This window comes from Acinonyx jubatus, chromosome B2 (assembly GCF_027475565.1).
Source record: "Acinonyx jubatus isolate Ajub_Pintada_27869175 chromosome B2, VMU_Ajub_asm_v1.0, whole genome shotgun sequence".
Lineage (NCBI taxonomy): Eukaryota > Metazoa > Chordata > Mammalia > Carnivora > Felidae > Acinonyx > Acinonyx jubatus.
The window spans coordinates 105,419,341-105,550,379 of NC_069385.1; the positions used below are offsets into that span (position 1 = coordinate 105,419,341).

The 131,039-nt window shown below is 41.7% G+C and overlaps 1 protein-coding gene and 1 long non-coding RNA gene across 4 annotated transcripts; one reads left to right on the top strand and one right to left on the bottom strand.

Moving 5' to 3' along the window:
* Window positions 1–37,874: 37,874 nt before the first annotated feature.
* LOC128315622 (uncharacterized) lies at window positions 37,875–43,318 on the bottom strand. Its single transcript, XR_008298572.1, has 3 exons — window positions 43,124–43,318; window positions 42,000–42,207; window positions 37,875–38,348 (listed from the first exon to the last, which is right to left on the bottom strand). It is a non-coding gene; the product is annotated as an uncharacterized LOC128315622 (long non-coding RNA).
* A 22,706-nt stretch (window positions 43,319–66,024) lies between these two features.
* Window positions 66,025–107,242, top strand: ADGRF1 (adhesion G protein-coupled receptor F1). Of its 3 annotated transcripts, XM_053222709.1 has the most exons (16): window positions 66,025–66,811; window positions 77,758–77,833; window positions 79,561–79,716; window positions 81,034–81,091; window positions 83,049–83,198; window positions 84,448–84,621; window positions 86,293–86,393; window positions 87,253–87,311; window positions 91,319–91,479; window positions 92,195–92,358; window positions 93,764–93,952; window positions 96,688–98,061; window positions 99,915–99,956; window positions 100,972–101,031; window positions 105,588–105,654; window positions 106,881–107,241. In XM_053222709.1, the coding sequence occupies exons 3-16, from the start codon at window positions 79,648–79,650 to the stop codon at window positions 106,952–106,954; spliced, it is 2,742 nt and encodes a 913-aa protein (XP_053078684.1). In that variant the 5' UTR covers window positions 66,025–66,811; window positions 77,758–77,833; window positions 79,561–79,647; the 3' UTR covers window positions 106,955–107,241. The 3 variants fall into 3 exon arrangements, with proteins under 3 accessions (XP_053078684.1, XP_014926647.2, XP_026913408.2); XM_015071161.3 differs by lacking the exon at window positions 77,758–77,833 and having other exon boundaries at window positions 66,026–66,811; XM_027057607.2 differs by lacking the exon at window positions 66,025–66,811 and having other exon boundaries at window positions 67,908–79,716; window positions 105,591–105,654; window positions 106,881–107,242.
* The last annotated feature ends 23,797 nt before the right edge of the window (window positions 107,243–131,039 follow it).

Below are 131,039 nucleotides of genomic sequence, written 5' to 3' on the forward strand. Positions count from 1 at the left end.
AATTTCACCTCTTTTTTTTTTTTAATTTTTTTTTTTAACCTTTATTTATTTTTGAGACAGAGAGAGAGAGCACGAACAGGGGAGGGTCAGAGACAGAGGGAGACACAGAATCGGAAACAGGCTCCAGGTTCTGAGCTGTCAGCACAGAGCCCTCGCTGGGCTCAAACCCACGGATCGCGAGATCATGACCTGAGCCGAAGTCGGACGCTTAACCAACTGAGCCACCCAGGCGCCCCAAAATTTCACCTTTTAAAAGAGGAGATATGGGGGCAAATTATCCTTTTATCACCCCCAATATTAGGTAACTGTCAACTCATTATGCCTTTTTTTTTTTACAGTGTTGATAAGGACAGTTAAGTAATTGTAAATTTGTTTATAATTGTTTCTACACTTGATCCTAGCCAAAAGGCCGAGAAGCGATTGTTTATAATTATTTCTGAAAAGCCATACAAAGTAATTTAAGTGGAAGAAGATTACTTCTCTAATTTTAGAGACCGTTAGACGTCTGAAGTAAAATTTTGAAAATAGTCTTGCCTGAAGCTTTTGTAAATTTCTAGCAAATAAAAGTCATAAGTATAGTTGTTATGCTCATGGGCCCTGAAGTCTGGCTATACTGCTTGGGTGTCATTAGAGGAGTTGCTTAACGTCTGTTTTCTCATCTGTAAAGTGGGTATGATAACAATAGATAACTCACAAGGCGGTTGAGAGGCTTTAACAACAACCATGGTTTCTTGAGCTTGTCCTGCTATTGAACGCTTCCTCAGTAGTTAATTTTGCAACAACCCCAAGAGGCTTACCCATAGAAGTCAATTAAGCCATTCATGGAAAGCTCTTAAGACTCTGCCTGGCCATACTGAGACTCAGTACAGGTTACTTAGCCTTCTGTGTTCCCAAAGAGGGTGCAAAGTGAAATCAGCATAACTTTGAAGCGAAATAAATAATTTAACAGGAGGGAGGATATTTCAATATGAAGCAATCTCCATGAATCTTACTTAAGAAGTCAGTTCATTTGGATTTGTCAACAAGCTCCCACTAAATGAAAACAGCTGGAGAGCTATAACTTAAGGCTATAATTAAAGGGTGAGTTAAAACCAGTGCCTGCTGGTTAGGCGGTGCAGAGGGGGCCTCGAAGCACGCCAGGGACGCTGGGCTTTTCCTGTCCGTCTTCTTAATGTGACTTGAGAGTGCGGCGGCTTCAAAGGTGGAAAAGCAGCGTCCCAGGGGGTTATGGCCAGCATGCAAAGCAGGTTGGATGAAAAGCAAAATGATGAAGGGGGATTAAAATCACTGGAACAGTGATTTTCAAGCCCTTTTAAGAGTGTCAGGACCCCATACACTCTTAAAAAATTACTGAGGACCCCAAAGAGCTTTGGTTTAGGTAGGCCGTTGATATCATATTGACCTTATTGAATATTAGGGCTGGGAACATTTAAAAATATTTACTTATTAATTCGCTTCGAAATAACAAAAATATATTCCTTGATGGCATAATATCATTTCTAATGAAAAGCAGCTATCGTTTCCAAAACAAACAAACAAAAATAGTAAGAATGCTATTGTTTTACATTTTGGCACATATTTGTTGTTTTAGTAAATGAATTCTTTTTTTTTAATTTTTTTAATTTTTTTTTAACATTTATTTATTTTTGAGACAGAGAGAGACAGAGCATGAACGGGGGAGGGGCAGAGAGAGAGAGGGAGACACAGAATCGGAAGCAGGCTTCAGGCTCTGAGCCATCAGCCCAGAGCCCGACACGGGGCTCGAACTCACGGACCGTGAGATTGTGACCTGAGCCGAAGTCGGACGCTTAACCGACTGAGCCACCCAGGCGCCCCATAAATGGATTCTTAAATCTATTTCTTCTGTCTGTTGTGATGTATCATTTTGGTTGAAAATCTACCTTGTCACACATGTATTAGTGAGGAAAAGGAGGAGTATCTTAATAGCCTTTCAGGAAATTATGGATATCCTTCTTTAATAATATAGCAAAATTTGACAGATGTTTGATTCTCTTTAATTTAATTTAAATTTTTTTTTTTTTTTAATTTACATCCAAATTAGTTAGCATGTAGTGCAACAATGATTTCAGGAGTAGATTCCTTAGTGCCCCTGACCCATTTAGCCCATCCCCCCTCCCACACCCCCTCTAGCAACCCTCAGTTTGTTCTCCATATTTAAGAGTCTCTGATGTTTTGTCCCCCTCCCTGTTTTTATATTATTTTTGCTTCCCTTCCCTGGTGTTCAACAGACGTTTGATTCTTAAAGATGAGTTGCAATGTGAAATTTCAAACCGTATCAGTAAGCTTTTGATACTCTGTACACACGTATGAGAGTGAGTGGAAAGAGGATACCTTCTCCTTCCCTTCCTCCCCTTCTTCTTCTCCTTTTCTTTCTCTCTCCTTCTCCCTCTCTCCTCCCCTTCCTCTCCTTCCTCCTCCTCTTCTTCTTCCTCTTCTTCCTCTCCTCTCCTTAAAATCGTTTTGACCTTAAAGGGACCCTGTAAAGTTCTTAGGAGTCCCTAGGGATTCCTAGAACACACTGCAAGAACCCTTTTTCTAGGTAAATTACCTCCCCCCCCCGCCCCCCACCTCTCTTCACCTTTTGGCTGTGTGGTTGCAGAGAATAAAGACTTCCTCGGGTTATCTCGGAAGAAGTGCTTTATTTTCTAGCTACAAATGGCCTGAACTTGACCTGTGTAATTCTCCCTGGCTCACTTTCCTGGACTGCATATTCTCTTTCCCATGACACCCTCCCATCTCCATTCTTTTCTCTTCTTTCTCATCCTTTCTGATCTCTCAATTTCAAACTTGCCCGTGCCTACTCTAGCCTCCCTCTCAATATCAAGACATTTTAGCTTAAGTGCTAGCTGTAACTATACATTCTCTTGATGTTTTCAAGCTCACGTGTACAGGAGAAGAGCTATACTTGGTCATATTTTTGTGCCAGTCATGGCGTATTCACTGGAGACACTATGGATCCGCTGCTATTGGGTCAAGTGCCCCTCAGAGCCCGTCAGCTGTGGATGGTGGACAGGGTCGCCTGGTGCAGAGTGTATTTCTTCTGTGTTTTTTCTATGCTGGCTGAGAATTTACCCCATTTTGATTAAATTTGCATTGTCTTTTGAAACTTCCAGACGCTCCCCCTAAGACTCCAATCTACTCTGAGATGTGGTGTAGCAGTGAAACAAGTAGGCTGTGGAGACACCTGACTGAAGAAGATAGGATTTGAATCCTATCTTGGTCACTTGCTCTCTGTGTGCCCTTGGATAAATTATTTAACTCTTTGGTCCTAAAATGAAGAGTGAGGATCATAATGTTACCTACCCTTTGGGTCACTGTAGGATTAAGAGGGGGGGGGGAGGGGCGCCTGGGTGGTGCAGTCGGTTAAGCGTCCGACTTCAGCCAGGTCACGATCTCGCGGTCCGTGAGTTCGAGCCCCGCGTCAGGCTCTGGGCTGATGGCTCGGAGCCTGGAGCCTGTTTCCGATTCTGTGTCTCCCTCTCTCTCTGCCCCTCCGCCGTTCATGCTCTGTCTCTCTCTGTCCCAAAAATAAATAAAAAACGTTGAAAAAAAAATAAAAAAAAGAAGGGGGGGAATCCATGGAAAGAATTCAGCATATGGGAAGTACCCACAAAAGTTAGCGCTTGTCATTAAGTTTTTCTTCAGCATTGGAGAGGTGGAGACTGTTCTGCCAGACAGATTGTAGATCAGCCCTTGGGCCAGCTCCCTCATACATCTATTTCCCTCGTGCCTTGGCCTTGACTGATTCAGACCATCTTTTCTGCAATTGCCAGATCTGGTTATTTGGAAATAGTTACTGCCCTCAGTCACTTGAGCATTGGAAAATTTAAACAGCTTTTTTGTTTTCTTCTCGGTCCTATCTTTCTTCCTCAGCTTCTACCTGACTTGCTTCCTGTCTTCTATTCTCCCTCTCCCTTTTCCCCATCCAATGTTGTCCTCTCCTCCTGTTTTCTTAGGGAAAACGATAAGCTCATATCATTTTCTTAGGGAAAACGATAAGCTCTGCTCAGAAGCAGAGGTGCAGGAAGTCTGTTCCCTACAGGTCTTTCCCCACAGGTCTGGCCATTTGCAGACCCGATTCCTTCCTCCATGCTGTTGTTCTTCTGTCTCCTGGGATATTGGGTTCATCTGCCCGGTTGAAACTGGATTGCTCCACATCCATATATTCCAGCCCACAGAAAGGTGGGAGGGGAAAGAGAGGGCAAGAAAATTCCTTTTTAAAAAACGTGTTCTGAAAGTTAGCATATTGGCCACGGCGTAGTCACAAGGCCAGGCTCAGGTTCCAACCTGGGAGGCTATGGGCTCAGCTAAAACCCAGAGATCAGAGTCCTATCCCTAAAAGGAAGGAGGGGGGGAATGGGAGACAGTTCTTAGTTTCTGCCACAGTTTTTGGGTTTCTCAGTGGGACTCACAGGGCACAGGACAGCCGGTTTTGGTAGCGCGTTTCCCAAACTTTACAACAGTTGAGGTTGCTCCCTGTTCCCTCTGCCGTCAGTGCTGCCACCATTCACCTCCCCATCTTTGGCCAATTCCTTACTCTCCCTCGGATGTCAATGTAGTCGTCGCTTTCTTAACTCTGCAAACAGTTAAGCTACCCCCTAAGGCATCCCGCAGCATTTATAACTTGGTTCCTAATATCCGTCTTCCCTCACCGTTTTGTCTGTCTTGCTTACGAAGCTGTGATCTGCTCCAGAGCTGGAGCTTACTTAGTCTCCTTATCCCCCACTGTATTCCTCCCACCTAGCACAGTGCTTGGAACTGAGAAAGAGTGATCGCATAGCGAGTGTTGCAGGCAATGATCAAACAGCGATTAAGCAAAGAGCTGCTGGTTTGCCAGAGATGGAAATGATAGCAGGTGTTTCTGTACCACGTGGCCAGTCCTGTTCTCAGTACTTGCTATTATAACTCAGTTCTCCCAGCCAGCATGTGAGGTAGGCCCCACTCTCATTCCCATTTTTTAAATAAAAAGCCTGAAAACAATGGACAGCTTAAGAAAAATTCTCTATGGCATTTGGACTCACACAGCCTGGGGCAAGAGTCTATGTCCCCACCCACCGGGTTAAATGGATAACACAGTGGATAATAACCCATAATAAACCATAACCCTGCACACCCTCAGGATCCACAGGTAGGGGTCAAATTCAATATCGTGTGCTTTGACGACATTAAGGACAGGTCTGTCTTTCTTTCTTTCTTTCTTTCTTTCTTTCTTTCTTTCTTTCTTTCTTTTTATTTTCCATACCAGTTGGGATTTCAGGGGGAAATAAGAGAAGGGATTTGGTGACTTGGATGAGCTTTTATAATCCTACTGTCAGTTGTATGAGGTAGAGCCACCAACTCATCCCATTTGCCTGGGATGTCCCCAGTTTTAGTACTGAAAATCCCATGTCCCGGACAACCTCTCAGTCCTTGGCAAATTTGGGTGTTTTGTCCCCTTAGTGTGATGTTTCTGTGCATGAATCTGAAGCACTTCTGCCACATTTGGGCCAGGTTGATATAGAAGGGAAGAGAAGAGTCACTGACTCTCCATCCAACCCTGTGCCCTCTGTCTGTGCCCATTTCCAACCTTCTTGCTGACCTTCTCAGGGCAAGGAGCCTCTGATGCCCGGGCAGTGAATACACACTCTTAGCAACTCAAATCTTGTGATTGCAAACAAGTCTATTTTTTTTTTTTTTCCTAGGGAGACTACAGGAGGGAAAGGTATGGGTTTGGCTGGAGGTTGTTTCTCTGAGGAACTGTGGTTATCCTTCAGGAAACCATAGTTGGGAAGAGACTCAATCTAATTCACTCACAAAATTTATTAGGTGAATATCAGCATACCCATAAAAATTTCCCTCTGCCGCCTTTATAATCACACTAAAATATGTCCCTCAGTTACTCAAATTCCTTGACTTGAGCTCAATGGGGAAACATCATTTTAAGAGGGAAATGATATTTTAAATGGCCTCTTTTTATTACTGTATTTATGTCAAGCCCCAGGGTGATTCATGTGCCTACACAACCATAAAATGTCCCATGAATGTCATTTAGTAATTGTGATGTCACCACACTGCTGAGGTTTGAGTGGTGACCTCTTCTAGCCATTGTCAATATCCATCTTATGGGTTCTCCACTCTCTTTAGCCTTAATCTTTGATCTAGAGCTAGAAAGTCATTAAATTATGAACTCAAATGGGAGCCTCAAGTTGAATACTTTATGTTTTTGTATTCCAATTTAATAAAAGGTATTTTTTTTTTTTGTAATGAAACAGCTACTTTGAGAGAGCGAGAGAGAGAGTGGGAGGGGGTGGTCAGAGAGAGAGGGAGAGAGAATCCCAAGCAGGCTCCATCCTGTCAGCACAGGCTCGATCTCACAAAGCGTGAGATCATGACCTGAGCCAAAATTAAGAGTCAGACACTTAATTTCTTTATCCAACGAAGTTGATCAAACAGGCAGTATAAAAATAGCTTATAAAATCTTCAAATACTTATATAGTTAATGGCTTATTTTGTAAGTAAGTGAAGCAGACATCAATAATATGATCCTGGGGGCACCTGGGTGGCTCAGTCAGTTAAGCGTCTGACTCTTGATTTTGGCTCATGGTTTGTGAGATCGAGCCCCAGGTCAGGAGTTGTGCTAACCAGATAGAGCCTGTTTGGGATTCTGTCTCCTTCTCTTTCTGACCTCCCGCCCCTACTCTCTCTCTCAAAATAAATAAATAAACATTAAAAAAATAATATGATCCTGAAGAAACCAGTCGAGAAGGAGGAAAATGATATCATATGCCACAGTGATCTTGGTTCCCCTCTCGCTCAATTCAATATTTTTATCAAACATTTGAGAGACATCTCAAGTGGCCTGATTATTAATCTGGGAATGACACAAAGTTGGGAAGGATAATTAATAAGAGGTCAGAATTCAGATTTAAAGTGATCTCAATAAGTTGCATTGGTAAGCATCTAAAATCTGTATAATTTAACATTGGAAAATTTGTGCCTTCAGTCACCAGTGTGACATTAGGTTACATTAAAGGGAAACTGGTGGGTGCCTGGGTGGCTCAGCCGGTTGAGTGTCTGATTTTGGCTCAGGTCATGATCTCACGGCTTGTGAGTTCGAGCCCCGCGTCGGGCTCCGTGCTGACAGCTCAGCGCCTGGAACCTGCTTCGGATTCTGGGTCTCCTTCTCTCTCTGCCCCTCCCCCACTCACGCTCTGTCTCTGTCTCAAAACTAAATAAACATTAAAAAAAATTAAAAAAAAATAAAGGGAAACTGGTGAGCACAAGATGGATAATAGGTTTCTCAACTTTTTTGTTTTGGTTTTAGATCATATTGCATTTAGAGACTTGTCTAAAATTCTAGATGCTACATTTTCAGAGGCACATTGACAAACTAAAATGTATTCAGAGGACTTGTCCTAATGAGCACTGCATATTGTAGGGAAGTGTTGAATCTCCGTATTGTACACCTGAAACTAACATTACACTGTAAAAAAAAAAAAAAAAGTATTCAGAGGAGAGTGAGTGTTGAGGGTTTTGGAAACAATCATGTTTCCATAAAAATAAATAAATAAATAAATAAATAAATAAATAAATAAAAGGCTTTTTGGGAAATGAGCATTACTCTTGAATACTAAGATTAGTTCAGAGTCTAGGTTGACTTTGGGATGGGGTAGTTCCCCCATAATCTTCCTCACAATTTCTCTTTTCCTTGGATATTACACTGAAAATGGAAGATTGCTATTTTATTATATGTATATGTGTCAAGTAAGTTTTATCTCATAATATCTCCTTTGTTTTTTAAATGTTTGTTTATTTTTGAGAGAGAAAGAGAGAAAGCATGAGCAGCGGAGGGGCAGAGAGGGGGACAGAGGACCCTACAGAGGTAGGGCTGGAACTCATAAACCGTGAGATCATGACCTGAGCCGGAAGTTGAATGCTTAACGGACTTAGCCACCCAGGCTCCCCTCTCCTTCTTATTCTAGCTACTTCCTGTGACAAACAATCGCTTTCATAGCAGAGCAATCCCTCCCACCTCAAGTCTTCCAAAATAGTTTTATTTGTCTAGTGAGATTCATCCTTTCTGGACTCAGAACAAAGGTCGGAATGCCCTCTGAAATGACTCCATGCCAAAGGAACCCACAGGTCTGCTCTCGTCATCCCCACACCCTCAGCGTTCCTGGACTTCTTGACTTGCTTATTCTATCAGCGACCATGACTCAGTCATCCAGGCTCCAAACTACAGAGTCACCATTAACTCATCTTCTCCTTCATTCCTTAGATCTCATAAAGCTCCAAATCTTGAGACGCAACTAGATTTAGTCCATCATACTGTGGCCTGGCCCAACCCAGGGGCATTGACCAGTAGCCTGTGGCTTCTGTAATATATGGCAATGGTATATGTGTTATCAAAGGCTCCTGCTAGGTGCAAATCAGAGCTTCTGCACATGGGAGGGAGGCTGGGGAGAATTGGGGAAGCAGCTCTTCCCTTCTGACTCTGCATCGGCATCAGAATGTCCAAGCCTGTTACGTATGGAAGCTTCATTCTGCAAAGGGTCTGGAAGATGTTTAAGGGAAGTCAAAATCATAAAGCTGTGAGTGTATCTCATGATGTGAGTGTAGTTCCTAAGAGGCAGTGGAATGACCTGGATCATCCTCAGAGTCCTTCCTGACCTAAGAGATGTGACTGTGTGCCTTGTGAGGCCGTGACATAGAGAACAACTGCAGAGTTGACAGGAAATTGTGGGAGATGATAATTCAGCATGAGGCAAGTGTCTAATTTTGCTGTTCTCAGCTTCCTGGGTCTCCGGGGCTCAGGGCTAAACTGTTGGAAACTAAGAAATGCAGGGGAATGTTATGACATGACTCTGCAGGTTCATTTCTTCGAATCAAGGCTTAGACAATCGGTTTCTAACATCTATATCATGAATAATTTTCCTAGACTCATCCTTTGGGTTAAGCGAATAGCCAGAGGTCACCATTTACTCAATAACTCCCTTTAAAGGCTGAGCTACAGTGCACAGCATTTAAAAGAGTAGAGAGCTGGCCTCAGGAACATCCAAAGCTCTCTTCCCATTACAGGTGGTCTATCTTGGGCATCCCAGCCAGGAAGTTATCTTTTCAGTAGGCCTGGTGAACTCAGGGCCAGCCTTCACACCCACTTAAAGGCCTGCACAGTGTTCCCCGCCACTAGGAAGCCTGGCAGGAAACTCTGGGAACTGGGGACACACGTGACCCTTGTTCCCAGTTCATGTGCTTTCAGCTTGTGGTTCTAGGACCTGGGGTCAAAGTTGTGGAGTCTGGGGAAATCTGGGTAATGTTATGAAACACAAGCTGCAGCCTGTCCTCCTCATCCTGCCTCAGATTATCTGCTTCTGATAACCATTCTGTGGGAATCTCTCTCAAACTGATGTGTGGACCTTCACTCAGCCTCACTCCACCACTGGCAGTGTGCTTTTCAGGGACTGTCAGGAAGAGCCCGTGAACTCCTAGGACCCCTGGCCTTGGGGAGGCTGTTTGGAGCAGAAGGTTAGTAACATCTGAAAGTTTGGAAGCTCCGTTATGGAACATTCGCTTGGTCACATCGACCTTGTAGGTCCTTCCCATAGCCTCCAGCCACAAAACTAGTTACTCATTGGTGGGAAATTCTTGGTGGGACTAGAAATGAAGTTTTGCCTCTCTTGTGCTGCTGGAGTCCTCTTTCTATCCAAGAGTATGGGCTCTGGCTTCTGTGGGTTTTTTATTTGCTTGTTTGGTTTTTTTCTTTGTTTGTTTTCTGCCATTTCTACTATTTAATCAGAAATTCTTTTTAAACATTTATTAATAGCATCATTTAGTTTCTAATGGAGTCTCTTATACTATTGCTGCCTCCTCCATATTTTCGTGCATGCCAGTCCGACTTTTTTTTAGCAGCTTTATTGAGATATAATTGATATTTTTAAAACTGCACATATTCAATGTATACAGTTTTGTGGGTTTCAACGTACATGCACACTTGTGAAACCATGACCACAGTCAAGATAATAAGCATTTCTATCACCACCAAAAGTTTTTTTCCGGTAAGGGCTCTGGTGGAGGAAAGCTTTTATGGCAACAACAACAACAGCAGCAGCAGCAATAATAATAATAATAATAATATTTATTGTGTACTTGCTTGGGACCTGTGAGTGTTATATACTATTATTAGCCTCATTTTCCTGATAAAAAAAAATCTGAAGCTTAGGCAGGGCAAGGCGTCTTTCTAGAGCCACTAGCTACAAAATAACAAAGGAAAGAAGATCTGAACCCAGGTCATCTTCCCTTTAATAATTATTCTACATAAAATTGTCCTGTTCTTCTGACCTTGCCTTTGATACTGAGCTATGAACACACCAACTAGGAAGAATTCTCCTACACAAGCTCCTGGACATTTTAAGAGGGAGAGAGAGTATAATTTTTTCCTAAGTAATCATTTTTATACCCCTCACCTCATGATTCATTGAAGAAAGGGTAAAAAATTCAGCAAGTTACCAGAAAGAACCAATGAAAGAAAGAAAGAAAGAAAGAAAGAAAGAAAGAAAGATGTCACCACTAGACTACTACTAATATTTTGAGATTTTTTTCCTGTGGTATTTCTCTAAGGCATAATGTTGAAGCACAAAGACCCAAGGAAAAATGTAAGAACTTGAAACTTTACTTGAAACTCAAGTAGCTTCTCTACCCTGGCCAAGCGTGTATAGCTTGTTTAGGAATTCCAATGGGGGCAAAGGTCCGTAGGTTATAGGACTAAGATTAGAAGACGTGTGTGAAATAGAAAAACAATGAGGTCTCTGGATTTAGGAGTTCTGCAAGCTGGTTTCATCTGGCTCAGGACCGTGGGCGGTTGCAGGTGCTGAAAGACACGTGTGACTCTGGAATGCAGGTGCTGGACCTAGAGTGTGCTTCAGTCTCAGAGTCTCTTCCTAGGATCTTCACTGTCTGACAGTTCTGATTAAGTCACTTAGGGAAAGCCAGTGGATACAGTTGCGTTTCTGTCAGTGACAGAGGGAATCATAATTCAGAGAAAGTTTGAAAGAGTACAGTTAGAAAGACAAGAGTCAAGATAGGATAGAACGTCATGACCTACTTGATGATATGTCATTGGCATCCAGCCCTTTAACAATTGTCATTAACAACATGGTGTGGCGGTAGATGGAGATAAGGACTAGTAGGATTGGCTGGTTTTTTTGTTATGTATTTTGCTCAATATCTCTTCTTTTACACTCCGGTGTAGACCTTTTTATTTTTATTTTACTTTAATTTTTTTAACATTTATTCATTAAAAAAAATTTTTTTTTCAACGTTTATTTATTTTTGGGACAGAGAGAGACAGAGCATGAACGGGGGAGGGGCAGAGAGAGAGGGAGACACAGAATCGGAAACAGGCTCCAGGCTCTGAGCCATCAGCCCAGAGCCTGACGCGGGGCTCGAACTCACGGACTGCGAGATCGTGACCTGGCTGAAGTCGGACGCTTAACCGACTGCGCCACCCAGGCGCCCCAAACATTTATTCATTTTTAAGAGACAGAGCACAAGCAGGAGTGGGGCAGGAGAGAGGGAGACACAGAATCCGAAGCAGGCTCCAGCCTCCAAGCTGTTGGCACAGAGCCCGACGCGGGGCTCGAACTCATGAACCTCGAGATCATGACCTGAGCCGAAGTTGGACGCTTAACCGACCAAGCCACCCAGGTGCCCCTGGTGTAGACTTATTAGACAGGTAATTTTGACATCTGATTATCTTCTACAATTTGTGTTAAGACTTTCTTGTGAAAGAACAATCTGTTTCTTAATTTTGCTGCAAATAGAAATTTAATTTCACCTAAAAACAATTCTTCTGAGGTCTTTTGTTTCTACCACTATCATAGAAATTTGTGCAAGATTCCAAGGAAGCATGCAGCTTTATTCTAACCTCAGAAGATGTATCAAGGATGCAAGACAAAGAAACATAGAACAAATAATAATAGAAGGTGTTACAGGTCTCAAAATTATAAGGGATGGTTGTGTTGGAGATAAGAGACACCCATCCATTCCTTAGGACATTCCATTTGATGGCCCATGGTATATGGATTTCAAACTGTAGGTCTCAACTTTTTAGTGGGTTGCAAAAATTAATTAAGTTGATTATGTCCACCATTTACAAACTACAGTAGAAAATATCAAAGTGCACTACGTGTCAGAAGGTTGTGCATTTCATGGACTTATTTTTCATTTATAAACAAACACACACACGCACAAGTGTATGTGATGGGTTTCTTTATAATATGTATTCCTTCTCATGGATTCAATCAAGCAAGTTTCAAAGATGCTCCATTAGCCAAAGTAATCCACAAACTAGATCTTTGTAGCTACCATGTATCAAAAGCCTAAAAATTTCCAGGGCCATTAGTAATAATGCTTAAAAAAACTTCTCAGGAAATCACAATAACAACACTCCTAGGGCATGAGTCAGCCAGAGGACCGTCTTCATAACAGCTAGCATTTCTTGAGCACTGCTCATGTGTTGGGCATTGTGCTAAATATTTTTCATACGTTATCTAATTTACTTCTCATAGCAATGCTATGAGGAAGCTATTGTTCTTATTTTTCAGACGATAAGCTGAGGTTTCAAGATGTAGAGTAACTTGGTCCTCGTCACTCAGCTGGTAGAACTCAATCCCATGCCTGTCTGCCTCCTCCAGAGACAAGGCATTTCACTACCATACTACATTATTTTTCAAGAACGAATCCCTCGTGGAAAGCTTTATGATTTGCAAAACTTCTTTTTGCTGTCTGACGCTTTTGCAATGTTTTTCAGTTAGCGCTAGGATAACTCAACCCCTTTTGATCCTTACAGAAGGCTCCTAAGGGGCGTTTCTATGGTTATGGGTGTGTAGGGTGGGGTGCTGTTGGGGGACGTTGATCCCCACTCTGATTCTACACAACCTGTTCCGTCCTTGTACAGACTCTGTCCTAACAGGCCCAAAGTCTCAGATTCTAAGGTAAGCCCTAGAAGGGATGGGAAGGGATGTGAAGTTGGGCAGCATGTCGAGTGGGAGGCTGAAAAGAGGAGACACACTGGCGATAAAGATGGTGAGAGCTGGGGTGCCTGGGTGGCTCAGTCAGTTAAACATCCCACTCTTGGTTTTGGCTCAGGTCGTGATCTCACAGTTCATGAGTTCAGGCCCTGAGTCGGGCTCTGCGCTGACATCACGGATCCTGCCTGGGATTCTCTCTCTCCCTCTCTCTCTCTCTGTCCCTCCCATGAGCACTTTCTCTCTCAAAATAAATAAACTTAAAATAAAAAAAAAAGATGGTGACAGCTGTGGGCCAGCAAGATGAGAACCCTCTTCCATCTCCTCTTTGGAATCTTCAGGAACATCGTCAACCTAATGCATTGTAAGGTTGAGTCTTTATTTGAGTATATAAAGAAGCAAATTAGTGCAATGTGAACACAGGTCTCCTCACCATGAGACAGTCAGTATGTATTCTCTTCCTTTTCTCCCTTTCCCTTTTTTCCTTCCTCCTTCCCCTGCCCTCCTTCTGTCCCCTCCCTCCTTTCTCTCTCTCCCTCTCTCACTCATTTACTCACATGCATTGTATATATTTATGGACAAATTTTCCTTGTATAGATATGTAATATATGACAAAACATACCAAAATCTTAACAGTTTTTACTTCTTCATGGTAGGATTACCAATCCTTTTTATTTTTAATTTTTAATATTTTTTGTATTTTTCTAAACTTGTGTGAGGAACATTAATTTTATCTCCAGAAAAAAATGAAAGTAAATAGCTCTTTATCAGTCATTTCATCTTAGACTGGTTTTTTTTAACTTTATTTATTTATTTTGAGAGAGAGTGAGCAAGTGAGCACGTGAGCTGGGGAGAGGCAGAGAGAGAGGTAGAGAGAGAGTCCCAAGCAGGATCCAAGCTTTCAGCACAGAGCCCGACGCAGGGCTTAATCTCAGGAACCCCGAGATCACGACCTGATCTCACAAACCGTGAGGTCATGACATGAGCCGAGATCAAGAGTCAGGTGCTGACTCTTAACTGACTTAACTCTCTTAACTGACTGAGCCATCCAGACACCCCATCGTTTTAGAGTTTTAGAGGGAGAAGAAAGGGAGAAAGACTTGTGAGGGCACCCGGTATTTGAAAGGAGCTAAATGGGGGTGCTAGAAGGAAAACCAGAGGTCCCAAATCTTCCCATATTTCACTGTCACTGAGGGAAGATTGGTTAAGGGCATTAGAAAAGCATAAATATAGCATCTATTTCCTCTCTGAAATCCCTGGAGGGAAAGGCGTGGGTGTAGGAGTGCGGGGTTGATGAGGCAGTTTGGTTTCCCACGTTCTGTGCTCCCACAGAGCAAAGAGATTACTTTAAACATGAGAAGGTGGGGAAACGGATATTGAACACGGGCTTCTGCATTTTTGCTTTACCTTCCTTTAAAATAGTATTATCATATTTCAATGTCCCCCTGCCTGTGCTGGTTTCAGACAGTCTGATTTCTCTAAATCTCAAATTGCCATTTTATAGAGGGTTTGTTTCATGTATTTTTTTTTTTTTTTATTTTTTAGCAGTGGTGAAAATATTAAATGAAGAGAAATGAGGAGAGAAACAGAGAATAGACAAAAGGTCTGGGGTCCTTCATCCAGGGCAAGGAATATTTAGGAAGTGCTGACTTGACACTATTCAGGGTAGCAGCAGATCAAAGAATAAGGTGGAAACCCTATCCCTCAGGGGCACTGTCTAATACAGCGTGTATTGGGGCGCCTGGGTGGCTCCTTCGGTCAAGCGTCTGACTTCGGCTCGGGTCATGATCTCATGGTTCGTGGGTTCGGGCCCCACATCGGGCTCTATGCTGACAGCTCAGAGCCTGGAGCCTGTTTCGGATTCTGTGTCTCCCTCTCTCTCTGCCCCTCCCCCACTTGCTCTCTGTCTCTCTCAGTCTCTCAAAAATAAATAAATGTTAATACAGTGTGTATTGTCCCAGCAGCACTTACAATCACCTGGGGGGCTTTCGATAAACACTGATGCCAGAACCCCACCCAGACCATTTGACCGGAATCTTCGGGAGTAGGGTCAGAGCAACAGTATTTTTTTATTATGCTTTTTATTTCAATTCCAGTATAGTTAACATACAGTGTTAGAGTAGTTCCAGGTATATAATACAGCGATCAACAATTCTATACATTACTTAGTGCTCATCATGATAAGTGTGCTCTTAACCCCCACCACCTATTTCACTCATCGCCTCCCCGCCCCTCCACCTCCCCTCTGGCAATCACTAGTTTGTTCTCTATAGCCAAGAGTCCCTGGTGAGTCATGACCGAGGAGGAAGAGATCAATTTTGGCTTGGGAGGGGATGGATGTCTCCTAAACGGATCACAGAAGAAGGAACACTTAAGCTGAATCTGGAAGGATTAGCAGTTCACCAGATCAGACAAAGGGAGTGGGGTGCCAAACAATCAGCCTGGGGATGGGGTGCAAAAAAAATCAGCCCGGAGGACTGAAATGCCAGAGTAAACCCTGGAACTGCGAAGGGAAAGGCAGGCAGTGTCCTAGTTCGCTAAGGCTGCCCTAACAAAATACTGCACATTGAGTGACCTAAACAAACAGAAATGTATTGTTTCCTATGCATTGAGCACGCAGCGTGGAGCTTGCAGCATAGTGATTTGTTCTGGTGCTACAGGCCGAAGATAACACTTTACACGTAGACAAGGAGCCTGGAAGAGACACGGAGACCGGAGGATACGCCAGGCGGGAACGGGAAAGGGGGAGTGGCTTAGAAAGTAACACAGAGGTGGAACTGGGAGGATGCTGGGTGTTTTTCAAACAGAAATGGAGATGTCCATCTGTCAGGGGGGGAAGAGTGAGTTCAGTTTCAGGTTTGCTGAGAATGAGGTGATAGAGGACGTCCCGTGGAGACCCCTGGAGACCCCGAGAGACACAAGCCTACAGCTTGAGGTGAGTTGGGGCTGGAGACCTGGAGAAAACGCCCACCACGGGGGAGCAGAGAATCGAGACTCCGAGCCGTTCCTGGTCCAGAGGCAGCAGCAACGATCACAAAAAGGACAACAGGGAGCTCCTCCATTTCACTCTCCTGGTACATTAATCCTCTCCTGTCCCGCCAGTGCCCAGCCTCTGGTTCTGGAGGCCAAAGAGAAATGGTGTCTTGGCTGCTTCTGGGCCAGCTAGGAAGGCTGTGACCACTAAGGCGCTGAGTCTCTCAAAGGCCACCACGGGCTGTGTGAAAGTGTTGGAAACCAGTATCCCTGGGCCGGCGGGTATGTTGTCCTTGAAAGACTGGAAATTTGAGCCGCCATCAAAAGCATGGCCATTTAGTTTACCTTAACATGCATTTCAATATTCTGCTGGGCCTCTAAGAAGAGAAAAATAAGGCCTCTGGGGGTATTGGGGACCCGCCTGAGCACAGAATGACTTCCTTGTAAAAGTTGGCCTACCACCGTTCCCTTCCTTTCCACAGGCAGATCTAGCCTAAAGCCTGTGTCCCGCAATTTGGGCCATTAGGCCGGGAAAGCTCCTCGAATGGCACATGGAAAGAGTACTGGATGAGCAGTTAGAAGACCCCAGTTCTAATCCCGGTCAGCTTCCGGGACACTCAGCAAATCACTTTGCAGACGCCGAGAAGAAACAGACCCTGTGTCTATTTCTTCACCTCTGAAATGAGAGAGGCAGATTATATTCTCTCTGAGGTTCTTTAAAGCTCCAAAATCCCGTGATGTGTGTGTCGTAACTGGAGCGCGGACTGAGGTTATACCTGAAGCGGGCAGGTCAGTCTGAAACCGGTGGTTTTGTGAGGACGGACAGGTGACTTGATTCTCTTTTGCTGTTTTGCCTTCTTTGGCCCCAACACCGGTTTCCTTTCCTGCTGTCCTCTGTCACCTGATGTTTCCTCAGAGAACTAGAATTCTCTGAGAATCCTCAGAGAGCTATAATTTAACAAAAATTGCTAAATGCGAGCAGTTGGGACTCGATTGACTTCTTGGCGATTCAACCACACAGTTGCTCTAAGAATATATTTGCCCTTTCTCAGCCACTGTGGTACCACAGACAAACTTCTCCCGTGGCAGCGGGCCCCAGTTGCCAAGTCATGCAGGTAACAGGCAGGCTGTTTCCCTGGTCATGGGGGTTTTTCTGCTGTGCTATGAAAGGAAGGCATTGTCAGCTTTATTATTATTTTCGAATGAAAATGTTTTGAATCATTTGTTTGATGACTTCCTCCCTAGAATGGGGTGGAGTTGTGACTAAGTTCAGGGAGGGCCTTCCAGGGCAGATGAAGCCTGCTGGTACTTATGGGAGGACACTTTTTCTTGAACAGTAAATACCTCGCCTGACTAATTCCAGGCAACCACGGGACAGTCATTCCATGTTCCACTGCTTGAATTTTGGTTCTTGAGATGCAAACACGAGACCAGAGAATACTAGACCCATGTTTCATAGAGGGTAAATACATGCCTCTGGTATCTGAAGGAAGATACTGGGTATCTGCTAACCTCTGTTTTTCCACATGGTTTCCTTCCTAATACTTCTGATTTCCCCAGTGTATAATGCAGAGTAGTATCTAATGCTAGAGACTGGTGTTGGGCTGAGTTAGGATGCTTTGGGGCATAGATACTTCCAAAGAGCAGAAACAATACTATATTTTAAAAATCCTGAATTCCATTTCTCCTATTTTTAAAAAATTTTTAAGGTTCATTTTTGAGAGAGAGAGAGAGAGAGAGACAGAGGGAGAGCAGGGGAGGAACAGAGAGGGAGACACAGAATCCGAAGCAGGCTCCAGGTTCTGAGCTGTCAGCACAGTGCCTGACTCAGGGCTTGAACCCACTAATTGCAAGATCATGACCTGAACTGAAGTTGGACACTCAACCGACTGAGCCACCCAGGCACTCCTCTCTATTTGTTTTTATTTTTATTTTTTACGTGAAGTAAGAAATCTTTTATCTTATCTTATCTTATCTTATCTTATCTTATCTTATCTTATCTGCTGTAACACTCCAACAAAAACCAAGCTATTGAAGAGATTAGGCATAGTTTTGAATCCATGGACAAGATACCTTAAACAGGTATAAAATTGCAGGAGGACCATAGGGAAACGAACTTTCCGAATTCTGAAGTTATAGAAGGAAATTGGAGAACCCATAGCATCCACCACCACCACCCACCCCGCCCCCCGTCCACCCCCCACCTTGTTCCTCAGTCCAGGGTTCCAGGTAAATTTAGGAAGCCATGTTAGGTGTAGGGATTACAAGGCCAGCTGATTCTGTAACTCCCTTTGGAAGGACGTTTCAAGTAACCTTCATAGTCATTTTCTTTCTTTCTCCATTCTGTCTCCTTTTCTCTAATTAGAGTTGCATACGCTCCGAAATGTAACAAATGTTTGAGAAGCAAGATCTAATCATTCATCAGACTTATTTTCTAAGTTAAATGGCACAAATTTCTTAATCTTTGCTTCGAATCTTTAAAAAATATTTTTAGACATCTGATGAATTGTCGGTTTATTGCTAATTCCTAGAACTTTCTCATTTCATAACAACTCTCAAATTGTGAAGATTCCTCTCAGATCAGCTCCTGCATAATTCAGAGCAGAAATACACACGTGCATAAAAGCCCCAAGTGACCCCTCACCTGCCCAGAGAGCTCTTTATGGGGACAATTTCACAGGAACAAGCATCCTGACAAGAGCCAGCCAGAATCAGCAAAGAAGGGGACAGAAAAGCTGTAAAGAGCAAACAATAGACTGACCAAATGCATTGGGCTGGGGCCAGTTATAAAAAGACCAAGTAGTGCTATACATTTCTTGGCTGCTAGGCAGTCAGTGGGTTTTAAACACCTTAAAATCAATAATTGATTTTCACCATAATGACCATGGTCATTTAGAAAAGATGCTGTTCACAAAGGGTATGAGCCATATCATCCATTTAAAGGGTTGGAGAAGTGTGTTTCTTACTCTAGAATGCTCTCCAACTGGGATGCCTGGGGGGCTCAGTCAGTTGAGCCTCTGACTTCAGCTCAGTTGATGATCTTGTGGTCCATGAGTTCGAGCCCCGCATCAGGCTCTCTGCTGATAGCTCAGAGCCTGGAGCCTGCTTCGGATTCTGTGTCTCCCTCTCTCTCTGCCCCTCCCCCACTCATACTCTGTGTCTCTCAAAAATAAATACATGTTAAAATTTTTTTTAAAAAAGGAAAGGTTTAGAACGCTCTCTAACCAAGTTTATTCAAGCCAATTTAGTCTTGGCATGAAAAGTGGTCAATTAGTTAGCAGTTTTGCTGATGTGTATTGTTAGAAAAATATAAGCCAAGAGATTTGTTGTTGTTGTTGTTGTTAGCAATGCAAAAAGAAAGGGACAGTGGTGGGGAAAAAAAAGGAGGGACAAGTCCCCCTGGGCAATTGGGAATAGGTAGAGGACTGGGTAGAACTAGGTAGGGTGTAGGAAGGACGTGCCTGACTCTGGGCTTTTATTCTGCTCAGAAATTTATTTTGAACACTCGAATTGAAAATGTACAGCAACCTCTGGGTTAAAAATGTTACCACGAGTCCTCTGGAGGTTGTAATAGTGTAGAGCAGGGGGAAGTAAAAAAAAGTTTCACCTCAAAAGTACCTCCCCATATGGCCAGTAACTTCCTGGCTTTTAGCATAAGCCACCCCGTCTAGCGGACTGCACATCAAGCTTCCAAGGACAGACGGGGAAAAATTCCAGGAAAGCCACTAGTTTGAAATTATACCTATATGCAGCAAGTGACTTAACTCCCATGATGAATTCACCTTTCTCTATCAAGATCACTTGTTTATTTGGATCTTTATCAAATGTGGAGCTTAGGTCACATCCTCCTTGAGGTCACCAACTTGAACTCATCTCAGCCCTGCAAAGCTCTGCAAACGTTCTCAGTAAATGATTCATCTAACATTCACGTAACACATCCTCACCGAGGGCCAACGACGTGCCAGGCAGTGTTCTAGGCCTGAAAGAAATAGACCAAAATTTCCACCCTAATGGACATCACCTTTCTAGAGGCTATATATAGTTTCTGTATGTGCTGTATTTTCTGGTTTCTAACCAAAATGAAATCAAAGAGAGTGAAATGTGAAACAAGAACAAAAAACATTGATGAAAAAAGAGTCCAGCTGCACTGGAGGCCTTGGCGGTGAACTCTCCCCCGATCTGGCTCTGTAGCAGGAGTACAGTGGGAGGCCTCACCCAAGTCTCCTCTGAATTAGTGTTCCAGGTACGAGGTCCAGGAATCTGTTTTCTCAAAAGCTCCATACGTGATTCTGATGTGGCCAGTCCAGAACTCTGCCCAAACTTGTGTTTGGAAATCACTGAGCTAGATGTTCTCCTGATATTTGTGTCTGTCAGCCTTCTAGCAGGAAACAAAAAACACATTCAGTTGGATAAATCGAGAGTTTACAATGGGATGATTTACGAACGTGTGGTCAGGCTATTGGGAAACCCCAGAGGACGGTGCAGAGCTCCGAGGCTGGTCAAGGAAGGAACCATCAACATCTCCAAGCCCGAAGGAGTGACAGGAGCAGGGAGGCAGGGACGTGGAGGCAGAGAGGGCTGGGTGGAGAGGGCTCTGGACAGGAGCTGTGACCTTCAGTTCTGGGAAGCAGTCAGCTGGCTTGAGCCCAGTCCAAGGGCCAGAAGTCCACTGACGTCAACCACAGAGGCCAGCCTCCAGGGCACAAAGACGGATGGAGAAAAAGATGGACGGTGAAACTGGACAGGCAAATAAAGATGTTCAGCTCAAGGCTGAATCTATGAAAATAGGAATATATGCAAATATAGTACCCAAATTAATCTAAAGCCATAGTCCTAATACTTCATGGCAAAACTGTTTTCATGAGCCATCTAACTCTTAGCCTCTTGCTAACTTTTCTTGGTACCCCAGAGATAACAAAACGGTAGGTATTTGTTCTTCTTCTTGTTTTTCTTTTGATAGCAGGTAATATTTATTGAGTAATCATTATGTTTCCTATATTGTGATCATATTTTAATTTATAAAATAAGACTTTGAGTAGAAATTGTCATTTTCCTGAAAAGGAAATTAATGCACAGAGAGGTTAAAAACTTTACCTTGGGTCACACAGTCTATAAGCCTAAAGCCAAGCTTCAGGGTCAGATTTGTCTTATATCAAAGCCCATGCTGTTAACCTCCATGTGATTTTGTGAAGCCTCTCCAAGAAAACGCAAGGCACAGTCTCTCTCAGTGACTTGGAAGGTTATTCTCTAGACCTTTTGTCAAGAACAAGAAACCACAATTTCTTGTATTTTTTAAATACAGTCTCATATTCATTCAGTACTTAACCAATTTTTGTGTTTGATAAATATGATATATCTCCACATTCATGCTCAGGAAGCAACGTGGGCCTTGTGGATTGGCCATTTACTAGCTTATGCATTCATGGTTCCAGGCTGAAGCACTGGGTTGGTACCTTATCTCTGTGCTCTGCTGGTACTTCTGTGTTCAGAACACAACTAGCTTGACCAACCATCCCAGTGTGTCCCAACTGAGGGGTTTCCTAGGCCATGGGACTTTCAGTTTAAAAACTGGAACAGCCCCAGAAAAAAAAAACAGGATGGTTGGTAAATTCCGGTTTGTTTGCTTGCTTGCTTGTTTGTTTTCAAGATAGTTTCAGCTTTGTAATCGAGAGCCTCACAACAAATTCTAAAAACACGTTTAAAAACATTTTAAAAGTCCGATTTTCTTCACATTTTCCCCCCGTTTAGGCCTTGGTTAGATCTGTTCCTGCAGTACTCAAGGTCTAGTCTCTGGTCCTTATTTAAGACAAATAGGCTGAGGCACAGAAGTCACAGGATAGCACAGTGGACAGAGAACTCAAAGAAGGTTCAGCCCAGGCAAGTTATCTGGGCAGCCAAAGACGGGATGGCAAGTGATGAAGGATGTGGCTCGTCCTCAGTACAGCCCAGATCTTCATCCGCAAGGTCAGTCCTAGGCATGTGGTACTTGCCTCCAAACACAGAGCTTATTACATGATGTTGTCATTGCTTGTTTATTACTTGTCTCCCTTGGTAGACAAAGATCATTGAGGACAAGGATTTCAGCCATCTCGGGATTTAAACTGGGCCTGTTCCATGGCAGCAGCCCAATGAGTTGTTGGGTAATATCCGGGACACAAGGGAGGTGCATTTACCCAAGATTTGTTTCTGCATTTTCTCTACTCATCGTAGAACTTGGCTCAGGTATCACCTTTGAAACATGTAAGACACTGGAGGAAGGGATGGGGAAGCATGGTGCCTCACGTTGTAGGAGAATTTTCTGCTAAGGAAGTTTCCAGTCTCATTCCCCAAAGATTTCTGTGTTGTGGGAGACTCTGCCCACTCCCTTCCAGCTCCACAAGAGTCAGGGTACAAAGATGAAGACAGCCCAGGGTCCCTAGATTAGCTGGCTTTCTGACTCTCACATTGGTCTTCACCCTTCCTTATTTTCTGGGGGGTGCCAGACCAATGAAAAAAATGTTTCTTTTTAAGGAGGCAAAGATTTGGTTCAAGTAAGTGACTGAGGCTTCTGTAGAAAACCTTGCAGGAATCCATCCGTCCTGTGTGATATTATTAAAGGTAGCGAGAGAGATGTTGAGGAAGGAACTACTTGTTACAAAGCAATTATTTTGTGCCAGGAACAGCGCTAGTGTTTTATATGTCCAAACGAGTTTATTCTATGCCAAGCTATTATGCGATTCATTATCATTTCTATTTACAAGTACGGCTTATCCAAAGTCGTGTAACTAGCGAGAGGCAGAGGTAAGATCTGAAACCACGTCTATTAACCTCAAAAAACTCCATCCTTGTTTGCTAACACACCGTTGTGAAGCATCACTGCTGCCTCCTGGTGGCCCTGAAAGTCTCTGGACTGGCTCCTTGGGCAACCAGGTTTCTTCCAGTGTCCGATGTTACCCAGGTAGTCAGCATGACCAAGAAATGTTGAGTATTTCCAGAGGAAGCCTACAAGATGCATGGAGCTAATAGGAGGTGAGGGAACCTCTATAAGAGGAGGACCTGAAGAGTAGCCAAACCCCTGGCTTTGGGACTTCCTTATATTAGCAGGGGGAAGAAATCCCATTTATAAGTGCTAATGAAGTATCTGGTTCAATTTCACAAGTATCAATTATTCACAGAGAATTAGCAACTGCTGAGGATCTCCCCACCCTGTTCAGCCAACAGCTGGCATTCAACCGTGCCCAGCCTTGGTGTTTGGGTTTAGTCTTTTGAAGATCAGTGCCCTCTGGAGGTTGAAGTTAGAGAAGCAAATGCAAGAGAGAAAAAGGACCCTCAAAACCTTTTCTGCTTCTGCTCCCTAAGCCCCTTCCTTGAGGTACATTAAAACATAGGCTGGGGAGTTTGGAGGAAAAAATTTTTTTCTAGTGTGACCCGAGTGTGAAATACCATGGCACCACTCTACTGGGTTAGTCATGAGGAAATCAAGAGGTTCCTCAAGTCCAAGCCCCAGGTGCTGGTTTGTTCCCTGTGCTGGCTCTTCCCACATGCTCTATCCTATTGGACTGGCTAATGAGGCCTGGGAAGTAAGCCACCAGCAAAGCAGATTCCCAGTGAAAAAAGCAGTACCACTACGCATTGAAGGACTCAGTGCCAATGTCGTGTTTTCTTTGTTGAGAAACAAGAAAGTTCGGCGTGCAGATTTGGATTAACATCATGACTCCGTTCCTGCTTGGCCGTCCCAAGGCAGTGTTGATAGGGGCTGGGGAGAAACCAGCTTAACATTTGTGAGCACCAACTGTGTGCCAAGCCCTACTTTAACTCACTGATTTCCTTAAGAGGAGGAGTGCTGTCCTTTGGTTCTTTAAAGTCCTTGGTGAATTTATTTCTGAAGGACTAACTTGTCCCTTCAATAGGATGGCCCACAGCAGACGAGCTGCTTCAGGTGAGAGCGTGCAGCAAGGAAAGGATGTGGTAGCACAGTCCCAACAGGGCAAGCCTAGCAGATCTTGTGCCTGCGGTTAGGGTGGAGGGGCATGGGAGGGACTCCCAGTCTCTAACCCTCCTCCTTTTTGCTCCCGGCAAGAGCGATTTAGGAAGGTCAGACTTACCAATCAGGTCTAGGATGCCTCTGCGACTAGTCCGGCCCTGACTTGAACACCCATGTGGATAGCTGGGCTTTGATTGTGCTCCTTGGTCTCAGATCTGTGCCTTCTTCTGTGGCTGAGGCCTTGACTTGGTAACGGAGGCGGATGGTTGGTGTCCCCACCCATGTTCTCCCACCTTATACCATTTCTGAGTTCACTGGTTCAATTTGTAACCACCAGCACCTGCATCCACTGGCCTGCTGGCCTTCTTTAGAGGGAGGGATCTGCTCTGGCTACATGCATACCAAGCCAGAAGTGCCAGAAGTGAGATGATGTCCACCTCTCTGGTAGTCTTTGGCCAATAACTATAGGAAATCCAATGTATCATCTACAGAATGTAAAGACAATGTGAAACCCAGCACATCTGGGAGATCATATTCAGAGGCAATGCTTAAAAAGTTTATTCCTTGAGGGCGCCTGGGTGGCTCAGCTGGTTAAGTGTCTGACTCTTGACTTCAGCTCAGGTCATGATCTCACAGTTCATGGGTCCAAGCCCCACATCAGGCTCTGTGCTGACAGCAGGGAGCCTGCTTCTCTGCCCCTTCCCCGCTTGCTCTCTCTCTCTCTCTCTCAAAATAAATAAAAATAAACTAAAAAAAAATGGTTTATTCCTTTAGAATGTCCATGAGTGTCTTAAAGGCAAAGATTGGCCCTTAACTAGTACTGAAAATCCAATGCCAATTTCAGGTAATAGTTCTCTAAAAATCGCTGCTGTGGTGTTGGGCAAAATAGTATAGCATTGATTGGAATCTAGTATTGAGTGTGTGTAACAGACTGTGGTTTCTTCCTTTCAATCCTAGTAATTCAGAATTGGTTTTGTATTAGTTATCACCCTCTGCGTAACAAATTACCCCAAGCCTGGTGGCTTCAAACCATAATAATTTATTACCTCTCACAGTGTGGGTCAGGAACATGGGAGTGACTTCTCTGGGTGGTGGCTCAGGGTCTCTCGTTAGGTTGTAGTTAGACATTGCTGAGGGTGCAGTCATTGGAGGGCTTGACTGGGGCCACGGATCCACTTCCTAGGCTGCTCATTGACATGCCTGCCCATAGGTGAGATGGTGTAGGTGTTCTTCGTGTGAGCCTCTCTGGAGAGCTGCTTGAGAATTCTCATGGCATCGTGGCTTACTTACCCCAGAGGGAGTAATCTAAGAAGCCAAGGTAGGAGCTGCCGTGTCTTTTCTGACCTAGCCTCTGAAATGACATATTGTCATTTCTGCTCTACTCCATTGACCACACAAACCACTACTGATTCAGCGAGGAGGAGGGCTACATAAGGGCATGGATAGCAGGATGCGAGGATCGCTAGGGATCTGGAAGCTGGTCAGCGTGGGTTTCTAGGGTAAAGTTCATTCTACACGGTGTTTGAGGTGAGGACCATGTGGAACAACAACAGATTCATGTTCCACTGGAAAGTGCCTGTTGACTGGACAGCCAGAAATATTTAAAATGTTTTTCTTACTTTATAATCTCCTGTAATACTACCTATGACAACAGATCATGATCTGTAAGCTGTTTTGTTAAATATCCTACAGCCTCCAGTAAAGCTTTGCCCTAACATGGAGGCAGAAACTCCTCAGAAATGTATATACTGAGTCACACTTGAGCAAAACAGAGAGTTTGGCTTTTGACGGGGAAGTGTCACCTCTCAGATGCCTTCCCTTTTAAAACCGCCTTAAAGCCCTAACCTCCATGAATTCGCAGAGATGTAAGTCAGAACCTTGAGCCCAAGAGTCAGGCTAGGGCATGGTCTGGGTATTGCTACCTGTAGACATTTTCTGGGCCAGGATATGGCTGCACAGTGGAGCCCTTTGTTATGCTCTGGGCAGATGGAGTCCACTGGCCTGATTGCTTCAGGGCTTATTTCCTGAATGGGAAGGTTCTACCACCTGGTGGATGGATCGCTCCAAAACAAACAGGCGTCACGCTCCAAACCTTGAGCCCTGTGCTGAGCCCTGAAAGCTGGGGAACAGAGACGAACCAGGGATACATCATCAGTGGTATCAAATACCACTGCTCCGAGAAGTTTTTACATTCGTTCACTTCCTGCTACCAGAGGTCAAGTTCCCTCCGCAGGAATGGGGAAAAACAAAGCAAAGCAAAGCAAAACAAAACACCCCCAAACCTAAGGAGGCCTTGTGGAAAGGAGCCAGGGAAAGTGACATGGCAGCAATAGTCAGGCTTAGCTTGTTTCTCAGTCGTGGATGTAGCCTGAAAACCCTACTCTTATCTTATGAGAAGTAGTCCAGTTAGCCACTTAAACATTCAGTGCTATGGTACGTCTGCTTCGTGTTTTGACGGTGAAATATATTCCCTTTTAGCTTTTCCACAATAACTTTCTGAGGTTGGTGTTATTTGCCTCTGGCTCCTCTAACTAAAATGGCCAACCCTCCCTCTTTCCTTCTCCTGCTTTATTCATTTTTTCATAGAGCTTATTACTATCTGGCATTATATCCCGTGTCCATGTGTTTGTTTATTTCTGATTATCGATTTGCCTATCTAAAGGTAAAAGGTCCACAAGAACAAGGATTTGGTCTGTTTTGCTCTTTGCCACATTCCCAGAGCCTCGTCAATGCTTTATGAATACTTGCTGAAAAATAACTTTTGCATTGAGTCAGCTATGCGAGGTTAAGTGACATTCTGCAGGCCCTTTGTGTACAAAGTTGATGCACTTTTTCCCTCCCGTGTTGTGCTGCCTCTCTCTTTTCTGTATCCGGAGCCCAGATTTTAGGAAACTGGGGCCACAAAGTTGCAAAGCTGAATAATGGAAGAGCTCACACTAGAACCCACATCTTCTGGGGATTTCATTGCTCAGCCTTGATGTTTGCTGCCATGGACAAGCTAAGGATTTTGCTTCAGTTTATGAAGTGCATATACTGAGGTTAGAAACGGTCCCTTTGCTTTTCCTACTGTGGCCGATTTGCTTCTTAGTTGGTTCGTGGGTGTCTACATGCCCTTAGGGTATAACTCAGCGTTGTCACAATCCACCCCTGTGCCACCTCTGTGGTAAACATGGCACATAAGGAAAGAGCTTGAAAGCAGTTACACACGGCTACTCAAACATCTCCATCTAGAAACCATCTAGGTTTCTACATGGGAAGAGCTTACGTCTACAGCTCTAGGCAAAACATCTGAACCAGTACTGGGATGAAGTCCTGTGGACGTTCAGAATACATCTCACTTGTCTTATTTGTGTGTTTTCAGGGTCATTTGACAATTCTTTATCCATCTTTGGCTTGCCCCAGGTCTTCTTCTTTGCCCACCACTTGGATTTCTTCTTTGCCTGTCTGCCTTGGTCTCTCCGGAGAGCCCAAAGTAGCTGTCAGGATTGAAAACACCCAGTGAACACCCAAGAGCTTTGGTTGCCAAGTTGCGGAAGCCGCAGCAATCACTCCCTTATGGCCATTTGCTCATGGAGCCAAGAACAACCAAAAACATCAGCTGGGAGTCGACCCTCACAAGCAAACAGATTGGTCCAGCTTATAGCTCAGAAAAGGCTTGCTGGGGGAGTCTGTTTCTTTTGAGAAGAAACACATGTTTATACCCAAACGATGAAGTTCAGTGTGTTCCTCTTGGAAGGATGCTGGAACCCATGGGCCTTTAGCACTCCTTTGGTGGATTTGTTACACTGGGCTCACCTTGCCCAACACTGCTGGGGTGAACTGCCTTTCTAAGTTCTCCCTCTGCTCTGTGCCTTAGGGGTCCACGAAAACAGCACCGCCTGGTCAACTACTAGAGAAAGAACTGCACCAATTAGGCAGAAAATAAATGAGGGAGTTTTTTGTCCCCAGATTAGATAGCATCAATTGTAAATTTTCCCAATAACTTGTCATATTTCCATATTATTTTTTTCCCGTGGGAAAGAGAGCATAAAGGGAGAAGAATCAATGGAAAGAACTCATGGGTCTTGGAATGTGGGTTCAAAGCCCAGATCTGCCATTTACTGACTTTGTGCCCTTGAGTGAGGTAGACTGTTGCAGAATCCCAGAGAGGTTAAGTAATTGGGCCCAAACCATGACACTATTGAATGGCAGGGTTGGAACTGGAGCCTGGATTTTTTGAGATTTGTTTATACACCATTAATAAAATGAGATATTACATTAAAACTTAATAAGTGCTAGGTTTATCAAACTAGCGTTTTGTCAAACGCTCACTGATTATGTTATAAATACAGAGTTAGGTGATTGGGATACGAAGAAAATGGGAAATAAACCCTGACATTGAGGGACTGTCAGAGACTGAGAATCTCTTAGGGATCTTGTGTTCTTTGGCACATAAAACTTGCCTTCCTAAAATAGAAATAATGTTCTCATTAAAAAAAAAAAAAAGACATTAAAATAATGTAATTAGTATTTCACTTGGTGAAGGAGAAAGTATAATGGAGGCTACCCCCAAAGCATTGTGCAGATCAAATGAAATAATATCTGAAAGAGGAGGTTGGAAAATAAAAAGCATGCTTTAGCTATAAAGCATTGTTGTTCTTGTCTATTATTGTTAAATACCACTGCTGCATCTAAGGTGCTGCAATCCTTACAGAAAGGAGACTGATAGATGGTGCCCTCTAGAAGACAGGGTGTAAGAGGTGTTGAATAAGGGATAGAACAAGAAGAACCATAAGGAGTTCAGAGAAAGACCCAGCATATTAATGTTTACAGATTGTCTGAAACTCAGAGGTTCCTAGACTAAAACAAAGCACCTTGGAGACAATTCATCCTCGTGGTATTTGAAGTGTAGACCTAAAGTATTTGAAAGGTTCTTAAGTCATCCAGTTTATCTTGGAAGGGTGAGGTTGGGTACCAAGGGTACATGTAAGTTTTATCTTTACAGAGAGGAAATAAAAGTCTCCTGTTTTGCCCAGAGTCAGACAGTAAGTTTGAGGTAGAGACCAAACATCTCCAAGTTTGGTTAATGGGAGTGGAAAGAAACAAGGGTTTAGAACCAATCCCTCCCTTTACTAGTGATGAGACTACAGACAAGTTACACTGAACCTTTTAGAGCATCACTTTTTTTCCCCCATCTGTAAAAGAAGGGAAAAGAACAAAGCATCAATTGCATCGCTTGAGTTGGTTTGGGGGAAAGTGAAATAGGACAGGCAGGGATACATCTGGTACAGAACTGTGTGTCTTTCTATCATCTCCGTCAGTTGTGGTCATGAATTTAACCCCTTCTTTTCCCAGCTAAGGTAATAAATAGCTCATGTGTTACAGGCCAGAAGGAAAGGAGGTTGTATTTCCCTCTTAACCGGAATAAAAGTCTAACAGAGCTTGTGGGCTTTATGTATTCTCAGTAACTGTCACAGTGCCTAGAACTTAGAAGGTGTCCAAAAATATTTATGAGCTGGAACTGTCACCAGGTTGTTAATAAAACTGCAAATTGTCTTTCCACCTGCCCTATGCCATTTTTACATAAGGAGAATTATCCAACCAATATTACTTGAGAGAGTTCTGGTTTTGGTTTGGTTAAGTGGTCTCTATTGAGCCAACCTACATAAAGATAAAAACTGAGAACTCTGGACAAGAGATACTGAAAAAATTCAATTACTTGAAGATACCAAAAAGTGAACAAAAGCACACAGATAGTGGAAGAGTATGACAACAGACAAAGTAGAGGGTACTGGGTATGTTCTCCTTCTGCCCCTTTTTCTAATAGCTGTTAGCCTGAGGGAAGATCCCCGTCTGTGGCTTGTGGGGGTGAGTAAAGCAAGTGGAAAATCATATCTTACTGGCTGGAAGAAGAGAAAACCCTGAAAAAGGAAAGGAACAGAGAAGGAAAGCCCCAAACTCTAGTTTCTAAACTGCCTAAATCTCTGACTAATCTCTGAATCATGCATGCACAAGGAATTGACTTTAAAAAAAAAAACATCAATACTCTTCAGAGGAACATAACAGAATCCAGATTCTCTATAACATGTTTTTCATAATGTCTGCCATATAATCCAAAATTAGTTGATATATGAAGAAACAGAACAACATCGTCTACGTATAAGCAAAACCCCAAATTATAACATTGTCATGTGGAATTTATAATGTATGTAGATGTAACACATATTAGAACGATAGTATAAATGATGTGGATTTCTGTATTTTACATGAAGTAGTACAATATTAACTTGAAGCTGAGTTTAACACATTAAGAATTCAAATATGTTGTAATCTCTACAGCAAACACCAAAACCATAATGCAGTAGGTACGACTAGAAAGTCAATAAATTACAATGGAATTCCAAATTATCTTCGTTTGATTCAGATATGAATCTCACTGCAGATGTTCAAACCCATCCCACAGCAGGCTCAGATTATAACCATGGAACCAAAGGGTAGCAAACTCCAGATGTGAGCCTCCAAAACAGCTCCTCAGTGACCTGACTCCTTCCGGCCTTAATGAGAACAAGAAGGAAAGAAATGGAATTCAGAAGGGACGTCCCAGATTTAAGGATGTGAGCAAAACTGAGGACACATAAACAAAAATGGGCGGAGTCACTGGAGTGGAAGGTGGGGAACGTGTAAGAAGCTCAGGGTGCTGGTGCTATAAGCCTGATCTCCGCAGCTGGTTGCCTTACCACTGAGAGAAGTCTGGTGAGGCTTTGGGAAGTGAGTGCCAGTCACAGCCAACCACAGCCAGCCACTCTGGACTAATTTGGGCAAGCAAATGGCCAAGCATGTTGCTAACTACATTTCTAAGATACTGCTAGAAGAAGGAAACGAGCAAAACCACCTTCCTGACCCTCTTCAACCTCGTGTTTTTGCACCTGTGTTGGTGTGTTGCAAAGCAGGGAGCATTGCACAACTTATTTGCCACCAATCCCTCAGTTTGTTCACGGACCACACACTTCATTAGCATACGATTTCCAAGTCAGTGGTGGTGGTTTCACAATCAACAGCTGTGAGGGAAGGAAGGTGCCTGAGAAGCTCACACTAAGACATTCCCAAATTCCACATTACTTTTGTCGAAACAAGGAATTGCAATGACTGAAGCAATGTGGGGGAAGCAAATGACTGAAGCAATGTGAGGGAGACAAATGACACTGGGAACTTCAAACCATGTGTGAACATATTGGAAACTCCTTTGTGTAGTTTTCTAGAATGTACGTGTCTGATTCTGTCCTGACGGTAACCAAGTCTTGCCCTGGGGCCAATTCAGCATCCGTTAAGAGGAGGAATTGCTAAGTGGAGGGAGAACATAGCCCTTTCCAAAAAAGAATTATGACTTGAGAGAGAATTCCTTATTGGAGCCGGTGGGAGAGGGCTAAGATACATAGTAAAATAAGAATGTGGATAGAGAACAAACTGGTGGTTGTCAGAGAGGAGGGGTGATGGAGAGATGGGTGAAATAGGTGAAGGAAATGAAGGGATACAAACTTCCCGTTGTAAAATAAATGTCATGGGGATTAAAAGCAGAGTGTAAGGGAATATAGTCAATAATACTGTTTATATGGTGACTACATTTATCATAGTGGGCATTTTGTAATGTATATAATTGTCAGATCACTACATTGGACACCTGAAACTAATATAATATTATGTCAACTATACTTCAATGTAAAAAAAAAAAATAAACACACTATGCTGGAAGTTTCTACTAAAAAAGTGACAGTGTGGGCCTTCAGATTTTCAAGGAGGATACAAGAGGTAAAATACTGGCTGGTTACATGGGCTATTGTGTTTTTGGGTTCTATAAAGAACTAGCCTGGGTCTGGAAGCCCCAGGTGGGAGATGCTGTTGAGACCGTGCAAGGGAGCAGGAGCACTAGCCCAAGGTCAGGTGAGGGAGGCACAAAATTTGAAGGAGTGCCAAAAAAACCTCAAGAATCAAGCAATCAATAATTATTTTTTTAACCAAAGATAGAAATTTTAACACAATACTTAATCAAGTTTCATGAAAAACAATCCACGAGGAACAAAATATCAAAAATGTTACATAAAAGCAAGCTGTTGCTGTTTGTCTGTAGCATGACCCTGAGTTCCTCGGCTGCAGCGACGGTTGTTTCCAATCAGCCCTTGGTTCCTGGGTCTGCGCTGCTGATGCACCACCCCCCCCCCCCCCCCCCCGCCCAAGTGGGTATATGATGGTTGATAATAGGGCATCACACGACTTTATGTATAGATAGTTTTTTTAGTTGTAGAACTTTCACCAATGTTTCCACTTGGTTCAAAGTCTGGGAGGATATCTTGTTTGGTGTCCGTAGGTGGGCACATCATTCCTTTGTCACTGGTTCCAACAGGGCTCAGCCTGTCATGCCACAGAGAAGGATGTGCTGTGAATGCCACAGAGGAGGGAATAGCCAAGAACACTGTTACTGAAAGCTTGCTACACAGAGGGGCTTTTGAGAATTCAGGATGAGTTGATTTACAACTGACGGTCTGGGGAATAGTTGGCTGCAAATCCATAGAATGAGGACCCAGCACAAAGGAAACAGGGGACTCTGTGTGATCATGGAGCCCAGACGGTAGAAAGAGAGGCTTGGCTGCTGTGTCAGCCACTAAGCCTAGTCCTGCCACTGACTTCCCATGTGATTGCCTGCATCAAACCCTTCCTGAGCCTCAGTTTGTACACCAGCAAGATGAAGTGGTTCTCATACTTGTTTTTGCTGGGAGCCCTTTCTCCAAATAAACCTTATGTGGCAGCTACAGGCACAAGTAGAACTGATCTGGTTGAACTTGGGGTGCGAACACCCTCACCTGTTCAACGTTTCCTGGTCCCCCACAGGGGCCTTTATGGAAACCTCCTCCATCATCTCAGGGCTCTCCAAGCTGTGTTAGGGAAACACTGATGCCAACTCTAGTTCTAACATTCGACTCTAGCCCAGAAGAAAGCTCTGCCTGTTATTTGCATGTTGACAATCTGACAGTGAAATGTTTACCCATTTTAAGAAACCGGAGGAGTCTCCAGCCTTTGGATTGCACTTATGGGTGTGTCCTGTTCTGTTTCTGGGTTCTTCTGGCCTACAGGGCCCACGGAAGTAGCAGAAGCATCAAGAGGAGTTAGTCAGCCTTGCTATGGCCAGCACAATTATACAGTGGAGTGGGGCACTCTGCCAGGATTTTAACATGAAGCAGGCACCCCTGGGAACACTGACAAATGACCAAGGGTTGTCTACACGTGGCCAGGAGCCAGCAGCAGCCAGCTGGGCCTTACTTCCTGCTGACTGTCATAGTTCCAGACCTCTGAATGTTCCAGAACTGAGAGTGAATGAATTCCAGTGGTATTCAAAACAACAACAAGGTCTTTGTTGTCTTTCTTGAGATTGCTATCCTCTTGATGATGTTGGCTGTTATTGATCTTTCAAGGATGTAACAGCCTACTCTTAAAACACAGGTGGCAAGGAAGCCACGGGAGCTATAGAAAGGGAAGGAACTCCAAGCTCCGACCGATCCAAGTTGGAACCCCACTGCTACCTCTTTACTAGTTGTATGATCTTGGTCTGGTTGTTGTTGTTGTTGTTGTTTTAACTTGTCTGAGCTTCAAATTTCTTAGCTGTACAACGGAAATGAAGCATCAGATAAAGCTGTATTGAGCTCTATACATGGAATTACAGGAATAAAATGTTGTTAGCAGGCATTAGCCAGTGCTCAGTAAATGTTCCCTTCCTTCCCCCGCCCCCCACTCTTTTCTGCAACTCTCATCTCCTTAAAGAAATAGGTCAAGAAAAGTTTTATGTTTGTCAGCTCTGAGAGCTCTTGTGTGAGATTATGCTGATTATTTTTTTTCTTTTCCTATTTTCCATGTTTTCTATAGTAAATGTGTGTCAGGAGGCTTGAAGTAGCCCAGGATCTAAACAAATGCGAGGGTTGAGAGCAGAATGGGATTTGCATCCTTGACAAAGTGCTAATTTCTTTAACATATAAAGGGCTCCTAGGAATTAATAAAAGGAAGACCAACAACCAAATAGAATTCTGAGTAAAGGAGATGAATTGGCAGTTCAGAGAATAGGAAATGGAAAGGACTCTTAAACATGTAAAATAATGCTTATCATCATTCTGAGTAAGACCAATATAAATTCAAACTACACAAAGATACCATTTTTCACCAATCGGACTTGTAAAAATACAAGTTTGAAAATATGTTCTGTTGGCAGGATTCTACAAAGGGCAATCTAATACGTTTATGTGTATCACAGATATGTCCATGCCTGTGAGTTCATTTGGAAAGATCTCCAAGATATACACAACAAAGGTAAGCTGTGTATAGTAGACTATGAAAAATAACCTACCTTTTATGTAAAAGGGAGACAAAAAGGAAAACCTATATTTGTATTATTTGCCTGATATGCAACAAAATCTGGAAAGATATGCTAAGAAAAGTGGTGGGAACTGGGCAGATGACAGGGGTGGAAAGAAGACTTCACTACATATCTTTCATTTATTATTATTACTTTTTAGAGAGAGAGAGAACGAGCAGGAGAGAGGGAGAGAGAGAGAGAGAGAAAGGGAATCTTAAGCAGGCTCCAAGCTGAGTGGGACTTGGTGTCCTTACCCTGAGATCATGGCCTGAGTGGAAATCAAGACACTCAACTGACAGAGCCACCCAGGTGCCGTTTCACTGCATTTATTTTTATATTCTGTGAATTTTTAATTTTTGAATGTAGCCCCAACTTTAAAAAAATCTTTTCAATAAACAAGTATGCTAAAAAAAAAGAAGATGGATGGGGCGCCTGGGTGGTTCAGTCAGTTAAGTGTCTGACTCTTGATTTTGGCTCAGGTCACGATCTCATAGTAGTGAGATCGAGCCCCATGTCTGGTTTTGAGCTGAGTGTGGAGCCTGCTTAAGATTCTTTCTCTCTCTCTCTTTCTCTCTCTCTCTCTGTCTCTGCCTCTCTCTCCCTCTCCCCTTTCTCCCCCATCTCTTTCAAAATAAAAAGAGAAGGTGGCTATTTTGTATAGGCAATCAATATTGACTGACATAGCATGTATTAATTTCTAATCAGATAAAAAACAATTAAAAAAAATAAAGACAACCATCTCCCAACATAGAGACCTTTATTCCTGACACACAGTAGGTAGAACAGTCTTCTACTTTGCTACAGTTTTGACTCTGCTGGAGAGTTTACCAATACTTTACCAAAGCCACATTCCATCAGTGCATTACTTTTGTAACGTTTTCTTAATCTATGCCCTTTATATAACATAGCATCTACCTGTGAAGGCCTGTTTATTATTATTAAAAATAATAGTGCATCGTAATTTCATCACTCAGAATAGTGGTGGCTTCAGAATTTTTGTGTAGGAAGAGCTTAAAGGCAATGAACTGGTTGGAGGTTGACAATTAGGGAGGTGTGTTAAAGTCTCATGTACAAAACACATTTTCTTTAAATTGAGCCATGGTGAGACTTTGGATGGTTCCATCCCTGGGCAAGTACCTCCCCCACCCCACCCCAGTTTTCAAGCTGCCCCAGTTGATAGCATGGAGCACAGAGACAAATTGTCCCAGACAAACCTTGCTCAAATTACAGATTTGTAAAGAAAATAAATGATTGCTGTTGTTTTCTGTTACTAAGTTTGCGGTGGTTTGCTACACAGAGCCCAGATCCCTTTTATCCAGCCAATGCATGCATCCTCCAGCTGCTGTGAATGTGGGCTGCTAACTGTTTACAGCTGCTCCCTTCTCCAGAGAACTGCCCTGTTCTGGCTGGAGTCACAAGGGAGGTCATGTCCAGCACCCCCACCCCAGGGGCAGCCTGCAGCCAATGACTGATTGGTAAAAAAAAAAAAAAAAAAAAAAAAAAAAAAGGTGGTCCCCTTCCCTCAAGGCAGAATTGATGCTATGGTACAATTCACACTCCAGTGCTTCCTATTGGGTTAGGCTACAGCAAGATCCCCAGTGAGGCTGCCTCCTTATCTAGCTACTTTCCCTACCCCATCCTCTTCTCTCTTTCCCTTTCTCCTGAAAGCTTCATCAATGCATCACATGGGCTGTAATCCTTGTCTCAAGCTCTGCATCTAGGTGTTACCTTAAACAGGCATTAAGGGAAGTTTTAAGAAGTGTAGGGGAGAAATCTTTCCAAGCCATCTCTTGATGCCTCGCCTGCCCAGAGATACTAACCCAGATTGGTTAATATTTTGGTGTGTGTGAAATTATCTAATACTTGTAGAGCATGTAGAACGTTCCGTGGCAAATAGTAAGCACTCAATAAACGCTAGCCCTTATTATCATATTCCCCCAGTGCTTTTTCTGTATTTAATAATCATATCTATTTATTAAGCACACACCATGGGTCAGGCACCGTTCTGACGTATTTCGTGTACAATTCAATTAGCCCTCACTGTAGTCCCATCTAGTGGGTACTATCATCTCAAACGAGGCAACTGAGGCTCCGACAGGGTAAGTAACTGATCCGAGGATGTACAGCAAAAAACTGGCAGAACTGGATGAGTTATATAAATGTCTGCATTATGTCTTAATCATCATTTCAGTGATAACCTCTCTGTGGCCAACTGCTTCAGTGTGGGGCTGGAGGCTTTGCTGCTTTAAAGAACTGTAAGCTTTCATAGTAATGCACTCCAGCTGTGGCTATTTCCACCCTGTCCTGGGAACTTCCCTCCTTATAATCTCAGATGGTCTTTCTTCCTGGAATGGCCTCACCTCTTCTCTCTACTTGTCCCAGTCCTAACCGTCCTTTAAGAGTTACATCAAATCTTATCTTTCCATGCAGTTTGCCCTGATTTCTGTTGTACTTGCTCATCTCTTCTGTAAAGACCTCTTACAACATTTGCCGGATGTCCAAGTCATTTTGGTCCCTGACAGTGGCCTGACACATTCCCTTTCAATAGAGGTTATGTTTACGGACGGGCCTGTTTCCAGGAGGTGGACTGCAAGCTTTTTAAGGACAGGATCAAGACTTAGTTGTTTGTTATTTCTCTAGTATCTAACGCAATGCTTGCCACAAAGTAGAATTCTTAACAAAAATGTGTTCGTTGGATAAATGAATCCATAAACTATGTTATGGGTGTGTGTGTGTTTCCTGTGTTTTTGTCTGGATTGTAAGATCCCTCAGGCCCAGACCCGCTTTTCAATGTCTTTTGTGACCTTCGTGTTCAGCAAATGGTTGGTCCAGGGCAGAAATTTCATGAAACTGAACAGGAACTGTCTGGCCCAAAGAATTGGCCACACTTCGGTCTTGCTCTGGGAAAAGGACGGCTCTCTTTCAAAGGGAATCAGTCCCATGTGACATCCTACGTGGAATTAGAGGAATTTTGAATCTCTGAGTTTGTTACATGGCCTGCCCTATGTGTGCTATTTCCATAACTCTGCATGTGACCAAATGTCCTTGACTTGACCTTGTGGGAATGTGTAAACCATGAGCTTCAAAGAGGGATGTTTGCAGGAGGAGGGGATCATGTGACGTGGAACAATCTTTGTTCACAATTCCCTGACTCAGGAGTGATTTCTGAGAAGTGGCAAGAGGTGACTCTACAGAGAGCCTTGCCGGCCCCTACAAAGACAAGACTTTTTATGAGGATGGCACTCTGCCAGCCTGACAGGAAGTAGAAAACAAAGGGGCAGCTGACTCCAGGTCCCATCCTGACCAGCAACAGCTTTTTATCGGCTAATTTTTTAGCATAAAGCTTCTCCTTCAGGAGTTGAAAGCTGAGCTAAAGGAACGCTGGAATGTTCCTTTGTACTGGAAGGCCAAATTCAATTATTTCTATAAATAAAAACTAATTGTTAAAATGCATCAAAGAGCTTACAATTCAAAGTCTCAGTGCACACTTTTCGTCGTAAACTATCTGACTTTCCTCAAGTTTATCCATTTTGTAAACACACATGATCAATATTAGGGTTTGTTCAAAGACACATGTATTTATTTTCAAAGAATAGGAAAAAAAGCAGTGAGGTACAAGGGGGGTTAGGAAAGTTCATTTTGCCCTGGAGAATATTTCAACCTTGCTTTTCACATGGGGCGCCCAGATAGCTTCATGTTCAACCTCAAGGTCACTGTGTGCACACTGCTTTAAGCCAGAAAAGATGATGGCGGCTCCTTGTTTGGGGTCAGGGTTGGGATAGGGTAGGGAGAAATTCTGGCATCCACAGCTGTAGGAAGTGCTTATTCGCTCTTAATTTTGTTTACTTAAGAAGAGAAAAAGAAGTCCACGTATCTCTTTGAAGCCCTGTGGGACTGTTTTCACTGTGAGCACACAGAGAAAGCCCATGATTGTTCCTGGAATGCTGGTCTCACCATTTATTGTCCTTGGATTAAAGCCTGCTTTGCATTTGGGATAAAGATTCATTCATTCCTGTGCCAAGAAATAAAGAATTCTATTGTCTTCCTGCCCAAATTGTTTCAAGACAATCTTTCTCTCTGAGACCGACAAGCCCAGATAGCATCTTGCTTGGCTCTACGATCTGGTCTCCAAAGGAGATGTTGTGCCCTTTTTTTTTGTCAGAGCTTTCTCACCACAATACCGTTACACAGAGCAGACCTGTTTCCCTCAGTACCAGGAGGCTCGCTCCGTTCACAAGGATCCTTGACAACCTCTGCAGATTGCCAACCCAGACTTACTGTAATTCTGCACCACAAGAATGGTTGTGTCACTTCAGTAGACAGAGTGATGATGAGCTCTCAGGGGCTGCTAACTCGATCCACAGGGAGAAATGAGAGTAGCTTTTTTGCATGCTGCGGCATGCTTCATCCCAGAATATTCCTTGATTATTCACAAGAATAAAGGCCAATTTAATTAAAATGAACACAGAAGTGTGAAAAATAAAGGGCAAAGAAATTCTAAGTAAGCTGGGTATCTCTTCAGAGGAAAACCACCCCCGGGATTGCAGCCTAAACCAATTCCTTTTTCATTTCTAACAGAATGTTCTTATTCATTTAGAGGGTTTAATTCCGATCGTCGTGACAGTGGGCACGTCGTCACTTCCACATCTGCCCTCCTAAACCTTCCTCACTCCCCTCAAGCCTTTGCCTGCCGGCAGACCTACTGGCCTCCAACCTGTGAGGGAAAGTTGAGGCTGTCCCCCACCATGTGCCTCTCTCTTTTCCTCCAGTTTCAGGCAAAGGCAGCCTTTTTCCAGGCTACTGCTGGTCCCTACTCTTGTGCTCTTCATCCAAAGGTCTCCTCCAGGAGCTTGTCCCAAGTTATCCCTGCTCTGTATTGTCATATCCTTTTCTCCATGAACCGGTCCATTCTCATATCCTATGAAAATGCTCAAGCCTCTCTTATTTTTTAAAAAAATTCTCTTGGGGGCACCTGGGTGGCTCAGTCAGATAAGTGTCTGACTCTTGGTTTTAGCTCAAGTCCTGGGATTGACCCCCACATTGGGGTCTGCACTAGGCATGGAGACTGCTTGGGATTCTCTCTCTGTCTCTTTCTCTCTCTCTCTCTATGCTCCTTCCCCACCTGCACTGTCTTGCTCTCAAAGTAAATAAATAAGCCTTAAAAAAATTCTCTTAGAGCACCTGGGTGGCTCAGTTGGTTAGGCATCCGACTCTTGACCTCGGCTCAGGTTATTACTGCATGAAGCCTGCTTGGGATTCTCTCTCCCCCTTTCTCTCTGCCTCTCTCTCTCTCTCTCTCTTTCTCTCTTTCAAAATAAATAAACTTAAAAAAAATAAAAACATTCTCTCTTACTTAACCTGTGTCTTTTCCCCCTTCGTCCCAGCTACTTCCCTTTCTCTTCCCTTCCCTTTCCAGATCACATCCTACAAAGGATACTTTATATTTGACATTTTACTTCTAACTACACTTAGCCACTATACTTCCCATGACCGTGGTTTCCTCTTTAAACCTTGAACCTCCCCTACAACAACTTCCCCGTGCCCAGCCCCCAATTCCATGCCGGCCCCTTATTACCATGCCAGGATGGAATAAATGTTCCTCTGAATGAATGAATGAACTCTTACCATTTCTAGTTGGACAAGGGTAACTTACAAATCTCAAGTATTGACAACTGAAGAGTTTTTTCCTAGAAGATAAATCTGCTATGAGAAAGGAACTAAAAGTCATTGGGTTTACCCAATATTTTTAATAATCAAGAATTTGAATTTTCTCTTATTTAGGGTTTGTGGAGTGTTTACTGAATATGAGATAGCACAGAAACATACCCTGCTGTGAGTCAAAATTACAATAGCTCTGTCAGGGTAAGTGCTTTTAATGTTCTTTAGTATTTTGCTTAGAGAACACTTAAGCAATTTGAATTTACAAGTTTTGCAAATGGATTTGTATTTGACTTTTAGGTACTGGCAACACAACTAACTTGAATGTGGGGTGTGCTGTTTTACTTTTCGCGAGCACAAGTTCACTCGCTGGTGGCTGTGAGGAACACATCCTCAGGTCTACCTCCGTAGAATATTTTTGCCTAAAGGTGACAGAGGAAAGACGCATCATACCTACCACCATTTACTGAGCACTTACTCTGGCACATTCTACGTACAACATTTACATATTTACAACATTCACTTAATATTTACAACAATCTCTGGAGGCAAGGGTTCATGTACAAAAGGGGAAACTGAGGCCCTACACATGCCATTCAGTAGAAAGATTCCTGCCCAACTGTGGATTTTTATCAATGTGTTTTGGTGATGTCTTTGTACAGAGTAGGGTGAGGAGGCATAGGTGCTTGCTTGCGGATCCTTGCCAATCCCTGGCCTCTAAGTACCTGGCAATCATCCTGGGTCTTGCTGTACCCAGAAACCTTCATACTTTATAACTACCTGGGATAAAGACTTGGTTGCATCATTCTACTGTGATTCTTTTTTTCCCCCTTTTATTTTATTTTATTTTATTTTATTTTATTTATTTATTTTTGAGAAAGAGAAAGAGAGGGTATAAGTGAGCAAGGGGTAAAGAGAGAGAGAGAGAGAGAAAGAAGGGGGGCTCATCCAAAACGGGGCTCATGCTCACCCAGTGAGGGACTTGAACTCATGAACCGTGAGATAAGACCTGAGCCGAAGTTAGATGCTTAACTGACTGAGCCACCCAGGTGTTCCCATTCTACTGTGATTCTTACATCCCTAGTTTTCATGCTCCCTGACTACCTACGTGTCAGTGTATTTCTTGCGCTCAAATTTAACTCCTCTGAAATTCAACTTGAACCAGATGTTCTTTTCAAGGTCAAATACCAATCTTCCAATCTTATAATCTATGTTAGTAAGTAATTGGAGGAGGGTTAGGGAATCTTTATCTTTCCCATTCATATTGAAAATTATAATGAGTGTGTTCTCGAAACTATGCCATACTGTGCCAGTATTGTTTATCCAAAGGATGGGTCTTAGAATAAATTTCAAAGCATGAAGTGGGAAAGGGTCATGCCACAGTTGGCTGCAAGATATGCAATTTTAGGAAAGTATGAGGCCTTGAGTTGGGAAAAAGCCTCAGATTAGCTAGAATAGTGCTCTCCAATAGAAATATAATATTAGCCCCATAGTTAGATGTTTAATTTAAACCTTTCTAGGGGACACATTGCAAAAAAATAAAAAGAAACTTAATTTTAAAATATACTTAATTTTAAAAATATACTTTAGGCTAATTGATTTAAGATATTATTTAACATATAATCAATATAATAAGTATGAGGTATTTTGTAATTATTTAGTACCAAGTCTTTGAAATCTTGTGTGTATTTTACATACTCCACTAGCCACATTTCAAGAGCTCTATAACTAGACACTACCCTATTGTATAGCACAGCTCTAGAATCCCAGGGTAGAAAGAAAACCCAAAGTTATCAAATCCTACCATTCTTTGAGGGCTGAAACCCATAGAGAGCATCCAGGCTAAGTAGCTGCTTGGCCCCTGAGTGAGCCTATCTAGCCACAGAACTGCTTCCCAACATTGGGATTCTCTGGCCTCTAGCCCGTTTTTGGACTCTGAACCCCCACGTTGAGAGAGAACAAACCTAATACCCCTTTCATAGGAGAACGTTTCAACTACAACTACCTTAAGACGATCAATGTAGTCCCTGGGTTTGTTCTTTCGGTTAAGCTTTCCTAATGTTTTCAACTGCTCTCTGTGTGAAGCAGAGGATTTCCAGAGTCAGAAGGCATGGATGTGATTGTCTCTTAAGTGTTTTCCACCTCGAATCTTCTATGACCCCAAATATTTAGCTGCCAACTTCAAGACTCTGCGTATAGTAGAAGTGAAAACGCTGCAAAGGAAGAAAGAGGCCAAGTAAATTGATGAGTCATGTGTTCCTGTGCACATATTATGGGACCTGGAACCAATTAAAAGGGAAAATTGTGGTGTTTTGGGGTAAGTCCACGCTTCCCCTTGTTATGGTTCTTAACTGCCCGTGTAATGTACTTTTCTCTTTCAGGCTACTATATCTCTTCACCTGGTCCACATATACAAAGCCCACTGCCCCAAATGTCTCAGAAAACAATGAATAAGTAGGCATTTATTAGTGTGAATTCAAGCTAGTGAGTTTCTCTCCCAAGGATACTTGCAATTAAAACCTTATCTCTATAGGTATTAGAGAGGCAAGACACCTTTCTTATCCATTAAATCATTGTTTTAAGCAAAAAATCGTATTTAGGCCTTTGGTTTCTCTTACAGATTTTGAACAAATAACATTACTTAAGCAGAACTTACCTCCTTCCTTCACTTTATCTAGGCCTTTTATCTGTTTATTTAACAGCTGTTAGATTATAAAAGGTCACTATCTCTAGTTTATGGTAGCAGGTTCAGCAGTAAGAACTCAACCAAGAACTTCCAATGGATTTGCCCAAATTCTTCATTGCTACTAGAAAAACAATTCACATTATTACATATACACAAAGATGGAGGGACCCTTAGAGGTGGAAACAGCAATCATATCCTAAAGGAAATAGTTGGCAAATTTTGGCCAAATACATAAAGGATATCCTTTGTTTTTTGCAGAATGGACGAATTCAGGACAATTTAACATATCAATTCAGGGAAGATGTATGAAAGCATTTACTAATGTTGATTATAAATTTTTTTTTCAATAATACAGTCTCCTAAAGAACTTTAAGGGATAACTTGATTTACAAAATACAATTTACCTTTTCAGAAACACATTTTTTCAGTAGACTTAGACCCACCATTAGTACCTATTTGTAAATGTTCTAACATCCCAGAATTAACATTCAGAAGACTCCAGCCAACAAGCTCAACATCAAGAAGTCTGTGAAAAACAGTCCAAGATAGCAGAAACCTAAATAAAGGGAGCTGGAGAATAGTAATGAAAGAGAAGAGATATGATAAAAATAGGATAAAAGGATTCACTCATTTATTCTCCAGCCCTTTTCCAGAAAGAAAAATTAAAAAAAGATGGTGGTAAATAACACTCAGAGATTGTGTTTTCACAAGATGGCCACATCTCCCATTCCACATGCTTTTCTATAATGGGACCTTGTTATGCCCTCATCAATAGGTGGGGTCTAATTCCCCTTCTGCTTGAATGTAGAATGGTATTATGACTCATTTGGAACCCACAGAACTGGGTGGAATACTGTTTACATGACTTTTATTTGTTTGCTTTCTTGAAAACTTAGTGGATACTATATTTACCTTGCATTGCTGCATGATGCGTCCTTTTAATTTTTTTTAAATTAAGCTTTTTAATTTTGATATAACTGTAGAATCACTTATGGTTGTAGGAAACAGTAGGGGGTTCCGGTATACTTTTACCCCTAATGGTAACTGTAAACATCTTGCAAAACTACAGTTCAACATCACAGTGCAATATAGATATTGGCATTGATACGGTCAAGATACAGAACACTCCTCTCACCACAAGGATCATTAATGTTGCCCTTTTACTGTCACATCTATCTCCTTCCCATCCACACCCCCTTCTTGGCCCTTGAAACCACTCATCTGTTCTCCATTTCTATAACTGTGACATTTTGAGGATAGTATATAAATATAATTAAATGGTATATAATCTTTCAGAACTGGCTTTTTTTCACTCAGCATAATTCTCTGGAAATTCTCTCAGAGGACGTTGCAGGTATCAGTAGTTTGTTTCTCTTCATTGCTGTGATGTATTTCATGGTAGGATGCAACACAATTTGTTAACCACTCTGCTGCTGAGGGATATCTGAGTTGTTTGCAGTTTTTGGCCATTATTTTTTTAAGCTTATTTATTTAGCTTGAGAGGGAGAGAGAGGGAGAGAGAGCTCAAGTAGGGGAGGGACAGAGAGAGAGAGAATCCTAAGTAAGCTCCCTGCTATCAGCATGGAGCCCAATGTGGGGTCGATCCCATGAACTGTGAGATCATGACCTGAGCCAAAATTAAGAGCCGGATGCTTAACCAACTGAGCCACCTAGGTACCCCCCAGTTTTTGGCTATTATGAATAAAGCTGCTATGAACATTCATGTACCGCTTTTTGTGTGAACATAGGTTTACACAAATGCCTAGGAATGCAATTGCTAGTATACAGAAATATAATTGCCTTTACATGGGAATTCTGCAGATTTGTTAAATGTACATAGTAGTTCAAACAGTTGGTGTGTGTGTGTGTGTGTGTGCACAAACACGCGTGTGCATGCGTGTATGTGTGTGTGTGCATTTTAGTTTCCCTGGGATTTTCTATGCAGGCAATCATGTTATCTGCAAATAGGGACAATTTTATTTCTTAATTTCTGGTCTGTATACATTTTATTTCCTTGATTGCCCTTTTGCATTGGCTAGAATTTCCAGCATCACGCTGAGCAAGAGTGATGAGAGTGGATATACTTGCCCTGTTTCCAATCTTAGGAGGAAAGTACTCTGTTTTTCCCTATTAAGCCTAATGCTAGCTGTAGGCATTTTGTAGATGTTCTTTATTAATTGAGGAAATTCCTCTTTATTTCTAGTTTTCTGAGAGGTTTTTAAAAACTCTTTTTAATGTTTATTTATTTTTGAGAGACAGAGACAGAGCGTGAGCAGGCAAGGGGCAGAGAGAGAGGGAGACACAGAATCTGAAGCAGGCTCCAGGCTCTGAGCTGTCAGCACAGAGCCAGATGTGGGGCTCGAACTCACAAACCACAGGATCATGACCTGAGCTGAAGTCCGCAGCTTAACCGACTGAGCCACCCAGGTGCCCCATAGTTTTCTAAGAGGTTTTTTTTATATCACAAATAGATGTTGAAGTTTAATATGGTTTTTGCATCAGTTGATATGATCATTTGATATTTCCTCTTCACTTGTTAATATGGTAGGTTACACTGATTGATTTTCCAATATCAAACTAGTCTTGCATTCCCAGAATAAGCTTCACTTGATCATGGTATATAATTACTTTTATATTTTGCTGAATTCTACTTGTTAATATTTTGTTAAGGATTTTTGTCTATTATTCATGAGGCATACTGGTCTATAGTTTGTTTTTTTTTTTTTTAATTCTGTGTTTGTCTATCTGTGTATTTGTCTGTGTTTAATCTGTGCAATACTGTCTCTATTAAACAAATTAGAAGTGTTCATCTCCCTTCTATTTCCTGGAAAAAAGTGTGTAGAATTATGTTAATTCTTCTTTAAACATTTTGTAGAATTCTCCAGTGAAATCATCTAGATCTGGAGATTTTTTTTTTTTATGGGGGAGGGCAGTTTCTAAATTACAACTTTAATTTCCTTACTTATAGGGCTTCAAATTGTCTATTTCATTCTGGGTGAGTTGTGGTGGTTTTTAAGAAATAGTCCATTTCACCTAAGTTGTCAGCTTTACGTGTATAATGTTTGTAGTGTTACATTATTATTCATTACTTTATTATTCTTTTAATATCGCCAATGATATCCCGTTTCATTCCTAGTATTGGTAATTTGTGTGTTCTCTTATTTTTTAAACCAGTCTTGCTACAGGTTTGTTAGTTTTATTGATGTTATCAAAGAACCAGGTCTTTGTTTCATTGACGTTACTATTTTTCTGTTTTTAGTTCCATTGACTTATGCTCTTATCTTTATTATTTCCCTTACAATTGCTTTGGCTTATTTTGCCCTTCTTTTCCTAGATTTTTGAGGTGGGAGCTTAGAATATTGATTTGTGATTTTTCCACTTTTCTATTTTTTTTAATGTTTGTTTATTTTTGAGAAAGAGATAGAGACAATGTGAGCAGAGAAAAGGCAGAGAGAGAGGGACACACACAATCTGAAGCAGGCCTCAGGCTCTGAGCTGTCAGCACAGAGCCAGACGTGGGGCTGCAACTCACAAACTACAAGATCGTGACCTGAGCTGAAGTCAGACGCTTAACCAACTGAATCACCCAGGTACCCCGCGCCACTTTTCTGAAGTATTCATGTAGTGTTATAAAATTCCCTCTCTGCACTGCTTTCACTTTGTCCCATAAGTTTCAATATGTTATTTTTTCAAATTTTCATTCAGTTTAATGTATTCTTTTATTCCCTTGAAAACTCCCTCTTTGATCCAGGGATTATTTCAAGATGTATCGTTAGGTTGCTAGAAGTTTGGAGATTTTCTTGTAATTTTTCTTGTTATTGGTTTCTAGTTTGATGACATTGTAGTTGGAGATCATTTTCTGTATGATTTCAATTATCTGAATTTTTTGAGATTTTCCCTATTGTTCAGGATATGGGTTATCTTTGTGTATGTTCTATGGGCACCTGAAAAATGTATATTCTACTGTTTTGGAGTGGAGTGCTCTATAGCTTTTGATTAGATTCTATTGGTTGATAGTGTTGAGTTCTTCTATATTCTTGCTTTTCTGTCTAGTTGTTCTATTAGTTGCTAAGCAAAGCATGTTGAAATCTCCTACTATAATCGTGGATTTGTCCATTTCTCCTTTCAGTTCTTGCTTCACATAGTTTGCAGCTCTATTCTTTGGTCCATATATATGTACGGTTGCTATGTCTTCTGGGTAGATTAACCTTTTATCATCTTATAGTGCCTTTCTCTGTCTCTGATAATTTCTCCTCTCTGAATTTTACTTGATTTTATACTAATATAGACACTCCTGCTTCTTAATCTTTTTTTTTTTTTTTTTTTTGCTTAATAATTCTATAACATACATTCTTTTACTTTTAACCTGCCCATATGATTATATTTTGAAGTGACTTTCTTGTGATAGCATATGATTGGGTCATGATTCTTGGTACATTCTGTCAATTTCTGTCCTTTATTTGCTGTTTTCATACCATTTGTTTCAGACCATTTAAGGTAATACATTGATATGTTAGGGTACAAGCCTGCCATTTTATTTTTGGTTTTCTGTTTATTCTCTCTGCCCAATCTTTTCTGTTTTCTTTTTCCTGCCTTCCTGTGGGTTACTTGAATATTTTTATAATTCTTTTTTTAGTTACTTATGGTGTTTTTGAGTGTGTCTTTTTGCAGAGCTTTTTTTAGTGATTGTGTTAAGTGTATATATACATAATACACTCTACTGGTGTTAATCAGTTGGAGTTAAGTGTGGAAACTCTACCTCCTTGTAAATCTCTTTACCTTCTGTCATTTATAATTGTCTTAAATATTTCCTCTTTATACATTTAGAACCACACCAAATAGCAGTATAATTTTTGTTTCAACCTTAAAACATAATTTAGAAAACTCAAAAGAAGAAAAGCCTATTGTATTTATGCATATTTTTGCTTACCAGGTTCCTTCTTCCTTTTTGATTCTCCAAAGTTCCCTCTTTTTTTTTTTTTTAAGTTTATTTATTTATTTTGAGAGAGAAAGAAAGCATGAGTGGGGGAAGGGGAGAGAGAGAGGAGAGAGAGAATCCCAAGCAGGCTTCACATTGTCAGAGTGGAATTTGATGCAGGGCTTAAACTCAAAGACAACAAGATCATGACCTGAGCTGAAGTCGGATGTTCAACTGACTGAGCCACCCAGGCACCCCCGAAAGTTCCTTCTTTCATTGTTTCTTATTTAGAGAATTTCTTTTTTTTTTTTTTTTAACATTATGCTCCATTATTATTTTTTAAAAGAATTTCTTTTAGCCATTTTTGTTAGGGTGGGATTGCTATTGATAAATTTTCTTAGTTTTCTTTCATCTGAGAATGTCTTGGTTTGCTCTTCATTCTTGAAGGATATTTTTTTGGATGAAGAATTCTTTTCTTTCAATTTAATTGTTTCTCACTATAGGTAAAATATCATTTTCTCTAACTGCTTTTAAGATTTTTTTCTATGTCTTTAGTTTTCAGATATTTGAATTTGTTGTGTCTTGGTGTGGATTTCTCTGGATTTATCTTATTTAAGATTTGTTTAACTTCTTTAGCTTGTAAATTTAAGTCATTTGTCAAATTTGGAAAATTTTCTGACATTATAAGTACTTTTTTCAGCCCTGTCTGCTTTCTTCTCTATTTCTAGGACTCCAATGACTTCAATGAATATTAAATTTTTTGTTATAGTGCCACAGGTCACTAAGGCTTTGTTCATTTATTTCCAGTCTATTTTCTTTCTGTTATTCAAATTGGGTGATTGCTAATGTTACATTTTCAAATTAATTGATTCTTTTCCTGGTGCCTTCTATTTTATTGCTAAACTTATACACTGAGTTTTGTGCCCAAGTCTTATTGAGAAATAATGGATATACATCATTGTATAAGTTTAAGGCACATAACACGATTGTTTTATTTACATGTATTGTGAAATAATTACCTCAAAAATTCGGCTAACATCCATTTTCTCATATAGCTACAATAAAAAGAAAAAAGAGAAAAAGGAAAAAAATTTTCCTTGTGATGAGAACTCTTAGGATTTATTCTCTTAACAACTTTCCTGTATATCATACAGCAGTGTTAACTCTAGCTCGCATTTAGAACATTACATTCACAGTACTTACTTATCTCATACATTGGATTTTATTTTGATTATTTTACTTCTCCATTCTAAGATGTCCATTTGCTTCTTCTTTATATCTTCTGTTTCTTTGATGAAACTTTTTATTTTTGCATTTGTTTCAAGCATGTTTATAATTGCTCATTGAAACGTTATTATAGCTGCTTTAAAATATTTGTCGGATAATTCTAATACCTCTGTCATCTCCATGTTGGGATCTATTGCTTCTTTTTATTCGCTTCGGGATCTTTCCAGTTCTTGATATGACAAATGATTTGCCACGGAAATCTGGACATTTTGAGCATTATATTATGAGACAATACAATGGTTTGGCAAGTGTAGACCAAGCTGAGTTTCAGCCTTTGCTGTCCCAGGTGCTCTTGGGAAGATACAACCTACATAGTTGTATGCAGTTCCTTGATAATGGCCTCCAAAGACTGCTGCCTTCCCACTGTGTGTGAGGTACAGCGTTGGCCTTGGGCTCATGGCCACTCTCACCAAGGACCTACTCCTGTAATGCCTAGGGCAGACCTGGGGGGAGACAGGATTTGGCTGGTTACAGATTAAATCAGGACTCTTGGCTCACAAATTCCTCTCTTCTCCCGCCAGAAGAAGTCCCCAGTCCCCTCTTCTATCTCTTTGTCATTTCTCCTTGAGATTAGTCACCAGGCCAGTATTAAAGAAAGTAGACAAGCTGGCTGTCTTTCCCAGAATCCTCCCCATTTATAAGAGGTCTAAATGGCGGGGGCTCTTCCGTCCTTGCTGCGTATTTCCTTTGAGACAGCAGCCAGAAGGAGGGGTGGCCGTTGAGGCAGGCAGGGAGAATAATGTTGTTGTTTAACACTGTTCAGCTCAGCAGATGAAAGCCTGCAGGCCCTTGGCTGAAGATAGCACAGAAAGGGACGGACAGAGCCAAACTTCCATCATTCCTCATCAGTGTTTACATCAGCAAGCCCTGGGCACTGCCCTGCTGGCAGCCTGGGTTCAAGTAGCTGTTGGCTCATGAGCCTGACTGGAAAGAGATTCCAGATTTTGGAGGGAGTGGAGGGAAGTAAGAACAACATGTCTTGTTCACTTGGAAGGTATGGAGGCCTCTAGAGAGGCCAGATGGACAGGTCACCTGGCTTCAGGGTGTTGCAGCCTCCCACACCCAGGGGCACACGTGCCAGAACTTCAGATCCGGCGGCGAAAGAGGTTTGACAATTAGGGTATGGTTCAGCTTTCCTACCGCAGCTAGGGAAAACGGGATCCTTCCCATTTATAGGTAAACCAACCAAACCTGGCCTTATCTTGGGTTGTACAGCTAAAAAATAGATTGCGGGGGTAGGAACGTAAGGTAGAAAAGCACTCTTTGGTCCCCTCTTGTGCCCTCCTGGGAACATCCTGACATCCTGGCCAGCCCGGACCAGCATGAGCAGCACTGTGCTTGCCCGTTTGTCCCTTACCCACCAACCAAGCTCCTCTTCAAGAGTCACCAGAATCTAGTAAACCTATTATCCAGGGCTTACATGTGTGGTAGTGGTTATTTAAAGGAAATCATTCCCGTTAAGAGCCAGAATCGTCAGGGAGAAAGTAGCCATGGAGAAGAGCACTTGATTCAGCCTTTCTTTTTTTTTTTTTTTTTAAACATTTATTTATTTTTGAGACAGAGAGAGACAGAGCATGAACAGGGGAGGGTCAGAGAGAGAGGGAGACACAGAATCCGAAACAGGCTCCAGGCTCTGAGCCGTCAGCACAAAGCCCGATGCGGGGCTTGAACTCACAGACCGCGAGATGATGACCTGAGCTGAAGTCGGACGCTTAACCGACTGAACCACCCAGGCGCCCCTGATTCAGCCTTTCAATTCACTACAGAACCTGATGAGATGGAGAAGAAGGAAATGGACATTCATTGGAGGAGACCACTTTAGAAATTTATTTTATTTCATGTTTCTGAAGCCACTTTTTGTAAAAGCATTTATTACACACTACTTGTTAGCAAAGTGTTCTACATACGTTGTCCTATTTAATCTGCACAGCAACCCTCCGAGGTAGGCGCGAGGTGCTGTGGGTTTATGGATGAGTTTAGGGGGGGATGCTTATTTAGCGTCACCAACCCATGACGTGGCATTGGATTTAAACCCGGCGGTTGTCCCCCTGAGCTCTGTTCTCAATCCCTGCACTATCTGCTTCTCATGGTGGAACAGGAGAGACACGAGGGAGTTCTGGGAAGAAGCAGGGAGTGGATTTGATTGGCAAAACGGGTGCGATTTACGTACATTTTCTGCGGTCAGACATGGCTAGGTGCTCAGTACCTCTTTGGGCACCTGTTGATCTAACACTTAGCTATTCTATTAATGTTACAGAAAGCTCGGCTGTAACCACGTCAACGAGATCCCCCAAATTCAGTTTCATGGGGTGTAGGGTCAGCTCATTGCGAGGCTAATGAAATGACCCGGATGAGTCTGCTCATCACCAGCCCTGTTACTCCCCAATTCCCAAATTTATAGGTGAGGTGGTTACACTATTATTATTTGTCCATGTCCTTTATTAATTTGTATGTCCCCTGAGGGTGGGGTTGCTAGTGTTTAGCTCAGTTAAGTCCCTCAGTAATTAAAGAAACTCCGGTTACCTCAATCCCTTCAAGAGGTCCTCAAGTTGAGTTGGTGAAATCAAATTATTTTGTGGTACTCCTTTCACAATAGACACACGTGTCGAGTTATTCACATTGTACACTTTAAACGTCCACAATGGTATATGTCAATTATATCTCAATAAAGCTGGGGAAAAGAAAAAAGGAGAAAAAAAATGTTAGCCATATGATTTTGAGTAAAATTACAAAACAGGTAGGCTCAAGGCTCCCATCGCCTCCTCAAACAGTCAAACTTGTTTTAAGAATCTAAAGCAGTAATTTAGATTTATGTTCTGGGACCCAAATAAAATCTCTGAAGTAGCATTTTTTTTAACCTGTAGGTTCAGAAAATTTTATGCATTGCACATATGGGGGAATTTCATCCTTTGAAATATCCCAAGACTGATAAAGTTTGCTTTAAACCATATACTTAAAGTCTCATGATTTCTAAATTTGGACTGACAGGCATTAAGGCATGATTTAAAGACAAATAAGGAAAAGTTCAGAAGCCCAAGGTAGGCAGACTTGATTTCCACAGTCAGCTTTTCTACTGATTCTGTGACCTTGAATGAACTGGCTTTCAAAGCCTTGGTTTTGTCATAATAAAATGGAAGAAAAAAATAGAACCCATCGTAGGTGGTGGTTGTGAAATTTAATGGAGAAAGTCCGTGCAAAGTATTTCCCGGCATTAGTGTGTTCCATAACTGTAAAATTAGTAGGTGAAATAAATTAGGAGAATTGCCTTGGTTATTTCCATTCAAAGCCTATTTGTGTCCCCTAGGAAGGAGTAGGTGGCACAGGAGGATGGGTGGTTGAAGGAAGCGTTGTGGTCTGTTTGTTGTGGGACAACCACATGGAAAAGCTGCTTCAACAGGTTCCATGAGTCAGTGGTGGAATTGCATAGGTATTGTTATGCCTGAATGAAACTCATTGCTCCCCCTGTCCACATCATAGAGAAAGGTCGATCCTCACATTTTCTCTGAATGACAGTTCTCCCTGTTTCTTAGTTTAGAAACCTGTTCTGTATCATATACTGCTTTTCCAAAGACCACCTGAAATAGTGTACGCTCAGAAAAATCTTTTCTGTCTCTCGGATTTTGTTTCTTGTATCTGGTAGGCAAGCCAATGCTTTAAAATGCTTTAATGCAGGGAAGAACTGATATTTGTAATTCTCAGTGTATTCCCCATTCCCAAGTATTCGCTCTGAAAAGGTGTCCCCCTTGGAGACCTCTTGAAATGTTGGGTCATGTGAAACACAGCATTGATGCTTGTTGAGTGAGTCTGAAGGGTCTAGATATTGTTTTAGCTAGTCAGAGTTGTTGGGGACAGTTGGATTTAATATTGGGTTCTTCAGGTATTGTGTATCCAAATACCTGATATCTACCAGGTGATAGGAGTTATTTGTGGGATCAGGGTGGCTAAGGTGATCTAGATGAAGTGTCAGAAATTTTCCACGCCATTGACAAAGATGGCAGGTCTTGATCTACTGATGGCTTCTGTGTAATGCCCAATATTTCATTGATTTTTATCTATTTCTGGCTGGTTAAATAGATGAGTCTCAACAAAATAGTACAGTATTATAATTTTCGAAGAACGTGGTAGAAATCATGGGGGGTGGGAGGGTGGGTGGGTGATGGGTATTGAGGAGGGCACCTTTTGGGATGAGCACTGGGTGTTGTATGGAAACCAATTTGACAATAAACTTCATATGTTGAAAAAAAATAAACTAAAAAAAAAAAAAAGAAATCATGTGGAGGCTGATAAGAGTAGCATGAAAAATCCAGAACCTTGGGTTGGACAGTCTGTGGCTAGTTAGCTTGTAATGAGGGTGAAGGTGTTTTTGAATGAGATTAATCTTTGAATTTCTAGACTGAATAAAGAAAATTGCTCTCTATAATGTGAGTAGCCCTCATGTAATCAGTTAAAGACCTGAGTAGAACAAAAATACTGACTTCCCTGTGAATAGAGAGAACATTGCCACCTGATTGATAGAGCTGGAACATTGGTCTTTCCAAGCCTTCAGACTTGGATTCTTTTTGGATCTTGGATCTTGAACTTGCCAGCTTTCAAACTGGAACTCACACCATTGACTCTCCTGGTTCTTAGGGCTTTGGTTTTGGACTGGAACTATACATCACCTCTCTTGGGTCTCCAGCCTGTTGATGGCAGATCTTGAACTTCTTAGCCTCTGTAATCACCTGAGCCAATCCCTTATAATAAATCTCTTTCTAAGTAGATATATACATATACCCTATTGGTCCTATCTCTCTGGAGAACCCTAACTAATAATACACTTGGTAAACTAAACATACTTTTGTTTAGCCATGGTATTATGTTCAGGCACTTGATGAGTCATTTAAATTTGCTTTCCCACTTTAAGTAACCACACCCCTAACTCTGACCTGCTGCCTAACTGTGAACTAGGAAAGAGAATATAGATTTATGAAGATATGTTTACACGACTCCCTAATATCCTTTATGTGGATTTATGTGGATTTTTGTTTAAGTTTCTGTTAAAAGGTTTTGTATATGACAAATTATAAATTAGGTCTCCAGCTTGCAAAGTGTAAGTGTGAGAATGTGTTTGATCAAGTTTATGAATAAAGGCTTACAGAATACGTGAAAGACACATTTAATGTGAGAATACTTTACATAAAAGTCTGCTTTTGAGGTCTGAGAATTAGAGTTAAGTCAAGTTAAAAGAAGTCTTTTAAGAGAGGTTGTCAATAATCAGTGTTGATGCTTACCCGGGGACGGAACACGTATTTCAAAAGAAAGGTTTTGGATTCACTCTTCATCATTTGCAGTACCCTCCCCCACCACGCCAATGTGAGGAAAAGGTGGAAGGGAGAGAGAAAAAAGGGGGGGGTAGCAAATGTAGATGGATAATTGAGCATGCTCTGGCCCTGTTGAAATTTCATTTGTGTGCAGGAAAATAAAAGCTGTCTGAAGATACGCATCATACTCCAAGGTCATCAAAGAACAGCAACAACCAGAAATAGCCAGAGCAGCAAAAGGGAGTATATATATTTTTTGTCTCCCTGTCTTCTTTCCTTTCCCTTGCCACCCTTTCTTTATGAAGAAAATGTATCTATTTTTAAAGGTGTATCTTTTTAGAGAGCAGACTGAGGGTTGATGGAGGGAGGTGGGTGGGGGATGGGTTACATGGGTGATGGCCACTAAGGAGGGCACTTGTTGGGATGAGCCCTGGGTGTAGTATGTAAGTGTTGAATCACCGAATTCGACTCCAGAAACCAATATTGCACTGTTTTTGTTTTTGTTTTTTTTTAATATTTATATTTTAGAGAGAGAGAGGGACAGAGAGTGTGTGAGAGAGAGGGAGACACAGAATCCGAAACGGGCTCCAGGATCCGAGCTGTCATCACAGAGCCCAACGCAGGGCTCGAACCCACAAACTGTGAGATCATGACCTGAGCTGAGGTCAGCCACTTAACCGACTGAGTCACCCAGGTGCCCCACACTGTATGTTAACTAACTGGAATTTAAATAAGAATTTGAAAAGCAAAACAAACAAACAAACAAACAAACAAATAAGTAAAATAAAGGTGTATCTTTTACCCATTTATCCCAGAAGCTCCTCTTTGCAATTTCATGGTAAACTTGCAATGGAACATCATCCTGAGTGGAAATATTTCTCAACATCAGGTTAGTTTTGTTTTATATTTTAATGATACATGTGAGCATGCACACATGCTTCACAAGCTTTGGATGTAACTAAAAAATTCTTTTTTGTGTTCTTTAGTAAATTTAGAAAGATTTCTTCACATTGATCTTGTATATTTGTTAGAATCATTCCTTAATGTTTTATTTTATTTGAACTAGAAAATCAAATCATATTCTTAATTATGGGAACTCAACATTCAAAAGACATTAATGGTTCCCAAGTTTATTTATACATTTAACAAAATCTCAATAAATATGTTAATAGATTTGGGAGGGTGGTGTTTGCTGGAAGGAGGGACCCACAAACTGATTTTAAAGTCTATGTGGATGATATGTGGCTATTCTCTGATGATGTTTTTTCCCCAGTGACACACATAAGCAAGAAGCATTTACTTCTCTGACACCATATACTTTGGGAAAAGAGGCCTCCTTCTTAGGAATATTTATGGTTCATAATTTTCCTATATACTTCTATCATCATCCTTGGTGAATTCAACATCTAGGTTAATGATCTCCTCAAAACATATTTGCATCCATCTTCCTCTTCAACCTTAGTAATGTCTAAATGACTATTATTATTAGCCATTAAAGTGGTTTCTCTACTGCCTTATTTTCTCTTCTTTAGTCCTTCATTCTTCACACATCATCTTGAGTATTCCTTTTATATCCCAAACAGATCATATGAATGCGCCTCTTGAAATTTTTACAGGATTATGCTTAATATTACTTACAATAATATTTAATTTTGTGCCTTATTTTAAACAAGCCTTGCAAGGCCTTGAAATTCCAAACGCTCAAATTCACCTGCTGACTCTTAGTGGCTCTCCATTCTCTTGACTTTTTTCTCGTCTTAAATCCCTCTGACATTCTCTGGATTGTGTCATGTTTTCTTCCTGTTTAAAGATCTTTACAATATTTTTTCTCTCTTTCTCACTCTCTCTCTCTGAAATACAGAATATAGTTCCCCAATTTTCCCAATATATTGATAGTAATATAGTTATCGTTCTCATCCTTCAACTTAAATATGAACACTTAGGAAAGAACTTCACTCATCACCCTAATAATACCTTGTTCATTTATTGTTTTATTCTGTTGTAAACTGCTATAAGACAGAGGCACTATATTACTATTTTTCATAAATAACTATATCCTTTAATACTAAGAGGGAATGAAAGATATATATATATACATAGGATATCTGTATCTCCTAAGTTCATATGCTACAATGAAAATAAGCCCCTAATCAAATTCTGTCATATACCTATTATCAATTAGCAAAACCCAAACAAATAAAATCCAAAACAATTTAACATTCAAAAAATAAATAAAAAATAAAGTCTATGTGGAAAAATTATTCTAAAGTTTATGTATAACATTAATATTATTTCTTAATGGGGCACCTGGGTGCCTCAGTCGGTTAAGTGTGTTGGACTGGCTCAGGTCATGATCTTGCAGTGTGTGGGTTCGAGCCCCGTGTGGCGCTCAGTGCTGACAGATCAGAGCTTGGAGCCTACTTCGAATTCTGTGTCTCCCTCTCTGCCCCTCTCCTGCTCATGCTGTATTTCTGTCTCTCTCTCTAAAATAATAAATAAATAAATAAATAAATAAATAAATAATATTTCTTTATTTTATTTTTATTAAAAAATTTTTTTTAATGTTTTATTTTATTTTTTGAGACAGAGAGAGACAGCACGAGTGGGGGAGGAACAAAGAGAGAGGGAGACACAGAATCCGAAGCAAGCTCCAGGCTCCGAGCCATCAGCACAGAGCCCGAGGTGGGGCTCGAACCGACAAACTGTGAGACCACGACCCGAGCCAAAGTCGGATGCCCAACCGACTGAGCCACCCAGGTGCCCCAGAAATAAGTATTTCTTAAGTGTTTATTAATTTTGAGAGAGACAGAGAGCATGCACAAGCATGTGAGTGGGGGAGGGGCAGAGAGACAGGGAGACAGAGAATCCCAAGCAGGCTCCATGCTGTCAATGCAGCGCCCCACGAAGCGCTGGAACTCACAAACTGTGAGATCATGACCTGAGCTGAAATCAGGAGTCCGACACTTAACTGACTGAGCCACCCAGGCGCCCCTCTATAAAAAATTATTAAACATTGGAAAGAAAAACATTTGAAAAGGAAGAATGCTAAGGGAGACTTATTGTATCGGATACGAAAATATATCATGAAGCTACAGCAAATAGTGTTGAGTTTAGTCTCGAGTAAACAGATGAATGAAAAGAACAACAAAGTCCATAAGTAGACCCAAAGATGCCCGGGAATTTAATATTTAACGCAGGTGGCATCTCAAAACAGTGAGGAAAAGATGGATTGTTCAGTCATTGGTGTGGGAAAAATGGCTAGATAGCTGAAACACCAATTATTAGCACGCCTTAGCTGCTATTGGCCCGCTTAGACTACATGTTGCAAGAAAGCAATGACGAGTTCTCACACAGGTGCAAAAAGGAAAAACAATAGGCACAAAAATTCCAACTAGAAGATGCAACATACTTCCACCTCTAACTAGTAACTGATTCCTACCTCTAACTGGTAAAATATAAAAGTGAGATGGACCTTCAGTGATGAGGACCAATTATAGCTAAGACTCATGACTAGAAACAAGTCAAGGTAGGGCCATCAAACCTGTTGCTTAAAGAGCTGGAATGATTAAGGTGCTTCTAAGTCAATACTCTCCTTTGAAAAAGTGCTCAGGGAAAAGAGGCCAAAGGTGTGCCTCTCCCTCTGAAGCCCGATTCCCTCAAGGTTATCTGTCTGGAAAAGAACTGGGCGCATAACTACTGGCACTAAAAGTTCTGTATCCAGTTCCATTGTGTGTGGGGGAGGGGCAGGGGGCGGGTTTTCCACAGAAATCCAAGCAATTCTTGGACACCAGCTGGGTGTCCCAGAATTTAACTCAATTCTGACGCGGTCCATCTGGAGATAGGGTCGGGTTCCATAGGTTAAGGGCTAGTCTCACAAGACTGTCCCCCACACCCCCCACTTCAGTTGCAACTCCATGTTGTTACCTATACTGCTGACCGACTGGCTATAAGTCAGAGGTTCCCATGACTTCCTCCTTGGGTTTGCTCAATGTGCTGGAGTGGCTCGTAAAACTCAGAGAAACATTTTACTTACGAGATTACCAATTTATTATAAAAGGATATTACTCAGGAACTGCCAGATGAATCAGATGCATGGAGCAAGGCTGGGGAGAGGGCTGGAGCTTCTGTTCCCTCTCCAAGTGTGCCACTTTCCCCAAATCGCCACATGGGTACCAACCTGGAAGCCCTCTGAAACCCGTCCTTTTGGATTTTTATGTCGGTTTCATTACACAGACATGGTTGATGAAATCACTGGCCATTGGCGATGGATTCAAGCACCTCCAGCACCAATCTCTTCCCCCGGGAGGGAGGTCAGGGCGGTGGGGTTAAAAGTTCTAATCCTTTAACCACTCAGCTGGTTCTCCTGGCAGCCAGCCTCCCCCACCCTGCATCCTAGTGCTAAACAAAAATCATCTCGTTAACATGAGACAATTTTACTGCATTCATTACTTAGGAAATTCCAAGGGTTTTAGGAGCTCTTTGCCAGCACAGGGAAAAGGCCAAATACATGTTTCTTCTTATTGATCATATCACAGGCACCTAGAGCTAACTGGAATGAGATAGGTAAAAAGCCAAGTATATTTTAAAGAGGCTTGCCCTGTCAGGGGAGCCACTGTTGCACTAAAAGGGATTCTAACTTCTTTGCCGAAAGCCACAAGCTTGGTTAGCACGTTATCTGCCATCCAAGTTCATAAAATGTTTCACTGCATTACATACACAGCCTCCATTCTTTTCCAATAAATTTCCTTGCTTCCCATCGGCAGACCAGAGGCTAATGCCATATATTTTCAGATCTCTCTTATGAGAGCTTTTGCCCCACTCTTAGGACCAATTTCCGTTGTAACTTTAGCTAATTGACATTGTAGTAACAATTTCAGAATTTCAATTGCTTGACACAGACAGGGAAAAGGTTTATGGTTTGAGCATATAACACATTTTATTTTATTTATTTATTTAATTTTTTTTTTTCAACGTTTATTTATTTTTGGGACAGAGAGAGACAGAGCATGAACGGGGGAGGGGCAGAGAGAGAGGGAGACACAGAATCGGAAACGGGCTCCAGGCTCTAAGCCATCAGCCCAGAGCCCGACGCGGGGCTCAAACTCACGGACCGCGAGATCATGACCTGGCTGAAGTCGGATGCTTAACCGACTGCGCCACCCAGGCTCCCCGAGCATATAACACATTTTAAACAACTACAATCCACCGCATCTATTAATGGAACTTTATACCGCTTCTAGTTTCCACATATCAGAAATAATTCTGCACTGGGCATCTTTGTGTGGATATCATTTTGCACATGGGCAAGCATATCTGTAGCTTACATTTCCGGAGATACAGGCATGCTTTAGAGATACTGCCAGTCTGGTTCCTTACCAACGCAATAAAATGAATAGAGCAATAAAGCAAATCAAACAAAAATTTTGGTTTCCCAGTGCATATAAAAGTTATGTTTACACTGTATGGTGGTCTAGTAAGTGTGCAGTAACATTACGTATACAAAGACAATGCACATACCTTAGTTAACAAGCAGTTTATTGCTAAAGATTGCCAACCATCATCTGAACTTTCAGCGAGCTGTAATCACAGATCGCGAATCACCGTAACAAATGCAGTAACAATGAAAAAGTTTGACCTATTGTGAGAATTGCCAAAATGTGACAGAGAGACATGAAATGGACAAATGCTGTTGGAAGAATGGCACTGATAGATTTGCTTGACTCAGGGTTGCCACAAGTCTTCAGTTTATAAAAAAAAAAAAACAAAAAAAACACATTATCTGTGGAGCACAACCAAGTGAGATGCATTAAAGGAAGTCTGCCTGTAGACCTGCTAAGCCAAGGGACAAGCACGTTTTAAAATTTGATACTGACTTGCTAGTTTACCCACCCACCAGCTGCATATGAGACTACCTGTTTCTTCCCACCTGCACAAATGTTATCATTTCTGCTGAATTTTTTCTCACCTGAGAAGTGAAACGTCACTTTTCATCCTTTTAATATATTTTAGAACTATTTGTATTCTTTTTTTTGGCTTATTCCTGTTGGCCCATTTGTGTCCTTGGGCATGTTTTTCTCTTTTAGTGTTTATTTATTTATTTTGAGAGAGAGAGAGAGAGAGAGAGAAAGCAAGAGGGGAGGAGGGACAGAGAGAGACTCCCAAGCAGGCTCCATGCCACGAGCACAGAGCCTGACATGGGACTTGAACTCATGAACCATGCGATCATGACTTGAGCCAAAATCAAGTCAGTTGCCTAACCTACTGAGCCACCCACATGCCCCTGGTGTGTCTTTTTCTTATTGATTTATAAGGACTACTTACATATTCAAGAAAAAGTCATTTCTGATATAAATCAAAAATATTTTTCTAGGTACTTATTTATGTTTGGATGCTGTTCATTGTATTTTTTGCCAAGAAGAATTTCCCCCTTTTTATGTAGTCAAATATCAATTTTGTGTGTGTGTGTGTGTGTGTGTGTGTGTGTGTGTGTGTGTTTGTGATGCCTGAATTATGGTCTCTCTTTACAAAATGCCTTAATCATAAATGAACATATTATTTAAAGAATACAAACAAAATAACCTTTTTTGTTTTCTTCTAGTATTTGTAGTTTTATATTTTGTTTTAAAATTTGTAAAACAGATGAAATTAATTTTGATGTGAGGGGTTAGGGAGGGATACGTTCAATCTCTACTTGGTAACAATAGTGAGTGCCTTTGTAGGTGACGATTTGTTGGCTGTAGAACAAGGCATTGCAGGAGACTAATTTTTCAATGAATAGAGTTTTGTAATTTTGACTTTTGTACCCCATTCGTGTGAAATCTACCAAAACTTCACTGAAATAAGTAAATTATTTATTGTTATGAAACAGGAACAGGAAGGTGAGCAGCCCCTACCCAACTCCACTTTAATATCTCCCTACAGCCATATGGAAACCATGCTGTCAGATCTTGTCATTTTTCAAAAGAAGCTGTAATCTGGATTTTCATGTGAAATCCCCTGTTGTTTGAAATGTTAGCAACTAATTCAGAGTTTTAAGAACATTGCATGGGCCAAGCAAAACACATCTGGAGGCCAGATGGGGCCCACAGGGTGCCAGTTTGGGAATTGCGGTCTAGACATTTATTCCTCTCACCCTTGGAGATTCATTTAAGTGACTTTTCTATGGGCTACTATAACGTAGTGTGCTCAGCCCCTATCATGATGTATTTTAACTGATTGTTGCTGGTCTAGTCTTTCTACTAAGCTACAAGATCCTTGAAGGCAGTGTATATAGATTTTGAGGTCCCCATGGCCTAGCAGTCTTGTACCTAGTCAATATTTAATAAGATAGCTGAATGAATGAATGAATGAATGAATGAATTCCACCACAAGCAGGATCCCTGCCAAGCATCTGAACAAAGTAACTCAGGGTCTCAGGGGTTACCTGATTCAGATCACTCCTTCTTTCTACTCCCTTCTGGCCAAGTGCCCCAGTCCATCCTCAAGGCAACTGAACCTCTGTACCCTACAGTGATTTTATGAACAGGTGGCCTCTTCTAACATGCAAATCTTGGCCACTAGATGTCTCCCTTTGCTTAAAGGACATTCCGAAACCCTGGGGTCAACTGGCGGTTTGCTAAACAGAAACCATACTTCCGCAAAAAATAGAATGTCTTCATCTCAGGCCGCCTCTTCAGATGTTTGTCCTCATGAGGAAGTTGCTTACAGCCACAATGACAAAGAAAAAATGCCCAGGGACAGAATCAGATTTATTTTGTTCTGGGAGAGCTTCTCACCCACAGGATCTCTCTCTTGGGAGACAGAGTGACAGTCTGTTGGGTTTTAGCCTCTAATCCAGCCGACTCCTGACTGTTGTTTGGGAGCCTTGTTTGTGTTACATTTGTCTGGCGCTATAGGCCAGTGGAGAAATGCACATTCCTGTTAAAGGTCTCGTTTTCTAGAACCTGCATGGTCAAAGCAGGATTCTTGTAAACTGCATCAGATTGAGCATTTCCACTGAGGCTGCCCCGACCCGCGGATGGATTTTTCCACATCATGTTGAGTGTAAGTGGATGGGCTCTGTTGCCTGTGGCTGCACTGTCCCCGCCACACCGGTTGGGTCCCTTGAGTCTAGAGAGAAGGCTGCTTGATGTTGTGTAATTCTCATTTTAAAGACAGGCAGAGGGAAAAAAAAAAAGCAAAGTTCATGATTTTCGTAGTCAGTGTTACCTCTGGCATTCAAACCCTGTAAGCTCTGACCTGATGACAGGCAGTGGGGGAATTCTGCTTGGCCTTGCTAAGTTTGTCCAGGGCTTTGAATTTAGGGACACGTGAAGCTTACTCGCTGAATGAAATGGAAACGTGGATTTTCTCCGGGGGCTTTGGTGGCCCTTCATTTTACTATGAAAGGTTCAGCTGATAAGAATGCTGTGCCTCATTAGTGCCTAAGACCATAATGTTGCCTTGGTCTTTTCTTTGGTTATTTTGGAAAGGTCGGACACTTCTGTTTGTATTTCTCACCTGCCTTTTCTCACAGGGTGCCTTGGTGGCTCAGTTGGTTAAGCGCTCAACTCTTGATCTCTGCTGAGGTCATGATCTCATGTTGCGTGAGTTCCAGCCCCGTATCAGGCTCCACACTGACAGTGCATTGCCTGCTTGGGGTTTTCTCTCCCATTCTTTCTCTGCCCCTCCCCCATGCACTCTGTGTCTCTCAAAATGAATAAATAAGCTTAAAAAATTCACAACAACAAAAAAGAGGAACACAGACTTTGAAGGCAGGCCCATCATTTACTTACCTGCTCTGTCCCTCCATTTCCTCACCTATAAAAGGGGAATGATGGTGGGAACTGCCTCGCGGGTTGCTTGGAGTATAAAAGCACTTGGAAACTGCTCAGAACACTACTTGGAACATAGTAAGTGCTTAGTAAATGGGGGCTGTTACTACGTGCTTGACTGTTGATCTCTTCTCTGATTTTCTGCCCAGGCCAGTGTTCATGTGTATAGATTGCTACACTTGTCTGTGATATGGATGGGAAAAGATTTCCTACAGTTTTGTGAGCTCTCCGTTTGTGTATTTGAGTATACCTTATATTCAGGCTAAGTAGCATTACAATGATTAAATACCACCCCCAAACAGTTTCTCATAAGCCCCTTTGACTAAGCTTTATCCTCAAATAACTTAATAATTCCCATCTCTCTTTATTTTTTAAGACCTGGTGTTGAGTGTTAAAAGACTATATCAGTTTTGATAAAATCTTTATTCGTTAGGAAAACCTTCTCACTATAATGTACATTTTACACTCAACTCTTCTCTTTACTGTTCCTTTCAGGTTTGTGTTTTTTTTTTTTAAATTGTACTTGAAATATTTCTTATTGCATTTAATCATTTCACAGTGTGGAATAAAGCCACCTGAAACAGCTCAGGGCCTATCACACCCTCGAGTCACCATATCATTCAAGGCGACCAACTGTGTTTACAGCCCCTGGATTAGAGCTTCTCTAAGACCAAGGGCAGAGACCTCCTAGCACCTCTGAAGGATAAACACTGCCCTCCAGGATCCTCTCCAGCAGCTCACCTGCTGACCACATTCAGATAGTGCCTCACACCTGGTGATAAGGCGTGATAAGATTTAGAAAACTAGTTCCAATAACGAGATTCTGTTCGCTTCGTCCTTTCTCCGGGGCCTCAGGGTTGTTGATATTTATTGCTGTGACTCTACACTTTTACCAGGAAAGCAAGCCATCAGACTGCCCAGGAAACCAACGCAAACAGAGAGATGATTTGATAGGGTTCAAAGTGCTTCCTCGGCCCCCTGGTCTTCCTCCTTGTTCTCTTGGGCATCTATCTATAGGATGCCGGGGCTGGGGGCTGGTTTAGTCAAGGAAGTTCTGTGGTCCGGATGAGCAGACGATATAAAATATACCAGAGGGACCAAAACACATTCGTTTAGCTGCCTTTGTATGCTCAGGTGGACACCTTGTACCTGCTTCACAGGGGAGTGTGTGCGATTTTGCAGCCAAAGGAGAGTTGCCGTTGTACCAGAGGGGCAAGCCTTCCTCAACTCTGCCTTCCCAGAAGACCAGCTCTCCTTGGGCTCAGAAGAATGATATGTCACCATGCTGCCACAGTGAGCAAAAACCCGTGTTACTCTCTTTTGCTTTCTGTCCTCCGCAGGGACTCCGGAGCCCTATAACCTAACCAGGAAGTATCGAATTCAGCCTCGCATGTGTTAGTAGATGGTTAGGAGGAAACTAGAAGGGGTGAGTAAGTGGCTTACTGGTGAGTCACCCATCAGTAATTCAAAAGCACACCCTACTTGTGAAACAACCTAAACATTGGGCATACTATGACCTCCTTCCATTAAATGCGGAATTAACAATTAAATATATTCATTTGTTTGGATTCAGATTTTCTCCAAAACCAATCTACTCAAGGAATTATTGACGTCTATTGGGTGCCTAATTTTCTACTATCTGCTAAAGTGTTTTCGGTCTAAGAAGAAACTATAGGGATCCCTTTGGTTCCAAGGGCCACATGCCAGCCCCTAGGAAGTTGCTGGGCTTTGCAACACGATGAGCTGGAGGTCACTAACAGACCTTCTATCTGAGCTGCAAGCCCTCCCCCATTAAGCTCCAGAGTGATTGGCCATTTTGTCTGTCTTACTCCTTCGCCTGACCCCCTTCCAATTCCACGGCCACTTCCCTCCCTAAGTAATTAATAGACTATTAGTACCATTTTATAAACACATTCCCACTGCGGTGTCAGTGACTTCTGTGCTCCTACATGCACTTGCATTTTAACACAGACAATAGGAAACAAATAGCACTGAACTGAAAAGATGGCATTTAATCCTAGAACTTCAGACATCAGATCAACTGGGTGAGGACCTTCTGGAAGCCCTTGACCTTCTGTACTGAAAGGAAATTTGGTCTCCATTTGCAATTGGTGGATCTGGAAAATGCGCAAAACCCTGCAGAAAGGGCACAGCAGAGAGTGACATTGACTTGATTAGACTATGAGATCAGCTCTATTTTGCCCAGGCTGGTGGCCGACAAAGGAGGGATGGCTGATGCCTTTGAACAGTTAGGGGTTGTCAAGTCGTCTTTGTTCTCTTGATAACTTCTCCACTGGACCAGACTTAGTCCTGATCATGAAAAATTAGGCTATAGACCAAGTGGCTCAATTGGTATTGGAAACAAGAAGGGCACATTGTGTTTAGGCCTTCTTGACACCAAAGGTCTTCAGCATGAAATTATGAGCTCCAATTTTATTCGGAGAATTGTTCACTCTAAAAGAGATATTTCTATTAGAATCCAGTGCTCTGAAGATCATTTTCTCCTTCTGAAGAAGATGAATGTTTTCTCTTCTGTGATGAGAACAATGTACCTGATTGACTTCCCCTTTTCTTGAATGCTAGGAAGCTCTTCTCCTAAAGTTAAGCTTCAAATTTATAAAATAGTGTAGATGCCTCATAGGTTTCTATTTGCATTCTTTTTCTTCATTGACACTCTATAGCTTCCCTTTCTATCATTTGTGTAGTGTACATAGAACTTTCATAGTTCACGTTTCCTTATTTCTAGTCCAATATAATGTTTTTAAATGCATTGACATGGTGAGCCACCTCAAGTCACTTGCAGAATATAAGGGTGTTAGGGGCACCTGGGTGGCTCAGTCAGTTAAACGTCTGACATGCGATTTCAGCTCAGGTTATGATCTCGCAGTTTGTGAGTTTAAGCCCCACATCAGACTCTGCTGAGAGTGCTGAACCTGCTTGGGATTTTCTCTCTCTCCCTCTCTCTCTGCCACTCCCCTGCTTGTGCTTTCTCTCAAAAATTAATAAATAAACACTTAAAAAACATATATGTGTGTGTGTGTGTACGTGTGTATGGTAATTTTCAAATCAGATGGGTCCTTAGAAAGCAAAGAAGCATTTATTAAAAAGTTAACATGATTCCATTCTAGGTTTTCTAAGGCCAAAGAGCATTCCACCCTCAGCATGTATGCTCTTGTTCTCTTTTGCCCATTCCATATTATCCCACGGGTAAGCCTGAGGTTCCTTTGTCTGGGAAAGAAGTCAGAAAAGGAAAAATAATATTGACCCCTATCTTCACTCCACTGGAATTGCCCACCTCCCCCGCCATTGGAATTATACACGAAGGACCGCATTCCTTCCGCTTTATGGGGTATGACCCGCGGGTGTCCTGAGGCTGGACATGAAACTCGACAGAGTGGCATTTGATAGCAAACTGATCTAGGACAGAAGTGTTCCGCGTTCCCCTAGAGCATTTTTCCCCCCACTTTCCTTTTGTGGTTTCAGAAATCCGTCTGCTGCAAGAATCGTTAGGTCTTGGGCTCAGATCTCCTTCCTCTTACCAGGCCTGGTATTGACTCCAAGTGGGAGGGAGAGTCAGCATAAAAGTATTTCTCTTTTCCTTCTTGAAGGGGGTGTGTCCCGGGCTTGTCTGCCTACAAGGGCAGCAACATGCACCAGGAGTTGCTTATGAACCAGTGGACCTGCATGAATGCCAGTGAGCTGCTGGTCAGATATTAGCGATGTCTTTCCAAACAGCATTAAGAAGTGATTGAACCACAGGTACACTGGAGGAGGGGCTCCCTAAGGCTGTGATGTGAAGAGAGGAATCACCAGGTAAGCCCAATAGCTGAGATTTGATTCCTTAGACTGTGTGTTGCTATCACCCAGTACTACCTGTTGAGTTGAGATCTCTTTCCCCCGGGGAAAACTCTGATTTCAACATCCCATTTCCCAAAGAAGGCTAAATAAAGGAACAGAGGATGGAAAAAGCAACAAGCAGAGATGAGCAGAGAGTTCATCCTCTTGGTGACTATATAAATTGAGGGAATTTGCTGATTCGCAGACTCCAGGTTTGCTGACTCAAAGCACCCACGTCTCCCTATCGATTATAACACAGAATAGGGGGTACCCTCTTCTTCAGGTGTGCCTGGGAGGTAGATTGGCTGGATAAAGAAGGTGCCACCAAGGAAACTTACAAATATTAGTCTCACGACTGCCACTGGTTAGTAATGTATTAGCTTTAGCAATCTCTTAAAATACAAATATGCTCGAGAAGAGTAAATTTATTTTCACTTTAGAATGAATTCATATAAGCTTTGCATGAACCAGTATAAATCTAGGAAGTACTTTGCAATTTAGCTCCTTCCCTGAACTGAGAAAAAATCCAAACGTTGACCCTTACAATCATTTCCCTGCTCCTTCCCACTAATATATATAAAGCGATAACTCTATTTTCTGACTGACGGGCCTTGAAAATTGGTAATTTTTCTTTTCCTTTTCCTTTTTTTGAAATGAGAAATTCATTTATGTGAGCCTGATATCCTAGATATGGGAAGTTACTGGAGAAAGTACAGAAAGAAGATCAAGGTGGAAGAGATATAGATAAATGATACCTGTGGCTTTTCCGTGACGACACCTGTTAAACTAATCTTGATAATAACACACATTGGTGCGAAATTACAGATAAGAAAGAAATAATAAAAACAGATAAGCATAGGGGCGCCTGGGTGGCTCAGTCGGTTAAGTGGCCGACTTCGGCTCAGGTCATGATCTCGCGGTCCGTGAGTTCGAGCCCCGCGTTGGGCTCTGTGCTGACCGCTCAGAGCCTGGAGCCTGTTTCCGATTCTGTGTCTCCCTCTCTCTGACCCTCCCCCGTTCATGCTCTGTCTCTCCCTGTCTCAAAAATAAAAATAAAAAAATGTTAAAAAAATTAAAAAAAATAGATAAGCATATATTCTATAATCTATTAGAATATTTGCACAGCCTTTTATTTATTTTCTTTTACTGTAACAGACCACTGCTACTTATACAACCATCATCGAAATTAAGAGCAATCTTACAAAATGGCCACACTTAGTAATACTAGCAAGGGTTATAACCTTGCACACATTATTTAAGCTTTTCGTGCTCTGATTACTAAATTTGCTGAATGGGGGCAATAAGCATTAGGACTTAAAATCAGAGCACGTGCATGTTGAGATTTACCAGGTTGACTTGCAAACACTTCTGTTTTGTACACAGCCACAAACTGATGGGAACTGTTGTTGACATGCCTCACGGGTGTACACGCCCTGCCCCTCTAAAATGGCAGTCAATGTCTATAATTTTTTCAAAGTTTATTTTTATTTATATTTCAGAGAGAGAGCATGAGCAGGGGAAGGGCAGAGAGAAAAAGAGAGAGGGACAGAGAGAATCTCAAGCAGGCTCCATGCTGTCAGCCCAGAGCCCAATGCGGAATTGGACCTCATGTACCCCGTGGGGCTCAATCTCACAAACTGAACCTCACTTGACGTGAAGTGAGCCAGAGTCTGCACTTAACGGGTTGAGCCACCCAGGAACCCCTATTTATTTTTTTCAAGTAGGGGTAGAGTTCCCATTACCCAGTTTGTCTCTTGCTGTGCTGAGGGTAAGGGGAACACCAGATTTTTGCATCCACATGCCCTCTGATGTCACTCATTCATTCCACAATGAAAGGAATGTAAATATTCTCCTAAAAAAAATAAATGAACACATTCATTTAAACTAGGGTCTGTAAGTGACCGATTTAGCACTTTGGTTGGGAGCAACAGTAAACCGGAAGCAGCCAGAGGGTACTGAGTATCGAAGGGCATTACCAGCGGGAGGGGTGTGCCATAAAGGGTGAAGAACTCAGACAGTGGAGAAGTGGTATCCTGGGTACAATGTCACTGAATTCTCTGTTTTGCTTAACGCCGCTTAGGAAACCGTAGTCCAGCCAATCTAAACATGTATTTACCACTTCAACAATATTCTGCTTTGTTTTCTTCCTCAAGCTCTTTGGCCGGAAAAACCCATAGCTACAGAAAAGGGGAAACTGTTCCCAGACACATCGGGGAGTTCTAGTTGTGTTTGAGCAGGGAAGTGCTCACAGGATGTCAGGGTCTCTACAGTTCAAGGATAGATAGACACCTGTTCTTAATAGTTGTGAAAATAACCTAGAAACTTGGAGGGATAGTGGAAAAGGTCTATAGTATCATGGCCTGAAACATAGTCTTGTCACATGCACAGCTGATTCTAGCTTTGCTGAATGGTACACAAAACCCGTGGGGAAAGGAGGCCCTCTTACCACCCCTCTCCCCTCAAAGCGAAAGATAATCTCAGGGGGTCCTGTTCAATGGCAGGTGGAAACCTGGGCTCTGAGATGTTGAGAATGAAATTCCGTAAGAATCAGTGTGACAGTGCCTGGAACTTCATAAGGTTGGAGTAAATTCCCCGCGAGTAGGCAGTTGAATAAATAGCAAGTAAAGAGGAGAATAGCAGTGGGGTATGTAGCCCTCAAACTGTGAACCTGTAGTGAAATCTCGTTGATGAGGGTTCTCAGTCCCCCATGGTGTCTCTGGGTCCTCATTGTAAATGTCAGTTTTTAATCTCTGAGGCCCACACACCTTGGAAACTCTAGTTTTTTGTTTTGTTTTGTTTTAAATAAAGTCTTTTGAAATTAAGATGTTAAATAAAGTCTAAGATAATTTCCTTATTTGCTTTTTTATACTAAGATTAAATAAAAAAAGACCCTGATCGTATAAGTTCCTTTATTGTTTAGGGATAAGCACCCATTTACTGTAAATTTGTGGTATTAGGATAGCTGGTCACAATGGAACAGGTTCACACCTGCGAAGTTTTGGGCAAAGAGACCTTGTCTTAAGGAGATTATATTTTCTATGAAAACCTTGCACACTTGTGTTTGTAGTTTAGCCTAATTTTGTTTGAAGACTTTTGTATACTTAATCTCTTAGCGAATCTGGCTAATTGTTTCCCATAAGAAACTTAACGATATAATTCCTAGGTATGTTACACTCTACTGTATTGTTGATCAAGATACCAATTAAACAAGTAAATGGTAAAAAAAAAAAAAAAAAAAGACACAGTGGTGATACATAAGTCAGAATTTCACTATGTGACAAGGTGGCCTTTAAAACTGATAAAGGATTATCAAGATGTCTTGATAAAGAATGGTTCAGTCAAGAAACATAGTTGGGATAACTGGTTGTTCATTTGGGGGAAAATGAAAGTAAACGCCTATTTCATACCAAAACCTAAAGTAAGTCCAGAAGGATTAAAAGTTTAAATGTACTTTAAAATGAAAGTTTAGAAGGAAACATAGAATATTTTTATAATCGTTTTATAAAACATTTTTTTGAGGTTGACTCCTAGTTTAAAATACAAAATGGGAAAGATCGACAGATGTGATTTCACAAACATTTTGAGCTCTTGTGCAGAACATAAAAAGTTAAAAGACCAAAGACAAATGGGCACAGATTTGTAACAGAAGTGAAAAAAAGCCAATATCCATGTTACATAAAAGCTCCAAAGAAGCAGTTCTTAAGAAAAAGTAAACATTTCAATAGAAAAACTTAGAACAATGACTTAAAAAGTCAAGCGAGGAAAACAAAAATACAAATGGCTAATAAACATCTGAAAAACAATGCTTATTCTTAGTGATAATCAAAGACATGGAAATTAAAGCAATTAGAAAAAAATTTTGCTTATCGATTTGGCAAACACTAAAAAAGATGCTGGGGACAGGGTGATGAAACTGGCATTTCTACACCTCACTGGGGTGTGGACAGGGGTACAAACGAGGAGGGCACGTTGGCCATGCGGATCAGAAGTCAAAGTGCACAGAGGCAGGACTTCACTCTAACCTGGAAAAATCCCGATTTGCCTGGAATTAAGGATATGCAAGAAGTTTCACAGAAGGAACATTTGAGGGCAGATGGTAAGAGTCCAAATAATGAATTTGCCACCATAATGCGTCTTTATCTGAACATAGAGCGGAGCCTGGAAGGTTTTGGAATATCAACTGCCATAATATTTGCAAGGTAGGGGGAATGCCAGGAAACTGGTTCTATTTCTAGAAGAATCGCTTGGGGAATATGATTGAAAAACTTGCTTTTACTCATCGGGAAATTATGATGAAAGTACTGTTACTAGGCATAGGGAAACAGAGAATGATTGTTTTTTGGTGTATTTGAAATAATTAAGATTTATCACTCTATGGCTCTAAGCATTGAATGGAAGTTGGATATTTGTGTTATTTAAAAAGATACACAGGAAGAGCTTGTTACGTCTTTAATCTGAACTTTCACATAAGAAGTTGCCACAAAGCCTGTTCTCTGGTTCTTTCCAGTAGGCCTGATAAAGTGTGTTTTCATCCGTTGACACTGAAGACACTCATATTTGTTAGAAGGATTGCTTTGAAATGTATTCTCTTCTTTTTCTTGAACAAAGAAACCTTATTCGTAAGGAAGTCAGATGGAGATCAAATTAACAATCAGGATTTTCTTAAAATCATCTCCCAAGCAACAAAATGCATTGGCTCAAAGTCCAAGAGGAAGGTTAGATTGTTTTGGGGAGAGAAATTTAGAGAAATAGTTGATAAATTCTTTTTAAAGAATAAAAATCTCTTTAAAGGATAAACATTTAAAGATAAGTCTTTATGTAGGATTCAGGCCTGCCCTTTTCATTTTCTGCAAGTGTGAAATGGAAATAATTCCCACTTTATTTACAAGATTGCCAAAATAACCAAATCAATCCATATGAAAGTATTTTGTAAACTAGAAAGAATTATTCTTATTTCTTCTTCTTGTGTAACCATCACCTCCCTCAAGTGCCATGCAAATACTTTTTCAAAGGAACAATATGAGAGGAAGTTCAAATTCCATGGGTTTTACCCATGGAGTCATGTGAGGAAGAAGTCATCTGGGGATTCCAGGAAGGCTGGGTCCCCATTGCTGAGCTGAAGGCTTGGCTGGAAGAAACAGCTTGGCACCTTCTCTGGAATGCCATTGATCATCCTTGAAGGGCTTGGTGGTAATGTTGACTCTACCGAACCAAGAGTGACAGGAAAAAAGCTTCAGTTACAAGGCGTTGGAATAGAGCCAACCCCTGAGGCTGGCAGTCAGGCTCTTACAACGGGATTGAGTTGGACTTGTCTGTAGGAAATGAACTGTATTAGAACATCCATATTGGGTGATGAGCTCAGAACAACAGTTCATCCTGTAACTAAGACACAAAGCACAGATGGAATGACTTAAAAAAGCCCAGAATCTTTGTTCGTGGGGAACACACAGCTGTGCTAGGCTGACAGCACCAGCATTAGGAGTAATCCCCTGCAACTGAAGTTCCCATGAGTGGCAAAGGACACACAGACTTGTAAAACGTATGTTAATTTTTGGAACAAAAAGGATCAGAGGAGGAGGTAGGGTCACAAGCTGGACTCTGAAGGGAGATCCCTTCGATGCAATGTTGGAGAGTTTAAATAGGAAACAGAGACCCCAGCAACCGAGAAGTTCTTCTCAAAAGTGGGTCTGGATTGCTGCTTTTGGAGTTTCTCTTAATGGGTAGAGTTAGGGTGTATGAACAGCCCGCCTGACTGTGCTGTGAACCGCCAGTGCTTGGCATGGTGCCTGGGAAATTGGAAGCTCTCAAATTAGAGTTTAGCAGATTGGTAAAGTGTCCTGGGGAAGGAATGACTGAGCTAAGTCATTCATCCCTTTGGTCTCTTCCAGGCTTAAAGTTTTAGGATTCTTAAAAATCACACCTCTATTCTCAACCCAAGGGCATCATTCTTAGTAGGTTTTCAGCCCATTTCAAAAGATGTTCCAGAATTAGAATAACCAGTTTGAGGAGAAAACAGGTATAAAGCCCAGTAAGTTTTTTTTTTTTTTTTATCTTTCCCAGGTTCTATTTGATGACTGACACACACTAAGGAAAAGAACAATAAATAAATAATATGCAAATAGAACTTGGGAAATGGGCATATAACAATAGAATCTGAATGTGAATGGATTTGAACTCACCTTATTCTATTGGTTATTTTATAGAGGAGGAAACTGAGTCCAGCAAGGTTCTGTTTTGTTTTGTTTTTTAAATTTCACAAGTTCTGACAGATAAGAGACAAACCTGGGGTTGGATTCTAATTAATCTAGGTCTTTTCCACTATGTTTATACAACAGAAGCATGCTAAAAAACCTGCTAAAATGTGAAATACGGGCTTAAAATTTACTGTGCACACATATTTATGCAGATACTCACTGAGATTCTAAATAACTGTAAATTAGAAAAAAATTTTATTAATGTTTACTTATTTTTGAGAGAGAGAGATAGACAGAGTGCAAGCAGGGGAGGGGTAGAGAGAGGGGGAGACACAGAATCTGAAATACGCTCCAGGCTCCAAGCTGTCATCAGCACAGAGCCTGCCACAGGGCTCGAACTCATAAGCTGTGAGATCATGACCTGAGTCGAAGTCAAATGACTAAGCCACCCAAGGCCCCCAAGATTTTAAATAACTTTAAATTGTAGCTCTTCCAGAAGGAGTTTGTCTAGCTCATAAGGTTCACCAGACCTCCCAGCATTTTTCCAGATGTGAATGGGTTGCCTTCCCTGTCCCCACCTATCTTTTCACCTTTTCTACTATATCTGCCTACTTAAAGGAGCACAAAGAAACTTTTCTCAAAGGCAAAAGGCCCAAGGATTCCTACACAAAGACAGATCCAATGAAAATGTTACCAAAGAGTTATAAAATAAGACATGAAATAAAACCAAGTTTGTATAGGTCCTCTGCCTGTAAAGCAAGCACTTCTATTTGAGTCATGATTTCTTTCAGATCCTAGCTGGAGATCTGCTCTTTGCATTAGCATGTGTGTGTGTGTGTGTGTGTGTGTGTGTGCATGTGTTGTATACACGTGCCCATGTGAGTCCAAGACAGAGAGGAGGGAGACAACTCTACTAGGATTTCTTCTATTTATGGAGGAAGAAACAATCCCATAAATATTGGTGCCAACAAAGCAGCCCAACGGGTCAACCGTGCCTAAGATTAGAATGTTGCTAAAAATTCTGGGAAGTGTAGGTGTGAGCAGTTCCAACTAAGCACCACTGTTGATAAGGTGACAGCTGTTGACATAAATAAATAATACTTGGAGCCCATAAATACATAACTGGAAGAATGGAGAGACAATGGACAGCCTTCTCCACAGGCGTAACAGCAAGTCTTAATGATTGTTCTCTGCAAACTGAAGGACAGGGATTATCAGGAATGAATTCACTTAAATGAATTCAAGGAAGTGACGAGAGTCTTGCCATGGCCAAGCCTTCCCTCTGCAGCCAGTGCCAACACAGCTGTGGCTCAGGCATCATTGGCCCCCAGCTGCCAAAAGCAAGTGATGTAAACACATATACTCTGATGACAACAACAGCTCCTTGTTTGTGGCTAAGGCACACGGATTCAGAGAATTTTTAATAATCAGGACCCTTTCAGTTTGGAAAGGAAGTCCTGAGAATACCACGAAGGTTGCCTCGAGTAAAGGCAATGTTAAGTGGGATTTAAGATTACCGTACCCTACACACACACACACACACACACACACACACACACACACACACAGTATTTCTTGACATCTACACTGTTGATGACTCTCCTTTGAGTCAGATAATTCAGTTACTATGAAACTGTATTACCTTGAGGCTGAAATCCATCCTTCTATTTACATAGCGGTGGCCATCGACCTGGGAGCGTCTTTATTTGGTTAAGTTAATTTGGTTCACAATCGAAGTCAAATTCTGACACAATTCAACAAGTAACTGTAAAAACTGGTGCTGAAATTGAAATATTAGTAATGTTCATTTTAACCACTAACATAATTGAGGCTTATCACCCGCCAGGTATTGTTTTGGTTACTTTGTATGCAATAATGCATTCAACTCTCGTAAGAACTTCTGAATTATATACTATTTCCTCCATGTTATAGGTTAGTAAACTGAGGTACGGGAAGCCTGAGAAAATGTCAGAGGGCATCTACTTGATAATATCAAAGCTGGTAACTGAACCCTGGACAATTCAACTACAGTGCTTGTTTTGATCCATGTGCCTTGAGATACCATTTTCCCACCTTTGACTAGTTGGCAAATAGAGGATGCCCAGTTAAATTTGAATTTCAGAAAAACAACGAATAATTCTGGACAATGAATCGTGTCCCAAATGTTGTATGGCACATACTTAACACTGAAACATTAGCCATTATTTACCTGAAATCCAGTCTTCCAACTCTATCTAAGGAGGAGGTGTTTACACCAAGGGAGCAAAGAAAAAATTTTGATTAGTTTGAGCTTTGGTCCCAAGCCCCAAATTAGAATTCAAATCACAGGGTTGGCCTTAGGGCAGAACTCCTTTTTCCTATCCCAGAACCAGTCTAGAATAATAACTCTCAAACCTGCCTGGAGGCCAGCATCTCTTGGTAACTTTAATAATGCACATGGCTGGGCCTAGCCTGTTTGAGATTTAGCAGGCTTAGGGTGGGATGCAGACACTTGTATTTTCTAATGAGCTTCCCAGTGTTTTCTTTTCTCATCCTCTTCTTCTTTCCCCATCTTGTTTTATAGTCTAGCTATTCATGATTGGCCTACAGAGAGGTGACTGAGAATCACTGTTCTGAAGTCCTGACTGTAAGTGACAGTTTACCATTTCTAGCAAGTCCGAGGAGACAGCCTGGAATACACCCTCCACATGGGAGGAAGAGTGGATAAAGGGGCCAAAAGTATGAGAAAGAGTTTCCTTACGATGCCCAGGCTGTCATCTAGGCCTTATTGGGTTGGGTTTGCAGCCTCCAGTCTGGACAACATAGGTGAGAAAGAAGATTTTTCAGAGAGAGATTGAGAGGGAGAATTGAGAGAAAGACCCATATGAGGGCGAGCCTCCCACTGGGACACAGACCCTGGCACAAGGACAGGATAGATCACACCTTACAGGCACAGAGACTGTTTCCCTCTTTGAAATCTTCACCACTACAGACCGTGGTCCAAACAGTGCTCAGGAACTGACATTAAAATGTTTTCCCTGGAGGTGGAGAAAAAGTGAAAATGGGGTTGGAAAGAGCACAGGCTTCCTCTGCAATGTGGCTGCACTCCAAGAAGGTATTGGAACTATTGGGACTTTATCAAGATGAGAAGTTTCTGCATAGTGAAGGAAATAATCAACAAAACTAAAAGGTAACCTATGGTATTAGAGAAGATATTTGCAAGTGACATATCTAATACAGGGTTAGTATCCAAAATCTGTAAAACAACTTAACAAACTCAACACTCAGGAAATGAATAATCCAATTAAAAAATGGACGGAAGACATGAATAGACATTTTTCCAAAGAAGACATTCAGGTGGCCAACAATATACATGAAAAGATGCTCAACATCACTCATCATTAGGGAAACACAAATAAAAATCACAATGAGATATCACCTCACATCTGTCAAAATGGCTAAAATCAACAACACAAGAAACAACAGGTGTTGACGAGGATGTGGAGAAAGGGGAACCCTCTTGAACTGTTGGTAAGAATGCAAACTGGTGCAGCCACTCTGGACAACAGTATGGAGATTCCTCAAAAAGTTCAAACTAGAACTACTTTACTATCCAAAAATTTTACTGCTAGGTATTTCCCTGAAGAATACAAAGGGATACATGCACCCTGATGTTTATAGCAGCATTATCTATAATAGCAAAGATATGGAAATAACCAACTGATGAATGGATAAAGATGTGGTATGTGTGTGTGCGTGTGCGTGTGTGTGTGTGTGTGTGTGTGTGTGTGTGTAATATTACTCAGCCATAAAAAAGAATGAAATCTTGCCATTTGTAATGACATGGGTAGAGTTGGACAGTATTACACTAAATTGAAATATGTCAGTCAGAGAAAGACAAATAGCTTTCCACAAATGTGGAATTTAAGAAACAAAACAAATGAGAAAAGGAAAAAGAGAGAGAGAGAGAGATAAACCAAGAGACTTTTAACTAAAGAGAACAAACTGATGGTTAACCAGAGAGGAGGTAGGTGGGAGGAGGGTTAAATGGACAATGGGGACTAAGGAGGGCACTTGCTGTGATGAGCGCCAGGTGATGTATGAAGTGTGAAATCACTATTTTGTACACCTGAAACTAATATTACACTGTATGTTAACTAACTGGAATTTGAATAAGAACAACAGCAACCACACATACAAAAAAACAAATAGAAATGTCCATGGGCACGTCTCAGAAATTATTAAGTTCCGTTTCACAGAATTGTTCTGTTATTTAACTATTCCGTTATTTATACATACATACTCCTACATTTTATTATATGTGTGTCTATACATGCACATGTTATAAAATATATTTCTTTTTATCGAGCCTGGTCAAAAAGTTTGAAAAACACTGCCCTAAGCATAAATAGCCATCACTTTGAGAACGCACAGAGCAGGCCATTGGGAATAGGACCCGAAGAAGATAAATTTTGAGAAGCAAGAATCTATAAGAACAATCTGGAGCATAGGCTGCTGCTCAAAGAAAGTTAAAATCAGTAGATTTTGAAGGAGTTTTGGCAAGTGGGGAGGTAGCGACGGGAGAGGACCGAAATTCACCTAAGGGGAGAAGGTAAACACAAAAGTTGTATATGGTTCATTGCTTATTTTTCTTCCCTAGAAAGCCCTGGAAAGGATTGCTGCTGACACGTAGGCCACGCCTGTGGTAGTCTTTATCCTGTCCCTAATGCCTTTTTTCTCTTCTTGTAGACCAGAGGGCAAAGTGTGGGGGCCTGTCAGGGATGTCAGGACTTGTGTGAGGGTTAAGGTACACCCAGGAAACAAGGTAAGAGCTGGAAGGCAGGGTCCAACTCTGCGTTTTCTGTGCTCCTGGTCAAGCACACTTATTCTAATGGTGGGTTATCGAGGCTAGGAATCCTATTTTTTCGTCGTTTCCTATGGCGATGTGAAAGAATGTTGCGAGCCCATTGCACTCCTTCATTTCTGTCGAGGCTGTCCAATACCACTTTTCAAACATTGTGAGAAAAACCCCACGTAAAATGTGCCACCTTAACCATTTTTAAGTGTGTGGTTTCAGTAGTGTTAATTAAGTGTATTCACATTGTTATACATCAGATCTCTGGAACTTTCTCATCTGGCAAAACTGAAACTTAGACCCATGAAATAGCAAGTCCCCATTTCCCCCTCCCCCAAGCCCTTGGCAACTGCCATTCTACTTTCCATTTCTATGAGCTTGACTACTTTAGATACTTTATACAAGTGGAATCATACAGGATTTGCCTTTTTGCAGTTGGCTTCTTTTTCTTAATATAATGCTCTTGAGGTTTACCCATATTGTATCATGGGACAGGATTTCCTTTTATTTTAAGGCTGAATACTATTCTGTGCCTAATAAAACTTTTGGCAATAACAGAAATGTCCTGTGTCTACACTGCCTAATATTGGTAGCCGCCAGCTACATGTGGTTATCGAATACCTGAAAAATGGCTGGTGTGACTGAGGTGTTGCATTGTTCATTTCATTTTATTGTAATTAAAATTAAAATTCAGACTGCCACATGTATCCAGTGGCTACTATATTGGACAGAACAATTCTAACTTACGGTGATTTTTTGTTGTTGACACCAAATAACCCAGGTATAAATGATGAATTTTGTGACCCTGACCATGTGCTGAATTTTGTCTCAATTCTTCTCACATAACCATAAGCTTGAGGATAATTCGTTGATAATTACGTCAACTATAAAGAAGGAAATTTGCTGCATTGCTTCATTATTTTATGCTTAAACACTGATTCCATATTATTCCATATATATTCCAATATATATTCCATATATATTAATGCTTCTAAGGATCATTGGTTATTTTAATGCTTGCTTTTACTGATAAAAGGGAAACCGTGAAATATAAAAAGGCTGGATGTTGAATGCATTTAGTCACAAAGTTAAGCAAGTCATAATTTTAAAATAGCCTGTGTTGGGGCGCCTGGGTGGCTCAGTCGGTTGAGCGTCCGACTTCGGCTCAGGTCATGATCTCACAGTTCGTGGGTTCGAGCCCCACATCAGGCTCTGTGCTGACCACTTGCTCAGAGCCTGAAGCCTGCTTCAGATTCTGTGTCTCCTACTCTCTCTGCCCCTCCCCTGTTCACTCTTTGTCTCTGTTTCTCAAAAATAAATGTAAAAAAAAATTTTTTTAAATAAATAAATAAAATAAAATAGCCTGTGTTTAGGCAAATTTGAGTGCTCTTGAGCAATTTTCTGGGAAGTTTGGAAAGACAGAGACTTAATACCTTCTGCTACTGGAGCGAAAGTAATGGTATCTCAGGCTACACATGTGAAATGGAAAAATCATCAAACACTCAGGGCTTCTGATCTGCTCATTTAGGCCCAACCACTGTGTGCATTTTTAAATTTTGGCTTGAACAACTTGTTTTTTTGTTTTTGTTTTTGTTGTTGGTGGTGTTTTTTTGTTGTTTGGTTTTTTGGTTTTTTTTGGTTTTGGTTTTGGTTTTTTTTTTGTTTTGTTTTTTTTTTTTTTGTTTTTTTTGCATCAGCTTTGCAGCCTTGCATGGTACATCAATCGTCTGGCCACAGACCGTGAGCCCGGTTGAGTCCACGGTAAGGAGGGAGACCAGCTGAAGATGAAATTCCGCATGCTCTGGCTCATCTCTTTCTTCACACTCACCGACGGCGGGGAAGGCTTCCTGGGGGTGAGTTGGCACATGCCCCATTTTTCCTCCTTACCGCCACTCTTCTCTCCCTCTGCACTTTGAGAACCTATCACTCCCTCAGCAACTGGAGCTATATAAGTTAGTAGACTTGGAATCAGAAGTCCTGGGTTCTTGTCTCAACATTACCAACATGAGCTGTGTAGCCTTGGACAAACAGTTTCATCTCCTGGAGCTTAGATGATCGAACTGCAAAATAAGGAACTCAGACTGAACCATCTTGGAGATCTCTGCTAGCTCAGCACATTCCTTCCTATGGTTTCTTTGACCAAGAAGAGGCATACAGATTGGCATGGGCAATCCTTGGACTCTCTTCCCTCTCTATGCTCACTTTCTTGATGCTTTCATCTAGGATCATGGTTTTAATGTTCTCTGATGGCTCCCCAATTTACATCTACCTCTCAGCCTTTTCCCCTGAACTCTAACCCCGTGTATCTACTACCTACTTGCTATTTCCAGTTGGGTGTCCAATAGGCCCCTTAAGTTAATGAGTCCAAAATTAAATTCTTGAGTTTTTCCTTGCCAAGCTTGCTTCTCCTTTCTCATTTCAGCAAGTGGTGCCATTGTCCCTCTAGATGCCTGGGAAGAAAATTTATTTTCGTGCTTGACTCTCCTCATAATCCATATCTAAACCATTGGCTCTTGTTTTGTTTTGCTTTATCTTTATAAAACACCCAGAATTCAAACATTTCTCATTACCTCTATGGCTACCACCTCAATCCACACCTTCAATATCTCTCACCTGTGTTATTGCACTAACTCTTGAGATGCTCTCATTGCTTTTGTGCTTGTCTGTTCCTAACATGGCTGCGGGATTGAACCTTCTAAAAAGTAAAGTGGAGCATTCTCACCTCTGTTCAGAACTCTCCGGTGGGTTCCTATCTCACTGAAGTAAAAGCTAAACCATTGCTATAGCCTATAAAGATCTACACAGCCTGTCTCCTTGGAGATACTCTCTGATCTCACTTCCTGCCCCTCTCCCCTTACCCATTCCGCTGAGCTACTCTGGCCTCCTCATTCTGTCCTCCCATGCCAGGCATGTTCTCATCCCAAGGATATTGCATGTGCTGTTCCCTCTGCCTGGAAAGTTCTTTTCCAGGGATTCTCAGTTCCTCACCTCCTTCAGGGTTGTGCTCAAAAGTTGCCTCAGTGAGGTCTTCTCTGGCCACCTCTCCACCATCCCTGGCTTGGATTTTTAGATCCATAATTTCAATTGTTCTGGGAGTTCCAACAGCGCCTTATGAAGTACATCATTACAAGGCCATGTTGTAATTATTCTTTTGTTCCCCTCTTAAATAGAGAAATGAAGGCATGAAAACAAAAAGAGGACTCACTGTGAATAAGAAAAATCATCCAGGTGAGACTCCTGTAGAGTGTGGTGTGATAGACACTGGTGCCAAGGGACCAGGGTTCAAACCTCAGTAGTGCTTGTGACTGGTGGTATGACCCTAAATCTGTGAAATGAGAATAAGAGCAATCCCTACTAGCAAAACATTTGTGAAGGTTAAATAACATACGAAGGCATAGCATCCTGCACCATACCTGACAAATAGCTCCCCCTTTCCTTCCTTATCTCAATCCTAACAAAGTCATTAGTGGGTACAACTCTCAGTCGAGAAATGGGTTGTGTTCTGAAATTCAATTTGTCGTTCTGACGTTTCAAGCACCGAATATATTTCTTGGAAATAATGATGTCCACAGATGGTTGTTCGGTTCCTGGGTCAGTCCACAAAAGCCTTTCACCAGTGCAGTGGTCTGTCATAAAACAGCATTCTAATGGTGTCATTGAACTTACCACCATGCAAGGCTGGCTATGATTCTTCAGAAAGTGAAATAAAAATTCAATTTGGAATGCCATGAATACATTTTCCCTCGGAGTAAAAATACAGCTAGTATTTATTGAGCTGTTACTAGATGCCAGGCACTATTTTAAGTGCATTAGATGAATTAAATCCTCACATTGACCCTCTCATTTAGGAACAGTGGTCATCTTTATTTTATAGATAGTGAAATTAAAAACAGAGCTCGGGGCAAATGGAATGATTAAAACCCAGTCAACTTGGCTCCAGAACCAGTGCCATTAACCTCTGACACTGACCATTCCCCCACCTCTTACCTGCTTGGGCAGTGGGAACAGGAGTCCCCTTAGCTCTCTCTACTTGGTGTGGCTCCCAAACCTGGGGCAGAGGCTCCAGCCTACAAAGGGAGGGGAGAGAAAGAGGCAGGGCTGAGGCTTTATGGAGTGAGATGGTGGAAGTTATGGCAGATAGGAAGCTCTTATAAATGTTCTGGAACATGTTAGCCTCAGCCAGCTTCCTGCCTTCTGAAAAGTCTAGGGGTTGATCTGCTGATTTTTTCTCTACAAATTTCCTTTTTGCTTGGACATCCCCACCAGGTCCCTAAGAAATGGGACAGTCTCATAGAAGCTCCCAGCTCATCTGTCCCTGCAAAAAGCATGGATGTCCCGAGAAATCTAAGACTTCTAAGAGATTTCACTGCCAGTGGAAAGGAGACCCAGGATAAAAGGATGTTCACCTTTTCCCCCTTTTTCTCTAAGGTCCTTCACTTTCTCAATCTGGGATCCATAGATGAGCTTTGGAGGATCTTGAAACCCCATGAAATCGTGCACTAACTTTCACGTGAACGTGCCTAAATGAGTTCTGGGTGAGAGAATACTCACAGGACTCATATTCTCTCTGAGCCCAGAACGCTTAACGGCCTCTCCTTAGGGAAACAAAAGGTGCTGCTCCTCAGTGATAAGGCATTGATGAGACTTGAGTAGGGTCTGGTTTCGTTTGGCTTTTGCACATCACATAAGGTACTCAAACTTGGCTAATTGCTGGAACCTCTTCCCAGGAGAAAAAAGGGCTCTTTGCTAAGTGTGAGACTGGGGGTTTTATGCCAGAGATACTTCAAGGAGCCCAGAGCTGAGAGAGTAAGAAGGAAGAGTGACTCGGATTTTCTCCCATCTTCTCCCTTGGGTCTTGATCCCTGAAACGTGACCTTGGACGTCCTGAGGAACTGTGTAAAGTCAGCAGGGGGAGGCCAGGGTGGGTCAGGGAGAGTGGGAGCAGCTGCCTGAGCACAAGTGGGGGGATAGACATATATCACTCACATGTGGGACTGCCTGCAAGTGTTTGCTCTGGACGCTCATTTGTACTTAATGTCTGGACGAGCAGATGTCAGTAACAAGCTTTGTGGCCCAGCCTGTGACCCCCCAGACTACATGTGATGGTTGCTTCATGGTGGCTTCCTTGACAATATTTGTCTCTCAGGCTGAAAGAGGAGACTCCTGACTCTCTTCCTGTCTTTAGGCTCAGTCCAGGAATATGAGCTGCTGCTTCAGGTGGCCTACAGAGATTCCAAGGAGAAGAGACACTTGAAGAATTTTCTGAAGCTTTTGAAGCCTCCATTGTTATGGTTACATGAACCAATGAAGATTATCAGCGCAAAGGCCACCACATGTAAATCTGCCCTCTGGGAACTGGGAGTAGAAATGGGGAAGGTGGGTGTATCAGTCAGGATAGGTTAGGTTATGCTATGGAGACAACCATCCCCACCATATCTGTGGCCGGAAAGGATACATGCGTTCTTCCTTCTTCACGCTATATCTCTACTGCAGTTTGGCAGCATGGTTGTGTTTGTGTCACTTGGGAATCCAGGCTAATCAATCAGAAACTACCTCAAATGTACCCAGTTTGAGCCAAAAAGAAATGGAAAAATAGAGGGTTTCACATTCGCAGTTGAATTCTCCACCTCAGAAGTGACACACATTAGTTCTGCTCACAATTTATTGGCCAAAACACATTGGCCATGGTTCCATTCAACCTCGGGGAAGGGGAGGGGGTGGGGGCAAGATATGTAATCTTACTATGTGCCTGGAAAAGAGCAAGAACTAATTGACAAACAGCACCAATGACCACAATGCTGGGGTTCAGAGATGTTAAACGATTTGTCTAAAGCAGTAGTTGTCAAAGTATGGTGCCCAGATTAGCAGCAGCAGCATTACCAGGGAACTTAATAGAAATCCAAATCCTTGGCCCCATCCCAGACTTACTGAATCAGAAACTTTGGGATGAGACCCTCCAGGTGGTTCTGACACATGGCAAAATTAAAGAATCATTCACTGCATATCATGATGCATGTTTTCACAAAGATGTCTGGTGACTTTGTTCCAGTTTTTTGTCTATTATAAAGGAATGCCTTTTGACGGGGCATTTTTGGTCAGTTAGTTAGGAACTGAGACTACAGAATTGGCTGATGGAATTTTTCCTCATGACTCTCAAAAATGTCTCTCGGTGTTTGCCATCTTGCTTAAGGGGCCTACCTAAAAACGGTGTTAGGTAGATAAGAGGAGCCTGCAATGAAGTAGTGGAGAAATACCTTCTAGAACTCTTAAATAGCTATCAGGTTTGTATACCCTCTTTTGCTTCTCTTTGCCATTCCAAGGGCTATCTACTGGGCATTCATCCTTCCTTTGGATGCTTGACCCAACCACTTGATTTTATGTTTGCCAAGCGTTTGATATCAGCCTCAGAATCTATTGAGTTGGACGTTTCCTTACCTTAAACACATCGCCATCCTAGTTTTATCCTTCTGGCTTTTGGTGGGAAACACTGGGTTCAGACTCTAAGTCAGAAACAAGGATGAGAACTCAGCGCTAGTCAATTGATAAATCAGACCCCGCGAGACCAAGCTCTGTTTTCTGTGCAGACTGTGGGCACCAGAATGGGGTCCTGCAGTGTTCCTGTGAGGACGGCTATTCCTGGTTCCCTCCCTCATGCCTTGATCCCCAGAAATGCTACCTTCACACGGCTGGAGCCCTCCAGAGCTGTGACTGTTATCTCAACAACCTCACCCAGAGCCTCAGTTTCTGCGAGAGAGCAAGTAAGCACATCAGGGTGCTGGGAGGAGAGCTCCAGGCCTGCACCCCGGCACCCAACAAGCCATGGAGAGGGAACCCCAGCTCTTCACCCACGTATTCCACTAGCAGAGCTAGTGTTTGCAGGGTCATCAAAAGGTGGTAACAGTATACCCCACTAGGCTTAACTGCACACAGTGAGAACATCCTAATTGCAGAAAATTCAGACGTGCAAGTTGATATTTGAGCATCAATTCAACCCTGAGGTTCATCGAGCTGAGCTCTGCAATTCTCTGATTTTATTGAGATTTAGGGAGATGCACCGAAATCCCAAGTAGGGGAGCTGCTTGAGTACTTGATTTTCTTTCCTGCCTTCTTTCATTTCATTTGCCAACATCAGCTTTCAGAAAAGGGAAGTCTAGAGGTGTGAGAGCAGGGAGGAGCACATAGTGATTATATTGAAATACATGTTCAAAATTGCCAACAGGTAGGTGTACTGAATGCATTACCAAACAAAACAAGAAATTAAAAGTCTATTTTAGGAAACCAGTGGAAGCTGAGTGAGCTGTCGCCTTAGGTTTATGTTCAGTGGGTGATGAGGCGAGCCAAATGACATGGGCTTCAGGGCTTGAAGGTCTTTAAAAAGTTTCCTCAGAGATTACTCCAGTTATCTTGAAGCTTTGGATTTGGGCAGAGCTGAGCAAAGAGTGAAGGAGAAACTGAAATAGCCCAGATCTTCTGGACATTTCTCGCTCCCCTTCCCAGGACGATGCCAATTCACAAAGGCAATGCATATTTATGAAACACCATCTTTATACCCGGATCAGAGGCAAATTCTGGGAGGACCCAATGAAGCACTTCTCTCTATGTATGAATTAGAAGGCTAGTTGGGGAGGTTAGGCTACAATACAAGAAAGAAGATAATATATTTTCCTCAACGAATTTGAATGAAAGTCTACCTTTTGAAGGGTGGTCTGTGTCTATTCCATCTTGAAGAGAGACAACCATGGATGAGACAGGGATTACACTCACAAAGGTCTTCCCAAAGTGGAGCAGGGACATATAAACGTGAGAAATGCTTACAAATAGATATGTCTGTACAAGAGGTTGTAAAGGGGGTATGAACAAAGGACTGTAGGAATTTAGAGGAAGGAAAGAATCTTTGCAACTGGGGATCAGGGGATGGCTTGCACAGGAAGTACATTTCACTAGGTCCTTAATGAAGGATAAATGGTATTTATCCATATAAAAATGGGCGACAACTTGTCCCTGAACAGAAAAGTACCAGCAATGGGTAAACAAGCATATGCTAGAGATAGCAAGTAGTGTTTTATTGTTTTGTTTTGTTTCTTAATTTTTAATGGGGACAGTATTTAAGTTCAATGTCTAGATGGGCATGTATTTCAGGGTTAAGTGACTGATTTTTTTTTTTTTTAACCACACATGGTGGCCACACGTTTACCTACTTATAAAGTTGTCTTGATCACCAGCACTTTCCTGTTACATTACAAATTCACGGTTGAAAATCTAGTTTTATGTACACTTCCTATATTATTTTAGGTGAACATTCATTACAAAAAGAAATTGAAATACTGCTGTTAAATAGATGGGCTCCAAATGTACTTCTGTAATTTTATGCTGTCATAAATTCAAGCGAATAATTTTTATATCTATCAACCTCTTTTTATTTCCCGTAGAGGTTTGGGGCACTTTCAAAATCAATGAACGATTTACCAAAGACCTTTTGAATTCATCTTCTCCTTCATATTCCAAGTATACAACTGGAATTGAAATTCAAGTAAGCACTTTCTGCTTATTACATAAGAAATTGTTGGCTAAACATAAGTTCAAGTGTTTTCAATTCCGCGTGTTTATTTAATGCATATTCTTAATCATTCACATTCAATGAGTTATTACAGAACAGTTAATCACATAGCTCACAACTGACGTACATTGAACATTCTCTTTCTGGGAGAGTTTTAGTAATTGACTTCGTTCCATTTCTGTTGTGTTCACTTTTGCTCATTTATGTGAGTCATATCCTACCGAGTCTTCTTGATTGTTTTCTGTTTTTTTATTTGTCAAAAGAAAATTTTCATGATCTAGGCTCAATTGTCAGCATCTGGGATTTGTTCCGGAAAGAAGCTTCTCTTGTTACAGGCTAAATAGAATCATTGAGAAAAATTCTGGACTATATAATGAAGTCATCCAAAAATTCGGTTAGTGCCCGTCTGCCTCGGATGATGGTTCAGATGTGATTTTCACTGAAGACATACACAGATACTTTCCAATAGATTCAGTTTCAATGCATATGGAAATTTATGTCGTATTTTTATGAGGGAGAAAACATACCTTTCGGGGGTAAATTTGTGTTATCTGGCACCCAATCCCCCCTTATAACAAATTGGTTCTTCCGTCTTTATTAGCAAACTAAAAAATAAATGGTGTGACTCGTGTGTGTGTGTGTGTGTGTGTGTGTGTGTGTAAATTCTCAAGTGCCATTTGAACTATATTTGTATAATAGCAACTACCTCTTGTGGTATCTCTTTGCTCAGTGGTTCTGTTGGTAAATTTATTATCTCCATCAGTTTTTTGCTTAAATATCTTCCTCGAATGGGGGCAAAGATCAACATGTCGCCCTTTTTTCTGTTTGTAAGCTTAAAGAAGCATTCAAAAGAATTCAAGATTTTGAGTCGGTTCATGTCACCCAATTTCGGTAAGTAACACAATGGCCTTAGAAGGGCATCCTCAGAATTGTGCACCCATCCTGCAGAATTCCTAGTGCTAGGTTCCCAAATGACCTTGACAGAAAATAGGGCAGAACTGGTCTTTCTAGTATTCTTACTAAAATTAGACAAGAGTCTGTAATGCTTTTAAATGTCAGAAGAGGAAACTGAAATATTGAATGGCGTTCTCCAAGCTATAGATTAGAGACTAGAGCTGCAAACCCACAGTGGGAGAACTTGGGATGAAGCAGGAGATCGTGGTGTGCACGTATGGAACAGGATGAGGGGTGGAGATGAGGGTTATGGGTTGCAGAGGGATGGTTTTTCTCTGTCCTAAGCACAGGGAGATATGGTACAAAGCTGTATAACTGGGAGCCGTGGGGGCAGCCTACGGCGAACCATTATATTTTTCTGCAGGTATCATGTATGCACCATAACTCATAACCCAGTAGGCATTGTCTACAGCAAATAAAGAGATATTTAGTAAATTATCTTTTTGTTTATGCTTTCATTCCAAAAGTGATATGGTTAGTTAGCCATGTGTACATTGATTACTAACTATTTATAATCTGCTGGATAGAGGAAGTGGCTTAGAGGTCAGAGAACTTGACTTCATATATATATATATATATATATATTTTTTTTTTTCACAGTTAACTTAAAGAATAGCTATAGGAAATTTTCAACAGCATTTGTCACCAATATACTGTCCTGGATCTTATCCTTCCAGATATCCCATGTTCTTATATACAGGCCCACGTGGATAATTTTCTTTAAAATTCAACACTAGGAAGGACACTGCTTCTTTTTTCTTTCTTTCTTTTTTTAATGTTTATTTATTTCTGAAGGAGAGAGAGACAGAGTGGGAGTGGGAGAGGGGCAGAGAAAGAGGGAGACACAGAATCTGAAGCAGGCTCCAGGCTCTGAGCTGTCAGCACAGAGCCTGATGTGGGGCTTGAACTCACAAACCGCGAGATCACAACCTGAGCTGAAGTTGGACGCTTAACTAAATGAGCCACCCAGGTGCCCCACCTCTTTTTTCTTATACTAAAGTCTATACAATGAATCATATTTTCCTTCTGACTTTGCAGTCACTGAATGCATAGACAAACTTGAAACTTAATCAGTAATTTTTGTCTTCAATATTCATATTTTTCTTTACCTTGGTCCTGGCTTTCCATTTATATTTCTTAAAAAAATTTTTTTTTCAATGTTTATTTTTGAGAGACAGAGAGAGTGTGAGTCAGGGAGGGGTAGAGAGAGAGAGGGAGACACAGAATATGTAGGCAGGCTCCAACCTCTGAGCTGTCACCACAGAGCCCGATGTGAGGCTTGAACTCATGAACTGTGAGATCATGACCTGAGCTGAAATTGGACGCTTAACTGACTGAACCACCCAGGTGCCCCTCCATTTATATTTCCCATGTATATTCCATTCCGAGTGTCTTATAAGCTGTCTCCAATAATTTGTAGAAAAAAATCAAAGCTAAAGTAGGCATAAGTCTATAAAATACTATTATTTAGGTTTCACTCTTTGTGTATATGATTTAAAGTAAGTCTTAATTTCTTAGTGTCTCAATTTACTTCTCTGTTAAACAGGACTGTTAATACATGCGGAATGTGATTTAGCTTCATTAAATCAAATGAAATAATAGGCAGGAAAATATTTTGTAAACAATGTTTTCTTGATAGAAGAACCATATTGATGCAAAGACATTGTGATTCCCACTACCTAAAAGAATATTTGGATTTACTCATACATTGTGAGTGGTAGTTCGGTGTAGTGATTAAGAATTTGATATTGGGAGTATCAGTTAATAACTAATAATTGCTTGACCCAAGTTCTCTTTAGGATTCCAGCTCCCTCATCTACATAATGGGGCTAATACAATGTGTACCTCATGGAATTATTGCAGGATTAACTTAATATATGTGATCTCACTTGTTTTCATGACTTCGAACACCATGTGTAAGCTGATGGCTTCTAAATTTATTACTTGAGCTTGGCTCCTCTCATAAAGTCCAAACCCAAATATCCAACAACCTGTGAGCATCTCCACTTGATGTTCTAGCAGGCACGTCACATATAATGTGTCCAAAACAGGGGTCCTCCAACTTTTCTTCTCAGAACCTTTAACCTACTTCTCCTGCTATCATGCCCATCTCAGTTACAGCGGTGCTAGTCTTCTAGTTGCAGAGACCCAAACTTGGAGTCATCCTTTGTGATCATTTTTTACTGAGATATAATTATGTACAGTGATATGCTCAAACCTCATGTGTGCGGTTTAATAAGCTTTGACAAATGCTTGCATCAGCCACCTTTTAATAAGACAGAACATTTTCATCACCCCGAAAGTTCCCTTGTGCCTCTTTCTAGCCAATTCGATGCCTTACCTGCCACTAGAAATAACCACTGCTCATTTTTCTATCATCATAGGCTAGTTTTGTCTATTCTAGAACTTCATACAAATGGAATCACCCAATGTGTAATTGTTTTGTGTGTCTGACTTCTTTCCCTCAGCATAATGTCTTTGAGGGTCATTCTTGTTTTTCTCAGTGTCAGGGGCTGCCTCCTTTTTATTGCCAAGTGCTATTCCATTGTACGAATGCACCGCAATTTGTTTTTTCTATCCCTTGGAGTCATTCTTGACCGGTTCTTTTCTCCATTCCCAGCATCCTTAGCAGTTCCAGTGGCTCAGTCTTCAAGTACAACCTGGCCATTTCTCTCCACATACACTGCACCCAAGTTCAAGCCACCATCACCTCTTTCCTAATGAGTCCTCCTGTTTCCCCGCTTCCCTCTCTTCAGTCCATTCTATGCAGCAGCCAGAGTGATGCTCTTCAGCAATAAACCTGAGCATACCACTGACTTTTACTAAAGAATAAAACCTTTTAATAAAAAATAAAATTCAAACTCTAAGGCCCTATTCGATCTGGCTCTTGGCTGCTTATCTAATATCATCTTCTACCATTTCTCTCCTGCTCATTGAAAACTTAGTTATGCTAGAATTCTTCAACGTAGTTGAAGAATTTGCACATTGAGAAGCAACTTCGGTTCTTGACCTGGCAGCTAGACTTTATTTTTTTTTATTGTTTTTAATGTTTATTTATTTTTGAGAGAGAGAGCAAGCGGGGGAAGAGCAGAGAGAGAGGTAGACACAGAATCTGAAACAGGCTCCAGGCTCTGAGCTGTCAACACAAAGTCTGACGCAGGGCTCGACCCAGCGAGATCATGACCTGAGCCGAAGTCAGATGCTTAACTGACTGAGCCACCCAGCCACCCCTGGAAGCTAGTCTTTCAACTTGTCCCACTCATAGACATTTTCCTGCATGCGGGCCTTCACACGTGCTGACACGCTACATCGATGTTCTTTGCAATACTAGCTTTTCTTCTCATCATTTGGGCCTCAGCTTCAGAGACTCTCTGCACAGAAAAGCCTTTTCTATCCAGCCTTATTTAAAGTGAGCCTCATCTCTACCTGCTATTCTTATTTTTTAAAGCTATTTTATTTTATTTTATTTTATTTTATTTTATTTTATTCTGGAAAGAGAGAGAACACATGAGCAGGGGAGAGGGGCAGAGGGAGAGAGAGCATCTCAAGCAAGCTCCATACTCAGCATGAAGCCAGCTTCAGGGCTTGATCCCACGACCCGGGGATCATGACCTGAGCTGAAATCAAGAGTCAGACCCTCAATCAGCTGAGCACCCAGGTGCCCCTCCACCTGCTATTCTCATCATTGCACCTGTCTCTTATAACACTTAACTAAATGTATATATTATATATATATATGTATATTTTTATGTTATATAAATTATATATAATTGTTTATGTATGCTGGTCACTTGTTCCCTATTTGCCTTGTCTTCTCCACTAGAATGTAAGCTTCATGAAGGCAGGGACCAAATCTGTTTGATGTGTTCCTGTGGACCCAATGCCGTGCATACACACAGCAGGCCCCGCGTGACTGAATGAATCTCATTTTTCTTTCCACATAGTCATTATAGGGATGGAAGCATCATTGCTGGGTTTGAAGTTGTGGGTTCCAGCAGCACATCTGAGCTGCTGTCAGCCATCGAACAGGTGGCTGAGAAGGTGAAGGCAGGCCTTCGCAAGCTGTTCCCACTAGAAGACGGCTCTTTCAGAGTATTTGGAAAAGGTACTACCCAATTCCCTTCCCTGGCTCAGGTTACGGGAGTCCTTTAATTAGTCGCTTACTTGTGTCTTCGGGGAGTAGACTGGAAATGTTTCTGATACAGGATTGTTCTAAGACTGACTTTCCATAGACACAGTCAGCCTTTCCCCCCTCACCATGATGAAACTCAGCTTCAGTGGACTATTTCGGTGCGATCTGGTCTCCAGTTCCCAGGGCAGACACTGTGGAAGATGGGCTTTTCAGCAGGCTGTGGTGGAAACGACTCAAACTCGTGACTGGTCACAACGTGAGAAGCTTTCAAAGGAACACACGTGCCACCCTGCCACGGCAACTGCTCCTCTTTTAACCGTATCATTACTACTTTGTTCCCTCGCTCCTGGAAGAGTTTCTGATTTTCTGACACTTCCTTGCAGAGTGAAACTCTTTCCTGAGAGTGATTGCACCCTGTCTTATTTCCACCTGCGGCTTACTAGCTGATAGCCCATCAAAAGCAAGAGTGCTGGCACAGATCAGACACCAGCCAGCCTTGGGGAAGGCGCCAGAAAGGACAAAAGGGTACTGACAAGGCTGAAGCTGGGCATCAAGGACAGATTTCTACTCCTGAATTTTGCCTGCGTTTTGTCTCTGAAAATATGACTTCTAAAGCACTGCCGTATGGTTTATACGGCATGCCGGGATATTTAGACACTTTTCCTCTTTGTTTCCATTTTTTTCCCAGCCCAGTGTAACAGCATTGTCTTTGGATTTGGGTCCGGGAATGACGAGTACACTCTTCCCTGTAGCAGCGGCTACACTGGAAACATTACAGCCAGGTGCCAGCCCTCTGGGTGGCAGGTCCTCAGGGAGACATGTGTACACTCTCAGCTGGACGAACTGAAGAAGGTGAAGCGTGTCTGTCTCGTGTTTTGAATTTCACGGTGGGCATCCCCCAGTGAGCGTGGGCTAGGCGGTAGATAATATATCAATTTGTCTCAGTGGTTAGTGCACAGAGGTCGAGGGTGTTATCAGAGCCTGGCAACCCCAGGGAGTATGGGCATGGGTAGCAGAGTCCAGGTGGAAGCCGAGAGAGTCAGAACAAGTCAGAGTTGATGTTTCTAGTTGGGAGGGTGCTACAGAGGAATGAGTCAATGCTGAAGAGTTCTAAGATAGTAAAACAGCAACTAAGCTGCCCTTAGAAGTCCAGAAAGCCGGGGAATCAAAGATCTAAGTGAAGGTGTGAGTCAGAAGCTGTAAACTCAGTACAAGTGAGAGGATCACACATCAGAAACCTGGGCAGGGACTGGGTCAGCCAGGGGTGAACCATATACAATGACAGAGCTGCAATGGATCTCAAGGGCCATCTGGCTTATCAACCCGTTTTTGTTGATCAGGAATTGAAAGACTAAGAGGCTAATGGTCCCTCTGGTAGCAATAGCACTGAACTAAAAACGTGATCACTTGATATCCAGTCCTGGACTATGACTTCCACATGATGTTTCCTTAGAAAGCTTCAGGTCCTTAAGGCAAGGTGGATAGAAAGATGGAAGCAAATGGTGAGGGATTAGAACTCAAGGAAAAGAAAGAAGGGACTCTGAGATCAGTTCACAGACACTATTTTGCAAATAGATGTCCATATTGAGCAGAACTTATCTCCCAGCCAGAGACCCTGCTATTGTAGATGAAACTCAGAATGATCTTTCTCAGAAGACTATAGAAAGTTTACTGCTTCCTTTCTGAGTTTTCTCATCTGCAAACTGGGGAGGGAGATTGGACCACATGGCTTCTGGAGTCTATCCTTGTTCTTGCCTTCTCTACATCGGTTCCAGACAGGGACCATAGCTGGGACTAGTCCCCTCCAAGTGTGAGGGCAGGCAGATCCCAGGTGCTTTGAGTAGAGAACAGCACTGTCAGTTGAGGAGAGCAAAAAAGAAAACAGATGGGATCTGATTCCTGGGTTGACTTTGAACGGAAAGGAATATCCCTTCTTGGCTGCCTTTCGAGCTAGCTCAGTGTAGCGAAGGCAGAGGGGAGCCTGAAGGAAGAAGCAAAACTCCTGATCCAATGAAAAGTGTAGTCCTATCTCCACATATGTCCTTTTGCCTTCTCATCCCACAAGGATTTCTTGGCATTGTATGGTGGATATAACATAGGACTTAGTGCCAGTAGAGCCTACCTTTCCACTTCCCGCTGTGTAGTTTGGAAAGTCACCAAATCTCACTGAATATCAGTTTCTGTATAATCAGGGTAAAAATGTATATGAAACACAAGCATTTGTTGTTCTCTAGAACCTAACCATTTTTATTCCTAGAATTTCAGTGTGATCGCAGGCAATGCCACTGAGGCAGCTGTGTCATCCTTGGTGCGAAATCTTTCAGTCGTCATTCGGCAAAACCCATCAACTACAGCTGGCAATCTGGCTTCAGTGGTGTCCATTCTGGACAACATCTTGTCTCTGTCACTGTCAAGTCATTTCAAGGTGTCCAATTCAACCATGGAGGTATGGTCTGCCTGTGCTAGAAGAACTCCCTGTATTTTTTTTTTTTTAAGTTTATTTATTTAACCCGAGAGGTTGGGGAGGGGGAGAGAGAGAGAGAGAGAGGGAAAGAAAGAATCCCTGATGTGGGGCATGGTCTCCTTAACTGTGAGATCATGACCTGAGCCTAAACCAAGAATGGGACACTTAACTGACGGAGTCACCTAGGCATCCTAAGAATTCACCTTAGGTGTGCTCCGTCTCTTAGGAAGAATGATAAAAGCCTGAGTTGAAGACCCACCATTGAAAAAGACCAAAGAGGGGCGTCTGGGTAACTCAGTCAGTTAAGCGTGGATTCTTGATTCTGGCTCAGGTCACAGTCTCTCAGGCCCCACATCAGGCTCTGTGCTGACGGTGTGGAGCCTGCTTGAAATTTCCTCTCTCCTCTCTCTCTGCCCTTTCCCCACTCGTGTTCTCTCTCTCTCTCCCTCTCTCTCTCTCTCAAAATAACCTTTGGGAAAAAAAGACTGAAGAGTCATGTAACAGTCTTTGTATGAGCTTTACTGCTTCCTCCACAGTGTACAATGAAGTCACGGGATTGATTATGTGAGTTCAAAGAGGGGCTGCCTCTAGGCAGGCTTAGAGGAAGGAATGAGCCTCTCCACTGTGTGGCACAGGTGCCAACTTTCTCCTGTCTTTGCAGTTATCTTTCCTGTGGCTAAAAGCTCTAATTTTAGTAGTATATATTTTAAGAACTCCCTCATTTTGACCGGGGAATTCAAGGTTTAGTTTGGATATTTAATTTTTTTTTAACATTTGTTTATTTATTTATTTTTTAAAAATTTTTTAACATTTATTTATTTTTGAGGCAGAGAGAGACAGAGCATGAACGGGGGAGGGGCAGAGAGAGAGGGAGACACAGAATCGGAAGCAGGCTCCAGGCTCTGAGACATCAGCCCAGAGCCCGATGCGGGCTCGAACTCACGGACCGCGAGATCCTGACCTGAGCTGAAGTCGGACGCTTAACCGACTGAGCCACCCAGGCGCCCCTGGTTTGGATATTTAAAAATTAGTTTAAGGGCACCTGGGAGGCTCAGTCGGTTAAGTGTCTGACCCTTGATTTGGCTCAGGTCATGATCTCATGGTTGTGAGATCAAGCCCCATATCAAGCACTAGGCTGGGCATGGAACCTGCCTAGGTTCTTTCTCTCTTCCTCTCCTTCTGTGCCTCCCCTTCGAGCGTGCACATGCTCTCTCTCTCTCAAAAACAAACAAACAAACAAATAAAAATTAGCTTAAAATTTATGCAAGTAAAACTTGCTTACTAAGAAATGCAAATGGACAAAAAATAATAATAAAGATATGTAATCTGGTCACCCTAGAATAGCCATTGCTTACATTTTAGGTATCACCTCAGTGCCTAGAAAATGACAAAATGACAAGTAGCACATAGAAGGTACTCAATAAATATCTCTTAACTAAATGTCCTTCCAACCATTTTGGATACATGCATTGTGTATGTTAAAGTACATAATATTTTACACAACTGGATTATAGAATGGATATGTCAGAGATGACATTAAATATAAATAGGTTAAACTCCCTGAATCAAAGGAAAGATGCTCAAAAAAATTTTTTTTTAAAGCCTGGCTTTGTGCTGTTTACTAGAAGCCAGCTAAAACAAAATGACATAAAAATTTTAAAAATAAACTGAAGAGCACAGAACAGGCAAACAGAAACCAAAAGAAGGCAGAGGTTCCAAGGGGCAGTACAAGAAGCATGCTATGGGACTCAGGGCCAGAAGCCACAGAGGGCCCATTTAGGGTGAGACTCAGAGTGACAATGCCTGGGGCATTGACAATGCCTGGGAACCTGAGCCATAAGCCAGAGACACGGTCCACCTTTCAAGGGCTTGTTAGGAAAAGGAATCTCTTAAACTAAGACTGACACTTAAAACCCACAATAATTCCATGCTTCCTGGTTGCTTGTCCAGTTTTTAAGGATTTTTACTTTATATTCTCTTCTATTAAATGGTCATAAACACACATGGATTAAAACTTGAACGTCCATGACATGAATTTAGAACTTCTGATGTTAGCAAAAGAAACATAATGTTGGAGAGCAGTTCAAAATAACATCTTACTCCTTGAGCCTCAGCTGAACTATTAATAAGGCAGCCATGTTGGTCATCTCTGAGGACAGAAATGGGCCCTGCTGCAACCCACATCACAGGATTCTTTGTCAGCCATGCTGGATCCCCAGTGTGCATATGAATGCCCTGGGGAGATCACTCTGAGACTTATATGATTCTGCTGACCCAAGTTTCTTAACCCAAAGCTTCCACCGTGCAGAGCAACTAAGCTGATTATTGCTGATGAATTTGAATGTGGTCCTCAACCAAGTCAACTCTCTGGGCATTTGTACTATACTTTTTGAAAAAAAAAAATTTTTTTTTTTTTGCATTATTTATTTTTGAGAGACAGAAAGAGGCAGAGCACGAGTGGGGGAGGGGCAGAGAGAGAAGGTGACACAGAATCCGAAGCAGGCTCCGGGCTCTGAGCTGACAGCACAGAGCCCGAGGCAGGGCTCGAACTCACAAACCATGAGATCATGACCTGAGCCGAAGTTGGATGCTCAACCGACTGAGCCACCCAGGCGCCCCCGCAATTGTAGTATACCTAATATTCTAATGACTCTCTGCTCTTAGTCCTCTGAACTGCTTATTCAAAATGCAAACCGACTTTCATCCTTGTATTTCAGGATGTCATCAGTATTGCTGACCACATCCTTAATTCAGCATCAGTAACCAACTGGACGGTGTTACTGCAGGAAGAACAGCATGCCAGCTCACGATTACTGGAGACACTGGAAAACATCAGCAGCCTCGTACCTTCGACAGCTCTGCCCCTGAGTTTCTCTCGGGAATTCATTCACTGGAGAGGGATTCCAGGGTTCCAAAGCCAACTTGAGATGGGTTACAGCTATGAGGCTAAAATATCGCCCCCAAATACTTCCATTCCCATCAGAGGCCATGTGTTAATTGGGTCAGACCAATTCCAGGGGTCCTTTCCAGAAACTATTATCAGCATGGCCTCGTTGACCCTGGGGAATATTCTATCCATTGCCAAAAATGGAAATGCTCAGGTCAATGGGCCAGTGATATCCACGGTTATCCAAAACTATTCCATAAATGAAATTTTCCTGGTTTTTCCCAAGACAGAGTCAAATCTGAGCCAGCCTCACTGTGTGTTTTGGGATTTCAGGCATTTGCAATGGAACAATGCGGGCTGCCACCTAGTGAATGAAACTCCAGACACGGTGACGTGCCAATGTACTCACCTGACCTCCTTCTCCATACTGATGTCACCCTTTGTCCCCCCTGCCATCATCCCCTTTGTGAAATGGATCACTTTTGTGGGACTGGGCATCTCCATCGGAAGTCTCACCTTATGCCTAATCATTGAAGCTCTATTTTGGAAGCAGGTCAAGAAAAACCAAACTTCCTACACGCGCCATATTTGCATGGTGAACATAGCCTTGTGCCTCCTGATTGCTGATGTTTGGTTTATCGTTGCTGCCACTGCAGACTCCACAGTAAGCTTTTCTGGAGTCTGCATAGCTGCAGTGTTTTTTATGCACTTTTTCTACCTCTCCTTGTTCTTTTGGATGCTCATGCTTGGCATCCTGCTAGCTTATCGGATCCTCTTTGTGTTCCATCACATGGGCCTGCATTTGATGATGGTTTTCGGGTTCTGCCTGGGCTATGGGTGCCCTCTCATCATATCTGTCATCACCATTGCCGTCACGCAACCTGGCAATGGCTACGAAAGGAAAGACGTGTGTTGGCTTAATTGGTCTGATAAGAGCAAACCCCTCTTGGCCTTTGCTGTTCCTGCACTGACTATTGTGGTTGTGAATTTGGTTGTGGTGCTATTAGTTCTCACAAAGCTCTGGAGGCCCACTGTTGGAGAAAGGCCGAGTCAGGACAACAAGGCCACTATTGTCCGCATGGGGAAGAGCCTCCTCATCCTGACCCCTCTGCTGGGGCTCACCTGGGGCTTTGGCATAGGAACAATAGTGGACAACCGGAATCTGGCTTGGCATGTTATTTTTGCATTACTCAATGCATTCCAGGTAAGAACAATAAGAATAACTTCTTATATCATCAGGTGATGGGAATAATTATAGAGAACTGAGGTTGGTGATACCACTCTGGAGGCTATGTCCTCTCCTGGCCCCACCAGGTCTGTAAACCAACAATGCCTGGCAACAGTGAATAGAAAACAAACAAACAAAAGGATCCATATTTTCCAAGAGTTATTCTTATACTGAAGCAGACTATTAGACTTCTTCAGTAATCCATCCCAGGATTTTAATTTTTGAGAGAGAGACAGAGCGTGAGTGGCAGAGGAGCAGAGAGAGAGGGAGACACAGAATCTGAAGCAGCTTCCAGGCTCTGAGCTGTCAGCACAGAGCCCGATGCGGGGCTTGAACTCATGAACCATGAGATCACGCCCCGAGCCAAAGTCGGACGCAACCGACTGAAGTCACCCAGGCACCCCTCCATCCCAGGATTTTAAATCTGTTTGAGTTCATATAACTAACGTTAATCCCTCTTGCTGCTGAGTCAGTCCCCTTTCTCTTGGGCAGACCTCTCTGCAAAAGCACACAGGGAAAGGGAAAGAAATCAAGAGTGTTTGTTGACTCTGCATGGTGCAAAGGAAGTCTCTAGAGCATGACAGAGCAGGACCTGGCAAACTGTAGCCAGCTCTGTTTTTGTAAATAAAGTTTTATTGGAAGACAGCCACACCAGTTTGTTTAGATACGGTCTGCGGCTGCTTTCTTTACACTGGCAAAGCTGAGCAGTTGCGATAGTATGACCTGCAAAGCCTAAAACATGTCCTCTCTGGCTTTTTCCAGAAAAAGTTGGCCTACCCCTGCTGCAAAGCATGGGTTTTACATTCCACAACCAGAGAGTGGTCAGAGAGTAGGTAGACAAAGTAATCTTTAGGATTTGATGAGTCTGGAAGAGAGCCTTTAATCCTGGTTTGACGAAAATTTGCTGGTCCCCTCTGGACAATGATTTGGGAAGGTGGTGGTTAAACATTTGAGCTCTGTACTTAAAGAGGTCTCAGCTCAAATATGTCACGTTATCAACTGTGACCCATAAAAAAATTATTTAATCTCTCTTTCAATTCTTTCATCTGTTAAACGGATAATATCATTACCTGTATCATAAAGTAGATGTGAAGATTAAATAGCATAAGTTAGCTCTTAGCACAGTGCCTGGCACATAGCAGATGCTAATACGTCTTCTAAAAGCAAGTGGTTTTCCACCTATGTTAGCATACTGGTGAATGTTTTCAGTGGTGGGACAGATGGCAAACCTCGAAAGCACGGACCTAATGGTGACGGGCTTAGGGAGCTCCTGTTGAGGGCAGACCCATGGTGATATGCTGTGTGAACAGGCACCAGTTGAGGGTGCTCTGACAGGGAAGAGGATTCCAAGGTACAAGAAAGCCTCTTCCAGGGGTTCCCCAAGGGTGGACTTGATGGAAAGGGTGCAGATAAAGGTCCTCCGTTTGATCATAGGGTTGGACCTCAATGCCCACTGCCATCATAAATGTTTAGTCAATGTTTATTTAATGCCTATTCTAAAGAAAGACTAAGATATAGAGGCAAATGGAAGTGATTTGTATTGGGTTTAGGATGACACAAGGGGGAAAAGACATCTCGGCACGCATTTAAAACTTTATTCACTCACTTCTTTATACATTCGACACAAATATTTTTGAGGGCTTGTGTTATGCCAGGCATTGGGGAGTGACCCAGGGTCCTTGCCTTCAAGGAGCCCACTGTCTAGTAGGAAGACAGACAAGAAAACAACTTCCATGTTGGGTGATAGAATAGTATTACATATCAGTGCTTCATTTTTCTGGAAAAGATAAGACCATGCACGTGATCTATTCTTTTTTTTTTTTTTTTAGGGTTTTTTCATCTTATGTTTTGGAATGCTCTGGGATAGTAAGGTATGTGTGTTCATTTCTCTCTTTATCTCTTTCTTCTTCTAATCCAGGCATCCAACCCAATAAGATTTCTGGGCTCTTATTCACAATAGAGGTGAGACCCTGGGTAATTTTGTAATCAAATTCTATAATTTTATAAAAGGTAGACTCAGGAAGACTCAGTGGAAATACTCACCTCTGATAATAAAACTATATAGAACTAATCACAACATACAATGTGAACATTGTAGACAAAAAAGGGAAATTGTTTTTACTTTTCATTTTGCTGCATTTATCCACCTTTTGGCAGTCATTGAAGAGCGAAAGTACTTTCAGGAAGGTTGAATTTTCTGTTTCTCCTCGATTAAATGTATGCATTTACTTAGAACATGCTGAAAGAAGTATCTCCTCCCATATTTCTAGAGTTTTATATGGTAAATATTAAATAGCCTTTAACATTAAATAAAATCTCTAATGAAAGACAACCAATGTGAGCAAAAGATTATGGAAAAAATTTTATATCAACTTGTTTCATTATTTTGCCCAAGCTTTGAGCAAGTCTGTTGAGAGACGTAAAGACAGTAAGCTAAGCGATATGGACTTTGTTTTAATAAGAAGATAAGAATATTTTATAATTAGCACAATTTTAGCACATACACAAAATCCCTGTTTACAGAGAAGCAATTTGCTGTTCTTGAGGAGACTAAATAATTCTCTTAATGGCATCATTCACATGGTCAGGAAAGTCTTTACTTCAAAGATAAATTTCAACTTAGCAATTATTATAAATTACTATTGCCTAGGATCTGAATTATGACGGCTTTTGGTACTGTTGTTCTTTGTTGAATCTTAGATTTGTTTATAGGTAAAGCAAACAAATATAACAAATCCTTTCATCAGATAGCCATGGTTAAGGTCTATTAAGCACTTCCGGGAAATACCTCTAGTAAACAACAATTCCAATCTGTAGTTTTGTTCTGGATTTGTCTTTTATGATTGAATATGTGCCTGTCTTCAATATTTCTTTGTTGCCTTATAGCTGCGACAATTGCTGTTCAACAAATTGTCTCCTTTAAGCTCTCAGAAGCAAGCATCAAAGGTAATCATCTGCTGCCATGAGTCCAATGCCTGAAGTTCCGGTTTCATACTTTTCTCTGTGTGCCATTTTACAGCAAGCCCTTTTGCTTAACCCCTTGAGTTTGTGGCACCATTATATTTCTGTTATCTGGCATGGTTCCTAGCACAGCGTCAATACTCATAAAGTTGAGTGAGTGAGACAATGAATGAGTGAATGAATGAATGAGTGTATAGATGAGTGAATGAGAAGGCAGGGAAAGTTACAAAGATGTTCAAGCACTGAGGTCTGTGGGTGTTCTTGTGGGCAACTACCTTTGAGCAACCATTTGCTTTAGTCTGACTTGTCTGCCAATATCTTGAGTCAGTGAGACCCTTTTCTCTGAATGACTTTCTGGACCTCCTGCAGACCATTTTGCTTTCATAAAGGTAAATGGTGAAGTCCTTGATTAACTTTTAATATGTGAAATGTCCTCTCTGAGTTTTCCCTCTTAAGTGGGTATAACTGTCCCTTGCAACTGTAGCTCTTAAATCTACAAACGGAGACATTTGTATGGCAACAGAGGATTCCTGTTTCATTCTTTGCCATGATAGTGCAATCCATTTAAGGAGAATATAGTAGGAACAAACGCCTTTGTGTTCATGTTTTGTATTTTTGAAGTCAATTTAGTCTTTTGCTTTTCAGCAAAACACTGAAGGCCTTTCAGAACGAGCTCTAAAGCAGAGATTTTTGTGTTTGATAAAAGTCAACTGACTTAAGTCGATGTAAACCTACATGGTGTTTAGAGATTTTTATAAGGGACAAGATAATCTTTTGAAATAATAATAGTAAAAAAAAAAAAAAAAAAGCCCAACTGTGAAGAAATTAACCTTTGACCTTAAAATTTTTCCCTGGCTCTGCATTTCCTAGTATCGGAAATTGTTGTGAGTTAGGGATCGGTGGCCCGTGAGAGCATACCTGCCCTGTATTTCTGACTCAGTAACCAATTGGCTGAATGATTTTAGGAAAGTCACATGGTACCTTTTGGTTTTAATTTTTGTTTCAACTGTTAATATTAACTGTTGGGCTGGTCACTAAAGCAGAAGTTCTGACTTTCTGTGATTTTGAGTCTATGTCTTGAAGAACCAAACTCTTCAACCAGAAAATGTGAAACTAATAAATCACTCACTATTCTTCAGAAAAGGAGGGAGCTACAGCATATGTGACTGCATTATAGAAAGACCTGAAGTTAACAAGGTAATACAGGACACCCCCCACCCCACCAAGCAGGAAGTCAGAATTTTTCTCATTTGAAAACCAAAGAGAGAAAAACACCCCAACATAAATTAAAACAAAAACAAAAGTAAGGATGCCTGACAGTGTTTTTTCTCCCTGTTTCTAATGTAAAGTGTTGACACTGGTCAGCAGGCAGCTGTGGTCACTGAGGCATCTTGTGGATTTGTACTCCTTTTCCAATGTCATTTTAAAAAAAATTTTTTTTTTACGTTTTATTTATTTTTGAGAGAGGGAGAGACAGAGCATGAACAGGGGAGGGTCGGAGAGAGGGAGACACAGAATCTGAAACAGGCTCCAGGCTCTGAGCTGTCAGCCCAGAGCCTGACGCGGGGCTCGAACTCACGGACCGCGAGATCACGACCTGAGCCGAAGTCGGCCGCTTAACCGACTGAGCCACCCAGGTGCCCCTCCAATGTCATTTTTAAATCAGATGACAAAAGTGGGACTTTGTTTTCGGGTTAGGTGGCTCACTTGCTTTAAAATAAATGTATATTTGACAGAATAGAAGATGGGTGTTCGTAATTTCCCAAGGCTCATGGAGACCCATGGTGTCCCTTTTAATTTCATCACAAATTACCACCATTTCCTCACTTAGACATTATGTAAATTGATGACATTGATCATTGGGATCATGGGGTGCAGGAGTGTGGCTAGATGAATATCAATTTTGTCCTTACCGGAGAGTCACTCCCCTTGTGTCAGCAACTGAGCAGTGGGCATGGGCCAGGTATTAGGTATCCCCTCCCTCGAAAATGTTCTTGCAAAGGGAGAAGCCACCACTTGCTGTGGGTGAGAAAGCACTGCCCCCTCCACCTGTGACATGCATTGTCTTTACCCTCATCTATTGGCTGTTGCTAAAGTCAATGATATTCAGCTACAGGAAGACTGATATGTATGCCTTGCAAAGAGTTGCAATATGCCTGGAGAAGAGTGGATCAAGAGGGATGAGGAAGAGGTATTGTGTTACAAGTTAAGCTGAAGTCACATTTAAATGCTGAGGAAGTTTGAACGTAAAACAGGAACCCAGATTACCCCGGTTGAGGAATGAGAAGGGGAGGAAAAGATACCTCTGTGGGAATGTTCCTGCAAGAAACTCGTTGTGAGAGAAAAGAGAGTGAGGGTGGAAAGCAGACGCAGACTCAGGACAGCAGTGATGGTAGAGCTGAGTCACGAGGATGTGAGCAAGTCCATATGCTGGGAGGGATGATCCAGCAAAGATAGTCTGAAGACAAATGGGGGTTGGGAAGGATGACCGAAGGAAGAAGATTCTTGGGAAGGCACATGGAATAGCTCGACTTAAGACAGAGGGGTCAGACTCTTCCCTGGACACAGGAAGCATCAGTTTGATGCAGATAGAGCAACGTGTGTAGATTGGGTCAGGGGGTGAGAGAATTCAGACCTGGATACTTTTTTGTTTTGTTTTGTTTTTACAGTAGGAGAAAAGGCTATCCAATAAGAGATGGGAAAATGGATGGCAAAATAGGAGTCTTAAAAGGGCAGTGAAATTTGGGTTGTTGGCTGAAAGGAATGAAAGTAGCCCACAGTGTTCTCCACAAGGACCATCCCTCAAGCTGCCATGACACCGTGTGGACCCGTGGTGCAGTTTCTCTCAAATCCTTGCTGAGGGCTCAGGGACCCTTCTTGGCCCTTCCATCGTCTCTAGCCATGTTCTCTGCAGCTCTTCACCAAGAGGCAGACACTGGTGGCCTCTACAGAATTTCCCTCCAGAAAGAAGATATTTAATTATTTATGGTTCCAATGATTCAGGTCCTTTTATTTGACCAAGAGCTTAGCCCCATATATTCACATGTCTGAAGAGGCTGCTTTACCTCAGACCGTGTAAAATCCCTGAGTGTGTTGAAATCTAAGCAATCTAAGATTCTTCTCTCTCTATGGGGCAGGATGCAGTTTTAAAAGCAATGATAATGACCGTAGAATTTTTCTTTAGTATATGTTTACTAAGTCCTGAATCTAGAAAATCAATTATTTTGCTTTGGAACTTTCAGACATTTCTCATTCCTCTCTCTATGATAATTTTTTTTTCCAGAGCTCAATGTGGGGTAGCAGCTTCTATATTTCCATGAAAATCAGGAGCTATCACTGGGCTGCCCACTGTAACAAGAACCTTTTTTCTTCCACTTTGATTTAGCTTCCTCATGATATGGACAGTGATAGAAAATGGATCTTATTCTTTCTAATATTCCTGGTGCCTAACATAGTGTCTAGCATACAGTGGTACTCAATAGGAGATGTTAAATTGATGAATAAATCAACTGGTGAGTGGAAAAGGATACAGTGTATCTTAACACATTTACCTTGCCCCATAAGAACATATTCTTCATTTTAAAAATTTGATTTCAGTGAGATAATTCAGTTTTCAAACTTTTGAACTCTATTTAGCCTCTGCAGCAGTTGCTAAAGGATTATTCACAAAGGGATTTGAATGCTAAGATGAGTGAGAATAAGGCAAAGTTTTATTTGAGACCATTTTTATAGAACTATTGCTTTTCCCCCCTGGGGTTTCTTTCCTAGTGATACATGTGTGAACCAAAGAAACGTAAACATAGACATGAAAAAAGATAATGCCTTCTTTATTTTATTTATTTATTTTAATGTTTATTTTTGAGAGAGAGAGATAGAGTATGAGCAGGAGAGGTGCCGAGAGAGAGGGAGACACAGAATCTGAAGCAGGTTCCAGGCCCTGAGCTGTCAGCACAGAGCCCAACATGGGGACCCACGAGCTGTGAGATCATGACCCGAGCTGAAGTTGGACACTTAACCGACTGAGCCACCCAGGCACCCCAATAATGCCCTCTTTAAAACTTCTTTCTGGTTTGGGGCGCCTGGGTGGCTCAGTCAGTTGAGCGACCAGCTTCGGCTCAGGTCATGATCTCACAGCTCGTGAGTTCGAGCCCCGCGTCGGGCTCTGTGCTGACAGCTCGGAGCCTGGAGCCTGCTTCGGATTCTGTGTCTCCCTCTCTCTCTGCCCCAACCCACTCGCATTCTGTCTCTTTCAAAAACAAACATTAAAAAAAATTAAACAAAAAAAAACACCTTCTTTCTGGTTTGTTGTCAGAAGTTGTGAGAATATACAGGAACACAAGATTCACTTAGAAATAAGTCCTTAGGCATTTTAAAAAGATTAAAGCAGGAGAAAGCGTAAGAAAGGAGTACTCTAATAAAACAGAATAGTGCACCATGTAAACGGAGTAAAGGTTCACTAATGACATTAAGATGTCGGAAATGCAGAGCATCACTAAACGAATAGAACTAATTTCCGAATGACTTGTTTTTCTTTTATGCAGCAGAACTCAACAGATGTATCTGCCAAACCCAAATTCCCAAAGCCTTTCAACCCACTGCAACACAAAGGTGAGTTAACAATAAGCCAAAGGTTAATAAAAAATAGAAGAAAGAATATGAATATATCACATGAGGAAAATTGAAGGGGTACTTTTAAAAACCTTAGGTGAGATGTATAGGAATATGAGCTGGTCATATGTCTGAAGTTCATCTGGATGGTGCTCAGGGCTGACCGAACATTGTTAAGGATTTGAGGGTCATGGAGACCCATGGTGTCCCTTTTAATTTCATCACAAATTACCACCATTTCCTCACTTAGACATTATGTAAATTGATGACATTGATCACTGGGGTCATGGGGTGCAGGAGTGTGGTTAGATGAACACCAATTTTGTCCTTACCGGAGAGTCACTCCCCTTGTGTCAGCAACTGAGCAGTGGGCATGGGCCAGGTATTAGGCATCCCCTCCCCTCTAAAATGTTCCTGCAAAGGGAGAAGCCACCACTTGCTATGGGTGAGAAAGCACTGTCCCCTCCAGCTGTGACATGCATTGTTTTTACCCTCATCTATTGGCTGTTGCTAAAGTCAATGATATTCAGCTACAGGAAGACTGATATGTATGCCTTGCAAAGGGTTGCAATATGCCTAGAGAAGAGTGGATCAAGAGGGGTGAGGAAGAGGTATTGTGTTACAAGTTAAGCTGAAGTCACATTTAAATGCCCAAGTCTCACTACATGTTAAATTAGGTTAATACCTTTATGAGGGCAGAGAAATGGGCCACTCACGTTAGCTTCTAAGAAAAATTATTTGAATTCCAAATAAAGTTCAGGTGTTTGAACTTGAAAAGGCTTCCCTCCCCAAATGTCCAGTGTGCCCACCCAGAAACCTTGGGTCCTGTTATCACTGTCACCAACCAGCCTGCGTGTTGTTTGCAAATCTCTTAACCTTTTTGGATGTTTGTCCCTCGTCAGTAATATGAAAAACCTAAGAGACCACAAAGTTTCCTTCTAGCAATTATATTTGATGATCTCACACCTACTTTATCTCACCTCTCAGCCGTATCTGAAAGCTGTGGTGCTTCTCTTCTCCTATGAGAGACGTCTGATAAACGCAAGTCTCTTGGGCATTAATGAAAATGTGGCTGCCTATCAGCCAACTACATTCTGTAGCTTTCCCTATCATCTTTCCGGAGCTGTCCAGAGTTGTAAGGACCTGGCTAGGCATATTTTCATTTTGGTCTCATGCTTGATTCCGACATAGAAGCAGTAACTCTTATTGTCTCTTTCCTCTCCTAGGCATTTATGCTCTTTCCCATATGGGAGAATCGTCAAATGACATCATGCTAACCCAGTTTTTATCAACTGAGTAAGGCTGCGAACCATAAAATCAAGGGAAATTTTTGGTGCAACTTGACATTTAGAACTAAATGTCAGTGAAAAAATTAGCACAATATTAGATGGAATTTTCTGATGTGGGCATCTGGAATAAAATGAGAAGGTTTCAGCAGCTCTATCCCTGCTCTTTTTATCTTCATTTAAATGGAACCGTTTATTTCCATGTGGTTTGACTCAAAGGAATTGCTTCATAAACGTAGGAAAGTAGGTTTTATTAGAAGCTGCGTCCGTTGTACCAGCTGTTCACTGCCACAGACCGCAGTTTCGTTTTTCATGAAATAGCATTATTCTTGTCGCATTCCTAGGCATCTGAACTGCAGTCAGAAACCATCACGAAATCACCTGAGATAAATGGATGGCCCACGTGCGCTTCCTATCAAAAAGTCATTGGCGCAAATTTCCTAGAGAAGAGGCATTTCCCTCCCAAATTTTCCAGTTGGATTTTATCCTTTTTTTTTCTTTTTTAGGTTCAGTCACTTACCTTTGAAACTCATTCAGAAATAAAATGAAAAAATTCTATTTCACACAGCTTTGTAGCCATTAGTTGGGAAGTATAATGATATGATTTTATACGTAAGGCAGTGTTTTTCAGTCTACACCTTGTAATTTCATCTGGCCCCCAGTCCAGTGAAGTGAGATGTCCAGGAAGATCTAAAGCAGAAATGAGGAAACAGATGTTCAACGAGGTGGAGATTGTGTAGCCAGTAAAGGGGTACTGAGGGCTTTTAGGACTTTGGGTTCCTAGTCCAGTTCTATGGCCCATAACAGCCTTAGAAATGACCTTCAACCTTAACAATACTTATAAGGTCAGATATGAGTTTCATTACTCCCAGAATTCTTTCGATGTAAGAGGCAAATTGAGGGAGAGTTTGGTTGTCACCTTCCGGGGAGATACCCTAACACATCCTGGTTTTCTTTTTTTTTTTTTTTTTCCTGGTTTTCTTTCATAACCACTGTGAGTACTTTTGGGGTTGTTTACATGTACAGCCAATGCCACTTTCAGATGAGACAGAGAGCAGCAGGTGGACAGGCACCACACGAAGTGACATTTCCTTTCCATACTTTCACCCCCTGGGCTCGCCAGTGTTTCAACCCTGGCCACTGGGCCCAGAAAGACTGAGCCTTATCTGACTCGTCCCTGCTTCTAGAAATCTTAGACATCCTAAAAATCTGCAAGGGCAGATTTCTTTCAACAATAATTGTGATGACGATGGTGATGGTGACGATAATGGTAAGAGGTCAAAGAAGAAGAAGCAACATTCATAGACTGCTCACTCCCTGCCAGGCACTAAGTGCCTTGCATATGTTAACTCTTAATCTTCACAAGAAGCTTGGGAGTGGGGAACCTTACTGTCCCTGGTTTACAGCAGCAGAAACGAAGGCACAAAGGGGAAATAATGTGAGCAGGGCAACACGGATGATGAATAGCTGTTATACATATAATAGTCGTGGATGTTAATTTTAACAGGAAGTGGGTTTTATAAGTCAGACTAGAAGGCAAGGGCACTGCTTATTTAATTGTAATTAGAATCTTACACTCTCTGGTCTGTGAGGGATCTCAAGCATCATCTAGTCCCTATTTTACATGTAGTCCTCATGTCCCGAATCTCAGCAGACCATGATTACAAGATGAAGTCATGTCCACTTTTAATGGCTATCTATAGTAGTATATTAACTCAGACTGCTATAACAACATATCACAAACTGGGTAGTTTAAACAACAGAAATTCATGTTTTTCACAGTTCCAGAAGCTAGGACTTCCAAGATCAAGCTGTCTTTAGGGTTATTTTCTGATGAGACCACTCTTCCCATCTCATAGACAGCCACCTTCTTGCTATGTCCCCACATGGTCTCTTCTCATTGCATGCTAATAGAGGTCTCTGGTGTCTCTTCTTCTTTAAGAGCGCCCATCCTACCAGATGGGGATCCCACTCTGATCACCTCACTGAACCTTAATCACCTCCTAAATGGCCTTGTCTCCACAGTCAGTCATATTGGAGGTTAGAGCTTCAAAATATGAATTTTGCAGACACGCAGTTCAATTCCTAACAAGCAGCTAGGGTTCTTATCTGTCTGTTTAATTGAACATAGGGTCTTTCAACATATCCTCTCAGTTATTTCTTGAAGTCCCCAAGGGAATGATGAAGGACAATCTCAGGTGCAATGACCATAATTTTCCAGGGTCACCACATATGGCTTTACAGGCTGTGTACTCAAGAGGGTGCCATTCTCACACCTGTGATATTAATTGTGCCAACTAAAGTGGTTTAGGCCATAATCTGCATAGTCACTTGTGGTAACCCTAATTAGGTCCACCCACCTTGGCCTCCCTTTCTTGTTCTGCCTCTCACTCATCCATAGTTGCTGCTTACAGAATCTCTTTGGTGAAGCCTCGCCGCCACGCCCTACCTCTCATGGACGTGTCAGTGCTCATGCCAAGAGTTTGATCTTAGAGGTCTCTAAGGCTCCCGTTGCTCATGGCATCAGAGTGGGTTGGGGTAGCTTCCTCCCAGTCTCCACCTCATATTGCCTGGATATACCCACTGTCAACAGTTCTGTCTGGCAAGCTAGAGAGGTCAGATGTGAGTGCCAGCACTTAGTAAAGAGTGAGCCTGTAAAGATCAAACTCCAGGTTGGACAGTCGCTGCCCCACATTCTTCCACCTTTCTACTGACAAGGGAGGAGATGTGGATGCATTTTTATTATGCCCATTGGAGTCACTGATGGAAGAAGGCAATAGAGCATGTGAATTTGTGCCAACCATTTGGTTCTTAGACCAGGCTCTCTACTGCAATAGGTCCCACTTAGGACAGTGCATCTGAATTCAGCCCCATGGACACAATGAACATTCGTTAGGCATGTTCAAGTAGGACACAGAACAGATTTCTGAATGGGCTATTTTGAGATTTACAGAGTCTTTTTAAAATTATTTTTGTATTTAATTTTTTAAATGTCTATTTATTTTTGAGAGAGAGAGACAGAGTGTGAGTGGGGAAGGGCAGAGAGAGAGGGAGACACAGAATCTAAAGCAGGCTCCAAACTCCGAGCTGCCAGCACAGAGCCCGATGCAGGGCATGAACTCACAAACCACAAGATCATGACCTGAGCTGAACTCAGATGCTTAACCAACTGAGGCCCCCAGGCGCCCCGAGAGTTACAAAGTCTTAAGAGTATCTGTTAGCCTTCTGACATGAATAGCCTTCATAATATACAAATAAAGAGAGCAAGGGGACCTTCCAGTTAATGGTGGTGGATTGAATAGGCATGCATACAGCAAATGAAGATGTAAGGCTCCATGTGGCACCAAGATGGAGTACACATGAGATACCAAAGTGAGATGTTCAAAAGAAATGATCAGAGACCAGTAGATGTTCCATACTCCCCAGAGATATACAGATGAGAATTTTATGAGAATTTCCTTGGAGAAAGCTGCTTTGTGAGCCTCCTCATCTACCCCAAGAGGTGAGAGAAGAAGAGATACTTGTCCCCTGACCTCAAACTTAATGAAGGATTTCTTAGCCTTCTATGGCTGACCAGTTGGGTGGGGGAAGATGAGGTTCTTATTCTTGCCTGGAACTGTGGCCACAGCCCTGGTCTGGGGCCCTGAATGGACTCTGTGTTGAGACCAGCCTACATGCCTACAGTTTGTCAGAGTGAAGCATGTGTGTGTGTTTCTTACGGAGAATGGTGAGACAAGCAAGCAAGAGAGAGACAATACGGGGTTGTCTTGGGTGCTGTGTGAGGAGGCCACCCAAAGTGGTAGAGATCGAGCAGAAAGAAGTTGGAGGTGAAGCCAGATTAGGGGATGAGCACCTGGAATATAGATGAATTTGTATGAGCTAAAGGAATTGCACGTGAGAGAGGTCAGGGATACGAAATTTCAGAAGAGTTCCCGAACACTCCCTCCCTTACATCCAGAGACCTGGCACCATATGAAGGCAACCCCATCTTGTAATACAAATCTTTCTTCCTGGACTTGAGGGAAAGGAGGTCAGAAACCTCATTGCCCAAGGTGGGGCGGGTAGAAGGAGAGGAAGAAAAGTTAAGCAAAACTGTCCATCAGCAAAGATGTGCCAGTGCAAAGAGCCAACCCAGAGTAGGACTCAGTTGGAGAGGGAGTTGGGGGAGAATAGAAATTTAAGCCAAATTATTTGTAATTATTATTATTACATGAGACTGAGCATCTTAATAACCAAACTGAGAGTGTGTGAACTATCCAAAGTGACCACAAAGCTGCTATTATTGGAGCATGTTGGAGTAATTTCTGGAACATATCTGGTGGGAAAGAAAAGCTTTTACTCTTGAATAAATTTTATAAGGATAATGAGAGACAAAAAAAAAAAAAGGGTGTTTGATCACATGTCATAAGCCACGTTTGTCTAATCCACTGATTACACACACGTTCACCTCAGATACTTCCCAAAATGCTACTAAAAACAATAAAAGAGTCAGAAAAAGAGTAAAACATTGCAAAAGTTCCTATTGCTGAATTTAAAAATTGCCACAAACAGGGGCTTAAAGCAACACACGTTTATTATCTCATAGGTTCTGAGTCAGGAGTCCAGACACAGTTAACTGTGTCCTCTGCTCAGTTTCACAAGACTGTAATCAAGGGCTGCATTTTCAGCTGGAGGCTTGACTGGGGAACTCCACCTCCTTCAAGTTATTGGCAGAATTCATTTCTCTGCAGTTGTGGGAATGAGAACCTTGACTTTTTGCTGACTTATTGGTTAGAGGTTACCCTGACACCCCAGAGGCCGCCTATACTTCCCTGACACAAGAGATTCTCTAACATGGCCACTTATGCCTGTAAGTCTGCCAGAACAGTCTGTTACTCCAGTGGGCTTTTATGACAAAGTATAACATAATCAGGTGAGTGACATCTCACAACTTTTACCATATTCAATTACTGGAAGTAGGTCACAGGTCCTGGCCACACTCAAGGAGATGATAGGTGAAAATAGACCCACAGTTAGGTTTGTGCCCCTCCAAATGCATATGTTAATACCTAACCCCCAAGTGATAGTAGTAGGAAGTGGGGCCTTTGGGAAGTAGTTAGATCGTGAAGGTGGAATCTTTGTAAATGGCATTGGTGCTCTTACAAAAGACTCCATAGGGCTCTCTTGCCCTTTCTACCAAGTTGGAAGTTGGCAGTCTGTATCTCAGAAGAGGGTCTTGCCAGAAACCGACAGTATTGGCATTCTGATCTTGAACTTTCAGCCTCCAGAACTATGGGAAATAAATGTTTATAAGGAAGCCAGTCTATGGTATTTGGTTATAGCAGCTTGAACCAACTGAGATGACAGCATTGTGAAATTTCTTCTATGATATTCTGTGACAGAAGAAAAAAAAGAAGAACAAAACGTTTTCAGAGGGGAAAAAAAAGGTTTTACGTAAAAGGTCAAAATCAGAATATTATCAGACTCCTCGCAGTAACGTTGTAAGCTAGATAACGATGGAGAATGGTTTCAAAACGTTGAGAAGAAATTATTGCAACCCAGAAGCAGTTAAGTGTGAGGAAGAATAAAGATAACTTCAGCCACCAAAATTCTCCATAAATTTTCCTGCAAAGCTTCCCTTCCCAAAAGCTGTTGGGAAATAGTATCAAACGTGGCAATAGAGCTAGAAAGGAAAAGGCTTGGGACCCCCAAAACAAAAGATGCTATGAAAGAGAGAGCAGAGGGGCTATCTAGGGTGGGCTTAAAAGGAGTTTGTACCCAGACAACAACCTGGGGCAGATCCAGGCTAGATCTACAAGAAAGATTGCTCAAGAAGATGAAAGCGAGAGTAGGATACCTAATAGATCTGAGTGTTGTTACTTTTTTAAGTTATCTATTTTATTTTATTAATTATTTTTTTTAGAGAGACACAGAGCACGTGAGCAGGGGAGGGGCAGAGAAGGAGAGAGAGAATCTCAAGCACACTCCATGCTCAGCGTGGAGCCCAGTGCAGGGCTCGATCCCACAAACCTGGGATCATGACCTGAGCCGAAATCAAGAGTTGGACGCTCAACCGACTGAACCGGCCAAGCACCCCTGAGTGTTATCTAGAAGAGATTTACATACCCTGGGGTGGGTTGGGATAAATTTTTGATATGAACACAGAAATCCAAACAAGTAAAAAAAAAAAAAAAAAAAAGCGTTACCTCTAACAGAAACAAAATGCTGTGCTGAAAAGAAAAAGTACTTACACATACTACCTAACACAGCTATGAATAGAGTATACAGAGTACCAATAATGAAAAGTGATTTTGATATAAGCAAGACAATAACACCATAAGTGTTTGGGAAAGTGGAGAATAGGAAGTCTATTTTGAGGGATGGCAGAAGAGCTCTAAATCTTTCTTTGTGTTTGGAAATCGATAAAACTGAGAAACCAAGAAGCAACATTATAATCAAGATATTTGGAAATATGGAAATAACTATCAAAGGAATAAAACAGTTAACAGAGATTTTCTCTGGGAAGCAGGAAATTAAAGGTTTTTTTTTTTTTTTTTGTCTTGAAACCATATCCCTGTAACTGTGGTTAAACATAAATAAATGTGGAATGTGTGTGTATGAATTGAAGAAGGCATGGGCTATCTTAAAGTTGTAAGTCCCCTTGATTCATTTCCTTGAACTCAGAAGTCACAGGGCTCTCCAAGCTTATGTGGCTTTGGCCAGCTGCTTCAGGTTTTTGAGATGCCTATGAGAGCGCCAATTTGAGATGTCAAGTAGGCCACTGGGTATAATAGTCTATTGTCAAAGGAAGAGCGGGGCTAGAGATGTTGCTTAAAGCCATGGGGCCAGACGAGATCACCTAGTGAGTACAGGGCAAAAGTGAAGAGGTCCAAGCACTGAGCCAGGGCACCCCAGCATCTAGAAATAGGGAGAGGAAAAAGATCCTGGAAAGGGGAATGAGCAAGAGCAGCCTGTGAAGCAGGAGGGAAACCAAGAGAATGTGGCATCCCAGAAAGTAAGAAAAGCTTTCAAGAAAGATTTCAAGGATAGCAACCGGGTTAAATACTGCTGAGAGTCAAGACCCTGACTTGCTTATTCCCATCTTGTATCAAGATATAAGAATATAATAGGCACTCAGAATAAGAAATCCCACTGTTGGGAAGTTTCATACTGAATATATAGCATGGAATTATGTTTAATAATAATAATAATAATAATAATTAATAATAATTATGTTTGCTTGGCCTTGTATTGGATAACCTCTTCCAGATCCGGAACTAGCTATTTTAGAAAGATTAATTTTCTCCAGGGTTTTCTGACGCTTTCAGAATAAATAAAGGGGCTGAGGAATAGTCATTCTGTAGCACCTACAATGTTTCTCAGACTGATAAAAATTTTGGTAAGAGCCCCAAAGCTATGTCCTTTCAGAGGACTCTTAAATGGAAAGACGATTTACCTTTTGTTAAGAAGGCAGCAGGGCTGTGCTGCACTTACCTTTATCAAACTTCAGGGGGCGGACTCTGACCAAGAAATAAATCTGAACAAATTGCTCAAAGCTTAAACACACCTGAAATACACTTTGGAATTTGGGGGAATAAAAGGCGTTTTAATCCAGCTACTCTAATTAGGAACAATTTACAGTGTTTCTGTGGTGTTTTGTACAGTAAAAGAGATTAGGAAGCTAAGAACATAATTGCTGTTCTGGGACAGCAAACAATACCTCTGTTTCCTGGGTTTGTGCCCAAGGGTGCTGGTGAATAGCGAAGGCTGCCTGCTTCTAAGCCAAGCAGGAATTAGGCACGGTCGACTCGAGATTTCCACCTGCTAGAAAGGCAGTGTTTTATTTAAATTTGGGCTGCATCAACAGGATGTCCTTGGGTACTTTGGACTAATACAGAGTTAATTCAAGCACGTGGTACAAATTAGATTGGGGATATCCTGAGGTTTTTGGATTCATCTCTTCCTTTGGGAGGAAGGAGTTTAGCAAATTTTAGAGTTTTGTCGGCCAGGAGCCACATACTCCATGACCGTGCTATCCAAACTCTTTATAGATTCCATTTTGTACCCAAGGTCTTAGGGGTGGACAAAGTAATACAAGTGAACATAAAACTGTATTTAGGCCCTCACAGCTTCCTCCGGAAGGATCAAGGTGTTTGAAGCATACTCCTCAGCCCTCCCCTTACTGCCAGAGCTTGCCTTAGCACACAGTGTGGTATGAAGAAAGGGTGGGAGAGGGAACAGAGACCATGGAGCCTTCAATATCCCAGTTTCTGTGCTAGACTCAGCATAGATTACATCTTTTGGTCCTCAAAACAGCACAGTATGCTGTATATCATTTTCCCCTCTGTAGAAGGATGTGGGGACTCAGGGATCAGATGAGAACAAACACGGAAGCAAAGAGATCCGGCACCAAGGTGCCCCACTCTGCCTCAACTTCTCGTGTTCAGAAAGCCTCTGGCCTCAGTTCACACGAGCAGCCGCAGTGCTTGGCATGTTCTGAACAGAGATTGGCCCTTGGGGGATAAATAGGGGATCCCCGAGGCTGTCTTTTTAAAGTGATATCACGGTCCTAAGATACCATGATGTAATTTTTCCAGATACTTTACTCCGGATTCTCCTGAGAACTTGAGGGAGGCTAGGGGGGAGGGCTGGGACTTGAGAAACAACTGAAGCCAGAAGCGATGGGGGAAGAGTCCCCTGTGTGCAACAGATGACAACAGATCTTCCCAGAATGGGTGTACATTTCACCTGGCTTAATCCCAGCCAGATATGCCTAGTTACATTTCCCTGATGGCCTCCTGGGGTGGACGTGGAAGGTTCTTTCTGGGAAGGAGTCCCGGTGAAGCCTGGCTTTCAGGAGTGCCAGGCATTTCTCTGCTTGCGGTTTCCCATCAGTGAGATGCGCAGATCTGCCCTCATTAGATAAGCCTAGAGAACCCTGCCAGTCCCGACTTTCTCTGATCCCGTGTCCCCTCATAGGTAACATGCTGAGAGAAGAGAAATTTATCACCAACGAGAACCAGCCCAAGTGGGTTTGGCGGGACCTTATCGTGCTGGGTAGGAATCCTAGATAAAGCACCGCCAACAGCTACATTTGTGCCAACCAGATGGGAGGCAACGCCCCTTTGGAATTCTGACCCGATGCTTGAAGCCGGAGTGCCCCAGGGTGGCGTGGCACCAAGAGACACAGTGCTTTTGTGGATAAGGTTTCCTGGTTCTTAGATGTCAGCCATGTCCCCCAACAGGGAATGGGCAAGGCAGCTGTGAATTCCATGACAATGTGCTGCTGGACATTGCCAAGGACAACTCTCCGAGGCACGAACGGCCCGCCTGGCGCTGGTGATGATGTGAGTTTGTTTTCCCGACGTTGGCTGGCTGGGCGAGCCGGTCCCACCTGTCGGCTGTTTCACCCGCTCGTGGGGAATGTCATACGGCCTGCACCCTCACCAATTTTAAAAAGGAATAGAAGGAAGTCACACTCACGGAATCATTTCCAGAATTTATATCGACAATTATTTACACATTCAAGTCTGCCACAACGTGAAGTGCCCACGCCCTGCTTTCTCTCAGGCCAGAGCAACGATACTCCAAGTGTATCTCCAACCAGCAGCATCGGACCTGGAACTTGTTAGACATGCCAATTCTTGGATGTACCCCAGACCTCCTAAAGCAGAAACTCTGGAGTGGAGCCCAGGGACTTATGTTCTAACAAGCCCCCCCCCCCTCCCCCACCGGTGACGCTGATGCGTGCTCCGATTTGGAAAGCATTGACTTAGCAAACTCCGAGAGGGCATGTTCCCTACTGAGCAGGGTTTGAGGCCGGGTTCCAAAGCTTGCTAGAGGTATTAACTTGTTATATTCCCAAACCTTAGTTATTTCGTCTGTAAGCAAAGGTCAGAACTCCGTGTAAAGTTAATGCTGGGAGCACATGAGACAGGCTGAAAGTTTTTAGCATCCTGCCTGGTATTTGGTAAGCATCCAACAAATGGTGACTATTAATGATATTAATGATGCTAATGTTAATAATGGAGCATGGATTCCATAGGACATTGTTACCACATCAAAGCAGTGTTTTCGGAGGAGAGATACACTCTTCAGAAACCAAATACAAAGCTTCAAACTCAGTTCTGCTACTGGCCACCTTGGACAGGCTATCTTATCTCCATTTGTAAAATGGGAAAGATCACAATTACTTTGCAGAGTCATTGGAAGGCTTAAATGAAGTCGGTAGAGTAGCTTGTTTAGTGTCTAGATACTATAGGTGTTAATTTTTCTTCCTCTTTCTCAGTGGGAAAACAAACACAAGTTTTTAAGTAGTCAGTGGGCCAGAGATTTAACCAAGGAAAATATCCATAATGGGACATTCTATCCGGATGGCTTAGGAAATACTTGTTTAAAAGGGAGGGAAGGGGCGCCTGGACGGCTCAGTCGGTTGAGCATCCAACTTCGGCTCATGTCATGACCTCACGGATCATGGGTTTGAGCCCCGTGTTGGGCTCTGTACTGACAGCTCAGAGCCTGGAGCCTGCTTCCGATTGTGTGTCTCCTTCTCTCTCTGCTCCTCTCCCACTCACACTCTGTCTATCTCTCTCTCAAAAATAAATAAACATTAAAAAAAATTAAAAGGGAAGGGAAAGACATAGGGAGCTGTGAAGGAGAGAAGGACCCCTTATGCATATTTTTTTTCTTGTTCATTATTTAATGACCCATGATAAGTCATAAGAAAAAATGCCCAGGCAAAAGAAGGCTTTTAAAAACAAGAATACTGAAGAGTTACAAACCAAAAGAAATTTCTAATTATTTTTATCTGGTGAATACAAAGTGGACTTGAAAAGTATATCAAAAGAAGGGGTGCCTGGGTGGCTCAGTCAGCTAAGCATCCGACTTTGGCTCAGGTCAAGATCTCACAGTTTGTGAGTTCGAGCCCCGCCTCGGGCTCTGTGCTGACAGCTCGGAGCTTGGAGCCTGGTTCGGATTCTGTGTCTCCTTCTCTCTCTGCCCCTCCCCAGCTTGTGCTCTGTCTCTCTGTGTCTCTCAAAACATAAATAAATGTAAAAAAAAAACCTTTAAAGTATATCAAAAAACATTACTGTAACTTCTGGTCAGGACATCTCCCAATATGCAATGCTCTCAGTTTCCCCAATTACAAGGCCTTTCTAGCTCGTCTCTCTCTCTCTGCCTTTTGTTTCTTACTTTAAGGAAGACAAACCAGCAGCCTCCGGTATCTTTTTCTGGGCTCTCTTGCGTTCTCCCTCTCTGACCGCCAACATGTGTCCATTTCCCCGACCCAGGCGTGGCAGGTGCTGGGAGGGGTGATGGCGCCCAGTTATGCACATTTGATTGAATGTTTAAGTGAACCAAAGTTTACATTCCAAGTATAAACTTAAGATGTATGGAAGGTGTGACGACGAGGTAATGAGACTGACTCTTTGTTCCCCCAAGAGGAATTTGAACTTTTATTTGTTTATTCAGCTGAGGAAGTTTTAGCATGGTGACCAGAAGTATAGAATCTGGGCTCCTCATTTACATTATAGCTCTTATACTCAGCCATGTATCTCTGGCAAGTGATTTATCTCCTCCAAGACCTCAATTTCCTCAACGGTAAAATTGAGGCCGTGATAATACCTTGCCCACAGCATTGTTAAGGTAATTGGATCAAATTGTACGTGTGGCAAAATTCCTGGAACATCGTAGATGTTCAGTATATGTTTAGTGAACATCTAAAAGCTCACTTTTAGCTTTTATTTTATTATAAATATAAAAATTATATAAGATACAAGGTAAAAAACTCTTTCCTTATTATACTTTTGCCTCCCCCAGCGCCCCCCATCCCCCAAGAAATTATCATTATTAAACATTTGGAATATATCTTTTAAGACTATCCTGCCCCGCAAAGGGGACCCGCTGTATGCATTCTCCCTTGTAAGTTTATATTTGATGTTTATTTCAAACATTCACATCAAGGACATTTGGAAAATTTCCATGAGATTGAACTAGTATGAAATACAGAGGGAATAGATCTTATAACTCTATAGAGCTCTAGAGTCATACCTAACTTTCAAAACAAAAAACTGCTCTGTTCTGTACGGCTCTACTTATATCCACAAATATGGATCTGGAGAAATTTGATTTCCTCAAAAACTTCACACTCGTCTCAAAGCTGCTGGTACTGTCATCATATTTAGGAGATTATGACGCTGACCCTGAAGGTAACTCCAAGAGAAGAGTTAACTCTGCACACACGGCCTTCCTTCTCCCGTCTCCACGCCAGCCTGGTAGTGCTATAAAGTCCCAATTAAACGTGTTAACTCTGGGATTCCCCCTCCCGTGCAGCTGGTAAACCAGTTTCATGTGTAAAAATACACAATGGACGTAGATATAGGCACTGAGCAACTTTGTTCAAGACCTGATGTCATCTGCACCTTGGCAGGGACCAGCAACTTCTACTGCCAAGAAGTGAGACTTCATTACTGATTTCTAGCTTTCCCTTTGCAAACGCTTCTTCTGGATAAACTAAAGTACATTGTGTGTGTGCTCAGTTATCTTGCAACATTCCCAGGAGGAGGATTGGGAGTAGGGAGTCCAGGATAAGGCACACATATGTGTATACACACACACACACACACACACACACACACAGACACCACTTTAAGACATAGCTCTGCCTCCTGGTTGGACATCTGCCTAGGTACAGGTGCATTTTTCTTGTGCCACCACTGACTTAATGCTCATGGTTATCATCTCCACCTTGTCCAGAAAGAGTTCACTCAAGTCCACTTATTAAAGACTTTTAGACTCGACAAGCCTTCTATTACAAATCTTCTCTGTCCCAGTTACATGTCTCAACATCAGATTCTTTATGTACAGAATGGCACTTTATCCCCCCTATGATTATCCTCTAGGTTCTATAGGTGAGGAAACAGAGACCAAGTTTACCTAGAAAGTAACAAAAGTGAGATTTTTAAGTCAGAAACTCTCTCTAAAACCCTTGTTCTTTCTGTTCGAAAACTCTTCAAGATCCAAGATTTGCTGAAAGGCTGGTAAAAGAGAAATTACCAAGATGCCTGCTGGTATCTATCATGTTTTTCTACTTTGGTTAATGTCTTCCTATCAACCTATTTAGCCCTCGCAAGAAATGTCATCAGTTAGCCACTAAAATACTGGCCATAGAGTTCATAGTTGATGGTCTTCTGCTGGGTCTACCTATATCCTTCACAGGCTGTCACAGACTCCAGTCTTTGCTTCCCCAAACATACCCCTCATAAGCCACGGACAGACAAGAATGTCAAGAAGGTTGAATGACCTCCCAGGAGCGTGAGGACACATTCACAGGAAGCCAGTCTTCCAGGCTGAATTTCTTGAATGGGAAGATAACAGCTGTTCTTTCTCCCCCAGTGAAGGTGTTGAAAAGCAGGTCATTGAGAAGCCATGGGAAATACTGCACGTGCCTTCTCAGCCCTTCTCTGTGGGATATGGGGACGGAGGACACCTGCCAACAAACAAATGAAAAATAAACACATAAGTAAAAATTCCTTACTGGATGTTGGAAAGCATGAAGACTTGAGAGGGACAAAAAAAGTAAAAAGGGGGAAAACAATTATTTCTATTTCTACTGCTACTGAGAGTATGTTTTGGAGAAATCACAATGGGTTTCATGTTCCTAGAAGAAAACAAAGTGCAGACACTGAAGGTTACTGTATGGAGGACATTGATCATTCTCTTTCCCTGAAGGGCTTGTGAGACCACACAAGGATAAAGATATGTATTGGGGAGAATCTCTTTATTTCCTTCTGTTTGTCAAAAGTGAAAGGTCCAGGTGGAGAGCATAAGAGGACAGCGTCATTATGAGAAAACCCTGAAATAGCACAGTTGCCCCTAGTTTTAGGAATAGAACACAGTCTCTTTTTAATATTCATCTTATGAATTGACATGTCAACTCACTCCATGTTTTCTTAGTTGGGGCACTTCTTCCTCCCAAATATATCCTATAAATCTTGGGACAGATCCTTTCTTTGTATTTAGTTGAAGCTAAATCTGAGGATTTGACTAGATTCGAAACCATTATGCACAATAAACTCTACCACACATACTAAATTCTCAGAGTGCACAGATGACACAGGCAAAATAAATAACTGGCTTGTTTGTAAAGGGCTGAACACTTTTGTGACCTTTATTAACATTGGTAGTCATGCAAACTTTGGAATGAACAATCAAACTTCATTCTACAGGGTCTGGGCAGGGAGTAGGTTGGCTCAGAAAAGAGTATTTACCTTCATGCACTTCTGAAGGGAAGAGAAAGAACATTCTTTGAGGGCTTTTTTTTTTTTTTTTTTACCTTTACTCTAATGGAGGACTGGACTATGTTTTTAGCAAACACCACTGGAGACCAATCCATTCAGGAAATCAAACATAGCACTCACTCTACATGTCTCTAAAATGGTTCTGCTTGGAAGTATACAAACCTGAGTCTTACTTTGAGCCTTTCCAAGATTCATTCATCTACTCAACAAAAATCTACGGGGCTCCTGTTACGGGTCAGGCACTGTTGTAGATATTAGGCATAGAGTATCGAGCACGATGAACAAGGCAGGTGAGGTGCCTATCTATGTGGAACCTATGTGTTCCTCATCCATCCTGCATTTCCACATGATTACCAACCTATCACAAGCCTACAACTTCTCAGCTTTCCGGGTCAGTTTCTTGCTCTCTCCTAACCTCTTCCATCTTTCAAGTTGTTATTTTTATTGATTTGAAGTATGTAGGCCCCATCAATAAATAACTTGGTATTCATCTACATTTATGCTATAGTTGCAAAAGAAAAACATTACCACTCACCTAAAAAACCCACCCACTCTATCTTCCACCTTGGCAAGTCTCTTTGACTCTTCATGGTACAGGTGACATCCCATGTCCTATGTGAAGACATTCCTGCCTGCTCCTGCCTCTGTCAACTTCCCTCTCCTCTGAGCCTTGTACTCAAGTAGCCACCAAGATGTTATGAAGGGTATTTATTGAATACTTTTCCTATTATTTGCTGTTCTTTGTCTTTTCTTTCTTTTTCTTTTTTTTTCTTCATCTCCTTTAATCTTAAGTCACCTGCTAGATTATACCCTCCTCTGCAGCAAGGACTGTGCTTTATTCTTTGATGGTAGCTAGCTCACTGTATTAGATTTGAATATGAATTGTATACACTTGAAATACACCTTTTCATTTGCTAATTAAAATCTTTTAATAAAAGATAATCTCTTCAACAAATGGTGTTGGGAAAACTGGACAGTAACATGAAGAAGAATGAAACTGGACCACTCTCTTACATCATGCACCAAAATAAGTTCAAAATGGATGAAAGACCTAAATGTGAGAATGGAAACCATTGAAATCCTAGAGAACACAGAGAGAAACCTCTTTGACCTCAGCTGTAGCAACTTCTTACTGGACATATCTCTGGATGCAAGGAAAACAAAAGCAAAAGTGAACTATTGGGACTTCATCAAAATAAATAGCTTCTGCATAGCAAAGGAAAACAATCAATAAAACTAAAAGGCAACCTACGGAATGGGAAAAGATATTTGTGAATGACATAGCTGATAAAAGGTTAGTATCCAAAATCTATAAAGAACTTATCAAACTCAACACCCAAAAAACAAATAATCCAGTTAAGAAATGGGCAGAGGACATGAACAGACATTTTTCCAAAGAAGACATCCAGATGGCTAATAGACACATGAAAAGATGTTCAAAATCACTCATCATCAGGGGAATACAAATCAAAACCATGATGAGATACCACTTTACACCTGTCAGAATGACTAAAGTTAATAACACAGGAAACAACAGATGTTGGCAAGGATGTGGAGAAAGGGCAACCCTCTTCCACTGGTGCAGCCACTCTGGAAAACCATATGGAGGTTCTTCAAAAAGTTAAAAATAGAACTACCTTATGACCCAACAATTGCACTACTAGGTGTTTCCCCAAAGGACCCAAAGATACTGATTCAAAGGAGCACATGGACCCCAATGTTTATAGCAGCATTATCAACAATAGGCAAATTATGGAAAGAGTATAATGGAAAATTGCTAAGTCATCAAAAAGAATGAAATCTTGCCATTTGCAGTGATATGGATGGAGCTAAAGCGTATTATGCTAAGTGGAATAAGTCAGTCAGAGAAAGACAAACAACGTATGACTTCACTCATATGTGGAATTTAAGAAGCAAAACAGATGAACAGGGGAGGGGAAAAAAAGAGAAGGAAGCAAACCGTAAGAGACTCTTGACTATAGAAACAAACTGAGGGTTGTTAGAGGGGAGCTGGGTGGGGTACGGGCTAGATGGGTGATAAGCATTAAGGAGGGCACTTGTTGTGATGAGCACTGGGTGTTATATGTAATGAATATAAATGAGTCACTAAATTCTACTCTTGAAATCATTCGTGTATAAATTCTGAGTTATGTTCTGAATCATCCGTGTATATATTCATTTAACATATTCTGAGTTCCTATTAAGTTCAAAGCAGTGTGGTGCTGTGGGGGACATAGAAAGGAAATTGACAACACAATATATGCCCTTGAGGAGTTCACATTTTCCAAAATGAACCAAGAAAGACCAAGGAGTGATTCAATAATTTTGAAATAAAAAATAACCCCTTGTTGTAATTCTTGGTTTTGGTTACAAGAAATTGAGTGTGTGTGTGTGTGTGTGTGTGTGTGTGTGTGTGTATGTATGTGTGTGAGTGTGCCTTCATACGTGTGTGTGGTGTGTATTACATTTAGTTGATAAGGGGAAAGGTCAGCTTTGCCTTATTTTGGACAAATTTTTATTACGCTAAAATTGTCTGCAGGAAAACTAGGCCATTGGATAAAATGGCCTAAGGGGATAAAATGGGTAAGATATTTCCCTCTTTGTGCAATTTGGAAAATTGCCACCACTGTGGTCAAAATCATATTGCTTTATTTATTATTTAGTTGTAAATCTGCTGTAGAAAAGTAGTAGTTCTGGGTGTGGCAGAAAAAAATATGGTCACGGAGACCGGGAAAGTGAGGCCCTTTCATTTAATATGACTATATACCCACCTCAACGCACCATAATCCAGAGCCACTCACACCTCCCTGGTTTTCTCTGAAACACACAAATGAATGCTTCGAGCAGCTTTTTGGTATTTTCCCATCTCAATTTTCTCCATTGTTTGCCAAGCCTTTCTGGACAAGCCAAAATGAGAAGTATTTCCCTTCTTGGTGGTTGGTTGTTTGGCCTGTGGACCTGTGCGTGCGTGTGCTTTGTGCGCCCTGCCTGGATTGTAGGTAGAGATTTCCCCCACACCCCTGGGCTTTGAATGGGGCAGAAAAGTGGAGCTTGTTTTTTAACTTAGTAATAACAATGCTGAGTGCTTAAGAAAACACCCAACACTGCATCAAAAGAGCTGACGTAGATGTTACACACAGCAGCTGTGACAGTCATTAGAAATGGCGCCGAAGACAATTTTTATGGTTCTTAGAAACAAATAATACTGGGGGTCGAGGCGGATTCTGCATATGAGGGGTAAGAGAGGAATATTTTTTTTCCCCAAGTGAGATGTGCTGATTTTGTTTTGGTATTTCTACGATCTTTTAGTTTGTTTTTCTGATGTTATGGTATTTTCCACTTTGTGTCTATGTGCTTATACTTGTATCTATTAAAGAACATTTAAAATTTATTCTTTCATTCAACTAATTATTTATTTTGATGGAAAAGAAACATGTGTTTTTATTTGGTTCTATTTTGCCATTGTTCTGTTTTTGCTTATCTTGCCCTAAAACAAATGGCAAAGCCAGGAATGGTGTCAGTTAAATTACTGTGAAATCACTGACGATAACGTGTGGAAACCTCAGTGTCACTTGCGGTGTCTCCTTCAGATGTCTGTCCTGTCATTCTAATGTCTTGAATGACAACGTAATGTGCCTTTTGGGCATGGGAATTGAAAGGGGAGCGAGTGACTAAATGCCAAAGTAAATAGTTCAGATTCTGCGTCCATAGGTCGCAGATGCTTTCGTCCCCAGCCTAATAGTGCATCCTGGGATTTGGTCCTGGCCTGAAAACTATAGACCCATGGAGGAAGGACAGTTCTACCGTAAATGCCCTACCTCTATAGCTCAGGTAGAATAACCTCCCACTGACTTTCTAAGTTTCTAGACTGGAACATGCGGGAACACTTGGGGTTTTGTGGGGCAAGAAGACACCCTTGTCATATGTGGTAGTTTACCCTTTGTATGTTTCTTTGTGTCCCCAGGTTCCCAGCCCTTCGGACAGAAGACTGTAGAGCCTACTCATCTGGATGGCCCTGTTCCTAACACTAATTCTGTAAGGTTTGTTCACTGAATGAAGAAATGAAAGATTGTGTTTAATAGACAGAGAAACAGAGAATTCTTGCTGAGAAACTCTTCTCTCTACGACTGACTTTCCAAGGTAAATTTCCATTCTTTGACTTTAAACATTGACACAAGGCCTGGTTTGGGGACAAAGGCAATAGGAAGGAAGGAGAAGCCTCTGTCATCCTGTAAGGAAACACAGAACCTGAATGGGAGAATAAAAAATTCATTCCATGAAAACTAAATGTGAGCAACTGAGAAAAATCATTAATGCAGAAGAATGCGGATGTAGCACAAAGACCTCACACACTCACATGCACATGCACAATTTAGAGGATATATACAAGACTATGCTCTCCAAATTTCCCCATGTCATAAGTAAGTTTCAAAACAATTTTAATGAGCTGCACACTGTTCCATTATGTTGTTGAATTATATTTAATAATTTAACCAATTCCCCATTTGCAGGGCTCTGTGCTGAAGAATTATTCTTACCCAAAGAGAGGTTTGGCATTTGGCTTTGGCTACTGGAAGGTATTCTCTGGGCCTTTGGAATGTCCTGCCTGATAAGAGTGTCTTTGTTTACCTTAGGATCTTGTGCCGTACTGCAGTCTAACAATGCGATTTATGACACAGGCTTTAGGCCATGTGGCTTTTGCTCTACCTCTAGAGGGGCTGGAGACTTAGGTAGGATATGCCGCACTGTCATAGGGCAGTCAATCATGTATATGTGATTGAGTCCCAATAAAAACTCTGGACATCCGAGAATCAGGTGGCCTTCTTTGGTTGGCAATACTTTGTCATATTGTCACACATTGTTGCCAGGGGACTTCATGTGGCCCATGATTCTCCTGGAAGGTGACAAATGGAAGCTACACATTTGGAATTTTCTGGAACCCTGCCATATGCATATCTTCCCTTGACTGATTTTAAATTCTTTCACTATAACAAACCATTACTGTAAGTATAACAGTTTTCGGTGAATTCTGTGAATCCTTCTACTGAATTATCAAACCTGAGGGTGGCCTTAAGAATCCCCAAACTCGGGGCACCTGGGTGGCTCAGTCAGTTAAGTGTCTGACTTAGGCTCAGGTCATGATCTCATGACTCATGAGTTTGAGTTTGAGCCCCCACATCGGACTCTGTGCTGACAGTGCAAAGCCTGACTAGGATTCCCTGTCTCTCCTTCTCTGCGCCTTCCCCACTCATGCACCGTCATGCCTGCTCTGTTCCTCTCTCTCAAAATAAATAAATAAACTTAAAAAAAGAAAGAATCCCCAACTGTGCAGTTGGCATCTGGGTGACTTTGTGGACTGTACTCCCTAATTTCACAGGAGCATTAATATTTCCCTTTAAGTTGTCAATGATTTTTTAATGAGACATGGTTTTAAAATACATTTCATAGAATGAAAGAAAAATTACCTTAGATATACACCATCTGTAACATGCATTAGAGAAGTGAGGTGCGTTAAAGTACAACTCTTAGAATTAGGAAAATAAGGCAAATTGCTTCAATTTTTTATAATGTAAATAATATGGTAATATATGGCACACACATCTGTATCTTTCTCCATTTCCTTTCGTTAGATTCATAAAAGTAGGATTAATGAGGTAAAATTCCTGGGCATGAAACTTGAAAAAGTTCAAGATATACAGCAAAGCTGTAGTAATCAAAAACAGTTGATGGTCAACTCATCTACAACAAAGGAAGCAAGAATATGCAATGGGAAAAAGACAGTCTCTTCAACAAATGATGCTGGGCAAACTGGACAGCTACATGCAAAAGAATGAAACTGGACGACTTTCTTACACCACACACAAAAATAAACTCAAAATAGATTAAAGACCTAAATGTACTACCTGAAACCATAAAAATCCTAGAAGAGAGCACAGGCAGTAATTTCTCTGACATTGGACATAACAACTTTTTGCTGGAGATGTCTCCTCAGGCGAGGGAAACAAAAGCAAAAATAAACTATTGGGACGATGTCAAGGTAAAAAGCTGCACGGCAAAGAAGACAATCAGCAAAACAAAAAGACAACCTATTGAATGGAAGAAGATATTTGTAAAGGACATATCTGATAAGAGGCTAGTGTCCTCTTACAAAAAGAACATAAATAACTTCTATAAAGAACATAAATAACTTAGTACCAAAAAAACAAAAACAAAAACAAAAACAAATAATCCAGTTAAAGTGGGCAGAAAACATGAACAGACATTTCTCCAAAGAATACATACGGATGAACAACAGACGCATGAAAAGATGCTCAACATCACTCATCATCAGGGAAATGCAAATCAAAATGACAATGAGATGTCACCTCACACTTGTCAGAATGTCTAAAATCAAAAATCCAAAAACTGATGCTGACAAGGATGCAGAGGTAAGGACCCTTATACACACTAGCCAAGCTATTGTGAAAAATGGCATGGAAGTTCCTCAAAAAATTAAAAATAGAATGCCATATGATCCAATAATTCCACTACTGGGTATTTACTTAAAACATACAAAAAGGCTAACTCAAAAAGATACATGCACCTTTCTGTTTATTGGAACATTATTTACAATAGCTGAATTATGGAAGCAGCTGAAGTGCCTATCGATATATGAATGGATAAAGAAATGTTGCATATGTGTATACAATGGAATATTAGTCATAAAAGAGAATGTAATCTTGCTATTTGCAACATGAATGGGTCTAGAGGGTATAACGATAAGTGATAAGTGATAAAAAATAAGTCAATCGGAGAAAGATAAATGCCATATGATTTCACTTGGATGTAGAATTTAAGAAGCAAGCAAAACGAGTGAACAAAGAAAAAAGGAGACAAAAAAACCAGACTCTTAAATCCAGAGAACAAACTGGTGGTTCCTAGAGGGAAGGTGAGTGGGGGGGGGGGGGGGATGGGTGAAATAGGTGAAGGGGATTAAGAGTACTCTTATCATGATGAGCACTGAGTACTGTATAGAACCGTTGAATCACTATATTGTACACCCAAAATTAAAAAAGAGTGCATTTTTTTACTGCATGATAATTACACTGGAATTAAAAAAATAAAATATAAAAATAAAATAAAACAAGATGAATTGCCACGTACATTTTTTACATTTCTGATTTCATTCCTAATATGGTCACTATTGGTAAACATTTAGAGCACGAGAATACAAAAATGCAAAAAAGCTCTTAATTTTTAATGTCTAGAGTTCCTGAGACAAGCAATTGAAGCACTGGTTTCAACAAAAGAAATGTTTCCAGCAAAACTTGCTGGGAGAAAATGCATTTTAGTACATTGCTTCATTTAGAATGATAGAACTTTTTTTTTTTTTCCACTATTAGCATTACAAAGGGGAAAAGCTCATTCAATTGAGCTTTCCAGAGGAGTGACTTACTAGATACTTCCTCGCTTGATGGGCTAGAGAATAAAAATGTCATCAGCCAACTGTCCTCTTCCTGCAAGGTGCAGTCCTGACAACCAGGAAGAGACAGACCGAACCACATTTGGAGCCCAGGTCAAATTTAAAGTGCTCCTACTTTGTGCGCCTAAGTAACCAGGGAGAAAATTCTCTTCTCAGGCGAGGGAGTGCCTTCACCCTAGATTTCAGTCTCAACAGAAGGCTCTGTCTCTCCTGCTTTCATGCTCATTTCTTTCTTGTTTTTGAATATATTTCAGAGGATTTCAGAAGTGATGGCTGTATGGGGGCTGCACGCAGAGCACAACTGCTTTGTGTAAGACAGTGATACAGCCACGAGGTTCCCAATTTGTTTGGGGGTGACGGCATGATCCAAATATCAGCTGCACCACTTTACTAACTGTGAGACTGACCTTGGGCGAGTACTTAACTTTTTAGAACCTCAATTAAAATGTACACACCCACGCCCATCTTTTAAAGTGGTAACAAGCATTAAGTGAGAAAAAATGGCATACGTGAAGTGCTTATCGGTGTCTGGTTCGTAATATATATATATATATATATATATATATATATATATATATATTATAAATACTATAATTGTAATAACTTATATCAAAAATGCATAGAGCCTGATTCTTCATTTTTATATCGCCAAACGTGCTATTCCACACTGCGGGAAACCTGTTTCACAAAAACTAAGTATTATGTCTCTAAGTCTATTTAAAAAGTATATGATAAATATAACGATAGTGAGCACATACTGTGTGCTAGAAGCTGGTCTAAGCACTTTTACGTACATTAACTCACTTAATCTTCCCAGCGGTTCCATAGAGAGGTATACAGTGCTTATCCTCAGTTTATGAACGAGGATGCACAGAGGCCGAGAAACTTCCCCAGGGTCACACGCACAGTCAATGGCGCAGGTAGGTTCACTCAATGGGCAGCCCTCTTCGTTTCTGTCAACGCAATTCAGTCCGTGGTCTTGGCTTTGCATTCCTCCCCGGTAGAAAAACCTTTCGGAAATCAGGACCTGTTCTTTACACGCCTCTTACCTCTTACAAAATTGAAGGTGTTGTACACAATATCTGTTCTTGAATAATTGACTCTATCTTGATGTTATATTCAGATTTTAATTTAGGAGAAAAATCTGGTTTTTAAAGAAATATGTTTAGTAGCCTTAATAAATAATTATCAAACCTAAGCTTGGGAATCTGTAAGCTTTTCCTCCACGCTCGGTCCGTATATTTCTCACAATCCCACTCTAATTATGATTATAGTTGATTCCACCTCGGAATTTTGTTCACCATTGTGATGCACATTCCACTCTTTAAATTTTTTCGTGGTCTCATTTCCTGCTAACTTTGGATTCTCTAAGCCCATTGAACCAGATCATAAACAGCTCTCAGATAATAACTGACATTTCCTCTACAATAAAAGCATCTGAACCATCTTCCAGACAGAAAAAAACAACCCTGATGTTTTCAGCCATGGGCACCTAGTTCTTTGAAGGCCTAGTTCCCTTTGAACGTTTACCATCCTATCTTTTCAAACCTCCTTCAGAAGAACTCAATTACTGACAGTGTTGTCCTTCTTCAAGCAATGTTGCTTTTTCCAGTCATTGAAAATTAGGCCTTACATATTCAGTAACACCATCTTTCTCTCCAACAGCTTGTTCCCAGGAGACCTGTTTCAAAGCTTCAGGAGGAACCAGTTTCATCAGACGGTGGCATGGCCTTCTCTTGATGAATTCAAGGCACAGGGGCTATAGTGGTGGGCTTAAGGCTGAGTGGGACGGTTATCTTGTGAACTTTTATCAAAGAGCAGAGGATACCAACCCTCATAGAGGGATTTTAGAACGTGAACTTTTTATTGTATTTTCTTCCCCATCTTTATGAATAGAATTATCTATCCTATCGACAAAGGACTTGCTTAACTCCTCCATCAATTCATCAGTTTCGAAGTAGGTAAGTCAGAGGGTTGATGTTGGTTGACTTGGCCATTCTCGTTTGTCTTTGGGCTGGCAAAAGAATAAAACACCTAAATTATCCTACATCTTTTCTTTTTCTTCTGGTTGAAGCCATTCCCCATTCATCTCACTTACCTTTTTTCCCTTCACACTCCAATCTGGCCTAAGGGCTCCATTCACCGGAAAGCCTGGTAGTCATTCAATCAGCATGTACATGTGAATATAGTTAAATTGAAATATAGTCCACAGTAACTTCAAAAAATACTTTCATTAGATATAGACCTCGATGTAAATGCCTGTAGTGACAGGTCAGACTGGATGGACAAGTGCAAATTGGGAATTTTTCAGACTCCTTAGAATTTTGTGCCAGGTTGTGGCAATGCAGAGACAGGCCA

What these genes read in the sequence shown, in the direction of transcription:
- ADGRF1 (XM_053222709.1), top strand. Translation starts at nt 79,648, where the DNA reads ATGAAATTCCGCATGCTCTGGCTCATCTCTTTCTTCACACTCACCGAC. An exon ending in GAATAAGAAAAATCATCCAG is followed by an intron (nt 81,092 to 83,048) that starts GTGAGACTCCTG and finishes TCCTGTCTTTAG; the next exon opens with GCTCAGTCCAGGAATATGAG. An exon ending in TTTCAGAGTATTTGGAAAAG is followed by an intron (nt 91,480 to 92,194) that starts GTACTACCCAAT and finishes TTTTTTTCCCAG; the next exon opens with CCCAGTGTAACAGCATTGTC.